Raw genomic sequence first — 125,404 nt, 5'->3', positions numbered from 1 at the left:
GAGGGAGGGGCGATGGCTCTCAGAGGGAATTTGGGGAGCTGGGGCCACAGGAAGTGAATGAATGGTGGGGAAGATGATGCACGCGAGCTGTGTTCTAGTTTTCAGGGTCTTGGGCTTCCAGGCAGAGTGAAGATCTTCAGCTAGAAGGAGCAGGAGGAGCAGGCAGGGGAGACCACAGCAGGGAGAATGGCTTGGTGCCCAGTACACCCATTTTATGTATGGGGAAACTGAGGTGTAGAAAAGGAAAGTGACTGCCTCAAGACTCTAGAGCTGCTTTGCAGCAGAAGACAAGAACCCGCGGATCTTGACTCCCTATCCATTATAATGCCCTTCCTATTATTTAAAGGTAGTGGTTTTGGGGAGGTGGGGGGTAAATGCCCAGGCCTCTCATTAATCCAGAAGCTACTTTCTTGTCCGTGAGTGGTAGGAACCAGGCAGATTCTCCCTAGTCTTCCAGGAGGTAGTGGAGGATGGGTGAGCCTGTGTGTGTGGTGGAGGCTCAGCCGAGCTGTGGGAGTGCCTGGACAGGGTGGCAGTGAGAGTCCGGGTCTGGTCCCCGGTGGTGCTTGTCTGCCTGGTTCTCTGGAGGATGGTCTGGGGTTTGGAGCAGGCAGCAGCAGTGTACTTCAAGCTACCTGGGTCTCAGCCTGCTGAGAGTAGGAGTCCGCCCCTGCCGCTGCAATTGGCCACATGTGGCCACTCCCACTCTAAGGAGGCTGTACTGGGGGTGAGGGCCTCAGCATCCTTACAGCTATGTGGAGGGCCTGAGATGGCCAGCAAAGCGTCCGTGAGTGGACAGCAGAGGGTGCACAGACAGGGCTATGGCTGAAGAAGAGGCCAAGTCTTGGAGGTCCCAGGAAGAGGCTTGGCTCTCATCCTGGGGGTACTGGGGAGTCTCCGGAGGGATTTAAGCAAGGGACGACCTGGGAGTAGGTGGAGGATGGATGAGGGAAGGTGAGAGATGGTGGAGAAGCTAGTGTGGAGACCCAGGGGTGCAGTGGACAGAATCAGAGCGATGATGACAGCGGTGGGAATGGAAGGGGGCGGAGCCCTGATGGATATGCAGCAGGGGAATCAGACACACCTGTGCTTGGATGGGGAGGGGAAGGAGAGCGGTTGTTAAGGTGATGAATATGTTCTCAGCTTGGGCAGTTGGGTGGAGATTGGGTGGAGATGGGTGCACCTCCAGATGAGCTAAGGACCCTGGGAAAAGGTCTTAGATGGGGCTATGTGGACTGGATGAGCTCAGGTTGGCCCATGTTGACTATAAGGGACTTGTGGGACCCCTGGGGAGATGTCCAGTGACATCTGGTGTATGCACCTGCAGCTCTTGGGAGGGGCTGTGCTGGGACCCTGGATCGTAGAGTCATCCGATGAGAATGGAAAGAAATGACCCATTTGGTGACGTTTAAGCGCCCAGAAAGCAGCAGAGAAGGAACAATCAGGAAGGTGAGAGTGGAACTGGAGAGAGCCGTGTCATGGGCATCAGCAGGTAGAGGGGTTAGAGCAGCCAGAGGTGGTTACTAATGTGAGAAATAGCAGCGTGATCCGTGATAAGGAGGGAGAGACCTGGGCCCAATAGAAACCTGGGGGAGTGCACATTTCATGGAGTGGTGAGGACGAAGCCAGACTGCTGTGAATCAGGGGAGATGGGAAGCTGAGGAAGGAGAGGCAGTGAATGCAGATAATTTGGTTTTAGAGAGTTTGATAGTGAAGAGGAGAAGAGAGACACTGGGGGCTTGCTGGAGGAGCTGCTGAGTCTGAGACTGATGATGCAGAGTCTAGGATGAAGCTCTGAGCTAAGCCTTGCGGGTCTGCTCCCTGACTTCCAGGACCTCCTCCATCAGAGTGAGGCTCCCCTAGTTCAGCGGCAGTGTTCCCTTAGGGCATGGAGTGTGTCTTCTCCTATTAGATCAAGAGCTCCTTCAGAGAAGCAGATGCCTTCCATTGGACTGGGAGCTCCCCAAAAGTTGCAGTTGTGTCTCCACCATCAGGCTTGGAGATTCCTGGTGAAAGACCACGTCTCCTCCAGTGGACTGAGAGTTCCTGGAGGGCAGAGGCTGGGTCTCCCTCATCAAAATGAGAGCTCCCTGAAGCCAGGTACTGTGTTGCCCTCACTTGGTTAGAAGTCCTGAGGGAGGTACTGGGTGTATCCACGGGTCTAGAAGCCTAAGAGGTGAGGGGTGAGTTTCCTTTGTCCTCTGTCCCTCCTCATGGTGTCCAGCAATAGAAACTGACCATTGTCTTTCCCTCCCCACCTCCCCCACCCCATATCTGTTTCCTGTGATTTCAGACGGAGGTGACTTCTGGCAGGAGGCAGCCTGCGATTGTGACAGAGGCCGCCCACTGTTCCTTTGACAACCTTGGCACCTACAATAAAACCATGTGCAACTACCCCAGCTTCTTATGTGAAAAGCTTGTTCCCAGTGCTGAGCGCCCCCTCTTCTCTCTTGCCTTGTCTGAGACAGAGTCTTTCTTTCCTCCAGGTGCACCATAATCCTTTTCTGTCCCCATCCTCTCCATGCAAGAGTAGGATGTGGTCACACCGAAGAACAGAATGGCCAAAGCCAGGCTGAACCCCTATTCCCTCTCCCAGGGCCTTGGTTCCTCGGTGGTGGCTGGGGTGTGTGAGACTCTCTGGATGGGGTCTCAGTCCTCCTTCTGCTTCTAGGTCCATTCCGTTAGTCGTGTTGCACTTGCCTTTGAAATAAACCAACTCCATTGCTAATTGTGTGAGGGCATGGGAATGTGTGATAGGTGTGTTGAGTGCAGGCATTTCTGGGTAGGGGGCATGTTCATTCACTTATTCACTTATTTATCTCACAGATAGTGATTCAAGAACCTACTGCATGGCTTGCTCTGTTCTGGGGTTTCAGGATCCAGTGGGGAGCAAGACAGCCAGGAAGAGGGCTCCTTGTTGCCCGCTTCACTCCAGCCACTCTGGCCTTCTTGCTGCTCCTGGAATGAGATGAGTCTGTTCCAATCTCAATGCCTAAAAGGTTCTTTCACAGTGGCTTTCTTCTCTTCTCTCAGTTTCCAGCTGAAATGTCACCTCTCCAGGGAGCCCTTCCATGGCACCCAAGTTAGAGCAGCTCCTCCCTTTACCCTTTCCGGCATCATCCTGTTTGTTTCAGTCTTGGCAGCTGTCGCAGTCCCGAGTAATCTACTTATTTCAGTGTTTTATTTCTTGGTTAGCTAAAGGAAAGGTGAAAAGTGGAAATCTATAAGTTTCTTTGTAGGGAGCTTAAAGGTTTTCCTTCTTTCTCCACTCATCTACTTGCTTTCCCCTGAGAGATGATGTGTGAGTTCGGATCCTCTGGAAGCAGATGCCAAGATGCAGTTGGAAGTGCAGGAGATGTATGGGGGGAAGCAACTCTAAAAGATAAAGGACGCAGGAGAGGAGTAGGGAGAGAGAGTGCTCAGATCAGGAAGCAGGTTTGACACCTCTGAAGGGAGAGAGGAAAGGAAGGAGGATTGAGTAGAAAGAGGCTCAAGCTGTGGCACAGCTCTGAGAATGTCTCAGCAATCTGATGGGGAGTTCTCATGTGAACAGTGCCCATTAGAGGAATCCTCTATTGGGAAACAATTGCCTGGCTCTAGTCCCCTGTCATCACCATCATGGGAATGGCACTGGAGAACATGGCTTTGTCATGAATACTGTGGCAGATTCCAAAGCAGCATGGGCTTGGGGCTGTTCACTAAGTACACTCCCTGAACAGGTTCTCATTTGAAGGGAGAGCTGAGTGGTGCTGTCCAAGGTTGTCACAGAAAGAGTTACTGTGGATTGGTTGGACTTGAGGATACTGATTGAGCCTTTCCCCCCCTCCCCGTCCCGGTGGATGGGTCACTGTGAATTCAAAGGTTAAGCACAGATGGTGGAGCAACTGGAACTCTCACACCTTGCTGGTGGGAACGTAAAATGGGACAAGCACTTTGGAAAGAAGTTTGACCTGACTCTGTAACATTAAACATACCCTTATCCATTCAGTAAACATTTCCAGTCCTAGGTATTTATTCAGGAGAAATGAGAACTTAATGTTCACTCAGATACTTGTATAAGAAATGGTCATAGCAGTTTTATTCAAAATATCCCAATACTGAAAATAGCAAAAATGTCCATTACCAGGAGAATGGATAAACAAATTGTAACATGTGCATGCTATGGAAAGCTACTCAGCAATAAGGAAGAACAGATTACGGACATTCGCAACACCATGAATGGATCTCCTCATCATTATACTGAATGGAAGAGGCCAGATGTAAAACAGTACACATATGGGAGGTGGAGATCATGCCACTACACTCTAACCTGGGCAACAGAGCGGGACCTTGTCAAAAACTAAAAAGTGCACATAATATATGATTCAATTGATAGAGAGTTCTAAAACAGGCAACTAAGGTGAAAATAATCACAATGGTAGTTTCTGCATGTTATGAGCTGAATTGTGATTCCCCAAAATCCATATGTTGAAGTCCTAACTTCCAGTACTTCATAACGTGACTGTGTTTGGAGACCGGCCGTTGAAGGGGGTGTTTAGGTTAAAGTGAGGTCATTAGGGTGGGTCCTGATGCAGTATGATTGGTGTCCTTAAAACAAGAGGAGGTTAGGGCACGGACACCTGAGAGAGAAGGCCATGTGAAGACACAGGGTAAGACAGCATCTATATGCCAAGGAGAGAGATCTCAGAAGAGACCAACCTGTCAATGGCTTGATCTGAGATATCTAGTTTCCAGGATTGTGAGAAAATAAATCGCTATCGTTTAAACCCCCCAGTCTGTGGGACTTTGTTATGGTAGTGCAAGCCGACTAATTCATCCAGAGACGGGCTTGACAGGGAAGGGATGTGAGGGAATTTTCTGAGAGACGGAAATGTTCTCGCGATGGGATGTGGGCGTATCCATTTGTCAAACATGTTCAGCTGTGATTTATGCTTTTCAACCTATATATATTTTACCTTTAAGAGAGAACTAAAGGCGATGTTGATGATGATGGTGACTGATTGGAGGCGCAGAGTGGTTGGAGGTGTAAATGATAAAAGAAGGCAGAATCTTGATGAGTGTTGAAGCTGGTTGATGGACACAGGAGAGTTCACAATGTGATTTTGTTACTTTGTATGTGTCGGAAATTTTTGCAAATTGAAAGTTCAAGCCCGTGGGAGTGAAGTTTTCTTCTCTCTTCCTGTTTTTCTTTTCTTTTTTTTTTTTTGAGATGGAGTCTTGCTGTGTTGCCCAGGCCGGAGTGTGCTGGCACGATCTCGGCTCACTGAAACCTCCACCTCCTGGTTCAAGTGATTTCTCCTGCCTCAGCCTCCAGAGTAGCTGGGACTACAGGTGCCCACCAACACACCTGGCTAATTTTTGTACTTTTAGTAGAGACAGGGTTTCCACCATATTGACCAGGTTGGTCTCGAACTCCTGACCTTGTGGTCTGCCTGCCTTGGCCTCCCAAAGTCCTGGGATTACAGGCATGAGCCACCACGCCTGGCTTCTCTCTTCCTAGCTGGTAGGGGACTTCCTGGCTCTGTCTTCTGTTCATACACGTGGATAGTAGGGTGTGGAAAGATTCTGAGATTTCAGGGTTTCACAGAGGTAGTGTAGCACTGGAATTAGGTGCTAGTCTTTGGAGCTCTGGGGTAAAGTCCCAACTACCATTAACTAGGTAAGAGTTTGTGTTAATTATTTGATCTTTCCTAACCTCTGTTTTCTCATCTATACAAGGAAGTTAATAATAGCTACTTCATCAGGGAGGTTGAAAAATATTAAATGTAAAAATGTATACAGATCAATTTGGACACTTTTATTTTATTTATTTATTATTATTATTTTATTTGAGATGGATTTTCGCTCTTGTTGCCCAGGCTTTGAGTGCAATGGCGTGATCTCAGCTTACTGCAACTTCCACCTCCCGGGTTCAAGTGATTCTTCTGCCTCAGCCTCCCAAGTAGTTGGGATTACAGGCCTGCACCACCATGCCTGGCTAATTTTTGTATTTTTAGTAGAGACAGGGTTTCACCATGTTGGCCAGGCTGGTCTTGAACCCCTGACCTCAGGTGATCCACCCACCTAAGCCTCCCAAAATGCTGGAATTACATGAGTGAGCCACCATGCCCAGCCTGGACACTTTTAATATTAAGCAACAGAAGACCTGACTCAAATTGGTGTAAATAATAAAATAAATTTATTGACGTGTAATGGAAATGACCAGAGGCTTTCAGGTATGGTTTGATCCAGAGGCACCTGTTTCCTCCTCCTCCTTCTCTTCCTTTTGTTTCTCTTTCCCAAAGCTTCCAGCTAGCTGTGCATATATTTACATATTTTATTCCAGACTCCTAGAATTGGTTTTTTGTTTTATCTTTTTGTAATCTGCCTGAGAAGCGATCTCACACATAAGCCACATTAAATATCCTAGATTTCCTCGTTTTCTGCACTCTCCTGCCTGCTAACTGCACCTTCTTTTGGTTTCTTGTTTCTGTTCTGCAGCACAATTTTCTACTTTTTGTCCTCAAATATGTCACGCTCAGACCTGCCTCTGTATCCTTGCCTTAGCTGTTCCCCCTGCCTGGATTGATTTTCTCCTTGATTATCTTAGGGCTGACTCCTTCATATAATGGGTGATCTTGCTTCCAGTGCCTTTTCCCATCTCTGCAGAATCTTTCCTGATCTGAAACACAAGCCTTGGCTTCCCCCGCCCTCTCCTATTCTGCTGTTTTGATTCTCTTTATATTACTTATTACTGTCTCTTTTCTCTCTTGAAATTTGCTTATTGACTGCATCTGTTCCTGTCAGTGCCTTGTAAGTGCCAAGAGGGAGGGGCCTTGCCTGTCTGGGTTTCGTGGTGTTCTTAGTGCCTGGTTCTGTGCCAGACATGTTGCATGTACTCAAAAGATGTCCTGTGGAATGAATGAATGGAAGATACGAATAGCGATATTATTATTGGACTATTAAGAGGATTGCACGAGAAGATACATTTAAAGTACTTGGCCCACGACCTGCCATGAAATCAGTGTCCATTTTTCAGTAAGTGGGAGTAGTCGACGCATGCTTTTGCTGCTGTTGTCATCGTGTTGTCCCGTCCTGGCTGGGGAGTGCCTTTCTCCACCATGCTCTCATTTGGATGAAAGTTACTCCCAGGTTGCGGCCCACGTGAGGAGTGGGAACATCCCTCGGTTGGCCAGCTGGTTCTTTCATCACTCTATGCTACATAAAGTGGTTGAGGTAATTTATTCCCTCCAGGGACTGGAATTCATCTGTAGCTTTGCCCTTGAAAAGTCCCCTGGGCTGGGTTTGATCCGCATTCGGGGAGCTCAGATGGTCCGGATTTTGGTTTCCAAGGTCTTCAGAGACCAGTAACAGCCTCAGTGCCTCGCTGGCCAAATAAAAGAGTTGGAAATCAAACTAAAGATGTGCTTGTGGAAAGTGACTAGAGAAAAGGTCATGTTTTCTCAAGACATAGCCTTTTTCCGGGAATCCATTCTTGAGCTAAGACAAGGAGCAGCACCATCCTTGGACCTGGGAACTAGGACCTCTTCCCTAGTGTGAGGACTCCTAGGCCAAGGGATGCGCCTGCTGAAGCCCTTGGTCTCCCTTCTAAACCATGATCTGAGTGTCTGTGACTCCGGAATTTCTTGCTCAAGTGACCCTGAATCACTTCCAGAACCTTTCTGGGTTGCCTGCCTAGGTTTATCCTGTGGAGTGAAGGTGACATTTGCTATAGGAGCAAGAAATAAGCTGTAGTGCTGATGGAGGGGGAGGGACATCTGAAATGAGTGGGGAGAAGGGGATAATGAGTTTTAGTTAAGACCGTGGAGGCAGCTGTAGCGGCAGGGACTGCAGCTCCTTCCCTTCCCTTCTACAGTCAAGTCCTTCAGGCCATCTGGATGAGATGTTGAAGAGGGCTCTGTGATCCCTCGGCCTTGCACTTCTCTCTAGGGTGAAGTGAGGGCACATGTTATCACAGGATGGAAGAGGGCCCAGGTAGTGGTGTGGGAACCAGGCACAGTGGAAGGCTCATAGGATAACCTCTGTAGGGTGTAGGATGTGCCTATCAGATTCTTTTTTTTTTTTTTTTGGAGACCGAGTCTCATTCTGTTGCCCAGGCTGGAGGGCAGTGGCATGATCTTGGCTCATTGCAACCTCCATCTCCCGGGTTCAAGTGATTCTTCTGCCTCAGCCTTCCGAGCAGCTGGGACTACAGGTATACACCACCACGCCCAGCTAATTTTTTTTTTTTGAGACGTAGTCTTGCTCTGTTGCCCAGAGCTGGAGTGCAGTGGCGCAATCTTGACTTACTGCTAGCTCTGCCTCCCGGGTTCACGCCATTCTCCTGCCTCAGCCTCCCGAGTAGCTGGGACTACAGGTGCCCACCACCACGCCGGGCTAATGCTTTTGTACTTTTTTTTAGTAGGGATGAGGTTTCACCATCTCGATCTCCTTACCTTGTGATCTGCCCACCTCAGCCTCCCAAAGTGCTGGAATTACAGGCGTGAGCCACTACGCCCGGCTTACTTTTTGTATTTTTAGTAAGAGATGGGGTTTCACCGTATTGGCCAGGCTGGTATTGAACTCCTGACCTCGTGATCTACCAGCCTTGGCCTCCCAAAGTGCTGGGATTACAGGTGTGAACCACCGTGCCGGGCCCAGATTCTTTTAACTTCACAACTTCAGCATCTTGCTGTGCCCTAGGCCAGTCCTGGGGCTAACAGTGAACCAGGCTTGGTTTCTAGCCTTCCATTCACTCATTCACTGACTTGGTTAGTCTCCTATTCCATCATCTACAGAAAACATTTGCTCTTAAAGAACCATCTCTCTGCCATCCAGCATGGACCTGACTTGATTTCCCTAGTAACTAGGCAGGATGTGCCAGTTACATCCATCTTACAACTGAGGACAAAAGTGAAATATAAATGATTTTTGGATTATCTGTGATCACCATTCATCTAGCCAAGCAAAGGCAATCATTGAGAAACGGGGTACTTCATTCTGGTCCAATGGTATAAACTAGGACCCAGAGGTGCAACTGGCTGGCCTATCAGCTGACTCTTAAGGTGGAAAGACCAGACCTTAGATGGAGACAGCTCTGGGTTTCAGCCCTCACTCTCTCTCTTACACACATGAGACATGATACACTCTCACGCTCTCGCTTACACACTGCTCATGTATCATGCATTGATAGGGTACATTTCCAGAGGTGAGTTGCTGAGTGAAAGGCTAAGCACATTTATAATTGACCAAGCCTTAATCCGTGTGCACCACGGCTTCACTTCATCGCACACTGTTATTGTTGGTTTGTGCAAGGTACCAATTTTATTTCGTCCTTCATCTTCCATCTCCACTACCAATTTATTCTTCCTATGTTTATTTAGATACATGGTTTCTCGAAAAATGTTTAGTGTTTGTTCGACTCTCTGTGGATGCTTTTAAACTGGTACACAGATATTGTGCTATACATTTCCCTTTTTTTCTGCCAAGTTTGCAAATTAGCAAAGGCGCTGGCTCCCTGTGCCAAAACCATCCTAACAAATACATGTCTGAGAGAGAACCTTGGAAGATGGAATAGCAGAAGAAGCTTTGCAGAGTCTTGCAGGAAGTTAGAATCTGATCTTGGCTGCTGGGTGTGGTTGTGGGGGAGAGGGGTTGGCTGTGCCCTGTAGCAGCGGATTGGTGGGTTTTGGCCAGCAGCGAATAGGTTGGGAGGAAGCTGTTTAAGTTTTGTTCTTCTTCTCCTTTTGCATCGTCATCCTAGAGCAACAGCTGAAATGCTCAAGTCCTAGAGATGATTTTAGGGCTGCCCCAAAGCCCTGCTTGGGTGAGAAATTGACCCAGATGGATGCAGGCTTCTCAAGTGCCCTCAGGCATTCATTCCCTCATCTCATCCTGCACTGCCCTGCCGCCTTGCCCCATCTCAGGGAGGGCCGGTAACAGCTTTGGGGTGCTGCTTCCTGCCAGGGCTACTACTTCCCAGATGTTCAGGGATGAAACCGTGACAGCAGGAGCACCTGCCTGGGGTGGCAGCAAATGGGAATCATCAAACCTTGGACTCATCCCCTTCCCCTTCCCTAAGTTTATCTTGAAACACCCAGACTACACCCACTAGAAAGATGAAATATACTTGTCAACACATACCATCTAAAACAGAATTGCCAGAGTGGATGAGCAAGAAACTAAAATATGCATATTAAACATACTTATGTAGATAAGGAAAGATGTTAGCAATATCAGGCAAGAACAAGTCATTATTTAAAAAAATCCCAATTGTAAAAGTTACTTAGGAAGAGTATAATCATTGAAATGGGACAGCTAGCTGAAGAATGTCACAGATAGAGTTAGAAGCTTAGATTGAGACGTCTTCTCAGGGAAAAAGAATAAAAAGAAAATAGAGAAAATAGCAAGGAAAATTCAAACCAGATGCAGTGGTGTGTGCCTGTAGTCCCAGCCACTTGGGAGGCTGACGCAGGAGCATTTCTTGAGCCCAGGAGCTTGCGGCTGTAATGCGCTGTGCAGATCGGGTGTTCCGCACTGAGCTGGGCATCAGTGTGATGACTTCCCGGGAGTGGGAGACCACCAAGTGGTGTAAGGAGGGGTGAACTGGCCAAGGTTGGAAATGGAGCAGGTCAAAACTCCCGGTGCTAATCAGTAGTGGGATCACACCTGTGAATAGCTGCGGCACTCCAGCCTGGGCAACATAGGGAGATTCTATCTCTTTGTTGTTGTTGTTGTTTGTTTGTTTTTGAGATGGAGTTTTGCTCTTGTTGCCCAGGCTGGAGTGCAATGGCGTGATCTCAGCTCACTGCAAACTCTGCCTCGCAGGTTCAAGCGATTCTCCTGCCTCAGCCGTCCGAGTAGCTGGGATTACAGACATGGGTCACCACACCCAGTTAATTTTGTGTTTTTAGTAGAGATGGGGTTTCTCCATGTTGGTTAGGCTGGTCTCGAACTCCTGACCTCAAGTAATCCACCCCCCCTCAGCCTCCCAGAGTGCTGGGATTACAGGCATTAGCCACCATGCCGGGTGGAGACTCTATCTCTTAAAAAAATCCAAAGAGATATGGAGTACAGATGCACCAACTTCCAGATGGTAGAAGTCCCAGAAAGAGACAGGAAAAAGAGAGGGAAGGAAATGTTCGAAGAAATAATGAATATAAAATTCCTATCATTAAAGACAGGTGAAAGGACTTCAGCGTACAAAAAGGCCAGATAAAGAAAAATTGTCAACTAGACACATTGCAGTGAAAGTTAAGAACATCAAAGACAAAGAGAAATTTTAAAGGCTTCCAGAGGGAAAGAGCAGATATCCAATCAAAGATGAGGAGTCAGTTTAATATCAGACTTCTTATTAGCAATATTGGAATGGGATTGGAAGAAATGGAGGAATGCTTTTAAGGTAATAAGAATGGAAAAAAATGAACTGAGGATATTGTATCTTTCCAAATTGTTATTCAGTGTGAGGTTGTAAAAAAATGCTTTCAGGAATAAAAGGCCTTCAAAATTTTGCACGCAAAGACCCATGTTGAAAGCATTCTTAGATGAATACTCAGAAATGCAAAGTCTTTACTAGAGGGAGAGATGTATACTCTTTCCCTAGATCTTTCTTTTCCCTAGATCAAGGCAGAGGAAAAGAAAGCCCTTGGTAAGCATTTGACTAAGGCTTTATTTCAAGCAGTTTTTCACCGCCTCTGTTTAGAAGCTAAAGAGCAATCACTGAGGAGTAATGTGGTCCCAACCTCACCCCATCAGTCTACGAGGGTAGCCGGAAAGAAAATGACTCTATTTATGTTGTAATAAATGGTACTGATTCTAAGTCAAAGGACGAAAACAAACCACTAATTCTAAAATCATTAAGGTCCAGACATGGTGGCTTACACCTGTAATCCCAGTACTTTGGGAGGCTGAGGCAGGAGGGCCGTTTGAGCCTGGGGGTTCGAGACCAACTTAGACAACACGGCGAGACCTCAACTCTATAAAATATAAAATAAAAAATAAAAAATAAAAAAATTTAGCTGGGTGCGGTGGCACACACTTGTAGTCCCAGCTGCTTGGGAGGCTGAGGTGGGAAGATCACTTGAGCCCAGGCAGTGAGTGATTGTGCCACTACACTCCAGCCTGGATGAGAGAGTGAGACCCTGTCTCAAAAAAGAAAAAAAATCATTAAGGTCATTGTCTTTCCTCAATTCAAATTCAACCAGTATTTCCCAACTGGGGTTCATGGGGCGATGCTGCTCTGTGAACTGCTTCCCCTTCGTGGGGAGGTACATACAGAGACTGAGAGTGTTAGGAAATTTCAAAGCAATTTGATAGAGTAATTTTATTATTGCATCCAATAATAAAACATCTGGGTTTGTATTTTGTACATTTTAAATTTAACAAAAGTATCGATTTGAGACAGAGTTGGAAAAAAAGGAAGAATAAATTGGTCCATTACCATGAATGGTTTGAGAAGCACTGGATTATACTGGGTATTGGCAAATTCCTTCTGCAAAAGACCGTACGTTCTCTGTGCAATGATTCAGTTCCACTGTTGTTACGTGAAAGCCAGCCTGAGAATTTACAACCCAAAGAGCATGGTTGTATTACGAGAAAACTTTATTGCCACTAAAATATGATTTTTTTTTTTTTTTTTTTTTTTTTTGAGACGGAGTCTCACTCTGTAGCCCAGGCTGGAGTGCAGTGGCCGGATCTCAGCTCACTGCAAGCTCCGCCTCCCGGGTTCACGCCATTCTCCGGCCTCAGCCTCCCAAGTAGCTGGGACTACAGGCGCCCGCCACCTCGCCCGGCTAGTTTTTTGTATTTCTTAGTAGAGACGGGGTTTCACCGTGTTAGCCAGGATGGTCTCGATCTCCTGACCTCGTGATCCACCCGTCTCGGCCTCCCAAAGTGCTGGGATTACAGGCTTGAGCCACCGCGCCCGGCCTAAAATATGATTTTAACGTATTGTTTTTGTATGAGAGATTCTTCTGATTTTTTTTCAAGCATTAAAAAACATAAAAACTATTCTTATCTTGCCTGCTAGACAAAAACAGGCAGTGCATAGATTTGGTCCACAGGCCACAGTATGCCAATCCATGGGTTAGACCATATTGTCTCTGAGAGTTAGTATCTGCCTTAGACACAGGAATGTTTGTGTGTGTTTGATGATGCTAATTTTCTTTTGAATAGGAAATATATTCATAAAGTTAAAAATCAAAACAATATAAAAAGTTATGTATCAGAAAATCTTTCTGTCACCCCATCTGTGCCAGCCTCATTTCTTGCCAGCCCTGTTCCCTAAAGGTAGCCATTTTGATGAATTTCTTGCATGTTCTTTGAGTGTTACTTGAAATACTAACACGAACATATTAACAGATGTATTTTCTACATAAATGTGGCACACTGTTTATACTATTCTCCTCTTTGCTCTTTTCTGTTACCACCATATCCTGAAGACCTTTGTCCACTGGAGCAGAGAGAGCTTCCCTCGTTATATAAGTGTATTGGGTCTCTTCTCTTTTTTTTTTTTTTTTTTTTTTTTGAGACTGAGTCTCACTCTGTCACCCAGGCTGGAATGCAGTGGTGCAATCTTCGCTCACTGCAAGCTCTGCCTCCCAGGTTCACGCCATTCTCCTGCCTCAGCCTCCGGAGTAACTGGGACAATAGGCACCCGCCACCGCGCCGGGCTAATTTTTTTTGTATATTTAGTAGAGACGGGGTTTCACCGTGTTAACCAGGATGGTCTCGATCTCCTGACCTCATGATCCACCCGCCTCGGCCTCCCAAAGTGCTGGGATTACAGGCGTTTGTGTCTCTTTTTGAGTTGGTATCATGATTTATTTAACTAGTTCTCTCTATACATACTCTTGGATTATTTCCATCTCAATTCAGAACAATGCTGCAGTGAACAAACTTGCTCATACATCACTGTGTGTGTGCACGGGTATGTGTGTGTGTGTGTGGTGTGCGCCTGCATCCATAGGGTAAATTTCCAAGTAGAGTCAGTGACTGAAAGGATATATGTGTTTGTAATTTTGATAGATATTGCCAACTTGCCGTCTGTGGGCGTTCTGCCCTCCTACCAGCTACCTATGAAAGTGCCCGTTTCCCCAAGCAGCCTTGCTAGTAGATCAAGTTGTCACACTTCTGGATTTTTATTCATTGTAATAGATAAAAATGGCATCTCAGTGGAATTTTAATGTGCGTTTCTCTTGCTATGCGTGAAAGTGAACATGACCAGGGCCGCCTCCAGCAAATGAAACATTTGGTGCAGAATCAGAAAAGGTGCTGCTTCTGGGAAGACAGATTATGGGAAGGCACCTCCTCTGGGGGAATGCAGAGCTTGCTGGGCTGTGCAGGGGCTTTCTCCTGTGGGAAACTCAGCTCCCACCTGTGTCCCCTGTGCAGGGTGCCTTTGTGAAGCGATCCACACCCAGTAGCCCAGATGGGTGTTATTAGAGAAACAGGCAGGGCTGGAGCTGGTCCAGGTGGCAATTTCCCAGCGGACCCCTGAACAGCAGGAGGGGAAGTAGCATCCGAGTAAGGGTAGGACCCGCTACATAACGTGTGTGACCGGGTTGGGTGCGCTGGCTCATGCCTGTAATCTTAACACTTTGGGAGGCCAAGGCAAGAGCATTGCATGAGGCCAGGAGTTTGAGATCTGCCTGGCCAACATAGTGAGACCCCATCGCTATGAAAAAATAATAAAAATAAATAAATTTGGGCAGCCCAGTGCAAAATGAAGTGTGGGAAGGAACTCTTGATTAAAGATTAGTAAGACTTTTCAGATAGCCACAGCAGAGCATTAAACCAGGCGTGGCACCCTTCCAAACACAGGACGCCGTGGGACTGTAGGGGTTGCGCACCTGGGAAACCAACCTTGGTGACAGGATAGCACCCCCAGGGTCCAGCTGGTGGCCAGCATTATATCACCCCGCTTTTCCTCCTTACTAGACTAGGCAACACAGGAGAAGAGCATTCCATGTGGAAGATGTGGACTACAGCTTCTCAGATTAAGACCAGCCTTCCTGCTTTCTCCCGGCAGGCCAGTAGGAGCTGCTATTGCCTAGGGAAGGGGAGGGAGATGTCTGGGTTTCCTCGTAATAGTCATGGCAGCTGTAGACATGTCAGACCCAAGGCTTTTTTCATTTGTCATCATTCTAATTCTCAAACACGCCCTTGCAGGAGGCACCAGTGTTATCTCCATCCAGATGAAAGAACTTAGGCTTAGGGAGATGGGGGAGTGGGGATTTGACACAGCCTGTCGGATTCCAGAGCTTATTTTTTTCGTTTGTTTTGTTTTATTTTTATAAAGACAAGGTCTCCCTGTGTCGCCCAGGCTGGCCTTGAACTTCTGAGCTCAAGCAATCCTTGCACTTCAGCCTCAGCCTCCCGAGCAGCTGCGACAATGGCACACACCACTACACTGGGCTCAGAGCCTGTATTTTTAACCCCTACCCCTGTTTGTTCTCACGCTCACAGTGCATAGGGCAATGCACACACACACACATATACATGATTTGCTAATTGCTTTATTCAGAGAGACTCCTCGGAGTACAGTTTCTTTGGTTAAGCATGGAGTTGAGGTGGAGGAGAGCAGTGGAAGGCTGGAAATCTGCTGGGTGTCTCATTCTGGGTGGGTATAGAAGGGCTCCTGCCTGGCCTCTAGGATGGTGAGGGATGCTTTCTGCATTGCCAAGGAACTTGGTTAGGGTAGGGAAGGAGGGTATGAGAGAAGGAAACTCAGCATTGGGTGGAAGGTTTCCAGGGAAGAGGGGACTCAGCAACGAGGGGTGCTCCCTCTGCAGAATTTATTGGAATAGTACTGGTAGTTTTTATTATAGGTACTCTTGTTTCTAGCAAAACAGTAGGCAGCAGCCTTATCGCATTCACACAGTTGACTTCTGCAGGAGTCCTGTTTTGCTGAAATCACAAGAAAATAAACACAAGATGGGAGTTTGTTAATATTCGGTGGCTTCTTGTGGGAACCCTGGGGTAGAAGACACAGCCCTGGCCTCCAGAAGCTCCTAGTTGGAGACAAACACCTGCGCTCCGGATATTTCTGACCAAAGGGGAGACAGAATTCTTGCCCTTGGGATGCTGGCCTCCAGCCTGGTGGAGACACAGCCAGGCACTGGGATACTCTCTCAAAGGCCTTCCTAATAGCCATCATCTCTTCCTCTTGCTAACAGATGTGTTCAGGCGGCAAAGCCCTAGCCCCGGGGGTCTGGGAATGGAGTGTGATTGGTTTAAGCCAGGCAGGGTCATCCATTTTTCCTTTGCAGTGATTGGTCTTTGTGTATTATGTAACCTTGTTCCAACCAATGAACAACAAGGGGAAGTCTGCCGGGGGCTTCTGGGAAAGATCTATTTCCTCCCTCCAAAAAGAGATGCCCAAGACAAAAGCCTCTTCCATAGTGTGAGGCCAGGAGGGTGGAACTGCAGCCTGTCTCTTGACATCCCAGCTGTAGACACTGCCCACGTGGCATAGCTGAAGGCCAGGAGAAGGCTGGCTTCTTGATGACATGCTGGAAAGCTGCCCCAGGCCTGGCACTGCCCTTTTCCAGAATTCTAATTATGTGACAGTCACCTATCCCCATTACCCAAGCTACTATCAGCTTGGCATCATGTGGCTTGTGACCTGATGCCTGCTGAAGAAACATGCCTCTATGGAGAGGCCATGATAGGAGACATAATTTCTGATCTTAAAGGACTCAGGCCATGGGCAGGAGTCCACACTTTCTCCAAATCCCACTCATGGGTCAGCTGTCTTCCAGTGCCACCCACCTCTCCTCCCCTTCAGGGCCAAGCTTTCTCCAGAACGTTGTCTTTGCCTTCTGTCTCTACTTCCCTTCCCATCAGCCCCCACCCGCTCTAATCTGGCTTTGCCCTCCCCACTCCATGGAAGCAGCTTCCCCTGAGTCCCTCATGCCTTCCTGCCTCAACATCCAGGGGAGCCTGTTGGCCCTTTTCATGGAGGACTCCTCTGTTCAATTGCTAACCATCTCCTTACCAACTCCTTGACCTTCTTGCTCAGTTCTCCTTCTCCCTCTCTGTCCATCCCTCCTCTGTCTCCTTTCTAGGCCTTTAAGCAGAAAATGAGTGATCACACCCACCTCTCAGCTCTCTGCTGCCGGCTTCTGAATCTGTGTCCCCAGTCCTGACCTCTCCCCTGAGCTGCATTTGTACGGACAGCTGCCTGCTGGACCCCTCCCTGGGTGCTGGAGGCCCCTAAACTCCACATGCTGGAAATAGAACTGCTCCTCCCCGCCCTCCACCACAACCTGCTCCCATGGTCTTTATCACAGTTGTGCCATCCATGCAGCCACATATCCATCCTCCATCCAACAGCTCCCTCTCCCCGTCCCACCCCACTCAGTCACCAGCTCAGCTGATTCCACCTCAAATACATCTTGATGTTTTCTCCACCTTTCCCATCCTGACCTCCGTTGTTTTATGTCAAGATGTTACTCCCTCTTGCCTGCAGGATGGCAATAGCCTTCTCTGCCCCCCTTCCACTTGTCTCCATCGACCCTGTCCTCACAGTGAGTCCTCTAAAATGCAAATCTGACCCTGTAGCTCCTCTGCTTAATAGCATCCTATTGCTTTAGGGCAAAACCTAAATAAAGCCTGGCCTGGAGGGCCGGATTGACCTAGCTCCTTCCTTTGTCTCCAGCATCATGGCTCAGCACTGCTTCTCTTCCTCATGTTTCTGCTGGGCAGCACAGAATGGCTTACACAACCCTTTGGTGCCTTTGACCATGCTGTGTCCTCTTCTGGGCATGCTCCCAGCCCTCCTCTTCCCTGACTCTGCACAGCCTTTCAGACTCAGCTTAGAGGTCACCCCTTCCAGGAGCCTTCCTCAAGCCTCAGGCTGTGTTAACACCTTATCTGTTTACTTCCCACTGGAGTTTTTACCACATTGGATTTTCACTTTCCTGGCTTCCCACTCAACTGTGAGCTTCCTGAAGCAGGAACTGTGTCCCTCTGTGTCTATCTTTGGTGCCCAGCACAGTCCTCAGCACTGTCTAAACAAATGAGGGCCACTCAATGGTGATGTAGGTTTCTTACCACAGGTGATTGTGCTCCCCTTGTTGCTAAACTTGTAGCTCAGAAATTTGGTGCCGCATCCACGTTTCTCCAGACGTTTGTAGCAACAGTCATGAACGACACAGCAGCTGCAAGGAGACACCCTATTGGGGCTGTTGTCCCACAGCTCCAGGAGACCTGGTGCCTGTGGTCTCACCCCCTTGGACCCTGGACAGAGACCCAGTGACTTTGCAACAGTCTAGAGCAGCAGTTCCAACATGCTGGCTGCTTTTCCAACCAGGCCATCCTGAGACCTCTGTGCCCATCAGGAACCGGCACTGTCTTTGCAGCTCCCAGCCCTGCCTGGGCCAGAGTCTAGGAGGGTAGGGAGGGATGGGTAGCCTCACCGATCCGTTGCATCCTTGGGGGCTCCTTTGCCACCCACGCCACAGTGGCAGCCGTAGAAGCCATAACTGAGTGCAGCTTCCTTTCCTGTCTTCAACTTGATCATTCTCCGGAAATCCACCAAATTCCCATGGGCCTGCAGAAGGCCTGGAAGGAAATTTGGGAGTTGTCTGGTGATGTGGCATGGGGTCCTGTGCCCTCCCTCTCTGCCCCTCTCTGCTACTCTCCTTCCTCCCAAATGGCTTCTCTTCTTCCCCTGAGAGAGGATTGCTGCAATGGGAGAGAAAACTAAGGGACAAGAGTGCTTCCCTTCTGGGGCTGTCCACCCATGCTCAGAGGTCAGGGTCAGCACTTACCAAAGATCATGATCACTGCCAACAACAGGAGGGTCTTCATGGTAAGAGTTCTTAGGTGACAAATGCAGATGGACTGGCCTAGCTCCTCCGCTGGGTGGTCTCAGCTTCTGCCCTGGCCGTTGCGCCCCTGCTCCTCCTTGGTGGCTCTGAGACACACAGACATGCCCTCTCATCCAACCTAAGTCCAGCTTGACTCCCTCTGTCACACTCAGAGCACACAAGGAGTGCCCTCCAGCAATACACACAGACACACACACCACCTCCTGACCCGTTCTCAGCTCTGCAGAATGGTTTCACACACATCAGGCCCTCAGACCTGTGGAGAACCCCATGAGACACTAATGAGACCTCCCCTGTGCCTCATCAGACTGAGAGTTCTTGGGAGGTTGGAACCAGGTTCCTCCCAACTAACTGGGAGGTTCCTGAGGTCAGAGGATGTGGAAGACATAGCTTGCACATCTCCAAACTAGATTCAAGGCTTGGAGTCTCCAAGGCACCCATGGAGTCTTAGCCTCAGTATTTTCCTCCAGAATGAAAGCATCAACCTATCTCGGCAAGGCTTTCTAACCCCTTCCACATACACACGTTCCCAAACACATACATGCTCACAGACCTATGCCCACATACACACACTCTTGTACTTACCTGCGAGTGCGAACATCCTCTCATTCACTACAATCACATACCCACTCAACATACTCATGCACACACACCCTCTTGTGCATATCAAATCATGCACATGCATGCACAGCACAGCCACTCTCAAAGGCAGCGAACGAGCAGGAATTCTGCTCTTGACAGGACATCAGCTTCACTGGCTGTTTACCTCTCAGAGGACCTCAGCGTTGTATCCCCAGGCTGTCTTGTTTGTTCTGCACTCCTGCTCCCCTTAAATAGCCGCTCCTTCTGGGAGGTTGGGGGTAGGTGAGGCACGAGGCTGGGGATGGGCGTGGTCAGTTGGTGGACTCAGGATTGGCCACCCATACCCCTAGGTAATCCCTTTCCTTCCCCTCATCAGCTGGCAGGACAGAGTTGAGGATTGAGAAACCTTACGTGTCGGTAGCTGATGCCAAAACACATTTCAGGCCGTTTTGCAGTCTTTCCATGGAGTAAATTCCCATAATCAGCTCTGGGTGTGATCAACGGTCAGCCACCTCCCTGCAGCCGCCTCTAAGGGGGGCAGGGACTGTCTGCTGTTGCCGGCTGTGGACTCATTTGTACACCCAAAGGGACCACCAATTGTTGAGCAAGGATTGCTCCCTTCTGCTCACTGTGGCATTTGGGAATAGAAAAGAGGGCTTTTAGTGGTACTCATTCATTCAGCCGCTCAATCATTCATTCGCGAGAAGTATGTACTGGGCCTCTAGCATGTTCCAGCACCTGTGCAGGCCTCACTTCTCACTTGTGCACCCCACAGTCCACCAGGGAGAGGGTTTAATGGGGGTGGATTTCCCTTCCCACTAACTTGGGCCAGGGCCTCAACCTTCTCTTCTTCCTTCCCTTTCTTCTTTTCCTCCGCCCCTGTCCCATATGAGCTTCTAAACCTGGAAAAAGCCAGAGGCTATCCTTGAAGTTCCCACCAAAGCACTGCCTTCACTTTATTCCCCATCCTCACCTGTTTGGAGACAGGGGAGGTGAATGCTCCCTGGATCTGTTGCTCTTTTTCCTTCAGGCTTCAGGCTCACACTGACTCCAGCTTTAATTCATAAAGTACATATCTTTTTCATTGCTCTCCAGCACATGCTAAGAATTTAGCTTCCATGGCCTTAAGTAAACACTCTGCGATTCCAGTCCTTAAAAAGTCACTGTGGCAGAGGCTGTCGTGCTTGTGAACATTCCATCTGTTCCATATACTCTAGAGCCCCTTGCAGGGATGGAGACCTAGGGCCCTGCTGCTGGCTGGGAAAACATAAGCATTGGTATTAAGGCTCACTTCCGGGTTTCTCCAGCAGGGGGACTATGAGATGCAACTCCCCAGCCCTTCCCTGCCCCACCGGTAGAACCAGAAGATGAAAGCAATCTGGGGTGTAGAATCATAGCATGGAAGACCGTTGTCCTAGAAAGTCCTGCAGTGCACAGTGGTCTTAGCGTGAGTGAGAAATAGACTTTTGCTGTATTAAGCTGCTGATAATTGAGATGGGCAGCTACTGCCGCATAACCTAGTCTAGCCCAAGAGCCATCAGACAGCTTTCCTCTCAAAAATACCATTTACCTCCAGCGCTCGACTGTGTAACGGGTTGGACTCTGGTCTTCCTTCCTGCCCTCATGTGTTGGAGTCCCAGTACCTTAGAATGTGATCTTATTTAGAAATAGGGTCATTACAGATATAATTAGTTAAGATGAGGTCACTAGGGCAGCTAGGATGGGCCCTAATCCATGATGACAGATGTCATTACAAAAAGGGGAAATTTGGAGACAGGAAGCACACTGGGAGAAAGCCATGCAAAGATGAAGGCAGAGATCAGGGTGAAGCTTGTACAAGCCAAGGAATGGCAAAGATGACCAGAAAACACTGGAAGCTTAGGAGAGAGGGATGGAGCAGATTCTCCCTCACAGCCCTCAGAAGGAATCAGCCCTGTTGGGCTCTTTGATGTCTGCCGCTGGAACTGTTAGACAATGAAATGTCTGTTGTGTAAGCCACAAAGTACCTAATACAAAGCTGAAGCAAACTAATACAACCTCCAGGGATCTCTTTTGACTTCCTTCATTCTTCTTACTCTGGGTTGCCACTCCTATAGCAATTGGCTTTTATGGCCATGTCAGGGTTCAGAGGTCTCATCCCCCAGCGTAGACCGCTGCCTTTGTTAAACATTGGACTTCTGGAAACAGTAGTTCCTCCAACAGGCAGAACCGCCTTCCTCTCTGTATATCTGGATAGCCCTGGTCCAGGCTTCAGGCGGAAGAAATACTCCAATGCTCAAGGACTCTGGTGACGTCAGATAGAGCCTCTCCTTTTCCCATCACTTCAGGATGTTTTTCAGGAATTCAAAGTCCATGAATTGGCCTCTTGTTCATCTTCCATCCCGCACCTAATTCAAACCCTTGGACTCAGTGAGCCAAACAGAAATCTCTACTTTCATGGGGCTTCCACTTTAGCAGAAAGAGACGGATAATCAGCAAAAGACATCCTAGTAAATGACATCGCATGTTAGGTGGTGACACTGCGATGGGGAGAGAGGCAGTAGGTGACAGAGCAGGAGCACCATCATCTCAGACAAACATCACCACTTTAAGTTCCAGCTCCCTTTCTAGCCTCATGCATTTCAAGGAAATCATTTATCTTGTAGTTACAAACAGGCAGAAAGAGTAGACAGTAAAACACAGGTAAGACAGCTCGGGCACAGAGGGAGGTGTGGGGAAAGTCTGTCTGGCAACTGCCAAGCTTCACCCTCATACAATGGGCCCCAGTAAAACAGTGGGCCTTAATAAGCACATTCTTTTCCCTTCAGGTGCACTAAGATAAGAAAGCTAAAAGCAGACTCGGGGGGTATGCCTGCAGCTGCAGAAAGATGTATGGGAACAGACACACAACTCTCCCTCCCAGATAAGCATAATGAAAAGACACAGAAGCAGTCCAAGCCTCTGTTAAACTCTCCTACCCTGAATCCTTAAAAACTCTTAGCACGTAAGAGTGTGCCTCTGACCTAACTCAGCCAGCTGCCCCTCTCTAAAATAAACCTGTTCTTGACTGCCAAGCCATCTTTCATGTTTCTTTCCTCTTTTCTTAATTCTTACAGTAGGGATGGAGGAGGGGTATCTGAAGTAGGTGGGTGGCAATTTTACACAAGATTGGAGTGCTCAAAGAGAGGTGCTTTGAGTTTAGTCGGTGCTCAGAACACTTTCCTTGCATTATTAGTAACTAAAGGAATCAGCATTTGAGACGGAGTCTCGCTTTGTCGCCAGGCTGGAGTGCAGTGGTGCGATCTTGGCTCACTGCAACCTCTGCCTCCTGGGTTCAAGAGATTCTCCTGCCTCAGCCTCCTGAGCACCTGGGACTACAGGCACCTGCCACCACGCCCAGCTAATTTTTAGTATTTTTAGTACAGACGGGGTTTCACCATGTTAGCCAGGTTGGTCTCGATCTCCTGACCTCATGAACTGCCTGCCTCAGCCTCCCAAAGTGCTGGGATTACAGGCATGAGCCACTGCGCTCAGCCTTCCTCTTCCTTATTTATAACTCCTTTCTCTGACAGGTTTATTTTTCACAATATATTTACTTATTTGTTCAATTATAGTACAATTGAAGTAGTTTCAGAATTATTAACCCATAACTCTGTGAGAAATAAATTTACTAACTACAGTACCGTGTTAGTGCATAGTTTCTTTATCTTTAGCCTTTTGGTATACCACCATAATACTGTTTTCTGAAGTTACATAGGTTATCTGTTTTCTTGTAGCCTACCTGAAGTGTGGTTATTATATTGATTTGTCATATAGTTATATGTTTATTTGTTATCATTTGTATTCCATTTTGGTTTCTACCTTTTTCCTGGTTGATTTTAATTATTTATTGCCTTTGAGGGTATGTGAAGCCTTCCCACGTGAAACAAGGTGAAAGCCATACTAAAAAGTGTACTCAGAGGTGTTGCTTCTCACTCATGCCTACTATCGTCTCATTTTCCTCTTCTTCCCACCTCATTCTCTCCCCATGGCCTATAGGTAAGTGTATTAGTTATCTATTGCTGCATAATAGATGACTAATACACAAACTGTATTAGTTTGTATGACTTTGTATTAGTCAAAGGGAAAGGATTATACAAAGGTAAACTCACTGGAGGTCATTCTGGGGTGTGTTTCTCATAGTAGCCAATCTCATTCATATTTGGTTGATTCTTCCTGAAATTTTTTTGCATAAATGTGTAGGTGCATGTTTATTTTCTTTTAACCACTGCTTTCTTACACAAAGGGTAGCATACCATAGATGATTTTGTACTTTGCTATTTTAACCCAACAGTATATCTAGGAAATCACTTCATATAAGCAGCTAGAGATCTTCTTTCTTTTTAAAAAATATGTTTAATTTTTTTTCCTCCTAACTCAGGGAAGTCTTTCCTAGTGGCTTCCCTGACAGGGTCGAATCCCCTCTTGCATTTCTATAGTCCTTCATTGCGGGAATGTACTATAATTTTTCCAACCATTCTCCTAGAATAGGCATTTAGGTTTTTTCTAGTGTTTCGTAATTACAAACATTGATTCAGTCAGCGACCTGTGCGTGTGTATTTTCATAACATTGGAGGTGTATCTTCTGGACAGATTCCTAGAAGTGGGATTACTGGGTCAAAAGGTAAGTGCATGTGTAAATTTTGTTAGGTAATGCCGAATTCTCCTACAGAATGGTTGAACTAGCTCACATTCTCAGTAGTAATGTTTGAGACTGACTTTTCCTCCATGGCCTCAGCAACAGAATGTTCCGTTAGACTTTTCCTTTTGCATTCATTCTTCTTATAGTTTTAAAAATATCACTGTTCCTTCAATAAATATTTATTGAGGACCTACTCAATAATCCAGGTACTGTGTGGTAATGCAATGGTGGGCAAAACAAACAATTTCTTCCCTGAGAGCATTTTTCAATCTGGCAACAGAGACAGACATCAGTCAGATGATCACACACACACACACACACATGCACACACACACACAATTATAGAATGTCATGTGCTGTGTTGTTCAATGATCCATTGGGACAGCATAAGGCAGAAAGCCGTCAACTAGTCTGGGGATCAGAGAAGGTTTTCTAAGGAGATGGCACTTTACCAGAGGTCTGGAGGGAGTTTAGGAGTTATCTGGGTAAGCGGTTTCTGTGGTTTAGCTCACTCAACATTTATTCCAGCCTTCTGGTATGTCTGTCTGTATTGCAGAGCCTAGAAGGCTAAACACTGCATTTCCTTCTCTCTCCCTCTCCTTATTTTAAAAGGATTTTTGAAAGAGCAGTGATATTCAAAGTAAACTTGATCTGAGAGTAGAGAGAGTCCCCACATATCCCCTCTTCCTCAAACACATCTTCCTTCACCATCAACATCCCCCACCATTGTGGTACATACGTTAGAATCAATGAGCCAATGCTGACACATCAGAGGAAGTCCATAGTTCATATTAGGGCTCATTCTTGATATTATACACTCCATGGGTTTTAGCAACTGTAATGTGACATGTATCCACTCTTACACTGTGAGACAGAGTAGTTTCACTACCTTGAAAATTCTCTATGCTCTGCCTACTTAATCCTCCTTCCCCCAAACATCACCCTGACAACCATGATCTTTTTACTGTCTCCATAGTTTAACCTTTTCTGAATGTTATGTAGTTGAATCATACAGTACGTAGCCTTTCAAATTGATTTCTTTCACTTAGTAATATACCTTTAAGTTTCCTTGATGTCTTTTGATGACTTGATAGCTCATTTATTTTTATTTTTGAATAATATTACATTGTCATGTGTACCACAATTTATTTATCCATTTACCTACTGAAGGACGTCTTGGTTGCTTCCAAGTTTTGGCAATGATGGATAAAGCTGCTATAAAGATTTGAAACATTTCATGTGCAGGTCTTCGTGTGGAAATAAGTTTTCATCTTATTTGGGTAAATATCAAGGAGCACAACTGCTGGATCATACAACAAGAATTCAATGTGTATTTTTGTAAGAAAATACCAAACTCTCTTCCAAATGACTGTACCATTTTGCATTCCCTCCAACAATGAATGAGAATTTCTGTTACTCCACATCTTCACCAGCCATTTTGAGACCAGCCCAATTGTCCTGTAGAACTGATGTTTATGGTTTCTTTGAATAAACATGGAAATTGACTCTCCCAGTCTTAAAACTTGAGAAAGTTACATTTGTCTTATCTGACTTCCTTTTTCAGGAAACCAACTAGCAGTCCTCTTAGATAGTATCAAGGAATTGAAACTTACCAGATAACTGCATCTGGACAATAAGACACCAGATCCCTCACCTGTCATAATGGCCTGACTACCTGCTTCCTATTGACCAACTCCTCTTCCTTATCCCTTCCTAATTGCTGTTTTCCTACACATGGATACATTTCTTCCCTGCTATATAACTTCCCAGTTTTAATTGGTTGGGGAGTTCGTTTTGAGACTGATCTCCCATAGTCTCAGCTGCAGAATCTGATCAAAGCCTTCTTCCCTGGCAGTACTCATTGTCTCAGTGATTGACTTTCTGTGCCGTAAGCAACAGGACTTAGACCAAACCCCTGACACTTCAGTAACAATTTGATATTTTCAGTATTTTGGACATTAGCTATTTTAATATGTGTGTAATAGTATCTCATAGTTTTAGTTTGTAATTTTTTTTTTTTTTTTAGTTTTTTGAGACAGAGTCTAGCTCTGTCTGGAGCTCAGGCTGGAGTGCAGTGGCGCGATGTCAGTTCACTGCAACTTCTGCCTCCTGGGTTCAAGTGATTTTCCTGCCTCAGCCTCATGAGTAGTTGGGATTACAGGCATGCACCACCACGCCCTGCTAATTTTTGTATTTTTTAATAGAGATGGGGTTTCACCATATTGGCCAGGCTTGTCTCGAACTCCTGACCTCAAATGATCTGCCAAAGGACTGGGATTACAGGTGCATCGCAAAGGGCTGGGATTACAGGTTTGAGCCACTGTGCCCAGCCTTAATTTGTAATTCTAATGACGTATCATGTTCAGCATCTTTTCATGTGCTTATTTGCCATCTGTGTACCTTTGGTGAGATATCTCGTCATGTCTCTTGCCAGTTTTTTAATTGGATTGTTCTTTTTTTTAAATTTTAGCTTAAATTCTGGGATACATGTGCTGAATGTGCAGGTTTGTTACATAGGTATACATGTGTCATGGTGGTTTGCTGCACCTATCAACTTGTTGTCTAGGTTTTAAGCCCCACATGCATTAGGTATTTGTCCTAATGCTCTCCCTTCCCTTCCCCCCAATCCCCAGAAGGCCCCGGTGTGTGGTTGTGGGTTTGTCATAAAAGCTTTTATTATTTTGAGATATGTTCCATCAATACCTAGTTTATTGAGAGTTTTTATCATGAAGGAGTGTTGAATTTTATCGAAGGTCTTTTCTGCACCTATTGAAATAATCATGTAGTTTTTGTCATTGGTTCTGTTTATGTGATGGATTACATTTACTGATGTGCGTATGTTGAACCAGCCTTGCATATCAGGAATGAAGCCAACTTGATCGTGGTGGAGAAGTTTTTTGATATGCTGCTGGATTCAGTTTTGCCAATGTTTTATTGAGGGTTTTTGCATTGATTTTCATCAGGGATATTGGCCTGAAATTTTCTTTTTTGTTGTCTCTGCTAGGTTTTGGAATCAGGATTTTTTCTATTGTTTGGAATACTTTCAGAAGGAATGGTACTAGCTCCTCTTTGTACCTCTGGTAGAATTTGGCTATGAATCCATTTGGTCCTGGGCTTTTATTTGGTTGGCAGGCTATTAATTACTGCCTCAATTTCAGAACTTGTTATTGGTCTATTCAGGGATTTGACTTCTTCTTGGTTTAGTCTTGGGAGGGGGTACGTGTTCAGAAATTGATCCATTTCTTCTAGATTTTCTAGTTTATTTGCATAGAGGTGTTTATAGTATTCTCTGATGGTAGTTTGTATTTGTGTAGGATCAGTGGTGATATCCCCTTTATCATTTTTTATTGTATCTATTTGATTCTTCTCTTTCTTCTTTATCAGTCGGGCTAGTAATCTATCTATTTTGTTAATCTTTTCAAAAAACCAGCTCCTGGATTCATTGATTTTTGGAAGGGTTTTTCATGTCTCTATCCCCTTCAGTTTGCTCTGATCTTAGTTAATTTCTTGCCTTCTGCTAGCTTTTGAATTTGTTTGCTATTGCTTCTCTAGTTCTTTTGGTTGTGGTATAAGGGTATCAGTTTTAGATCTTTCCTGCTTTCTGATATGGGCATTTAGTGCTACAAATTTCCCTCTACACACTGCTTTAAATGTGTCCCAGAGATTCTGGTATGTTGTCTCTTTGTTCTCACTGGTTTCAAAGAACTTCGTTATTTCTGCCTTACTTTTGTTGGTTACCCAGTAGTCATTCAGGAGCAGGTTGTTCAGTTTCCATGTAGTTGTGCTGTTTTGAGTGAGTTTCTTAATCCTGACTTCTAATTTGATTGCACTATGGTCTGAGAGGCTGATTGTTATCATGTCCATTATTTCACATTTGCTGAGGAGTGTTTTATTTCCAATTATGTGGTCGATTTTAGAATAAGTGCTATGTGGTGCTGAGAAGAATGTATAGTCTCTTGATTTGTGGTGGAGGGTTCTATAGATGTCTATTAGGTCCACTTGGTCCAGAGCTGAGTTCAAGTCCTGAATGTCCCTGTTAATTTTCTGTCTCATTGATCTGTCTAATATTGACAGTGAGATGTTAAAGTCTTCCACTATTACTGTGTTGGAGTGTAAGTCTCTTTGTAGATATCTAAGAACTTCCTTTATGAATCTGGGTGCTCCTGTATTGGGTGGATATATGTTTAGGATAGTTAGCTCTTTGTGTTGAATTGATCCCTTTACCATTATGTAATGCCCCCCCTTTTTTTTTTTAATCTTTGTTAGTTTAAAGTCTGTTTTATCAGAGACTAGGATTTCAATCCCTGCTTTTTTTTTTTTCTTTCCATTTGCTTGGTAAATATTCCTCCTTCCCTTTATTTTGAGCCTGTGTGTCTCTGCACATAAGATGGGTCTCCTGAATACAGCACATTGGTGGATCTTGACTTTTTATCCAATTTGCCAGTCTGTGTCTTTTAATTGGGGCATTTAGCCCATTTACATTTAAGGTTAATACTGTTATGTGTGAATTTTATCCTGTCATCATGATGCCAGCTGGTTATTTTGCACATTAGTTGATGCAGTTTCTTCATAGTGTCATTGGTCTTTATATTTTAGTGTGTTTTTGCAGTGGCTGGTACCAGTTGTTCCTTTCCATATTTAATGCTTCCTCAAGGAACTCTTGTAAGGCAGGCCTGGTGGTGACAAAAATCTCTCAGCATTTGCTTGTCTATAAAGGATTTTATTTCTCTTTCACTTATGAAACTTAGTTTGGCTGGATATGAAATTCTGGATTGAAAATTATTTTCTTTAAGAATGTTGAATATTGGCCTCCACTTTCTTCTGGCTTGTAGGGTTTCTGCAGAGAGATCACCTGTTAATCTGATGGGCTTCCCTTTGTAGGTAACCTGACTTTTCTCTCTGGCTGCCCTTAATATGTTTTCTTTTGTTTCAACCTTGGAGAATCTGACAATTTTGTGTCTTGGGGTTGCTCTTCTCGAGGAGTATCTTAGTGATGTTCTCTGTATTTCTTAAATTTGAATGTTGGCCTGCCTTGCTAGGTTGGGGAAGTTCTCCTGGATAATATCCTGAAGTGTATTTTCCAGCTCGGTTTCATTCTCCCCATCACTTTCAGGGACCCCAAACAATCGTAGGTTTGGTCTTTTCACATAGTCCCATATTTCTTGGAGGATTTTTTCATTTCTTTTCATTCTTTTTTCTCTAATATTGTCTTCACATCTTATTTAAGTAAGTTGTTTTTCAATCTCTGATATCATTTCTTCAAGTATCAATAGCTTGATTGATTCAGTTATTGATACTTGTGTATGCTTCATGAAGTTCTCGTGCTGTGTTTTTCAGCTCCATTTATGTTCTTCTCTAAACTGGTTATTCTAGTTAGCAGTTTCTGTAACATTCTGTCAAGGTTTTTAGCTTTCTCGCATTGGGTTAGAACATGCTCCTTTAGCTCAGAGGAGTTTGTTATTACCCATCTTCTGAAGCCTACTTCTGTCAATTTGTCAAACTCATTCTCTGTCCAGTTTTGTGCCTTAGCTGGAGAGGAGTTGCAATCATTTGAAGAGGCATTCTAGTTTCTGGAATTTTAAGCATTTTTTACTCTGCTTTTTCCTCATCTTTGTGGATTTATCTACGTTTGGTCTTTGAGGCTGATGAACTTTATTTGGGGTTTCTGTGTGAGAGTCCTTTTTGTTGATGATGATGTTATTGTTTTCTATTTGTTAGTTTTTTTTTCTAAGAGTCAGCCCCTCTTCTGCAGGTCAGCTGCAGTTTGCTGGAGGTCCACTGTAGACCCTATTTGCCTGGGTATCACCAGCAGAGGTTGCAGAACAGCAAAGATTACTGTCTGCTCCTTCCCCTGGAAGCTTTGTCCCACAGGGGCACTGGCCTGATGCCAGGCAGAGCTGTAGTGTATGAAGTGTCTTTTAACACCTGTTGGGCGGTCTCTCCTAGTCAGGAGGCAGGAGGGTCAGGGACCCACTTGAGAAGGCAATCTGTTCCTTAACAGAGCTTGAGTGCTGTGCTGGGAGAACCCTCCTTGTCAGGGTCCACTGCTGTCTTCAGAGCTGGCAAGCAGGAACGTTTAAGTCTGCTGAAGCTGTGCCCACAGCTGCCATTTCCCCCAGGTGCTCTGTTCCAGGGAGATGGGAGTTTTATCCATAAGCCCTTGAGTGGGGTTGTCGCCTTTCTTTCAGAGATGCCCTGCCCAGTGAAGAGGAATCTAGAGAGGCAGTCTGGCCACAGCCGCTTTGCCATGCTGTGTTGAGTTCCACCCAGTCTGAACTTCCAGGCCTCCTTAACACTGTCTGGGGAAAACTGCCTACTGAAGCCTCAGTAATGGTGGACGCCCCTCCCTGCACCAAGCTGGATCATTTCAGGTTGACTTCAAACTGCTGTGCTGGCAGCAAGAGTTTCAAGTCAGTGGCTCTTAGCTTGCTGGGCTCTGTGGGAGGGGAGTGGGACCGACTGAGTGAGAACACTTGGCTCCCTGGCTTCAGCCCCCTTTCCAGGGCAGTGAATGGTTCTGTCTCACTGGGGTTCCAGGTGCCACTGGGGTACAAAAAAAATCCTACAGCTAGCTTGGTATCTGTCTGAACAGCTGCCCAGTTTTGTGCTTGAAACCCAGGGCCCTGGTAGTGTAGGCACATGAGGGAATCTCCTGGTGTGCAGACTGCAAAAACCATGAGAAAAGCATAGTATCTGGGCCAGGTAGCACAGTTCCTCACAGTTTCCCTTGGCTGGGAAAAGGAGGCCCCTGACTCCTCACACTTCCTGGATGAGGCAACTCCCCACTCTGCTTTTGCCCACCCTCTGTGGGCTGGACCCAATGAGATGAGCAGGGTACCTCAGTTGGAAATGCAGAAAGCAGTCCGTTCCAAGATGGCCAAATAGGAACAGCTCTGGTCTGCAGCTCCCAGTGTGATCAATGCAGAAGATGGTGATTTCTTCATTTCCAACTGAGGTACTTGGTTCATCTCATTGGGACTGGTTGGAGAGTGGGTGCAGCCCACGGAGGGTGAGGTGAAGCAGGGCCGGGCATTGCCTCACCCAGGAAGCACAAGGGGGTCAGGGGATTTCCTTTTCCTAGCCAAGGGAAGCTGAGACAGACTGTACCTGGCAAATCAGGACACACCCACCCTAATACTGTGCTTTTCCAATGGTCTTAGCAAACGGGACACCAGGAGATTATATCCTGTGCCTGGATCAGTGGGTCCCATGTTCATGGAGCCTTGCTGACTGCTAGCACAGCAGTCTGAGATTGACCTGTGAGGCAGCAGCCTGGTAGGGGGAGGGGCTTCCACCATTGCTGAGGCTTGAGTAGGTAAACAAAGTGGCTGGGGAAGCTCGAACTGGGTAGAACTCACCGCAGCTCTGCAAGGCCTGCTGCCTCTGTAGACCTCACCTCTGGGGGCAGGGCATAGCTGAACAAAAGGCAGCAGAAACTTCTGCAGACTTAAACGTCCCTGTCTGACTGTTCTGAAGAGAGCAGTGGTTCTCCCAGCATGGTGTATGAGCTCTGAGAATGGACAGACTGCCTCCTCAAGGGGTCCCAGAGCCCCATGAAGCCTAACTGGGAGACACCTCCCAGTAGGGGCCAACTGACACCTCATATAGGCAGGTGCCCCTCTGGGATGAAGCTTCCAGAGGAAAGATCAGGCAGCAATATTTGCTGTTCTGCAGCCTCTGCTGGTGATACCCAGGAAAACAGGGTCTGGATTGGACCTCCAGCAAACTCCAACAGACCTGCAGCTGAGCGACCTGACTCTAAGAAGGAAAACTAACAAACAGAAAGGAATAGCATCAACATCAACAAAAAGGACATCCACACCAAAACCCCATCTCTAGGTCACCAGCATCAAAGACCAAAGGTAGATAAAACCACAAAGTTGGGGAGAAACCAGAGCAGAAGAGCTAAAAATTCTAAAAACCAGAGTGCAAAGGATTGCAGCTCCTCGCCAAGAAATATGGGACTACGTGAAAAGACCAAATCTATGTTTGATTGGTGTACCTTAAAGTGATGGGGAAAATGGAACCAAGCATGGAAAACACTCTTCAACATATTATCCAGGAGAACTTCCCCAGCTTAGCAAAGCAGACCAGCATTCAAATTCTGGAAATACAGAGAACTTCACTAAGGTACTCCTTGAGAGCAACTCCAAGACACATAATTGTCAGATTCACTGAGGTTGAAATAAAGGAAAAATTGTTTAGGGCAGCCAGAGAGAAAGCTTAGGTTACCCACAAAGGGAATTCCATCAGACTAACAGTGGATCTCTCGGCAGAAACTCTACAAGCCACAAGAGAGTGGGGCCAATATTCAACATTCTTAAAGAAAAGAATTTTCAACCCAGATTTCATATCCAGCCAAGCTGTTTCGTAAGTGAAAGAGAAATAAAATCCTTTACAGACAAGCAAATGCTGAGAGATTTTGCCACCATCAGGCCTGCCTTACAAGAGCTCCTGAAGGAAGCACTAAACTTGGAAAGGAACAACTGGTACCAGTCACTGCAAAAATATGCCAAATTGTAAAGAAAACCAATGCTAGGAAGAAACTGCATCAACTAAGAAGCAAAATAACCAGCTAACATAATGACAGGATCAAATTCACACATAACAATATTAACCGTAAATGTAAATGGACCAAATGCCCCAATTAAAAGACATACACTGGCAAATTGGATAAAGAGTCAAGACCCATCAGTGTGCTGTATTCAGGAGACCCCTCTCATGTGCAGAGACACAGATAGGCTCAAAATAAAGGGATGGAGGAAGATCTACCAAGCAGATGGAAAACAAAAAAAGCAGGGATTGTAATCCTAGTCTCTGAAAAAATGGACTTTAAACCAACAAAGATCAAAAGAGACAAAGAAGGCCATTGCTTAATGGTAAAGGGATCAATTCAACACAAAGAGCTAACTATCCTAAACATATATGCACCCAATACAGGAGCACCCAGATTCATAAAGGAAGTTCTTAGACACCTACAAAGAGACTTATACTCCAACACAGTAATAGTGGAAGACTTTAACATCTCACTGCCAATATTAGGCAGATCAATGAGACAGAAAATTAACAGGGACATTCAGGACTTGAACTCAGCTCTGCACCAAACAGACCTAATGATATCTACAGAACACTCCAACACAAATCAACAGAATATACATTCTTCTCAGCACCACATCATACTTATTCCAAGATTGACCACATAGTTGGAACTAAAGCACTTCTTAGCAAATGTAAAAGAACAGAAATTATAACAAACTGTCTCTCAGACCACAGTGCCATCAAATTAGAAGTCAGGATTAAGAAACTCACTCAAAACTGCACAATGACATGGAAATTGAACAACATGCTCCTGAATGACTACTGGGGTAAAAAACAAAATGAAGGCAGAAATAAAGACGTTTTTTGAAACCAATGAGAGCAAAGAGACAACATACCAGAATCTCTGGGACACATCTAAAGCAGTGTGTAGAGGGAAATTTATAGTACTAAATGACCACAAGAGAAAGCAGGAAAGATCTAAAATCGACACCCTAACATCACAATTAGAAGAAGCAGAGAAGCAATAGCAAACAAATTCAAAAGCTAGCAGAAGGCAAGAAATAACTAAGATCAGAGCAGAACTGAAGGAGATGGAGACACAAAATCCCTTCAAAAAATCAATGAATCCAGGAGCTGGTTTTTTGAAAAGATCAACAAAATTGATAGACCACTAGCAAGAATAAAAAAGAAGAAAAGAGAGAAGAATCAAAGAGATGCAATAAAAAACGATAGAGGGGATATCACCAGCGATCCCACAGAAATACAAACTACCATTAGAGAATACTTTAAACACCTCTATGCAAATAAACTAGAAAATCTAGAAGAAATGGATAAATTCCTGGACACATACACCCTCCCAAGACTAAACCAGGAGGAACCTGAATCTCTGAATAGGCCAATAACAGGCTCTGAAATTGAGGCAATAATGAATAGCCTACCAACCAATAAAACTGCAGGACCAGACGGATTCACAGCCAAATTCTACCAGAGGTACAAAGAGGAGCTGGTACCATTCCTTCTGAAACTATTCCAATCAATAGAAAAACAGGCAGTCCTCCCTAACTCATTTTATGAGGCCAGCATCATCCTGATACCAAAGCCTGGCAGAGACACAACAAAAAAAGATAATTTTAGACCAATATCCCTGATGAGCATCAATGCAAAAATCCTCAATAAAATACTGTCAAACCAAATCCAGCAGCACATCTAAAAGCTTATCCACCATGATCAAGTCAGCTTCATCCCTGGGAATGCAAGGCTGGTTCAACATACACAAATCAATAAATGTTATCCATCACATAAACAAAAGCAATGACAGAAACCACATGACTATATCAATAGATGCAGAAAAGGCCTTTGACAAAATTCAACAGCCCTTCATGCTAAAAGCTCTCAATAAACTAGGTATTGATGGAATGTATCTAAAAATAATAAGAGCTATTTATGACAAACCCACACCCAATAGCGTACTGAATGGGAAAAAACTGGAAGCATTCCCTTTGAAAACTGGCAAAAGACAGGAATGCCCTCTCTCACCACTCCTATTCAACACAGTGTTGGAAGTTCTGGCCAGAGCAATCAGGCAAGAGAAAGAAATAAAGGGTATTCAATTAGGAAAAGAGGAAGTCAAATTGTCCTTGTTTGCAGATGACATGATTGTATATTTAGAAAACCCCATTGTCTTAGCCCAAAATCTCCTTAAGCTGATAAGCAACTTCAGCAAAGTCTCAGGATACAAAATCAATGTGCGAAAAATCACAAGCATTCTTATACACCAATAACAGACAAACAGAGAGCCAAATCATGAGTAAACCCCCATTCACAACTGCTACAAAGAGATTAAAATACCTAGAATCCAACTTACAAGGGATGTGAAGGACCTCTTCAAGGAGAACTACAAACCACTGCTCAACAAAATAAAAGAGGACACAAACAAATGGAAGAACATTCCATGCTCATGGATAGGAATAATCAATATCATGAAAATGGCCATACTGCCCAAGGTAATTTGTAGATTCAATGCTGTCCCCATCAAGCTACCAATGATTTTCTTAACAGAATTGGAAAAAAATACTTTAAAGTTCATATGGAACAAAAAAGAGCCTGCATTGCCAAGACAATCCTAAGCCAAAAGAACAAAGCTGGAGGCATCAGGCTACCTGACTTCAAACTACTACAAGGCTACAGTAACCAAAACAGCATGGTACTGGTACCAAAACAGAGAGATAGACCAATGAAACAGAACAGAGGCCTCAGAAACAACACCATACATCTCAAAAAAAAAAAAAAAAAAAAGTCAGGAAACAACAGATGCTGGACAAGATGTGGAGAAATAGGAATGCTTTTACACTGTTGGTGGGAGTGTAAACTAGTTCAACAATTATGGAAGATAGTGTGATGACTCCTCAAGGATCTAGAACTAGAAATACCATTTAACCCAGCGATCCTATTAGTGGGTATATACCCAAAGGATTATAAATCATGCTGCTATAAAGACACATGCACATGTATGTTTATTGCAGCCCTATTCACAATAGCAAAAACTTGGAATCAACCCAAATGTCCATCAATGATAGACTGGATTAAGAAAATGTGGCACATATACACCATGGAATATACTATGAAGCCACAAAAAAAGGATGAGTTCATGACTTTTGCAGGGACATGGATGAAACTGGAAACCATCATTCTGAGCAGACTATCACAAGGAGAGAAAACCAAACACCACCTGTTCTCACTCATAGGTGGGAATTGAACAATGAGAACACTTGGACACAGGGTGGGGAACATCACACACAGGGGCCTGTTGTGGGTTGAGGGGCAGGGGGAGGGATAGCATTAGGAGAAATACCTAATGTAAATGATGAGTTAATGGGTGCAGCAAACCAACTTGGCACATTTGGCACATGTATACCTATGTAACAAACCTGCATGATGGGCCCTAGAACTTAAAGTATAACTAAAAAAAAAAAAAAAAAAAAAAAAAAAAAAAAAAAAAAGGAAATGCAGAAATCACCTGTCTTCTGTTGGTCTCACTGGGAGCTGCAGATCAGAGCTGTTCCTTTTCAGCCATCTTGCCAGATCTCCTGTTCTTTTTTTCATTATTGAGTTTTAAGAATTCTTTGTGTATTTTGGAGAACAGCTCTTTATCATATATGTCTTTTACGACAAGTAGCTTCCTCCCTCATCTCTTTACTCTTTCCTACATAATCCTATCTATTTCCTTCTTGGCAGTTATCTCAATCTCGAGTACCTATTTATTTAGGTGGGTTTTTTTTTGTTTTCTTTTTGTTTTTTGTTTTTTGATTAACTAAAAAACGGATGAAAAGTGGAGATCTGTAGGTTTCTTAGGTAGGGGAGACTTAAGACTTTTCTTGTTTTCTCCACTTCTCTACTTGTTTTCTCCCTGAGAGATGATGTGTGAGTTCTCATCCTCTGGAAGCAGATGCCAAGATGTAGTTGGAAATGTGAGACATGTACAGGGCAAAACAGCCATGAAAGCTAATGGGGGGAATTGAGAAAGGAGTAGGGAGAGAGAGTAAGGTGATGCAGGGCAGGTGAACCCCAAAATTGGGACTTAGCCTGTGAGGATTCTTGGCTTCACCCAGGAAAGAATTCAACGCTGAGTTGGTGGTGTTAACAACTTTGATTGAAGAAACAGTATGCAGCAGCAGAGGTACTGCTCCTTGAAGACCAGGGCTACTCCACAGGCAGTGTGCCCAGAGTAGCAGCTCAGAGGCAGTTCTGTAGTCATAGTTACACCCGCTTTTAACTACATGTAAATTAAGGGATGTATTATGCAGCCATTTCTGGGAAAAGGTTGATAACTTCTTGGTCATCAAATTTCCATGGAAAGGAGTGATAACTTCCAGCTGTTGCTGTGGCAATAGTAAACTGACACAGCACACTGGTGGACGTGTCTTATGGGAAGCTGCTTCTGATACAGAATGGCTGGGCTCCCAGCTAAACCCCACCCTCAAGCTTGGAATCTTGGCCCTAAGTGAAAACAGTGGACATTTAGCCCAGCCCTGAAGGGTCAGCTGTTTCACTTAGGGCCAAGATTCCAAGCTTGAGGGTGGGGTTTAGCTGGGAGCTCAGCAGTTCTGTATCACTTCTACCCTGATTCTGTTTTAGTCCTCAGTTTGGTCTGGTGTCCAAGCCCCATCTTTAGAGTCAAGTCCCACCTCCTACCTCAAAAGGAGAGAGAAAATGAAGGAACATTGGGTAGGAAGAAGCTCAAACTGTGGCACAGCTCTGAGAATGTCTCAGCAATCTGATGAGGAGTTCTCATGTGAACAATACCCATTAGAGGGGTCCTGCACTGGGAAACAATTGCCTGGCTCTAGTCCCCTCTCATCACCATCAGGGGAATGGCACTAGAGAACATGGCTTTGTCATGAATACTGTGGCAGATCCCAAAGGAGCATGGGCTTGGGGCTGTCCACTAAGCACACTCCTTGAACAGGATCTCATTTGAAGGGACAGCTGAGTCGTGCTGTCAAAGGTTGTCACAGGAAGGGTTACTCTGGATTGGTTGGACTTAAGGACACTGAGCCTTTTTTTTTTTTTTTTTTTTTTCTGTTGGATGGTTCGTCGAGCATTAAAAGCTTAAGCACAGAAGGTAGAACAACCGGAACACTCACACCTTGCTGGTGGGAATGTAAAATGGGACAAGCACTTTGGAAAGAAATTTGACCTGCTTTGTAACATTAAACATAACCTTATCTGTTGAGCAAACATTTCCAGTCCTAGGTATTTATTCAAGAGACATGAAAACTTAATTTTCAAACAGATACTTATCAAAGAATGCTCAATCACAATTTTATTCAAAGTATTCCAGTACTGGAAATAGCAAAAATGTCCATTATCAGGAGAATGATAAACAAATTGTAGCATGTGCATGCTGTAGTAACCTACTCAGCAATAAAGAAGAACAAATTACTGATATATAGCAAGTTTGCCAAAGGGATACACCCAGGTAATCCCCATTTGATCACAATATAGAACATTTCCATCTACCAGAAAGTTTCTTTGTGTCCCTTCCCAGTCAATTCTTTTCTCTGGGTACATTAGCTTGCTTGGGCTGTGTTTGGTAAATATCAATTCTTCATAATTTGGTCTTGAGGTCCCCACCTCTTAATACCTTTGCATTGGGGATTAAGTTTCAACATGAATTTTCAAGGAGACACAAACATTCAAACTATAGTACTCTGCCTCTGCTTGCTAACAGTTTATATCTTTCTCATATACAAAATACATTTATTCCACCCTAGTAACCCCAAAAGTCTTAACTCATTCCAGCATCAACTTTAGAGTCTAAGTTGAAATTTCATCTAACCATCATCTAAACCAAGGAGGATAATTGCAAATTCTCCTCCTTGATTTTGATGATATTTAGATGATGATATTTAGATGTGAGCCTGTTGAGCCACCTCTCTTGATGGTGACTATAAATATAGGCTGACCAGGAAAACAGTTAGGTTCAGGTGTGTTGGTCAGGTGAGACACAAAGGAGTCAGCACAACAAAGCACATGGAATAACAGAAGCAGTTTTGTTACTTACATGTCCCAGAAAGAAGAGGACAGCATGCCTCATAGGGATTCAAAACATGCATGTTCCTCTCAGCCAGTGTGTAGAGAGCAAGAGAGAGAGAGAGAGTGAGGGACCTGTAGGTCAAAGCCTTTACTGGGGTCCAGCGCATTACTCAAGCATGTTCCTGTGGGGAGTTCTCTCTGGTAGGTTTAGAGCAAGTAGGCCAAGTTCCATGGGGTCATGCTGTGGCTGAGAGGTGGTCCCTATGGCATATCTGAGCCGTCCTTGAAGGGTGTAGGGAACAAGAGGAGTGAGCCAAGTATGTTGTACCTAGCTGTCCCGCAAGGAGGTTGGGGAGGTGGTCACCAGTGGCAGAGGTTTAAGGCAGATATCTGTACTGACAATCGAGGAACTGGGATGAAGTATAGAACCAGAAACTGTCAACGGTGACTGCACCCTGCTTCTAGTATGAGAAAGTTCAGCTTATATTAAAATGGATGCCAAGGAAACATACAATTATGAGAATTTACTACAGGCTGCCATAGACAAGTACCACAAAGGCCAGGCATGGTGGTTCATGCCTGTAATCCCAGCACTTTGGGAGGCCAAGGCAGGCAGATTACGAAGTCAGGAGTTTGAGACCAGCCTGACCAACATGGTCTCTACTAAAAATACAAAAATTAGACGGGCATGGTGGCATATGCCTGTAATCCCAGCTACTCAGGAGGCTGAGGCAGGAGAATCACTTGAACCTAGGAGATAGATGTTACAGTGAGCCAAGATTGAGCCACTGTACTCCAGCCTGGGTGACAGAGTGAGACTCTATCTCAAAAACAAAACAAAACAAAAAACCAACCAACCAACCAAACAAACAAACAAAAAAATCAGAAAAGTACCACAGACTAGGGGTCTTAACAGAAGTTTATTCACTGTGGGCCAGACACAGTGGCTCATGCCTGTAATCCTAGCACTTTGGGAGGCCGACATGGGGGGATCACGAGGTCAAGAGATTGAGACCATCCTGGCCAACATGGCGAAACACTGTCTCTACTAAAAATACAAAAATTAGCTGGCCGTTGTGCATGTCTGTAGTCTCCGCTGCCTGGGAGGCTGAAGCAGGAGAATAGCTTGAACCCAGGAGGCGGAGGTTGCAGTGAGCCAAGATTGCTCCACTGCACTCTGGCCTGGCAATAGAGTGAGACTGTCTCAAAAAAAGAAAAAGAAATTTATTCACTGTGGAAAATAGAAAGAATCTAGATGTCTGGTCTGAGATCAAGGCATCAGCAGGGTGTTTCTTCTGAGGACTCTCTCTTGGCTTGCAGATGTCTGTCTTTGCCTTGTGTCCTCACATGGTCATCCTTCTGTATATGTCTGCGTCCTAATCTCCTTTTCCTATGAAAACACCAGTCATGTTGGATTAGGGCCCACCCTCATGACCTTATTTTAACTTAATCGCCCCTTTAAGAGCACTATTTCTAAACACAGTCACATTCTGAGGTACTGGGGTTAGGGCATCAACATAGAAATTTTGGAGGGACACAGTTATACATTGGGAAAAGCACTGATCTCATCATTTTCACCTTAGTTAGCCTACTTTAGAACTTCCCATAAATAAAATCATGTATTGTGTGTACTCTTTTATGTTTGGTTTCTTCCATTCAACATAATAATGATGAAGTTCATTCATGTTGTTTCCTTGACTGTGCAGAAGCTTCTTTCTTTGATGGGATCCTATTTGTCTACTACTTTTGGTTTTGTTGTCTGTGCTTTTGGGTTCATATCCAAAAAATTTTTGGCCACCAATGTCATGGAACTTTCCCCCTATTTTTATTCTAGTAGTTTTACATTTTTCAGTCTTACATTTAAGACTTCAATCCATTTTGAATTGATTTTTGTATATGGTGTGAGATAAGGGTCTAATTCCATTCTTCTGCATGTGGATATCTAGTCCCAACATCATTTATGAAGACATTGTCTTTTCCCCATTGTGCATTTGTCTTAGTTCATTTGTGCTGCTACAATAAAATGCCAGCAACCAGGTAATTTATAAACAACAGAAATTTATTTCTCACTTATGAATGCTAAGTTCAAGATCAAGTTGCCTACAAGTTCAGTGTCTGCTGAGAGCCTTGTCTCTGCTACCAAGATGGTGCCTCATTGCTGTGTCCTCTGGGGGTTGGTGGGGAATGGGTGCTGTGTCTTCACATGGCAAGGGTCAGAAGGGCAAAAAGAGCCAAATGTTATATGAAGTCTCTTTTATAAGGGCTTTAATCTCATTCATGAAGGAGGAGCCCTCATGACCTAATCACCTTCTAAAATCCCCACCTCTTAATACTTTTGCATTGGGGATTATATTTCAACATGAATTTTCAAGGGGGACACAAACACTCAAACTATAGCACTCTGCCTCTGCCTGCCAACAGTTCGTATCTTTCTTATATACCAAATACATTTATTCCACCCTAGTAAACCAAAAAATCCTAACTCATTCCGGCATCAACTTTACAGACTAGTCAGAAATCTCATCTAAATATCATCTAAACCAAGGAGGATAATTGCAAATTCTCCTTGATGCAGATAATATTTAGATGTGAGCCTCTTTAGATGTGAAATCAAACAAGTTATTTCCAAAATACAGTGGTGGGACAGGAATTCTCATTTTGAAAAGAAGAAATAGGAAAGATGAAAAAGGTAACTGATCCCAAGTAAGTCCCAAACACAACAAGACAAAAAACATTAAATCTTGAGGCCTGAGAATAATCTTTGACACCATGTCCTGCCTTCCAGACACACTGGGGCAGAGGTTGTGTCCCCAAGGCTCTGGGGGGCTGAGCCCTATGACTTTGCCTGGTGAAGCCTACATTACAGCTTTCATGGGTTGGAGTCTAGTGTCTGAGACTCTCCTTGACAGCAGTTGCACGTTGGTGGCTCTACAGTTTTGGGGTCTTCTGGGTGACCCCACTCTCATGGTTCCACCAGACATCTTTGTGGAGTCTCTCTGTGGCGGTCCTGACCCAATGACTCCTCTGGGCATTGCCTTAGTGGAGGCTGTTGGCAGTGGCCCCACCCCTGTGGCAGTTCTCTGCCTGGGCCCTAAGGCTCTCTGGGACATCCTTTGAATTCTAGATAGAGGTATCCATCCATGCTTCTGCACCTCTTGCATTGTGCACACCATCAGAATTAGCACCATGTGCAGGCTGCCAAAGGTTACTCCATGCAATCCAGAGGGATGGCCTGAGTCACAGTTCAGCCCATTTGAGCCAAAGGTGGGGTGGCTGAGAAATCTAAGCCATACTGTGGGGAGCAGAGACATGAGGTGGCACAGGGAAGTGAGCTCTAACGTCCTATGGGCACCCTGGGCCCCTCCCTTGAAACCATTCTGCCTCCAAAGCCCTGGCACTCGGGCCTTGAGTGGCAGCCCTGAAGATCTGCAAAATGTCTTCAGGGTCATTTTTTCATTGTCTTGATAAATAGCATCTAACTTTTTTCTGTCCATACTAATCTCAAATGTTCACTTGGTCACACTTTTGATATTTTCTCCCAAACATGACTTTTTATTCTTTACAGGAAGGCTGAGAATTTTCCAAATCTTTAAGTTATGCTTCCCTTTTGATTATAAATTCTGTCTTTAATTTGTTTCTCTCTTTTCACATTTTGCTATAAACAGTCAAAAGAAGTCATGCTGTTCCTTCAATACTTCATGTAGATATTTCTTCCACCAAAATCCTCTTTCATTGCTTGCAAATTCTGCCCTCCACAAAACATGAAGACATTGACACAAGGCCACACCCAGCTAATTTTTGTATTTTTAGTAGAGATGGGGTTTCATCATGTTTGCCAGACTGGTCTTGAACTCCTGACTTCAAGTGATCCACTTGCCTCGGCCTCCCAAAGTGCTGGGATTACTGGTGTAAAACACTGCACCCATGGCTGCGCCTGGCCTGGATATTATATTTTTGATTGACAGATTTTTTTTTTTCCTTTAGCAACTTTGAAAATATCATCACACTATCTTTTGGCCTGTAAGGTTTCTGCTGAGAAGTTTGCTGCTAGCCTTCTTAGAACTCTGTTATATGTGATTTGCTTCTTTCCTCTTGCTGTTTTCAGTATCTTTTCTTTGTCCTTGATTTTTGACAGTTTGATTTTATGTCTTCATGTAGTTATGCTTGGATTGAATCTGATTGGAGTCTTTTGACCTTTCTATAGCTGGACATTTATATCTTTTAAAAAATTTGGAAAGTTTTCTGTTATTATTTCTTGATATACACCTTCTATCCCTTTGTGTTTCTCTCCTCTAACTGAAACATTTGCTTTTTTGATACTGCCCATAAATCCTATAAACTTTATTCATTTCTTTTTGTTCCTTTTTCTCTTCTAACTGCATTTCCAAATAACCTGACTTCAAGTTTACAGATTATTTTCTGCTTGTGTCTACTGTTGATACTGTGTATTACATTTTTCATTTCACTCATTGTGTTTCTTAGTTCCAGAATTTCTGTTTGCTTTTTTGCTTCTATTATGACTTTTAAAATTGACATATAATAATTGTATTTATTTCTGGGGTTCAGTGTGATATTTTGGTACAGGTATATAATACGTGCAATGATCAAATCAGGGTAATGGGCATATCCATCACCTCAAACATTTATCATTTATTTGTATTGAGAACATTTAAAATCCACTCTTCTAGCTATTTGAAAATATACAATACTTTGTTGTTAATTATAGTCACACTATAGTGCCATAGAACACTGGGACCTATTCTTCCTATATGGCTGTACTTTTGTATCCATTAACCAACCCTTGAGAGTGTCCTCTCTTCTCTTCCCTTCTCTGCCTCTAGTACCACCATTCTACTCTCCAAGTCTGTGAGATCAACTTTTTAAGTTTCCATATGTTAGTGAAAACATACAGTATTTGCCTTTCTGTGCCTGAATTTTTCATTTAACATAATGTCCTCCAAGCTCATCCATATTGTTGAGAATTATAGAATTTCATTCTTTTAATGGATAAACAGCATTCCATTATTTATATATACCTCATTTTCTTCATTCATGTGTTTATAGACACTCAGGTTGATTTCATATCTTAGCTATTGTGAATAGTACTGCAATAAACATTGGCACACAGATATCTCTTTGTTATACTGATTTCCTTTCCTTTGGAGGTATATACTCATTAGTGGGATTGCTACATCATTGGTAGTTTCAGTTTTTTGAGAAACTTCCATATTATTTTCCACAATGGCTGTACTAATTTACATTCCCACCAACAGCGTATAAGAGTTTCCCTTTCCCTACTTCCTTACCAGCATTTGTTACATTCTTGTCTTTTTGGTAACAGTCATTTTAACCAGGGTGAGATAATACCTCATTGTGGTTTTGATTTGCATTTCCATGATGATTAGTGATATAGAGCATTTTTTCACAGACTTGGACATCTGCATGTCGTCTTTTGAGAGATGTCTATTCAATCATTTGCCCATTTTTAAATTGGATTATTTCAGTTGTTTCAGTTCCTTGTATATTCTAGTATTAATCCCTTGTCAGATGAATAGTTTGCAAATATTTTATCCCATTTTTCAGGTTGTCTCTTCATTCCATTTGTTTCCTTTGCTATACAGAAGGCTTTTAGTTTAATGTAATATCGTTTGTCTATTTTTGTTTTTGTGCTTGTGCTTTGAGGTGTTCTCCATAATACCTTTGTCCAGATCAGTGTCCTAAAGTGTTCCTCCTATTATGTTTGTTTTTTTTCCTTGTACTTCATAGTTTGGAGTCTTATGTTTAAATCTTTAATCCATTTAGAGTTTATTTATTCCTTTATTTATTTATTTGACCAAGTCTCACTCCATTGCCCAGGCTGTAGGGCAGTGGCATGATCGCAGTTCACTGCCGCCTCAACTTCCCAGACTCAAGTGATCTTCCCACCTCAGCCCCCCAAGTTGCTGGGACTACAGACATGCACCACCATGCCCAGCTAATTTTTGTATTTTTTGTAAAGGTAGGGTTTTGCCATGTTGTCCATGGCTGGTCTCAAGCTCTTGGACTCAAGTGATCTTTCTGCTTCAGCCTCCCGAAGTGCTAGGATTATAGGTGTGAGCCATGACTCTCAGTCTAGAGTTGATTTTTTTATACAGTAAGAGATAGTGGTCTAGTTTGTTTTTTGCTTGTTTGTTTGGTTGGTTGGTTTTTGCCTGCATATGGATATCCAGTTTTCCCAGCACCATTTATTGGAGAGACTGTCACTTCCTCCATGAATGGTCTTTGAGGCTATGTTGAAAATGAATAGGCTGTAAATACATGGATTTATTTCTGGGTTATCTATTATTTTTCAATGGTCTATATGTCTGTTTTCATGCCAATACTATCCTGTTTTATTTTTAAATTTATTTTTATTTTTGGCAGAGACGGATCTCTCTTTGTTGCCCAGGCTGATCTTGAACTCCTGGCCTTAAGCAATCTTCCCATCTCAGCCTTTTAAAGTGCTGGAATTACAGGCATGAACCACTGTACCTAGCCACCATACTGTTTTGGTTAATACAGGTTTGTAGTATATTTTGACATTTGGTGGTATGATGCCTTTAGCCCTGTTCTTTTAGCTGAGAATTGATTTGACTATTCAGGGTCTTTTGTGGTTCCATAAAATCTATAGTGTTTTTTCTTCTATTTCTGTGAAGAATGCAATTGGTATTTTGATATGCATTTTATTGAATCTGTAGATCATTTTTGGTAGTGTGGTCATTTTCGCAGTATCAATTCTTACAATCCATGAACATGGGATGTCTTTTTTTGTGTGTATGTGTGTGTCCTCTTCAATTTCTTTAATCAGTCTTATAGTTTTCCTTGGAGACATCTTTCACCCGCTTGTTTAAATTTATTTCTGGGTTTTTTTTTAAGCCATTATAAATGGGATTGCTTTCTTGACGTTTTCCCACTAGTTAGTTGTTGGTATATAGAAATAATACTAATTTTTGCATTTGATTTTGTATCCTGTGACTTTACTGACTTGTCGGGTCTAAGGTTCTTTCCTGTGAAGTTTTTAGGTTTTACTATATATAAGATTATGTCCCTGTAATCCCAGCACTGTGGGAGGCCAAGGCGGGTGGATCAGGAGGTCAGGAGATTGAGACTACGCTGACCAACATGGTGAAACCCTGTCTCTACTAAAAATACAAAAAAATTAGCTGGGTGTGGTGGCATGTGCCTGTAGTCCCAGTTACTCAGGAGGCTGAGGCAGGAGAATCGCTTGAACCTGGGAGGTGGAGGTTGCAGTGAGCCAAGATAGCGCCACTGCACTCCAGCCCGGGTGACAGAGCGAGACTCTATCTAAAAAAAAAAAAAAAAAAAAGAAAAGAAAAAAGATTATGTCATTTGCAAACAGGGAAAATTTGACTTCCTTCTTTCCAATTCCTTTATTTCATTTTGTTGCATAGTTGCTCTGGCTAGGACTTCCAGTACTATGTTGAATAAAAGTGGTAAAAATGGGCATTCTTGTCTTGTTCCAGACCTTAAAGCAATAAGTGGCAACTTTTCACTGTTCAGTATGATTTAGGCTGTGGGTTTGTAATATATGTATTTTATTGTGCTGAGATACATTCCTTTTATATACCTAACTTGTTGGGAGTTTTTTTTTTTTTTTTGAATAATGGGGAGATGTTGAATTTTATCAAATGGTTTTTCTGCTTCTATTGAAATGGTCATATGGTTTTTGTCCTTTGTTCTGTTGATATGTTGTACATTTATTGATTTGTATATGTTGAACCATTATTGCATTCCTGGAATAAATCTCACTTGACCACAGTGAATGATCTTTGTAATGTGCTGCTGAATTAATTTTGCTAGTATTTTTTTGAAGGTAGAAGAAATAATTAATAATGTTGGTTTTGCTGATTAACATTAGGGAAAGAATAACTTTCTTTATTCTTGTAAAATACCTTTACATGAATAAAGAATTTAAATGTAAGCTCCAACCATGAAAATATAATTATAGACACTCATGTAGTTGATAGTTTAGTACATCTGGAAAGTTTGAAGAAGAAAGACTTCCTAAGTAGTATTTATGTGATTTTTAACAATTAGAAATAATAATAAACAGATATGATAGAAAAAGATTTTAAATACCTACACCACAAGAAGCATTACTAACAAAAGGAAAACATAAAGTAAATGTGATATAGAAGGGATTGATATTTTTGGCACACAAAAGTTATTACTTTGAATGTCTTTAGAATTCTTGGGGAGAGGGGAAGAAGGTTAATGCAATTTGCAATAAACGCTAAGACCTGAGTAAATAAACCAGAAGATAACAAGATAATAAAATTTATAAACATAAAATAACACTTTGTCAATTATAAAAATAATGCAAATTAAACAAACACTAGTGTACATATTGTACGTATTAAAACAAAAGTTGAATGGTAATTTATTTGCTAGTGATGGTGTATCAAAAATGTTGTCACCTACATTGCATATAGCATTTTATTTTATTTATTGTTTTATTTCAATAGGTTTTTGGGGAACAGGTGGTGTTTAGTTACATGGATAAATTCTTCAGTGGTGAATTCTGAGATTTTTGTGTATCCATCACCCGAGCAGTGTGCACTGTACCCAATATGCAGTCTTTTATTCCTAAGCCCCCTCCTACCCTTCCCCCCCGAGTCCCCAAAGTCCATTATATCATTCTTATGCCTTTGTGTCCCCATAGCTTAGCTCTCACTTATAAATGAGAACATATGATGTTTGTTTTTCTATTCCTGAATTCCTGAGTTACTTCACTTAGAATAATGATCTCCAACTCCATCTAGGTTGCTGCAAATGCCATTATGTCATTCTTTTTTATGGATGAGTAGTGTTCCATGGTGTGTATATATATATATTTTTAAATATATTTATATTATATATGTATATTTACCACATTTTATCTACTCATTGATTGGCATTTGGGCTAGTCCCATATTTTGCAATTGTGAATTGTGCTGCTATATACATACATATGCAAGTGTCTTTTTCATATAAATACTTCTTTTCCTCTGGGTGGATACCCAGTAGTGGCATTGCTGGATCAAATAATCAATCTACTTTTAGTTCTTTAAGGAATATTCATACTGTTTTTCATAAAGGTTGGACTAGTTTACATTCCCACCAGCAGTGTAAAATTGTTCCCTTTTCACCACATCTATGCCAACATCTATTTTTTTTTATTTTTAAATTACAGCCATTCTTGTAGGAGTAAGGTGGTATTGCACTGTGGTTTTGATTTGCATTTCCCTGATAATAGTGATGTTGAGCATTTTTTCATATGTTTGTTGACCATTTGCATATCTTTTTTGAGAATTGTCTATTCATGTCCTTAACTCATTTTTTGATGGGATTATTTGTTTTTTCTTGCTGATTTGTTTGAGTTCCTTGTAGATTCTGGATATTAGTCCTTTGTCAGATGCATAGCTTGCGAAGATTTTCTCCCACTTTGTGGGTTGTCTGTTTACTTTGCTGATTATTTCTTTTGCTGTGTGGAAGCTTCTTTATTTAATGAAGTCCCATCTATTTATCTTTGTTTTTGTTATATTTGCTTTTGGGTCCTTAGTCATGAATTCTTCGCCTAAGCCAGTGTCTAGAAGTGTATTTCTGATGTTATCTTCTAGAATTTTAATGGTTTCATGTCTTAGAGTTGAGTCTTTGATCTTTTTTTTTTTTTTTTTTTTTTTTTTTTTTTGAGAGACAGGGTCTCACTCTGTCATCCAGACTAGAGTGCAGTGGTGTGATCTTGGCTCACTGCAACCTCTGCCTCTGGGTTCAAGGAATTCTCCCACCTGAGTCTCCTGAGTAGCAGGGACCACAGGCGTGCACCACCATGCCTGGCTAATTTTTGTATTTTTTGGTACAGACAGGATTTTGTCATGTTGGCCAGACTGGTTGGTCTTGAACTCTTGACCTCAAGTGATCTGTCCACCTTGGCCTTCCAAAGTGCTGGGATTACAGGTATGAACCATCACACCCGGCCTTTTGATCCATCTTGAGTTCACTTTTGTATAAAGGGAGAAATGAAGATCCAGTTTCATTCTTCTACTTGTGGCTTGCCAGTTACCCAGAACAATTTGTTTGATAGGGTGTCCTTTCCTTACTTCATGATTTTGTTTGCTTTGTCTAAGATCAGTTGGCTCTAAGTTGGCTTTATTTCTGCGTTCTCTATTCTGTTCCATTGGTCTGTGTACTTATTTCTATACCAGTATCACGCTGTTTTGGTGAGTATAGTCTTATAGTATAGTTTGAAGTTGGGTCATGTGATGCCTCCAGATTTGTTCTTTTTGCTTAGCCTTACTTTGGCTATGTGGGCTTTTTTTTTTTTTTTTTGATCCATATGAATTTAAGGATTGTTTTTTCTAGTTCTGTGAAAAATTATGATGGTATTTTCATGGGAATTACATTGAATTTGTAGATTGCTTTTGGATGTGTGGTCATTTTCACAATATTGATTCTACCCATTCATGAGCATGGGATGTATCTCCATTTGTGTCGTCTATAATACTTTCAGCAGTGTTTTGTAGTTTTGCTTGTAGAAGTCTTACACCTCCTTGGTTAGATATATTCTTAAGTATTTTATGTGTCTGTGTGTGTGCAACTATTGTAAAAGGGATTGAGTTCTTGACTTGAGTCTCAGCTTTGTCATCATTGGTGTCTAACAGTGCTACTGATTTGTGTACATTGATTTTGTATCCTGAAACTTTACTTCATTCATTTATCAAATCTAGGAGCTTTTTGGATGAGTCTTTAGGGTTTTCTAGATGTACGATCATATCATCAGTGAACAGTGACAGTTTGACTTCCTTTTTACCAATTTGGATGCCCTTTATTTTTTCTCTTGTCTGATTGCTCTGGCTAGTACTTCCAGAACTATGTCAACAAGTAAAAGTGGGCATCCTTGTCTTGTTCCAGTTCTCAGGAGGAATGCTTTCAACTTTTCCTTGTTCAGTATAATGTTGGCTGTTGTTTGTCATAGATGGCCTTTATTATTTTAAGGTATGTCCCTTCTATGTTGATTTTTCTGAAGGTTTTAGTCTTTATGATTCTTGATTTCGTCAAATGCGTTTTCTGCATCTCTTGAGATGATCGTGTGGTTTTTGTTTTTGATTCTGTTTATCTGGTGTATCACATCTATTGACTTGTGTGTATTAAACCATCCCTACATCACTGGTATGAAATCCACCTCGTCATGGTAAATCCACCTGGTCATGGTGAATCCACCTGTGCTGTTGGATTCAGCTAGCTAGTATTTTGTTGAGGATTTTTGCATCTATGTTCATCAGGGATATTAGTTGTAGTTTTTATTACTGTTGTTTTTATATCCTTTCCTGGTTTTGTTATTAGGGTGATACTGGCTACATAGAATGATTTAGGGAGGATTCCCTCTTTCTCCATTATTTGGAATAGTTTCAATTCCAAAAGATAGAGAAATACCAATTCTTATTTGAATGTCTGATAGAATTCAGCTGTGAATCCATGTGGTCCTGGACTTTTTTTTGTTGGTATTTTATTTTATTTAAATTTTGTTTTATTTCCACAGGTTATTGGGTAACAGGTGGTGTTTGGCTACATAAGTTCCTTTTTTTTTAGATGGAGTCTCGCTCTGTCGCCCAGACTGGAGTGCAGTGGCTCAGTCTTGGCTCACTGCAAGCTCCACCTCCCTTGTTCACACCATTCTCCTGCCTCAGCCTCCCGAGTAGCTGGGACTACAGGCATCCACCACCACGCCTGGCTAATTTTTTGTATTTTTAGTAGAGACGGGGTTTCACCATGTTAGCCAGGATGGTCTCGATCTCCTGACCTCGTGATCCGCCCACCTTGGCCTCTCAAAGTGCTGGGATTACAGGCGTGAGTCACCACGCCCGGCTGTGAGTAAGTTCTTTAGTGGTGATTTATGAGATTTTGGTGTACCCATCACCCGAGTAGTATACACTGTACCCACTTGATAGTCTTTTATCCCCCACCCCTTCTCACTCCTTTCCCCTGAGTCCCCAAAGTCCACCATGTCATTCTTATGCCTTTGCATCCTCATAGCTTAGCTCCCACTTAGGAGTAAGGACGTACAATTTTTGGTTTTCCATTCCTGAGTTACTTCACTTAGAATAATAGTCTCCAATCTCATCCAGGTTGCTGTGAATGCTAATAACTTATTACTTTTTATGGCTGAGTAGTATTCCATCGCATATATATACACCAGTTTTTTTATACACTCAGTGATTGATGGGCATTTGGGTTGGTTCCACATTTTTGCAATTAGGAATTGTGCTGTTATAAACATGAGTGTGCAAGTATGTTTCTTGTATAATGACTTCTTTTCCTCTGGGTATATATCCTGTAGTGGGATTGCCAGATCAAATGGTAGTTCTACTTTTAGTTCTTCAAGGAATCTCTACGTTGTTTTCCATAGTGGTTGTACTAGTTTACATTTTCCACCAGCAGTGTAGAAGTGTTCCCTGTTCACCACATCCATGCCACCATCTATTATTTATTTATTTTTGGATTATGGCCATTCTTTCAGGAGTAAGGTGGTATCACACTGTGGTTTTGATTTGCATTTCCCTGATCATTGGTGATGTTGAACATTTTTTCATATGTTTGTTGGCCATTTGTTTATCTTGTTTTGAGAATTATCTATTCATGTCCTTAGCCCACATTTTGATGGGATTGTTTGTTTTTTTCTTGCTAATTTATTTGTGTTCATTGTAGATTCTGGATATTAATCCTTTGTCAGATGTATAGATTGTGAAGATTTTCTCCCACTTTGTGGGTTATCTGTTTACTCTGCTGACTGCTCCTTTGCTGTGCAAAAGCTCTTTAGTTTAATGAAGTCCCATCTATTTATCTTTGTTTTTATTGAATTTTCTTTTGGGTACTTGGTCATGAAATCCTTGTCTAAGCTAATGTCTACAAGAGTTCTTCCAATGTTATCTTCTAGAATTTTTATAGTTTCAGGTCTTAGATGTAAGCCCTTGACCCATCTTGAGTTGATTTTTGTATAAGGTGACTGATAAAGATCCAGATTTATTCTCCTAAATGTGGCTTGCCAATTATCCCAGCATCATTCGTTGAATAGAGTGTCCTTTCCCCATTTGATGTTTTTGTTTGCTTTGTCAAAGATCAGTTGACTGTAGGTATTTGGGTTTATTTCTGGGTTTTGAAAAAATTACCATTTCTATCTCTCTGCTTGTTATTGGTCTGTTCAGAGTTTCTGTTTCTTCCTGGTTTAATCTAGGAAGGTTGTATATGTCCAAAAATTTTTCAGTCTCCTCTAAGTTTTCTAGTTTGTGCACACAAAGGTATTCATAGTAGCCTTGAATGATCTTTTGTATGTCTATGGTATTGGTTATAATATCTCCCATTTTGTTTCTAATTGAGCTTATTTGGATCTTCTGTCTTCTTTTCTTGGTTAATCTTGCTAATGGCCTATCAATATTGTTCATCTTTTCAAAGAACAAGCTTTTTGTTTTATTTATCTTTTGTATTTTTTGTTTCAATTTTATTTAATTCTGTTCTGTTCTTTGTTATTTCTTTTCTTCTGCTGGGTTTGGGTTGGTTTCTTCTTGTTTCTCTATTTCCTTGAGATGCCCTTAGGTCTATTTGTGCCCCTTTAGGCTTTTTGATGTAGGCATTTAATGCTATGAACTTTCCTCTTAACACTGCTTTTGCTGTATCCCAGAGGTTTTGATAAATTGTGTTACTATCATTCAGTTCAAGGAATTTTTAAATTTTCATCTTGGTTTCATTGTTGACCCACTGATCATTCAGGAGCAGATTATTGTTGACCCACTGATCATTCAGGAGCAGATTATTTAATTTTCATGTATTTGCATGGTTTTGAGGGTTTCTTTTGGAATTAATTTCCAATTTTATTCCACAGTGGTCTGAGAGCACTTGATATAATTTTGATTTTCTTAAATTGGTTGTGACTTGTTTTGTGGTCTATCATACAGTCTATCTTGAAGAATGTTCCATATGCTGATGAATATAATATATATTCTGCAGCTGGTGGGTAGAGCGTTCTGTCAATATCTGTTGGTCCATTTGTTCTAGGGTATAGTTTAAGTCCATTGTGTCTTTGTTGACTTTCTGTCTTGATGACCTGTTTAGTGCTGTCAATGGAGTATTGAAGTCCCCCACTATTATTGTGTTGCTGTCTATCTCATTTTTTAGGTCTAGTAGTAATTGTTTTATAAATTTGAGAGCTCCAGTGTCAGGTGGATGTATATTTAGGATTGTGATATTTTCCTGTTGGATTCGTCCTTTTATCATTATATAATGTCCCTCTTTTTCCTTTAAACTATTGTTGCTTTAAAGCCTGTTTTGTCTGTGTTAGGTTTTGAAGGGAAGATGAGGGTTACAGAAAAATACACACACACACAGAGGGCAGCTTAATAGCAAGTGCAGGCTTTATGTCCAGCATAAGACCTATAGAGGTGGGAGACCAGCTTAATGTCAGTGCCCATCCCTGCTTACAGGCTGGGGCCATCTGTAGGCCTGGGCAGGAGGGATTTGGGGAGACATGGCCTGCTGTCTGGGAAAATACTGATAACATGTTCCCAGGATGAGGCAGTTCTGGCCTGTTGTGGTGGAATGTGGTGTTCCTTGTACTTTCTCCCAGCAGAATATGATAAGAGGCAGGCTGTTTCTCATGGCCTGAATCCCTGTGGAATATTTCACTTTGAGCAAGGTCTGTGAAATGGCGGGGGACTTACAAAATGGTGCAGCTTGGACTTTCTTGTCTTCTACTTTAATATAAAAGGAAAAGGGGAGTTGTTGATTATCTGGCTGTTTCCTGTTGAATTAGGGGCACTGTAACTAGGGTTTGGGTTTTGAAGTAGTGGGTGTTCGACTTTAGAGTTGAACTGGACTTGGTGGAGGAGAAGGGACGGTATCAATGTGTTTCCGGATGGCTGCCTGGACAAGGGAGTTCAGCTTTTGGGAGACTGACTGGGCTATAGGCCAATTGTTAGTTAAGAGGAGGACGATTAAGGGCCCTAAGAAAGGGGTAACCTGCTATCCCGGTTTTGAGTGCAGCAGAGATGTTTAGTCTGAAACAAGAAAGGTTTCCTTGTACTCCTCGCAGGGTGTGCGATGGGATTGTGACTGCTTCTTCAGTGCCCTGCTGCTCAAACCTCTAGGGGAGAATACAGATGGGCAGGCTGTGGGGCTCCGATCCCACGACAGTATCTAGGGGTGAGTGTTTACAGCTGAGGCCCCAGTGGGCATGTGTTACAGTGTGCTCTTTTAGTTTAGCCATTTATGGGTGACTTGTGTTAACCAGTTCAATTAGACCCTCTACCTTGTTCCAAGGACAGACGGCTTTCTGTATCCTGGATTCTTGCCTTGGGGTACCACAAGAATTGGATCACACATGGGCTTGGAGAATGAATGCAAGATTTTATTGAGTGGAAGCTCTCAGCAGATGTGGGAGCCAGAAGGGAGATGGTTTTCCTCTGGAGTAAGGCCGCTTGGCACCCTGGGCTCTCCTCTAACTGCTCCCGCCAAACTCCATGTCCTTAGGCCGGTCGGTGGCCTGCCAGCATGCTATTGCCTGTTGGTGCATTCCTGTTGGTGCATTCCTCTGGACGTCCAGCCACCCGTGTGTTCCTCCACTGCTATGCCCCTCTCAACTTGCAGCTGCCTGTGTGTTCTTCCGCTGATCTGCTCCTCTCGACGTCCAGCCACTTGTGTGTCTGCCTGCTAGCGTCTCGGGTTTTTATAGGCACAGGATGGGGGCCTGGCAGGCCAGGGTGGTCTTGGGAAATGCAACATTTGGGCAGCAATTGCCTGTCCTCACCTAGGTTTATGGGGATGGAGCCCTACCAGGGGCCATGCACTCCTCTATGCAGCACTTCTCTTCCCCACTTCCGTATCATTTAAAGGGACCACAGTCTTCTGTTCCCAGCACTTACTTATCAGTCCTGCTAACAGAGGAATGATGTGTATAGTTAGTGTGGGGTGTGTGGAGGAGGAGGAAATAGAGATTAGGAAAAGAACATGAATAGTTTGGTTGTTAGGCAAATTGTTAATGTCTGGTGATTGAAACACCAGTGTGTATGTTCCTGACCAACTTGCCGGCAGGCAAAGATAAGAGTTTGTGCTACACAGAAAGAAAACAATAGGGGTGGACAGACAAAAGTTGTAGGTTATGGTGGCAAACCATGAGAAGGTGGGGGTTGAATCCTGGATAAAGTTTTTGTTCCAACTTTTTTTTTTTAAAGTTGAATAGTTGTTGAAGGGGGCCAGCCCCTCCACACCTATGGGTATTTCTTGTCAGGTGGGAAGAGAGACAGAAAAGAAATAAGACACAGACACAAAGTATAGAGAGAGAACAGTGGGCTCAGGGGACCGGCGCTCAGCATACAGAGGACCCGTACGGGCACTGGTCTCTGAGTTCCCTCAGTATTTATTGATCACTATCTCTACTATCTCGATAAAGGGGATGTGGCAGGACTATAGGGTAATGGTGGCGAGAGAGTCAGCAGAGAAACGTGTAAGCAAAGGTCTCTGTGTCATAAATAAATTTAAGGAAAGGTGCTGTGCCTTGATGTGCACGTAGGCCAGATTTACCTTTGACTTCACATAAGCATCTCAGTGCAGTAAAGAGCAGTACTGCCACCAGCATGTCTCACTTTCAGCCATAAGGCAGTTTTCTCCTATCTCAGTAAATAGAATGTGTGATTGGGTTTTACACTGAGACGTTCCATTCCCAGGGATGAGCAGGAGACAGATGCCTTCCTCTTATCTCAATTGCAAAGAGGCCTTCCTCTTTCACTAATCCTCCTCAGCACAGACCATTTATGGGTTTCGGGCTGGGGGATGGTCAAGTCTTTCCCTTCCCATGAGGCCATAGCTCAGGCTGTCTTAGTGAGGAGAAACCTTGACAATACCCAGGCTTTCTTGGGCAGAGGTCCCTGCGGCCTTCTGCAGTGCATCGTGTCCCTGGGTACTCGAGACTGGAAAATGGCGATGACTTTTCCCAAGCATACTGCCTTCAAACACATTTTTAACAAAGCACATCCTGCACAACCTTAAATCCTTTAAACTTTGAGTCAACACAGCACGTTTCTGTGAGCACAGGGTTGGGGCTAAAGTTACAGATGAACAGCATCTCAAGGCAGAGGAATTTGTCTTAGTACAAAACAAAATGGAGTTTCTTATGTCTTCTTCTTTCTACATAGACACAGTAACAGTCTGAACTCTCTTTCTTTCCCCCACAGTTGTTAGTAAGGGTTGCCCCTGTGAAGGCTTGATAGGGAATGTTGGTCAGGGAGGAGACGAAGGCTGTTTGGTTTTGGAGAGTGAGAGAGAGAGAGAGAGAGAGAGAGAGAGAGAGAGAGAGAGAGATGGGTTTTTGTAATTAATAGCCATTGTGGTTCTGATAGGGCCGAAGGATATAGGTTGCCGTCGAGAGAATGGATTGGCTGACTAGGTGAGAGGTAGGTTTAGTTTGGACGGGGTTTATGTGGTTAGATTAACAGGAAGGGCTGTGAACTGCTGGATTTGTGTGGACAAACAAATCTAACAGTTGGAAGAAACCGGGGAGTGTGACTGATTTAAGAGGTAATGTATGAAGTTGACAAAGGGGGCTGAGTGGTGTGTTGGATGGACAGGTCAAAGTGGGGCTACAGAGAAGGAGGTTATTGATGTATTGGAGGAGGGTGTTAGGAGCAAGGGGAAATTCAACTAGGTCCTTGGTGAAGGCCTGTTTAAATAGGAAGGGGCTATTCCAGAACCTCTGTGGAAGTCCATATTAGTTGGGTGGATGTGTGAGTATCAGGATCTGACCCAGTGAAAGTAAAAAAACTTTGGGAAGACAGATCCAAGGGAACAGTAAAAAAAGGCATTCTTTGGATCCAATACAGAGAAGTGTGTGGTAGATAGGGGAATATGGGAGAGTAGAGTATGTGGGTTGGGGACCACTGGATGGATTGAAACCACTGCCTGGTTATTAACTCAGAGATCCTGGACCAAGTGATAAGACCCATCTGGTTTTCTTGACAGCCAGGATAGGGGTGTTTTGGGGAGAGTTGACAGGCTTGAGAACTTGAGCTTGTAAAAGTTTACAGATAGTAGGTTTGAGGTCCCTGAGGCCAGCTGGGTTAAGGGGATATTGAGACTGATGAAAGGAGGAAAAGGGAGGTTCACCCACTAATTGGAGACAGGTGTTGGATGTGTTGTCCAGCAATGGGATTGATCCTTGCCAGAGTCACCCAGAAAGAGGAAGGAAGGAAAAAGAGGATGGAGAGTTTGATCAGGATCTGGACGTCAGCCCAGGGCTGGAGAAGAAGAGAGAATGAGGGAAGGGGGCTGGGAACAGGGAGTCCACTCAGGATCTGGAAGCAGGCCTGGGTCTAGTTTTTGCTGCTTGCTGCTTTCCAGATTGCAGGAGAAGACTTACCAATTTAGAAAATCCCTGTTCCAGGTTTTGGCACCCAAAATGTTAGGTTTTGAAGGGTAAGCGAGGGTTAAAGAAAGACACAGAAAGAGAGAGAGAGAGCAGCTTAACAGCAAATCCAGGCTTTATGTCCAGAATATGATCTATAGAGATGGGAGACCAACTTAATGCCAGTTCCCACCACTACTTACAGGCTGGGGCAATTGATAGGCCTGGGTGGGAGGGGTGTTGCGGGACATGGCCTGCTGCCTGGGAAAATGTTGATAACGTGTTCCCAGGATGAGACAGTTCTGGCCCTTTTCTGGCAGAATGTGGTGTTTCTTGCATTTTCTCCCAGCAGAATATAAGAGACAGGCTGTTTCTCACAGCCTGAACCTCTGTGGAATGTTTCACTTTGACCAAGGTCTGCAAAATAGTGGGCATCTTACAAAATGGTGCAGTTTGGACCAACAATCTGATGTAAGAATAGCTACTCCTGCTTGCTTTTGGTGTCCATTTTCATGAAATATCTTTTTCCACCCCCATACCTTAAGTTTATGTGAGTCCTTATGTGTTAGATGAGTTTCTTGAAGACAGCAGATACTTGGTTGGTGAATTCTTATCTATTCTGCCATTCTGTATCTTTTAAGTAGAGCATATAGGTCATTTAAACATTCAATGTGAGTATTGAGATGTGAGGTATTATTTAGTTTATTGTGCTAGTTGTTGCCTGAATACCTTGTTTTTGTTTTGTTTTTTTATTTCATGGTGTTACCGTTTTATAGGTCCTGTGGGATTTATGCTTTAAGAAGGTTGCATTTTGGTGTATTTCAAGCTTTTGTTTGAAGATTTAGAACTCCTTTTTTGTAGTTCTTGTAGTGCTGGCTTGGTAGTGGCGAATTCTCTCAGCATTTGTTTTTCTGAAAAGGACTTTATCTTTCTTTCATTTCTGAAGCTTAGTTTTGCTGGATACAAGATTCTTGGTTGATAATTGTTTAGTTTAAAGAGACTAAAGATACAACCCCAATCGCTTCTAGCTTATAGGGTTTCTGCTGAGAAATCTGCAGATTACAATCAGATTAACAATCTGATAGGTTTTCCTTTATAGGTTACCTGACACCTTTGCTTCACAGCTCTTAAGATTCTTTCCTTTGTCTTGACTTTAGATAACCTGATAACTATGTGTCTAGGTGATGATCTTTTTGTGATGAATTTCCTGGGTGTTCTTTGAGCTTTTTGTATTTGGATGTCTAGATCTCTAGCAAGGTCAGAGAATTTTTCCTCAATTATTTCCTAAAATACATTTTCCAAACTTTTATATTTCTTCTTTGGGAACACCAATTGTTCATTCTTATATTTGGTCATTTAACATAATTTCAAACTTATTGGAGGCTTTGTTCATTTTTAAAAAATTCTTTTTTCTTTTCTGCTTGTCAGATTGGATTAATTAGAAAGCCTTGTTTTCAAGCTCTGAAGTTATTTCTTCTACTTGTTTTCTTTTATTCTTGAAACTTTCCAGTGTATTTTGCATTTCTGTGTGTCTTTTATTTCCTGAAGTTGCAATTGTTTTTCTATTTATGCTCTCTATTTCTCTAGAGATTTCTTTGTCCATATCCTGTATTATTTTTTAAATTTCTTTCTTTTTTTTTTTTTTTTTTTGTTTGAGACAGAGTTTTGCTCTTGTTGCCCAGGCTGGAGTGCAATGGCATGATCTTGACTCACTGCAACCTCTGCCTCCTGGGTTCAAGTGATTTTTCCTGCCTCAGCCTCTGGAGTAGCTGGGATTACAGGCACGTACCACCATGCCTGGCTAATTTTGTGTTTTTAGTAGAGATGAGGTTTATCCATGTTGGTCAGGCTGGTCTTGAACTCCCAACCTCAGATGATCTGCCTGCTTTGGCCTCCCAAAGTGCTGGGATTACAGGTGTGAGCCACCACATCTGACCTTTTAAAAATTTCTTTAAGTTGGTTTTTACCTTTCTCTGGTGCCTCCTTGAGTAGCTTAATAATTGACCTTCTGAATTATTTCTCTGGCAATCCAGAGATTTCTTCTTGGTTTGGATTCATTGCTGGTGAGCTAGTGTGATCTTATGGGGTTGTTAAAGAACCTTGCTCTGTCTTATTACCAGAATTGTTTTTTTTTTTTTGGTTCCTTCTCATTTGAGTAGACTGTGTCAGAGGAAAGATCTGGGGTTCAAGGGCTGCTATTCAGATTCTTTTGTTCCATGGAGTGATCCCTTGATGTGGTGCTCTCCCCCTCCTTTTAGGGATGGGGCTTCCTGACAGCTGGACTGCAGTGATCATTATTGTTCTTCTGGGTCTAGCCACCCAGCAGAGCTACTGGGCTCTGGACTGGTACTAGGGAATGCCTTCAAAGAGTCCTGTGATGTGATCTGTCTTCAGGTCTCTCAGCCATGGATACCAGCACCTGCTTCAGTGGAGGTAGCAGGGAAGTAAAGAGGACTCTGTGAGGTTCCTTGGTTGTCATTTTATTTGGTGTGCTGGTTTTCTTGAATGCTGGTTGTGCTAGCAGTGAAATTGTCACATGGACAGACTCAGGACCTCTAGTTGGCCAGGATGTTACAGGCAGTGGAATTAGTTGTTGTTTTCTCCTTTCTTGGAGCAGGGTTGTACTGTTATGAGTTGCTGTAATAGCTTGCATTGGCTGGCCTCCAGCTAGCGGCTGATGCTTTCAAGAGACTATCAGCTGTGGTAGTATGGGGGAATACAAGTTTGCCCTAAGGTTGCCTAAGTAAGTATTCAGGTTTTTCAGGCAATGGGCGGGATCATAGAGCTCCCAAGAGATTATGTTTTTTGTCTTTGGCTGCCAGGGCTGGTAGAGATGGACCATCAGGTGTGAGTGGGGTTAGGCATGTCTGAGCTCAGATTCTCCTTGGATGGGGCTTGCTGCAGTGGCTGTGGGGGATAGGGATGTGGTTCTCAGGCCAATGACATTATGTTCTCAGGGCTGCTTTTGCTGTGTCATACAGGTCACCAGGGAAGTAGGGGAAAGCTGGCAATGACAGGCTTCACCCAGTTCCCATGCAGCCAGCAAGACTAGTCTCATTCCCACTGTGCTCCACCATCAGCACTGAGTTTATATCCAGGCAGCTGGAGAGCAGGAAAGGAAAGTGGAAGATAAACCAAGTGTATAATTTCTAAGAAATTGACCTTTTTTTTTTAAATGTGGGGACATGAACAGTGGACTTTATAGTCTTTGGTGCCTTCTTACTGAGAAATTTCCTTTAGCACCTATTTTTATTAGTTTTTAGACCAAAGAAAGTCAAACACCATTTTATATTTAATAATGCTTCTTGTATGATTTTTATACCAGAAAAGCTAAATTTCACCTTTATATTAGTGTGTTATTAATGTTAAACTTACATTTCATAAAACCTTGTAGACATATTTATCCAATTTTTAATGTCTGACCATAAGGTACGATTTCTATAGAGTCTTTTTAACCTTTTTAAATAAGTTTTGTTAAAGAGCAGGTTAGTGCTTTAAGAAAAACCTGCTGTGCTTTGATTTTAATGTTCAGTTCACAGAAAACCTGGATGATACTCCTTTAACTTTAGCCAATATGCTTACACATAGAATTTCCTTTACAATTAATGTTTTAAAACTTGCTTAAATGTTTAAAACAATTTTTTAACCTTTTAATGTAAAAATTCACATTCTTATGCCTCCTTATAATCCTTTTACCAGAGGTATATTTTACTTTCCTTATACACCTTGCACATACACTGTTTCTTCAATACTTTTACATTCAGGTGGGCTAATTGCTTTTAAATTATACAACATTTCTTGCATAAATTCTTTTTTTATAACTTTTTTTCTCTTTCACAACTTTCACAGACAATTCTTTGACATACCTCAATTTTCTGACTTATTACAAACATTTCTTTCTTTAAACAACCAGTTAATTTATTTCAGAACAAGAATTTACCATATAACATTCTTTTTACATAAATTTCCCCGCCCCCTTTTTTCTCTCTCTCTTTTTTTTTTGAAGATGATAACCATTTTTTTCAAAAGCAAATTTCCTTTATATCTGTGGACTAGACTGTCTAGGGCCACAAGATTAGAAGTTACTATATGTTACACTATTAACTTTTAGCAAAGTTTATTTTTGTTAAAAACCTTGTAAATTTGGGATTTCAATTATCCTTTGCTATTAATAAGACCTGTTTAGTCCAAATTAACTTAGAATTGGTATAGATGGCTTTTTTTCTCCCTTCAATTACCCAGGAGGAAGCATCCACAATCCTGTCCTGAAGGGAGTTCCTCCCATACAAAGTTGGACCTTTGTATGGTAATTAAGATTTAGATCCCCCGTTAGGAAACCTGCTGGGTTAAGAGAATTTTCAGTGGTTAATGTTAAATCATCTTTTTTTTTTTCCCTTAGGATACTTCCGAACTGGTAAGGTGTGCTCACAATGAGGTTTCCTCTGAAAGTTATTTTTCTACTTTCTTCTGTTAGTAAAGCAATTGCCACTAAAGATTGAAGGGTTAAGGATTTTTGATAGGAAGGCCTCAGTGCTTTTGGGATATGCCCTTGTTTACACTGACAACAAAGTGGTATTGGAGTGTTATAGGGTTACAGAGAATACCTTTAATTATCAATTATAGGTTTTAAATTTACCTTGGCTTTTAAAGGAATAGGGTACACTGTGTTTTCCTTAACTCCTAGTATATCTCTCTCTTTCTTTCTCTCTTTGACTTTCTGTCTTTCTTTCTCTCTTTGACTTTCTGTCTCTCTCTCTTTGACTTTCCTTTTGCCTCTGTCTCTTCCTCTCTCTCTCTGCCTCTCTCTCTCTCTCCTTGACTCACTCTTTGTCTCTCTACCTCTTTCTCTCTGTCTCTTCCTCTCTCTCTTTGCCTCTTTTTCTCTCTGTCTCTTTCCTCTCTCTCTCTCTCTGCTGGTCTTTCCCTGCCTCTGCCAGCCACTTATACTGCTGTTCTCTCAACCACTGTAGGGCCGGGGAGGGGGGGCGGGTTCTAAAACCAGCTGTAACCAAGTGTCTATGTACGGGAACTGGTCTGGGTGCCCTGGCTTACAGGTTACCTTCTGCCATACCTTTGAAACAAGAGACCTGTCCAGGCTTCCTTCTGATGGCCAACTCACCTCTAATGCTGGCCAGTCTATTTCACACAAAGTTCTAAGTTTTCCTGGTGTCATAGTAACACTGTAATCTCCCTTGAATTCTTTCTTGAAATTTTTCAACATAGTTCCTAGTGGGGTGGGCTTCCTTTGTATCTAACCCATGCTTCCTCGAGATAAAACACCATGCTCACATCACACGCACACCACAGATCAAAGAATGGGTAAAAAGGGCACACATACACTTTTACAGTTTATGCAAAACCAGAATCAAAACCAAAATCAGAGTATCAAGAAATCCAAGCTAGGTTGAAACCAAAACCAATGTATCAAGCAATCCAAGTCAGGTCAAAAACAAAACCAAAGTGCTGGTACAGGCATGCTATGGGTGATCAGGCCACGCTTCTACTCAAATGGAGTGGGCAAGTTCCAAAGACCAGTCTTACCAAGTTTCAGATGTCTAGACCCCAAGTGCCAGTTCCTTCCTGGTGTTCAGCCACCACATTGATCCTCCATGGAGGCCTGCCACATGCTGCTCTGGTGAGGCATCCCACCAGGGCAATTGCCTAGCCGGGAGTGCTCTTTGGATCTGCATCACTCAGACTGGTTGGAGTCCCCTGCAGGGATGCTCCACAGGGCAAGCCTAAGTTGCTTAAGGGGCTGCCTAGACCGTCCACCAATTACCTGGCTTTCCAGTCAGGGAACCAAGAAATATAGCAGAAAAAGCCACAGACAAAATTCCTCAGACACTGAGTTAAAGAAGGAAGGAGCTTTATTCGGCAAGGAACTTTGGCAGACTTAAGTCTCAAAAGCCGAGCTCCCCAAGTGAACAATTTCTGTCCCTTTTAAGGGCTTACAACTCTAAGGGGGTCCACATGAGAGGGTAGTGATGATTGAGCAAGCTGGGAGTATGTGACTGGAGGCTGCATTCACCAGTAATCAGAATGGAACAGAAGAGGACAGGGATTTTTCACAGTGCTTTTCCATACAATGTCTAGAATCTATAGATAACATAACCAGTTATATCAGGGATCGATCTTTAACTACCAGGCCCAGGGTGGAGTGCCAGGCTGTCTGCCTGTGGATTTTACTTCTGCCTTTTAGTTTTTACTTCTTTCTTTGGAGGCAGATATTGAACATAAGACAATATGAGGGGTGGTCTCCTCCCTTACTTCGAGCAGAATTAGGGGCAGTGTGGGAACCTAGAGTGGGAGAGATTAAGTGGAAGGAAGATTTTGCGGTAAGGGGTGGTGGTATTGTGGGGTTGTTAGAAGGAATAGTTGTCATATAGAATGATTGGTGATGGCCTGGATATGGTTTTGTATTGTTGAGAAACTAAACAGAAGACACAAGGTCCAAATAAGAGAAGGAGAAAAACAGGTATTATAGGACTAAGAATTGGGGGGACCAGGGACATCCAATTAGAGAGTGTCTAAGCGGGCTCAGTGTAATTATTTGCTTGGTTGGCGAGTTTTTGGGTTCTAACCTTGAGCTTTTTTATGTTGTCATATACCAGGCCAGATTGATTTGGGTAAAAACAACACTCTTTATTTAAAAATATATGGAGGTTTTTTTTTTTTTTTTTTTTTTTAAGTAAATGAAGGCCTTGGTGATTTTGGAGGAAAGAGAAATGCAAAGCCAGCAATTGTTTGTTAAAGAAGGATTAGAAACAACTAGGAGAGAGTGAGTGAGATTGATAGTATGGTGGAGATAGCTGGGGAGAGGTAGAGGGTGGCATAAGAATGGGAATGAGAATGCGAGTAAATATAAAAGTAAAGAATATGACTTCATCAAGGTGAAAGAATTGGAGTGTACCTTTCCACTGAAGATCTTCTATCCACTTTAAGGAGACTTAAGGATGGTGGTTTGAGGTAAAATCAGGAGATACCAGTTAAGATGGTTGGGAGGAAAAGTGTAAACCAGCAGTGTAAACAAGGGCAGGGCATTTATGAGTAGTTGAGAATGGTGAAGGAGTATGACTAGACAGAAGATGGTAGGGATGACAAATTTTTGGGGTGCAGTCCAAGTTGGGCTGGTGTCTGGAATGAGACTGGGGCCTAATAAAAAGGAGTGTTTATACAGGAGCTCAAATGGGCTGTACCCTGTAGCATCCTGAGAACAGGCCTGAATTCTGAGAAGCGCAAGTGGTAAAAGTACTGTCCAGATTTTTTTAAGTTGGTGGCTGAGCTTGGTGAGGTGTGTTTCTAAAAGACCATTAGTCTGTTTTACCTTTCCTGAAGATTGAAGGTGATAAGGGGTATGAAGGTTCCACTGAATACCAAGAGCCTGAGAAACTGCTTGGATGATTTGACTGATAAAGGCCGGTCTGTTATCAGACTGTATAGAGATGGGAAGGCCAAACAGAGGAATTATGTCTGACAGAAGGGAAGAAATGACCGTGGTGGCCTTCTCAGACTTTGTGGGAAAGACCTCTACCCATCCAGTAAAAGTGTCTACCTAGACCAAGAGATATTTTAGTTTCCTGACTTGGGGCATGTGAGTAAAGTCAATTTGCTAGTCCTGGGCAGGGGCAAATCCCCGAGCTTGATGTGTAGGGAAGGGAGGGGGCCTGAACAATCCCTGAGGAGGAGTAGAATAGCAGATGGAACACTGAGAAGTGATTTCCTTGGGGATAGATTTCCATGATGGAAAGGAAATGAGAAGTTCTAAGAGATGGGCTAGTGGCTTATAACCTACATGGAAGAGGTTATGAAATGACGACACAATAGAATGGGCCTGTGAGGCTGGAAGGAGATATTTTCCTTGGTCTAAGAACCATTTGCCTTGTGTGGGAAGTGATTGATAGGTGGAAGTTTCAGTGGGGGAGTAGGTGGGAGTGACTGATGAGAATGAGAAAACCTGGAAGTGAGGGACAGAAATTGGAATGCTAGCTGCTTCTTTAGCTACCTTATCAGCATAAGTGTTGCCCTGAGTGATGGGATCTGATGCCTTTTGATGGCCCTTGCAGTGAATGACTCCATCTTCCTTTGGAAATAAAGTGGCCTTGAGAAGAGTTTTTATTAAAGAGGCATTAAAGATAGAAGACCCTTGCATAGTGAGGAAACTTCTTTCAGCCCATATAACAGCATGGTGGTATAGGATATGGAAGGCATATTTAGAGTCAGTATAAATATTGACATGTAGTCCTTTTGCAAGAGTGAGGGCCTGAGTTAAGGCAATGAGTTCGGCTTGCTGAGAGGTAGTGGAGGGGGGCAGAATGGTAGCCTCAATGATAGATGTGAAAGATACTATAGCATAACCTGCCTTTGCTGGTGAGTGGTGATTAGGCCTGGTGGAACTGCCATTAGTAAACCAAGTGTGATCCGAGTGAGGAACAGGAAAGAAGGAAATATGTGGAAATGGAGTGAATGTCAGGTGGATCAGAGAGATACAGTCATGGGGGTCAGGTGTGGTATTAGGAATAATGTGGGGCTAGCCTAAAACAGTAAGGTCAAGTTGTTTGGGCAGAAAGGCTACACGGTGTGGTCCTGGCTCTTGTGTAAGAATTTTGACCTCACAGCCCTGTAGGTTGACTGTGTGTAATGAAAAGGGTAGGGATGAGTTAAGGAGAGCTAGCGCAGGAGCAGATTTTAGGGCTGTTTTTAAGGAATGGAAAGAGGAGCGGTGAAGGGATTTGGGATCTATGGGGTCAGCTAGGTTTGCTTTTGTGAGTTTATATAATGGTTTAGTCAGGATGGCAAAACCGGGTATCCAAAGGCGAAAATACCTAACTATGTGTAGGAAGGAAAGGAGTTGTTACTTTGTAGAAGGGGTTGGGGTTTGGGAGATTAGCCAGACATGATCAGCAGGGACAGCGTGTGTGTTTTTATTAAGAATTATGCAGAGATAGGTAATGGATGAGGAAGAAATTTGGGCTTTGGAGAGGGATACGTGATATTCTTTTGACAACAGATGTTGGAGGAGCAGGAGGGTATCCTGTTGGGAAGATTTGTAGGACAGGCTATAAAGTAGAAGCTTGTCAAAATATTCAATAAGGTGAGAAGCAGATGGATGGAAAGAAAGTAAATCATGAGAAAGGGCTTGACTGAAGTAATGGGGGCTGTTCCTGAAGCCTTGTGGCAGTACAGCCTAGGTAAGTTGCTGAGACTGATGGGTGTCAGGGTCAGTCCAAGTAAAAGCAAAGAGAGGCTGGGATGAGGGGTGCAGGGGAATAATGGAAAAAGCATCTTTAAGATCAAGAATGGAATAGTGAGTTGTGGAGGGTGGCATTGAGGACAAAAGAGTGTACCGGTTGGGCACCATGGGGTGTATAGGCAAAACAATTTGGTTGATAAGGTGCAGATCCTGAACTAACGTGTAAGACTTGTCCAGTTTTTGGACAGGTAAAATGGGGAATTGTAAGGAGAGTTTATAGGCTTTAGAAGGCCATGCTGTAACAGGCGAGTGATAACAGGTTTTAATCATTTTAAAGCCTGCTGTGGGATGGTGGGATGGGATATTGGCTTTGAGTGGGGTAAGGGTGATTAGGTTTTAATGGGATAGTAATGGGTGTGTGATCAGTTGCCAGGGAGGAAGTAGAGGTGTCCCATACCTGTGGGTTAAGGTAGGGGGATATGAGAGGAAGATGCAAAAGAGGCTTTGGGTTGGGAAGAAGGGCAGCAAGAAGCTGTGGCTGTAGTCCAGAATTAGTCAGGGAAGTAGATAATTTGGTTAAAATGTCTCAGCCTAATAAGGGAACTGGGCAGGTGGGGATAACTAAAAAAGAGTGCATAAAAGGAGGTTGTCTAAGTTGGCACCAGAGTGGGGGAGTTTTAAGGGGTTTTGAAGCTTGGCTGTCATAACCCATGAGAGTTATGGAGGCAAGGGAAACAGGCCCTTGAAAAGAGATAATGTGGAGTGGGTAGCCCCCCTATCAATTAAACAGGGGATGGACTTACCCTCCACTGTGAGAGTTACCCAAAGCTCGGTGTCTGTGATGGTTCAGGGGGCTTCCGAGGTGATCGGGCATTGTCAGTCTTCAGCCACTAAGCTGAGCAGATCTGGGAAGGAGTCAATCAGAGAGCCTTGGGCCGGAGTGTTAGGGGCTCCAGGAGTGGCTGCCAGGCAAGCTGGGCAGTGTGATTTCTAGTGGGTCCCTGCACAGATCGGACATGGCTTGGGAGGACTCCTGGACTGTGGGCATTCCTTGGCCCAGTGGCCAGATTTCTGGCACTTGAAGCAAGATCCTGATGGAGGAGGTCCTGTAGGAATGCTTGACCACTCTGGCTTAGGCATGTGCAGCTTAGGCATTTTGAAGTTCTTGCATGGTGGAGGTGTGGCTGGGTTTTGTCTCACAGCAGAGGCAAGTAATTGTAACTCAGAAATGCGTAGCTGTCTGGCTGCCTTCTCTCTATTATTGCACACCTTGAAGGCAAGGTTGATTAATTCCTGTTGTAGGGTTTGAGGGCCAGATTCTAATTTTTGAAGCTTTATTTAATGTCTGGAGCAGATTAGGTAATAAAATATATATTGAGAATAAGACGGCCTTCTGGTACCTCTGGGTCCAAGGCTGTAAAATGTCTAAGGGTTGTTGCCAAACAAGCCATGGACTGGGCTGGGTTTTTATAGTTGATAAAAAAGAGCCTAAATGCTAACTGATTTAGGAGAGGTTAGATAAAGAAAAAGGAGCATTAACTTTGACTACGCCTTTAGCTCCAGCCACCTCTTTAAGAGGAAATTGTTGGGCAAGTGGAGGAGGGCTAGTCATGGAATGAAACTGAAAGCTAGACTGGGTGTGAGGAGGGGAGTTGATAGAAGGATTATAGGGTGGAGGAGCAGAGGCTGAGGAAGAATTGGAGCCTGATTCAGCCTGATGGGGAGCGACCTGAGGAGGAGCAGTCTGGGGAGGAGGGGAGAGGTCAGATGGGTTGGTAGAAAAGGAAGATTGAAACGACTCAGCAAAGCTTGGGGTTAGGACTGAGGGGACAGGTGGGAGGGAAAGAAGGAGGATTTGGGATGAGTTGCATTGGGAACAGAGACTAAGGGGGGACCGATGTGTAAAAGAATGCCTAGACATCAGGCATTTCAGACCATTTGCCCATTTTATGACAAGAATTATCTAGATCTTGTAGGATGGAGAAATTGAAAGTGCCATTTTCTGGCTATTTAGAACCATCGTCAAGTTTGTATTGGGGTCAAGCAGTATCGCAGAAGAAAATAAGGCATATAAGGCATCTAGGTGTTCTTTTGTTTTTGTTTTGTTTTGTTTTTGTGTTTGTTTTTGTTTTTTGAGATGGAGTCTCGCTCTGTTGCCCAGGCTGGAGTGTGTAGTGACGCAATCTCGGCTCACTGCAAACTCCGCTTCCTGGGTTCACATCATTCTCCTGCCTCAGCCTTCTGAATAGCTGGGACTACAGGCAGCCACCACCATGCCCGGCTAATTTTTTGTATTTTTAGTAGAGTCGGGGTTTCACTGTGTTAGCCAGGATGGTCTCGATCTCCTGACCTCATGATCCACCCACCTCAGCCTCCCAAAGTGCTGGGATTACAGGCATGAGCCACCATGTCTGGCCGGCATTTAGGTTTTAGGTCAGGTGTGAGCTGAAGAGGTTTTAAGTTCTTGAGAACACAGGCTAAGGGAAAAGAAGAAGGAATGGAGGGTGGAAGGTTGCCCATAGTGAAGGAGGCAAGCCCAGAGAAAAGAGAGGGTAGAGACACAGAGAGAAGGGTTGGGGGCTTACTTGCCCCCCTCGGGGAGGTGGTGCTTGCCACCAAGGTGAAAGAAAGGTCAAGGCAGGCATCCCCGCAGTGATCAGACACCTCTGAAACATGAGTGAATAATCAGGCAGTCATCCCCGCAGTGATTAAACACCAAGGGAAGACTGTCTTCCCGAGTTTGTGACTGGCGCTGGAGTTTTGGGTTCATGGATAAAACATGTCTCCTCTGTCTCTACCAGAAAAGGAATGGAACTGAAATTAAGAGAAGGGAGAGGTTGAAGGGTGGTGCCAAAATTGAAAGGAGAAGGAGGTTGAGGGATAGTGAGAGAGGTTGGAGAAGAGTAAAAAAAGGTCACTTACCCGATTTAAAATTGGTGAGATGTTCCTTGGACTGGTTGGTCTGAGGACCAGAGGTCATAGGTGGATCTTTCTCAGGGAGCAAAGAGCAGGAGGATAGGGGATTGATCTCCCAAGGGAGATCCCCCTATCCGAGTCACAGCAGCAAATGTCACGCACCTCCGTGCGCAGGCTGCACCCAGGTGAAATAAACAGCTTTATTGCTCACGCAAAACCTGTCTGGTGGTCTCTTCACACTGATGCGCATGACACAGAGAATCCCTGATATCCCAATATTTGGTTGAGATCCGAAGTTTATTTTGCTGTACAACTTCCCCCCTCCCCGCCCCCTTTTTTGAGTTTTACTTGCTTCCAACAAGGAAAGCAAGATTTCCTGTTTCCATGATGTCGGAAGGCAGGTAACTCCTTTATGGAATTTGAGCTCACTCCCAGCAGGGAGGATGAGTTTGAGTTTTTTCCTGCTTCTAGGATGGTAGAGGACAGTCTTCAGCCTGAGACCCATCCCTAGGTAAGTAGCTGAATTTGTATTTTGTCTTGTCTAAAGTCTAACAACCAGCTTGTCTCAATTTCTTTTTACCATTAGAGTGCTCAGCGATCATGTTGTTGGTTTTTTTGTTGTTGTTGTTTCTTCTGGTCTTTTGCCAATCAGATTTGACCAACTCTACCTGACTTGGTTAAATCCAAGTGAGAATTCCAAATGATGGGTAACAAAACCTCTCTAATTTGGTTAAAATTCCTTGCAACTGCAAAAGAGGAAAACAAAAACAAACAAACAAAAAAAGAAATGAAACCACGTGCTTGGTTTCTGTGTTTACTTCCTGTCTTAAAAAAAAAATGTTCTTTTACTTTTTTTCCACCCTATGTCTCCTTCCCTCTCTTGCCATCTGCAACACCAAAAAGCTAGAAAAGTCTTCTAATGACTTGACCCCCTTTAAAGAATTCGGAACAAAGGCACCAATCACCCCTTTTGGGATGTTCTTCTTTCTTTGTGGAATTTTGAGAGTCACGGGCAGATTCTTCTTAGGTCTAAAGCTCTGTTTTCCTGTATTGAATGACCTGACCTCTTTGGCTTTGGGGATACCAGTGATTACCTTGTACTGTGAGAGGATTTGACCTTGGCATCTGTAATGGCAAACAGGAGCTACAAAGTAGGGGTGGCTGGGCACAGTTTACAGAAAGTGGTCTCGGCTGTTGTTTCTTATTTTCTCCTAGAAAGTTGTTGTTTAAGGACCCTAATTCTAGTTTGGAGATGCATTCTAAAGGGTCTTCTCTATTTATTTTTTCCTCCCAAAATTCATCTTGATTGAGCTTGTCTGTGTGCATTTGTGTGAGGAACTGTTGTTTTCATAGGTAAATGAGAGACTGAGTTTTCTCAGCTCTGAAGAGAAAGGTCATTTTGCTCCTCCCAGCCAAAAGGTGCCCTTGTGTGACCAGGGGCCTTGTGGGAGCATCTGGGGGTTTGACCCCTGTGATTTACAGCAGCCCTGCGGGGAAATCCTCAACAACAATTAATTTGAAAGAATAAGGCTCATCCAGGAAACTCATATAAGGGCTGATGGCCCAGCGTTTTGAGACCTCTCTGAGGTCATATACCTCTGGAGAGAGAAACTGAGACATGTAAGAGGATGGAAACAACTCAGTGGTGACACACTGTGGAGTCCTGCCCACAAGCAAGCACACATTGATCCACCACCCAAAAACCCTAGGCCACAACCCAATTCCTCCTTTTAGGAATTAAAAAAGTGGGAAATAAATGATGTAAGAATGAGGAGCAAAGAAAGAGAATGACTCCTCTGTGAGTACTCGGTAAGTTTTATGGCATCTCTACTTGGGAGAGTTTATGTAAAATGGAAGTAGTATGGTCTTTGTGCACATTTACATTAAGGAAAAAGAGCTGTAAGGTCAACCTGCAAAGTATAGAGTTCCTAAGTTCTCTTTTTTCCTCTATTTTATTTTCTGCCTGCTTTAAATCTGCTGTTATTTTTCTATTAAGATAAAAATCACTGTTTGGATCCAACAGATTTTTTGTTTGCAAGCTGGTGAATTTGTATTTATCTCATGGCTAAAATTCTGAAGTAAAAGCTATAGGATCTTTGTGTGTGTGTGTGTGTGTGTGTGTGTGTGTGTGTGTATGTGTATGTGTGTATATATTTAAAAGGCCTTATAATTTCTATAATTCGATGTTTAATTGGCAATTCAATCCATTTTAATTTCCCTCTAGTTCACTGGACTTTTTCTCTCTGTACCTAATGATGTAAATTTTACTATTTGATTTTCACCTGATTTGTTTCCTTTAATATGTGAATTTAAGACGACTTAGCTGACAACTGCCTAGGGTTGCCAATAATTGATACAGGTTATTGAAACAGGTTTTCAAGAATTTTAAAGTCTGAGAGGAGAAAAAAGAGTTTTTTATGACTCTATAAGATGTACTTCTATTGGCATGCCTAATACATCTATCTATTTATGTGTTGTGTACACAATGTTTCACTACTGAAAATATATAAAAGAGCTCTAATTAATTGGCTTCAGAAAATAAAAGCTCTTGAATCAAATACTTTGTCAGGAAAAAAGAAAAGAGTAGTCAAATGCTTTTTCAGGTTTACGTAACTTAAGTAAAATTTTAATAAATAAGATAGCTTTAAAATTATTGGTAAAGTGTAATAATATTAGAAATATCTTAAGAATTTCCAGCATGCATTTTTATTTGTGCTTATTAATCAAGAAATTCATACATATCCCTGCAAATACTATAAGGCATCAAAATTTGGAATAGGGATTACAAAACTCTAAACCAAGCCCCAAACAGAATGACCTTTGCTTGTGTAATTTCTAATAAATAAGACATTGATATTTGTTTAATGAAACTAGCTACATCTTGAATTTAGTAAGATTACCATAACTTCTAATCTTATGGCTTTAGGCAGTCAAGTCCACAGGCAGTAAGATTTGTTTTGGGAAAGGACTGTTATCATCTTTGTTTCAAAGCTAAAGTATAAACTAAGTTCCTCCAAAAGTTAGTTTGGCCTATGCCCAGGTATGGACAAGAAGAGTTTGGAGGTTAAAAACAAGATGGAGTCAGTTAGGTCAGATCTTATTCGCTGTCTCTGTTGTAATTTTGCAATGGTGGTTCCATAACTTTAAATGATGAGTATGACAGTTTTCATAAATAATCTAGATGAATGATTAAAATAAAATAATTAGGTAAATGTAATGGCATAAATACTTGTAGACAAATGTCACAATTTAGAATCTAAAGTTATATTAAATTAAGTAATAGATATTTCATTATTTGGGTATTTTCTAATAAAAAAACATTTGTAGGAAAACATTCTTTCTAAAAAAATTGTGTTCTTTTTAAAAAGTTGAACAATTTTTGTCTAATTCAAAGCTTATTTAAAGGTTATATATAAAACAAGGTAAAAGGAATAAGGAAATAAGAGAGGTGGAAAGAAGTTATAAAAATAAAGAGGTTTTTTTTGGTAAAAAAAAAAAAAAGCTTAGAAAGATAAATAATTTTATATGAGAAAGAATCTTATATGGTAAATTTAGTCCTAGAATAAAATGACTAGTTATTTAAGAAACAGGGATGTTCAGGACAAACCAGAAAGCTCAGGCATATCATGAATGGTCTGTGTAAGTCACAATAAGAGGATTTATTTTAAAAAAGTTTTTATACAATCAAGTTATCTATAATTAAAGGTACATCATACGGTCTTTCTAGAGATCGGGCTTGATGTAAAAAAACTTACACACTAAATTGGTTAGAACAATGAAATTTTCTTAAGGAATTGATTTACTCTTAATAAATTATAAGAGCTTTTAATTTTTTTTAACCCTGATATGATTTGGCTCTGTGTCCCCACCCAAATCACCTTGAATTGTAATGATCCCCACATGTCATGGAAAGGAGCCAGTGGGAGGTAATTGAATCATGAAGGTGGATTTTTCCCATGCTATTCTCATGATAGTGAATAAGTCTCACAAAATCCGATGGTTTTACAAAGGGAAGTTGCCCTGCACATGCTATGCGCTCTTGCCTGGTGACATGTAAGATGTTCCTTTGCTCTTCCTTGGTCTTCTGCCATGATTGTGAGGCCCCCCAGCCATATGGAAGAGTGAGTCCATTAAACCTCTTTCCTTTATAAATTACCCAGTCTCAGGTATGTCTTTATTGCCAGCATGAGAACAGACAAATACAAACCCAAAGTTCAACTGTTATTACATCTCACCATTTTCAGTTTTCTCTCCTCCTTTAAAGGGCATGAAGTAGTAACACTCTCCTTTAACTTATTTTCAGCTCATATAAGTTTTTTCCTCAAGTTTTATTTGTTGTGGCCTAATGCTAACAATGTTTTCTTAAAGATCTAAAGGAAATGTTGTCTTCTGACATAATATTCTGTGCAGTGCAGAAGGTCTTTTCTTTTGCCTTTTGGTAACTGGCCTAACAGATTTTATGGTTTATTGAAACAATTCTTATGTCATTGTTATTAAGTTTTGGTTTGCTTAGGAAAAAAACAGAAATAAAAATTTTTTTAAATTAAGATTATTACATTCATGTATCTATCTGTATGTGCTTTTAAAGTATTTGTGACATTGAGTTACAGGGCTTTGACTCCTGGGTCTAAAAAGGACACCAAATCCTGCTAGATCTTAAACAGTGTCAGCAATTAAAGCCTCATCTTCAGGCCTGGTAGAAGACGCCAATCAAAATAAACTGCATTCTTAGACACAGGGCTAGAAATTAAAGCTATTCAACGCCTTAAGGCCCAGGGGCTATCATGGAAGAGGTGGGCATGTGAGATAGTAAGGGCCAATTTTGAGAGATAAAATAAGTTCAGTTTCTCTATAAGTTAATCATTAATGTCAAATACACACTGATGCAAGACCAGCATATGGGGCCCTGTATCAGATTAATAAGGTTTTCTTGAAGCATTAACTGACTTTTTAATAAAGGTTATAAAAGGCTTATGGAAGTTATATCTTATGGTCAAGATTCACACTTTATAGATTGTTCATAAAATTTTGAAAAACAAATTTATTTGTTTTATTTGGGCTTCATGCTGTTTTATTTGGGCTTATAGTTTGGAAAGTTAAGTCTCCTTTCTCAAAGAATGAAGGTTTTTGCCTTTTTTTGGGAAATAACTTGAGTTATCACTTTGGTCAAATGAATGACTTATTTTACAATGACCTCTGATATCAAGTGTTTTAAATCTTTGATATTTTACAAACTTTCCAAAATCAAATTATAAATTATGTATTTTTCTGACCTAATTAATCCTTTAAGATGTTAGTTTCCCTGAAGTCCAAAGATGACATAATTTGGCTTATTTGGTATAAAAATTATACAGGAAACATTGTCAAATATGAAATAGTGTTTGGTTTTCTTTGGGTTATATTTATGTAAATATGTTATTGGTATGTGTTCCAAAATCATAGAAAACGTCTATAATTCTGATTGACTTAGTGTATATTATCAGTAGTAATTATGTTAATTAGTTATGTTGTGTTAATTAATTATGTTAATTATAACATGACATAATTATGTTAAATTATCGTGTGCCACAGAGGTAACAAATTTCCTTGTCAATTGTGTCTTTGACTATGGCTGCCCTAAACTTTTTGTCATCCACAGACAATTGTCTTGTTTTGGTCCTCTTTAGAAGGTGGTATTATAATCAGTTATGAAACTCTAACAGGTGCTGTTAAATACAAGTTTCTGATAACTTTGGAGATTGTGACATTAGAATAGAAGAAAAACTTTCATGACTCATGGAGAACTGAAATATTCATGAATATGAAGCAGAACAGGAATTAACTACATGGACTGAACTAATAGAAGACTGAAGTAATCTTTTTGACTTTGTGCTTAAAATGTTGCTGATCCTTTGTTTTTTCAGAGTCAAGGAAAATTTTCTTTTGAGCTATTAACAGCTTTTAACAGTTTAGTATATGCCTATGGAACAACATTTAGAATATATTTGTTTATCTCCACATGATTCCTCCAGAATTTGGAAACTATTTGTGAGTATTCATAACTTATGGCCCTACAATTCATTGCATAAGTGCAATAAGAATCTATTTTCATTTATAACAGGACACAATTGGAGAAACTGATTATTTTACCAAGGCTTTGACTGAAATGGCATGCTTTCCTTTAAGGAATCAAACTTGAGTTATGGAGTCAATACCTTGTCTGTACAGTCCCTGTATAGGGTTCCTGACCTGTGCTAAGTAAAGAATGTCACTTTCTGACAGGTCCAGGAGTCCCAAGTTTATCTTGGAACTTCAAGAGGAGAGGAATTCACCCAACTCAGGTATTTGTTGGTACAAATCTACGTCTTGGCTTGGCTTTAACAAAGTTTTATCTGAGATTCCTTCTATGGAACAAAGTTCCATCAAAGCCAATTTAAAAGCCTATGTAAAAAATCATTATTCTTGCTGTACTGTGTACAAATAATCAGTCCAAGTATAATAAAGCAAATCAGTCCTACCACGATTTGTCTTTAGTAAAAATGAGAAACTGGAGATTTAAAAAGTATGTTTCAAAAAATATAGTACACCTATTGTTAGCTTGGATCGAATTATAATTTTTCTTGGCTACAAGTCTTTCAAATAATGTTTCCATTTTTTTTCTTTCTTTATTTCCCCATTTTTCCTAATTTGGAGTCACTGAAAACTAAGCTGTGCTTTTGTAAAGCTCTGTGAACTGAAGCTAGACAACTCAAATTTCAGAAGAAAATAACAGCAACCTATTTACATACATAAGCAACTTTCATACCTGCCTACTGATGTATGGACTTCAGAGTAATGTGGCCTACGTCTATTTTCCAGGATTGTTATTTCATTTGTTGTTGTTTTTCTCCTTTCCTCTCCCTATGTTCTCTTCAGAGGACATGAGATTTCACAACCTGCTAAAAATGAACTTTCATAATAACTCTGGGCCTACTCATCTAGGAATCCATGAGTAATCAGAACAAACCTGAGACTAGAGACTCATTTTCTTCTGAATTTCTTTCTCCAAAATATTTTAAAAAAGAAAAGGGGGTAAACGTGAGAGGAAAATAGATCTTGTGACCTCCAAATCACTAAGCTAAAGGGAAAAGTCAAGCTGGGAAATGCTCAGGGCAAACTTGCCTCCCATTCTGTTCAGTCACCCCTGCTTACTAAGATAAATGCATATCTGATTGCCTCCTTTGGAGAGGCTAATCCGAAACTCAAAAGAATGCAGCCATCTGTCTCTTAACTACCTATGACCTGGAAGTCCCCTCCCAGCTTCCAGTTGTCCCGCTTTTTCTTTGAGTTGTCCCACCCTTCTGGACCAAACTAGTGTTCATCTTACATATGTTGATCGATGTCTCATGTCTCCCTAAAATGTATACAACCAAACTGTGCTCTGACCACCTTGGCTTCATGTCATCAGGACCTCCTGAGGCTGTGTCATGGGTGTGTATCCTCAATCTTGGCAAAATAAACTTTCTAAATTAACTGAGACCTGTCTCCGATATTCAGGGTTCACAATTCCAAACCTTCCCTTTTTCAATTTATAACTCTTTTATCTGACAGTAATTTTTTTATTTATAATATTTTTACTTATTTGTTCAATTGTAGTACAAATAAAGAAGTTTCAAAACTGATAACCCATACCTCTGTGAGGAAAAAAATTTACTAACTAGCAGGTAGTGTTTGTGTACATTTCTTTTTATCTTTAGCCTTATGGTATACCATCAAAGTACTGTTTTCTGAAGTTATTTAGGTCAGTCTTTTAATTTTTTTCCTGCCTCCCTGAAGTGTGATTATGAAATTTATTTTTCATATAGTTATATTTATTTGTGGTTGTATTCTATTTTGGGTTTCATTCACCTCCTAGTTGATTTTAATTATGTATTACTTTGGAGGGGGGCAGTATGTTAAACTTTCCCTTGTGAAAGATGAAAGTCATACTAAAAGGAATACTCAGAAGAGTGTTGCTTCTCACTTGTCTCTACTATTCTCTTTCCACTTTCTTCTTCTTTCCACCTAATTCCCTTCTCCTCCTGCAGATTTAGTTATCTTTTGTTAATGGCACCTCTGTGCGGTACCTCTGTTACCATTAATGCCGCAATGTTGACACATTATCAAACAAAGTTCACAGTTTACACTAGGGTTGACTCTTTGTGTTGTATATTCCATGGATTTTGTAAAATGTATATGGATGTGTTTCCACCTTTATCATACCATACCGTACAAACTAATCTACAGTATTAGTTATCTATTGCTGTGTAATAAGTTTTCAGAAACTTACAATTTAATACAAAACAAGCAGCTTAAAACCACATAGATTTGTTATCTCACGAGGCTGCAAACAAGATGTTGTTTGGGCCATGTTCTTATGTAAAGATCATAACCCTCTGCTTGGTCCTCCCCCATGCTCCTCCATGGCCTCAACTCCTAGAGGTCCTCTCCATAGGCAGTTACAACAAGACAGCTACCATCTTCAAGGCCACCAGGAGAATTTCTCAATTCAATCCGCTAAGGCAGAGTCTTCTATAATGTAATATAATCAAGTGACTGACTACCCTACATCCTTTGCTATATTTCATTAGTTAGAAGCAATTCAGAGGTTCTTCCTGTAGTCAAGGAGTAAGGATTATTCAAAGGTGAACTCAGTGGAGGTCCCTCTAGGGTGTGTCTATCATAGTAGCTGCATTCATTTTTGATTAGTTCTTCCTGAAATTCTTTTGCATAAGTGTGTAGATACACATATATTTTCTTTTAGCCTCTTCTTTCTTATATGATGAATAGGAGACGATTGATCATTTTGTACTTTGCTATTTTCACCTAGCAGTAGATGTGGGAAATCATTTCATACAAGCAGATAGAAATCTTTTTTCTTTTTTTTCAAAATATGTTTACTGTTTTCCTCCCAACTTGGAGAGGTCTTTTCTGGTGGCTGTCTCGGTGGGGTCTAAGCCCCTCTTTCATTTTTACAGTCCTTCATTGTTGGGATGTACTATAATTTTTCCAACCATTCTCCCAGGATAGACATTTAGGGTTTCTCCGCTGTTTTGCAATTACAAATATTGCTTTAGTCAGTGACCTGTACATATGTGTTTTCATAATATTGCAGTTGTATCTTCTGGACAGATTCCTAGACATGGGATTACTGGCTTAAAGGTAAGTGCATATGTAGTTTTGTTAAGTGATACCAAATTCCCCTACAGAATGGTTGAACTAGCTCACATTCTCACTAGTGATGTATGAGACTACCTTTTCTACTATGCCTTCCCCAACAAAATGTTTTATTAGACTTTCCATTTTGCAAGCGTCCCTCTTTTAATGAAAAAATAATTTTTCCAAGTCATTGCTGAAATCCTAATAAAAAATTACTGTTCCTCCAACAAATATTTGTTGAGGACCTACTCAATAATCTAGGTAATATGTGGGAATGCAACTGTGAGCAAAACAAAAACAGTCTCTTCCCTGATGGCATTTCAATCTGGCAACACAGAGAGATGTATGCCAGATGATGAAACCCCACACAGTCACAGAATGTTGCATGCTGGATTGTTCCATGATCCATTCAGTGAATCTGGGAACTGTGTCTCCCAGAATCCTCTTTCCTGTATTGTTCTAGATTGTAGTGGGCCAACAGGTAAATCTGCCCAAGATTTTTAGGGGTGGAAATAAATCAGTGACCTTTATTCTCTGCAAGTCCTTGTAACCAGAATTCTGGATGGACTGGTGCTTGGGTTTCTGGGGTGGTTTCAATTGTTCCCGTTCTCTTCTGCTTTGCGCCCAGCTTTTCTTACTGCCCACTGGTCTTGATGACCAACTACAGCACTGGTCCACTATCTGATGTTAGGCTGCAGAACCATAGAGCTGGTAGCTGCACTGGGATAACCCCGTCTAGTAGACCTCTCCAGAAGCTTCCATTTGCCATCTTACTCTGGCAGTTGGAGACAATTTCTCAGACTTCCCTGCAGATCCAACTTGTCCACCTACCCAGTGCTTTGGGACTAGCAGTGACCCTTCTTTGGTTGTCTCACTCTCTCTTTTAGACGTTTGCTACCCTAGCTCCTCTTAAAGTTGCAGGAGGTCGATTTCCCATAATAAATCTCTCATTCTTTAATGCTCATAATGTTTCTGCTTCCCTCACTGAACCCTGACCGATACATGCGGTAAGTGCGGTGGAGAACCAAGTGCTATAACAGCATGTTGAACAGAAGGTCTTCAACTAATCTGGGGATCAGATAAAGTTCTCTGGGAAGATGACATTTTATCTGAGGTCTGCAGGGAGTTTAGGAGTTATCTGGGTATTTGCTGCATCTGGGCTCACTCAACATTTATTCCAGCCGCCTGATATCTCTTCCTGAATTCCAGAGGCTAAAAGGCTAAACACTGCATTTCCTTTTCCCTCTTTCCCCTTCTTTTAAAAGATTTTATTTTTAGAGCCTCTAGGTTCAAAGCAAAATTGAGCTGAAAGTACAAAGGGTTCCCACATACCCTTTCCGCCCCAAATACACATCCTCTTGCATCATCAGCATCCTGCCCCAGTGCGGTGGCTCCCAATGCCTTCCCTCTAAAGATCTACTCAGAGTGTGGCAGTCTTCCCAATGTCCCACTCCCTCAGGGGCAAGTGCTCCTCCTGACTGCATCTAGTCAGCCATCTTGCCCCTCTATCCTAGGTTCAGTCTTTGGAACTCAATGAAAGTTCCTTTTTATTTCTAGTTTGCTGAGAGTTTTAAATCATGAATAAATGCTGGACTTTGTAAAATGCCTTTTCTGTATCTATTGCTACGATTGTGTTGTTTTTCTTCTTTAGGCTGTTGATATGACAGAATACAATAATTGATTTTAAAATGTTGGATCAGCCTTGTATATGTGGAATAAATCCGACTTGGTTGTGGTATGTAATTCTTTTTACGTATTATTGGATTCAGTTTGCTAATGTTTTGTTGAGGATTTTTGCATTTATGTTTTAAAGATATAGTGGTGTGTAATTCTCCTTTCTTATAATGTCTTTGTCTAGTTTTGGTGTTAGAATAATACTGGCCTCATAGAATGAGTTAGGGAGTATTCCTTCTGCTTCTACCTTCTGGAAGAGATTGTAGAAAATTAATATTATTTTTTCCTTAAATGTTGGTGGAATTTACCAGTGAAACCATCTGGGCCTAATGGTTTCTATTTTAGAAGGTTATTAATTATTGATTCACTTTATTTAATAGATGCTGGCCTATTCAAATGATCTATTTCTTCTTATGTGAGTTTTGGCTAATTGTATCTTTCAAAGAATTGGTCCATTTCATCTAGGCTATCAAATTTCTGAGCACACAGTTGTTTATAATATTCCTTTTATTCCTTTAATGTCCATGGAATCAGTGGTGATGGCCCCTCATTTATTTATAGTATTAGTTTTTTGTGTATTCTGTCCTTTTTCTTAGTTGCCTGGCTAGAGATTTATTAATTTTGTTGATCTTTTCAAAGAATCAGCTTTTGGTGTCATTGCTTTTCTCTATTGATGTCCTATTTTCAATTTCATTTATTTCTACTCTAATTTTTGTTATTTCTTTTCTTCTGCTTACTTTGGACTTAATTTGCTCTCCTTTTTTTGTTTCCTAAAGTACAAGCTTAGATTATTGATTTTAGGTCCTTTTTTGTTTTTTCTAATGTGTGTGTTCAATGTTATACATTTTCCTTTAAACACTGTTTTAAAGGGGTGGGGCAGCGGGGAGGGGAGACAGAGTCTCACTCTGTCACCCAGGCTGGAGTGCAGTGGCACAATCTTGGCTCACTGCAACCTCCATCTCCTGGGTTCAAGCGATTCTCCTGCCTTAGCCTCCCGAGTAGCTGGGAACACACGTATGTGCCACCACACACAGCTAATTTTTGTATTTTTAGTAGAGATGGTGTTTCACTATGTTGGCCAGGCAGGTCTCAAACTCCTGACCTCAGGTGATTCACCTGCCTTGACTTCTCAAAGTGTGGGGATTACAGACATGAGCCACCGCACCCAACTGCATCTTACAAATGTTGATGTTATATTTTCATTTTCATTTAGTTCAAAATATTTTTAAATTCCTCTTGAGAGTTCTTTTTTGACCCATGTGTTATTTAGAAGTATGTTGTTTAATCTCCAATTATTCTGAGATTTTCTAGCTATCTTATGTTATTGATTTCTTGTTTAATTTTGTTGTGGTCTAAAGGCATACATTGTATGATTTCTTTTCTTTTACACTTGTTAAGGTATATTTTATGGACTGGAATATGGTCTATCTTGGTGAGTGTTCCACATGAGCTTGCGAAGAATGTGTATTCTACTGATGTTTGGGAGAAGTATTCTATAAATGTCATTTAGATCCAGCTGTTAGATGGTGCTGTTCAATTCAACTATGTCCTTACTGACTTTCTGCCTGCTGGCTCTGTTCATTACTGAGAGGGCTGTTAAGTCTCCAACTATAATAGTGGCTTTGTCTATTTCTCCTGCAGTCCATTTTTGCTTCACGTGTTTTGACACTCTATTGTGAGTGGCATACACATTAAGGACTGTTACATCTTCTTGAAGAATTGACCCCTTCATCATTATGTAAATGCCCCTCTTTATTCTGGATAATTTTCCTTACTCTGAAATCTGCTTTGCAGAAATTAACATAGCTATTCCAGCTTTCTTTTGGTTAGTATTAGCATGGTATATCTTTCTCCTTCCTTTTACTTTTAATCTATATATGCCTTTATATTTAAAGTAAACTTCTTGTAGACAACATGCAGCTAGGTTTCTGAATGAGAGTCAGGATTTGTAAATAAGACACAATCATATGAGCCTTGAATTCAGAACTGATTTAACGGCCGAGTGAGTCAAGGCTGGAGGAAGTGGTTTTGCCAGTACGGTGTGTAGGAGGGGTGTTAGATTTGGAGCTGCAGCTCCAGCAGCAACTTCTCGGTTTGACAAGTTGGTTTCTTGATTGTATCAGGGCCAACAGCTTCCTCTGCCACCCAGTCATGAGGTTGAAGATATTAGTAGCCTAGTGAGGAATGCCTTTACTAGGGTGTGCAAAATTGGTTCAACTAAACTAAATGTTAAAGATGATCACATGGGCCAGATGCAGTGGCTCACGCCTGTAATCCCAACACTTTGAGAGGCCCAGGTGGGAGGATCACTTGAAGTCGGGAGTTCAAGCCCAGCCTGGCCAACATGGTGAAACCCCGTCTCTACTAAAAATACAAAAATTAGCTAGGCATGGTGGTATGTACCTGTAATCCCAGCTACTCGGGAGGCTGAGGTGAGAGAATCACCCAGATTGGGTGACAGAGCGAGACTCTGTCCAAACAACCACAGCAACAACAAAGGTGATCACATGGCTGAGTGTGGTGGCTCATGCCTATAATCCTAGCACTTTGAGAGGCCAAGGCAGGAGGATCGCTTGAGCTCAGGAGTTCAACTCAAGCCTGGTCAATATAGCAAGACCTTTTCTCTACTAAAAAATATTAGCCGGGTGTGGTAGCACATGCCTGTAGTGACAGCTACATGGGAAGCTCAGGTGGGAGGATAGCTTGAGCCTAGGAAATCATGGCTGCAGTGAGCCTTGATTGCCTCACTCCAGCCTGGGTGACAGAGTGAGGCCCTGTAAAAAAAAAAAAAGAGAGAAAGACCATATGACCATATGGCCATTTTGGGGTCTTCATGCTACTGGAAAATAGGCTCAAAGGAGGACCACTTAGTTGGAAGTGAAGTACAAATATGGGAAGAGGGTTATGCATATCAGTCAGATAAATGAAGGGATTACTAACTGTGGAGGTTATCTATGAACTGGCTTGCTCAACACCTATTTCATCTCCTTCTAGTGTACCTTTCTACTCTGTAGAGGCTGGAAAGCCAAAAATGATGACTAAGACTTCCTTGCAGGTAAGCTTTCATCCATTTTAAGATTCTGCCTATCAGATATATTTGCTTGGTAATTGAAATCGGAATTGAGTGAGTGGGAAAAGAGGCAGGATGTAAAGCATGGATTTGCGGGTATAGGTTGTCATAGTGGAGGTGTGGCTCTGGGGATAGAAGTGGTAACAACAGCTTCATGATTTGATGAGCAGCTCCTTGTTGTGGTAGAAGCAGCCATTCCCTTAACAGATCAGTTCTGGGACGTGACTCTGGGAGTCTTTTCTGGAAACTCAGTCTAGGGCCTGCTTTTCCGGCACCCTCAAGGATTCTGGAGAATACTGTAACCACTAGGGCTGCACACAAGGAGGAAATGCGATGTTGGAAGAAGTGAGAAAAACCCAGGCCAATGGAGCACAAAGGGTGAAACATAGGTTGGAGGTCAGCAGGGGCCAGATTGCTATAGGCCACCAGCCTTCTTGGCTTAACCTATGGCACTATGAAGCCATGCTTTTGAAGGTGGAATACTGTTAATCAGCCCTTATCTTTATCTTCAATCAGTTCACTATTTACTTACTTACTTACCTTCTTTCTTTCTTTCTTTTCTTTTTTTGAGATGGAGTCTTGCTCTGTCACCCAGGCTGGAGTGCAGTGGTGCAATCTTGGCTCACTGCAACCTCTGCCTCCTGGATTCAAGCGATTTTCCTGCCTCAGCCTCCTAAGTAGCTGGGATTATAGGCAAGCGCCACCATGCTCAGCTATTTTTTTGTATTTTTAGTAGAGATGGGGTTTCATCATGTTGGCCAGGCTGGTCTCAAACTCTTGATCTCAGGTGATCTGCCTACCTCGGCCTCTCAAAGTGCTGGGATTACAGGTGTGAGCCACCATGCCCAGCCAGTTCAGTGTTTTCAACAGAAAGACATTACATTGCGGTGGTCAGTTTAGGCTAGATGTGAAGAGCACATCCTTTTAGCAGGTGGTTTTAAGACCCAAAGGAAACGAGTGGCTAGTGTTATGACTTTTAGGAGGAGGCCAACAACCCATTTAGGGGCTACATAGAGCAAGTCTTTCTTTTCTTTTCTTTTCTTTTCTTTTCTTTTCTTTTTGAGATGGAGTTTCAGTCTGGTTGCCCAGGCTGGAGTGCAATGGCGCACCTCTGCCTCCTGGGCTCAAGCGATTCTCCTGCCTCAGCTCCCCGAGTAGCTGGGATTACAGGCATACGCCAGCATGTCCAGCAAATTTTGTATTTTTAGTAGAGACGAGATTTCTCCATGTTGGTCAGCCTGGTCTCGAACTCCTGACCTCAGGTGATCCACCCATCTCGGCCTCCCAAAGTGCTTGGATTACAGGCGTGAGCCACCGCACCCAGCCTAGAGCAAGTCTTTTGTTGCAGCAGGAAACTGGACTGGATGGCCCTTCATGGACCAGGCAGCCTGGTGATTCTGGACCTCCTCCCCAGATTGGCCTCATCTCTCCATTGTGCTCACCTCTCTGTGGGATTTGACCCAGGGATACAAATGAATCCAACTCTTCATCTTTTCCAGAGAGCATACTTCATGCTGTTTTCTACTTTAAGAATTGTTGCTCCAGAATAGCCATCTCACATCCACCCCACCCTGGCCTGACTGCCCCACTCATATTATAAATCTCTCAGCACATACCAGGCGTGGTGGCTCACACCTGTAATCCCAGCACTTTGGGAGGCTGAGGCAGGAGGATCACTTGAGCTCAGGAGTTCAAAATCAGCTTGGGCAACACAGGGAGACCCTGTCTGTAGAAAAAATTTTAAAAATAAGCTGGACATGATGGCACACATCTGTAGTCCCAGCTACTCAGGAGGCTGAGGTGGGAGGATTGCTTGAGCCTAGGAGGTTGAGGCTGCAGTGAGCTGTGATTGCACCACTGCACTCCAGCCTGGGCAACAGAGTAAGACCCTGTCTCAAAAAAAAAAAAAAAAAAATCTCTAAGCACGATTATGAAAGCAAATTTCTCCTTTGTGGTTGAATTAAACAGGGCCTACAAGAATCCCTCTTTCCATATATCTTACTCCAAAGGCCTTCCCCTGTGGGTAACCCACCTCCTATCCTTCCTTCAGCAATAATCCAGCCCTCTGCCTTTTTATAAAGTATTGTACATCTTTGCATATTCTTATTTGTGTATCTGATCTGTCCCCCAAACAAGGGGCTTCTCAAAGCCTGGGGGTCTCTAAGGATAGAGGCTAACACAGTTCGGATGTTTGTCCCCACCTAGATCTCATATAGAAATGTAATTCCTAATATTGGAGGTGGAGTCTGGTGGGAGGTGTTTGGATCAAGGAGGCAGATCTCTCATGAATGGCTTGGGCCATCCCTTTGGTGATAGGTGAGCTCTCACTCTGAGATCTCTTGCTTGTTCCTGTTTTCTCCATGTGACGTGCCTGCTCCCTCTCCACTTTCCGCCATGACTGTAAGCTTCCTGAAGCCTCCCTAGGAGCCGAGCATATGCTGGCACCATGCTTTCTGTAAAGCCTGCAGAACCATGTGGCCGTTAAACCTCTTTTCTTTATAAACTACCCAGTCTCAGGTATTTCCTTATAGCAGTGCAGGAGCGGCCTAATACAGAGGCTATCTCTTCCTTCAGACTGAGAATCCCTGGAGAATATGAAATGGTCTTTCCCATCAGACAGGAAACTCCCTGCACCTCATACTCCTCTGTCTCTCTCCGTCATACGCCAGGAAGATGCAAGAAACTTCTCCTTCAGTTTACAACAAATGGGGAGTTCCCAGACACAGAACATGAGCAGTGACAGCCTCTGAGAGGAAAACTCTGGTGGCTTTAGGGGGATCAAAGCAAGTCCCTACTCCTCTCCTCTCCTGTGCTGAAAACTCAGAGCAGACTCGGCATGGTAGCTCATGCGTATAATCCTAGTACTTTGGGAGGCCAAAGTGGGAGGATCAATTGAGCTCAGGAGCTTGAGACCAGCCTGGGCAACACAGTGAAACTTCATCTGTATTAAAACAAACAACAAAACAAAACAAAACAAAACAAAAAAACAAAATTCAGAGGGGACAGGGGAGGTGGCACACTGCTGTCCTTCCTGTTCCCCTGCCATGTAGCACAGGGCCTGTGGAATGAAACGGGCTCTGTCAGTGTGTGCTGGGTGATGGACTGGATGAATAAATGGTACATCTGTGTGCCTAGGGGGCCCATTCCAGACACCAGGTAGTAAGGCAGCCAGATGAGTTCCAGGCCTGGCCTTTGAGACACTCTGAGCTGATGGACAAGTTGCTTGTCTGGGCCCCAGTCAACTCACCACTGGACAGATCTCTGAGAGATCTGTGGCCTAAAGTTTCCAGAGCCCAAGCCTTACTACTGAGAAGATCCATGGATGTGGGGAAGCACCTACTCATGCTCCCTCAGAGAGTCTGTGTTTGGTTTACATTGAAGCCAGGCATAGTGCCATGTGCCTGTAGTTCTAGCTACTCTGGAGGCTGAGGTGGGAGGATGGGAACCCGGGAGTTCAAGGCTGCAGTGAGCTGTGATCACACCACTGTACTCCAGCCTGGGCAACAGAGTGAGACCACCTCCCTAAAAAAATAAAAATGAAGATGAAAACGAAAAAAACTAAAAGAATTTGATTTTCTCACAACAAATAGGTGTCCTGGTTAGTGCTGGCTGCCCATTCCATCATTTTTTCAGTCGACTTTCTGAGACTATCAAACTGCAGTAAAGTCTCCTTTGGCTCCGGGATGCAACCAGGATCTTCTCTAGTCAAATGTCTCTGAGGCCAGCTGGGGTCAGTGGAAACTGTGGCGAGAGGGATGGGGAAGAGCGGGTTCTATCTTGGCTCACATCCTGGAGTTATTTCTGTCCTGCCCAGGAGAGGCCACCCACCCTGGAACTGGACTCTTCCTTGGCTTTAAGATGTGAAGTCAGGCAGCTGGAAGGACAGACACCTCATCTGACCACTGTTCTATGGACCAAAGGCAGGATGAGCATGGTGGGTGCAAAGGCTGCAGTTGGAAGCTTGAAACCCTTGCCTGGAAAATGAAGAGCCAGGCTCTGATTTGGAATGAATATGCTTAAAATAAAAATAATTATGCAGAGTTGGAGGAGCTTTTAACACAGATGGAGTTCAATCATCCCAATGTATTGATGGAGAAACAGGCTCAGCAAGTTCATGGCAGAAATGGGGCTCTAATCCTCTGTAAGGCTTCGCCCAGAGCCATAGCTATCAGGGAACATGAAATCTGTCCAGTGCAACCACCTTCTCTCATCATGTCTGCCACCTGCTTAAGACTCTCCTTCAAGTAAGCAGCATGTTCTTACTGACCACAAAGTAGCCACTGTCAGGGTGACTCTGGCAGTGACCTTGATAGCCTCTAGAATGCAAAATGCACTTGACTTATGCAAATACAAACACTTGGTGGCCCTTTGACTGCCAGGGAGCATTATGGACCCTTGGTTGAGTTTCACTTGGACATATGAACTTCTGATCTCAACTGACTCATTTAGTTGGAGCAGGGAATCCCAATGCCTTTAGAAATAGAAAATGAATATGACTCAGGATGAAACATCAGTGGAAACAGACCTTTCAAAATTGATTTTAAAAAAATATAACTACTGGTTAGCATAGTCATAAAATTAGACAGTTCTTCCTCCTTATTTAGAAAACAGAATACAGACCGGGTGTGGTGGCTCACGCCTATAATCCCAGCACTTTGGGAGGCTGAGGCGGGCAGATGATTTGAGGTCAGGAGTTTGAGACTAGCCTGACCAACATGGTGAAACCCCGTCTCTACTAAAAATACAAAAGATTAGCTGGGCATGGTGGTGCATAGCTGTAGTCCCAGCTACATGGGAGGCTGAGGTAGGTGGATTGCTTGAACCTGGGAGGCGGAGGTTGCAGCGAACTGAGATCGTGCCACTGTACTTTAGCCTGGGCAACAGAGCAAAACTCCATGTCAAAAAAGGAAAAAAAAAAAAAAAGGAAAGAAAGAGAAAACTGAATACAAGGTCAGGTGTAGTAACTCACACCTGTAATCCCAGCACTTTGGGAGGCCAAGGTGGGAGGATTGCTTGAGGCCAGGAGTTCAAGGCCAGCCTGGCCAACATAGTAAGACACTGTCTCTACAATAAAAGAAAAAGAAAGAAAACAGAGTACAAAGGGTGGAGTCTGGGTCTCCAGTCTTATTCGTCTGTTTGCAGGTCCTGCTATTCCAAGTGTGGTCGTACCTGCCCCATGGGAATCACCAGGGAGCTTGTTAAAAATGTAAAAATCTCAGGCTTTCCGCCAGACCTGGTAGATCACAATCTACATCTTAGCAAAATCCCCCAGTTGACTTGTAGACACAGGAAAATTTGAGATGTACTGCCCGAGAGCACCAAAACATGTCAAACAAAAAATGGACCTGAAACAAAGGAAGAAAATAAAGTATTTACCATGCTTCATTGTAATGAGAATGCATGCAATAACTTCAGGACATTTACGGCAATAGGATTTCTTTTTAAATTAATAGATAGTTCTTTTTAGAACAGCTTTAGATTTACAGAAGAATTGTATAGAGTTCCCATATACTGCCCCCTTATCCCAACACATGCATAGATTTTCCTCCTATTAGCATCATGAATTAGTGTGGCACACTTGTTAAAATTAATGACTCAATATTGATATATTATTATTAAAGCCCATAGTGTACATTAAGGTTCACCTTTGTGATGTACAGTTCTATGGGTTTTGACAAATACATAATGTCATCTATCCACCATCACCATATCCTACAGAACAGTTTCACTGCCCTGAAAATTCTCTGTGCTCTGCCTGTTCATCCCTCTGTCCTCCCAACCCCCTGGTAACCACTGATCTTTCTATTGTCTCCGTAGTTTTGCTTATTCCAGAATGTCATATAGCTGGAGTTATACAGTATATATCCTTTTCAGATTGAATTCATTTATGCCTTTATATTCCTCCATATCTTTTTGTGATTTGATATCTTATTTCTTTTTGATAGCTTATTTCTTACACTATTGCTAAATAGCATCCCATTGTATGGCCGTATCACAGTTTGTTTATACATTCACCTATTGAGAAACCTTTTGGTTGCCTGCAGTTTGGGGAAATGATGAATAAGGCTGCTGTAAACATTTGCGTGCAGGTGTTTGAGTGAACATAAGTTTTCAGCTCTATTGGGTAAATAACTTAGGAGTACAATTGCTGGATCGAATGGTAACACTATATTTAGCTTTGTAAGAAACTGTCAAATTGGAGCAGGGTGTGGTGGCATGCACCTGTAGTCCCAGCTACTCAGGAGGCTGAGGCAGGAGGGATTTCTTGGGTTTAGGAGTTTGAGACTGGAGTATGCTATAATCACACTTGTGAATAGCCACTGCACACAGGCAAAAAATAAACTGTCAAACTGTCTTCCAAAGTGGCTGTGCCATTTTATTTCCACTGGCATTGAATGAGAGTCCCTGTTCCACATCCTTGGCAGCATTTTGTGGTGTTAACGTTTTAGATCTTAGCCATCCTTATAGGTAGGTCATGGTTATTTTGATTTGCAATTTCTAATGACACATGATGTTGAGTGCTTTTTCATATGCTTACCTGTCCTCTGTGTGTCTTCTTTGGCGAAGTGTCTGTTCAGATCTTTTGCTCATTTTTTAATTGAGTTATTCGTTTTCTTATTTTTGAGTTTTAGGAGTTCACTGTATATTTTGGACACAAGTCCTTTATCATATATGTGTTTTAAAGCATTTCTCTTAGTCTGTGACTTTTGTATTGTTCACAAAGCAGAAGTTTCATATTTTAATAAAGTCCAACTTAACATTTACTTTTCCAGCTCCACATTTAGTGGTATCATGTTGGTAACTTGGAATAGGCCATATTGGGGGCATTTACACTGAAGAAATTGGCAGACTCTACAAACCAGGGATTTCCCTCTTCCTTACAAGAGGTGATTGTTAAACCATTTTATAGCACACGACTGCCTCCTATGAACTTTCTACTGAATCATTCCTGTTGGTCTGACTATTACTTTAGTTATAAGTTCTTTTATGTACCAGAGAAGCTTTTTGTTTTGTGTACATGTGTAAGATATTGGTATTTTATTTTGTTTTATTTTTATTTAATTGCTCTTGGCAAGGCATGGTAGCTCATGCCTATAATTCCAGCACTTTGGGAGGCAGAGGCAGGAGGACTGCTTGAGGCCAGGAGTTCCAGAGCATCCAGAGCAACATAGCAAGACCTCATCTCTAAAAAAAAGAAAAAAAAATTAGTCAGCTGTGGTGGCACATGTCTGTAGTCCCAGCTACTTGAGAGGCTTGGGTGCAAGGATCTTTTGAGCCCAGTAGTTCGAGACAGTAGTGAGCCATTATCACACCACTGCATTCCAGCCTGAGTGACGGAGTGAGACCTTGTCTTCTTTTTTTTTTTTTTTTTTTGAGACAGGGTCACACTCTTTCACCCAGGCTGGAGTGCAGTAGCATGATCATGGCTCACTGCAGCCTCTACCTGTGAGGCTCAAGCGATCCTCCCACCTTAGCCTCCCAAGTAGCTGGGACTACACGTGCACACCACCATGCTCAAGTAATTTTTTCTTTTTTTTTTTTTTTTTTTTTTTAAATTTATTTATTATTATTATACTTTAAGTTGTAGGGTACATGTGCATAACGTGCAGTTTTGTTACATATGTATACTTGTGCCATGTTGCTGTGCTGCACCCATCAACTCGTCATTTACATCAGGTATAACTCCCAATGCAATCCCTCCCCCCTCCCCCCTCCCCATGATAGGCCCCGGTGTGTGATGTTCCCCTTCCTGAGTCCGAGTGATCTCATTGTTCTGTTCCCACCTATGAGTGAGAACATGCGGTGTTTGGTTTTTGAATTTTGAGTAGAGATGGAGTCTCCCTATGTTGCCCAGGCTAATCTCAAAATCCTGGTCTCAAGTGATCCCACCTCAGTCTCCCAAAGTACTGAAGTATTGAGATTACAGATGTGAGCCATCCCATCCAGCAAGACCTTATCTCTTGGAAAAAAAGAATAATCAAAACATGTCTAAAGAAGAGAGAAGAGGGATTTTCCTTAGTATATATGAAGACTTAAAAAAAATTATAGTAATTAGGCCAGGTGTGGTGGCTCACGCCTGTAATTCCAGCACTTTGGGAGGCTGAGGTGGGCAGATTGCCTAAGCTCAGGAGTTCGAGACCAGTCTGGGCAACATGGTGAAACCCCATCTTTACAAAAATACAAAAAAGTAGCTGGGCATTGTGGTGTACACTTGTAGTCCCAGCTACTTGAGAGGCTGATGCAGGAGAATTCCTTGGACCTGGGAAGTGGAGGTTGCAGTGAGCCGAGATTGCACCATTGCACTCCAGCCTGGGTGATACAGCGAGACTCTGTTTCAAAAACAAAACGAAAAAACCAGGTGTGGTGGCTCACGCCTGTAATCCCAGCACTTTGGGAGGCCGAGATGGGTGGATCGCTGAGGTAAGGAGTTCGTGACCAGCCTGGCCAACATGGTGAAACCTCATCTTTACTAAAAATGCAAAAATTAGCAGGGCATGGTGGCAGGCGCCTGTAATCCCAGCTACTCTGGAGGCTGAGGAGGAGAATCGCTTGAAACCGGGAGGTGGAGGTTGCAGTGAACCAAGATAGTGCCATTATACTCCAGCCTGGGTGACAAGAGTGAGACTCCATCTCAAAAAAAAAAAAAAAAAAAAAAAAAAACATAAAAATAAAATAAAGTCAGAGGGGAAAAATTGGTCTGTTCAACAAAAGGTGTTGGAATCATTGACTTTCCTTATGGGTCAATAAAACGAAATTTCAGCCTCATACTACACATGAAAATAAACTCCAAATGGATTAAAGGATTAAAGCCCTAAGTGTAAAACCCCCAAATTTAGAACCAATAGAAGAAAGATATTCAGAAAAATATTGTTAACCTCACAATCAGAGAGTCATGCAGGACTTTGCAAACAAGGTACTAAACATCACAGATTGATAACTCGTATGACATGAAAGTTAAAAGTGGTTGTTTTTTTTTTTTTTTGAGATGGAGTCTCACTCTGTTGCCCAAGCTGGAGTGCAATGGCACAATCTCTGCTCACCGTAACCTCCGCTTCCTGGGTTCAAGTAATTCCCCTGCCTCAGCCTCCTAAGTAGCTGGGATTATAGGCATGTGCCACCACACCCGGCTAATTTTGTATTTTTAGTAGAGACGGGGTTTCTCCATGTTGGTCAGGCTGGTCTGGAACTTCCAATCTCAGCTGATCCGCCTACCTCAGCCTTCCAAAGCGCTGGGATTATAGGAGTGAGCCACCAAGCCCAGCCAAAAGTTTTTATGTTATAAAAATGCCATAAATAAAAGACAACTGGCATGCTTACAGCATATATTTGCAACATATGTAGCAAACACTTGTCTTGTCCTCCAGTGTCCTGCCTCCTGGAAGCTGCTGATACAGAAGCCTGAGGGAACACACTCCCCCTACCTCCTTCTCCAACAGAGCAGAGCCAGGAAGGACCCGGATGGAAGTTAGGACAAAGAGGCCCAGAATTGGCACAGATACCAACAGACCATTCGTTGAAGAAGAAATCCAAGTGGCCATAAGGTGTATGTAAAAATGCTCAGTTGCACCAACAGCCAGGGGAAGCAAGTAAAAACAATGATACACAATTTTATACTCATCAGGTAGAGAAGAACCGATAGATGTGATATTATCGAGTGCTGGCTATGGTGCCTCTAGGAGTGTAAACTGGCACATCCATTGAAGAGAGTATTTGGGGAATGACTAGTAAAGTTGAAAATGTGCACGCCCCTCATCTGGCCTATATAGTATTCTTACAAAAAACGTTTAACCTGATAATCATGAGGAAGCAATAGGCAAATCCAAATTGGTGAGTATTCTGCAAGACAAATGGTCTGGATTCAAGAGCATCAATGTCATTTTAAAAAACAGACCAGATTAAGTCTGGGCATGGTGGCTCACCCCTATAATCCCAGCACTTTGGAAGACTGAGGCAGATGGATCACTTGAACTCAGGAGTTTGGGACCAGACTGGGCAACATGGTGAAACCCCGTTTCTACAAAAAATACAAAAAACTAGCCAGGCATGGTGGCATGTGCCTGTGGTCCCAGCTACTGGGAGGATCGTTTAAGCCCAGGAAGCCGAGGCTTCAGTGAGCTGAGATTGCACCACTGCACTCCTGCCTGGGTGACAGAGTGAGACCTCAGCTCAAATAAATAAACAAACAAACAAACAAAGAAACCAAATTAAAGATTAAAGGACTCCAAAGAGCCACAATAATTAGATGCAATGCTTGATTTTTGTTTGGATTCTGGATCGGAAAAAAGTCAATGAATTGGATATAAAAACCATTATTGGGACAATAGGGGAAATTTGCATATTAGATAGTTTTACTGTATACTAGAAACAGTACTGTGTTCATGTTCTTGTCCCCGCCAATACTGATGAGCTCCCAGGGACTCAGATAGTTAAGATACTTAGCAGGCTGTCAGAGCCTTAAGAAGGTTCTGAGCCCAGGACTGAGGTAGGGGTTACTTCTGGCTGAGGGGATTAGCAAAGGCTTGTGAAGTGGCTAAAGCCGTGACCTGGATATTTCAGGACTCAAATCCACCCTCATTGGAATTCTCTGGGTGACCGCCCAGCCCCTTTGGCAGGACAGCCAGTCACAGGCCCTGACTGTGCAGGACTTCCTGCCTCTGCAAAGGCAGTGGGGGGCTGAGCGGGGTTCTACCCGGCTGGGTCCGGGCAGAAGTTTTTCCTCCCCTTCTCCGAGTTTGTCCTCCTCATCGGTCACTCCCACTCACAGCTTTAAGATTCTGGAGCCCAAGAACTGATTCTCCCTGGATCCATGGTCTGTGGATCCCAATGTTCCGACTGGAGACGGGGAGCCAGCGAGACCTGGGGCTCCAGGGTCTGCCCAAGGAGGTTGCTCATGGGGGCAGACCTCTAGAGCAGGATTTGAGGCCAGGCCAAAGAGGTTAGTTACTGATGGGGGCTGCACAAATTGGGGGTTGTGGAGGGACGCCAGCTGGGAGGGAGAGACTGGAGAAGGGGGTGTGTGGAGAGCCCAAGAGGAGGCCCAGGGGGAGGTGGGCAGGCACAGCCTCTGTTGAAGGAGTCTCTCTAGGGCTGCTGGGTCCTTCACCTGTCATTGTCAGGCCTGGAGAGCTGGCTCTTAAGGAAGCCAGGCCACACCTCAAGGGAAGATGGAGGTTACCGGAAGGTCATACCTAAAATTATGGGCAAAACCAGGGAGAGTTATGAATAGGCTGAGTTAGGGCTTGTGTTTACGCTAATCTGAGGCCTTGCTTGGATTTCTTTTTAACCTAAACCACAGGCAAATATTCCCCTTTAGGGAGAGAACTCGCCAACATCTATTTAACATCCGTTAACTGTTGAGAGCATCCACTGTGTGCCAGACGCTTCGGTACACACAGAAAGAAACCCAGAGATGGGTGAGATGCCCTTATAGGGAGATCTTCCTCCTCCCTTCCTCAGTCTCTCTCTCTCTCGCTCCCCTCTCTGAAGGCGGTTTAGCTTTGAGCTAAGTATACGTGGCCTTGGGAGTCAAACGGATTAGGACAACTCCGAGCTTTGTCACTGACCAGCTCAGTACACGTTCGAGCCATTTCTGTTTTTCAAGCCCGGTGTCCTAATCCACAAAGCGCATATGATAGTAATATCTACCTCATAGGGCCACCTTAGGGATAAAATGAGAGAAGCCCCATAAAGAACTTAGTGTGGTATCTGGGCTTAATAAGGCATCAGCTATTTTTATTAGCCATTCAACAAACATTTTTTTCCTAGGACACAATCTGTGCCATAGAGAGTGCCAGATGCTGCCAGGGAGAGATAAATGAGACACCGTCAAGGATTCACAGTCTAGTTTGTTCACTCGTTGATTGATTTCATCAATAAATGTGTATCATGCCCTACGCTGAGCATTGGAGATGTCAAAGTATTAATAAAAGACACTGCCCCTGTCCACAGGTGGCTCACAGCCTGCTGGGAGAGACATTGCAACACAATATGATTGGTGGTGTGAAGAGAGAGAGCACATGGTACTGGGAGAGCTCAGAGCAGGGGTTGATCCAGTTCAGGGCAGGGCGATGGATTCACAAGACATTTTGGCAAAGCAGACCCAGCTTCCATGTTTCCCAGCTCACAGGTGCGCTCCTACACTAGGGCCTTTGTACTTGCTCTTCCCTCTGCCTGGAGCTTTCTTCCCCTAGGATGTCTCCATAACGTGCTCCTTCACCTCCTTCATGGCTTTACTCAAGTGTCACCTCCCCAGCAAGACCTTTCTCGGTCACCCTGTTTAAAGTGGCCACTCCAGGCCAGTGCGGTGGCTCATGCCTGTAATCCCAGCACTTTGGGAGGCCAAGGTGGGTGGATCACTTGAGGCCAGGAGTTCGAGACCAACCTGGCCAACGTGGTGAAACCCTGTCTCTACTAAAAATGCAAAACTTAGCCGGGCATGATGGTGCACGGCTGTAGTCCCACCTACTCGGGAGGCTGAGGCAGGAGAATTGCTTGAACCTGGGAGGCAGAGGTTGTAGTGAGCTGAGATTACACCACTGCACTCCAGCCTGGGTGACAGAGCAAGACTGTCTAAATAAATAAAGTGACCACTCCCACCATCAACAGTCCCCGTCCCCATCCCCAAACACACACACTCAGCACTCTACCCTGCTCCCTGCTTTATTTTTCTCCATTGCATCGATCACCACCTAACAAACTGTACATTTTACTTATTCGCTTGTCTATTTCTGTCTTCTCCCTCCAGAATGCAAGCTCTGCCATGAGGGCAGGGTTCTCAGCTGTGTTGCTCTTCGCTGTATCCCCAGGGTCTAGAACAGCATCTGGCACATAATAGGTGCTTGTTAAATAGTTATTGAATGATAAGTATGTTAAGTTTACAAAGATGAGTAGGCGTTGAGTAAGAGAAGAAAGGGAGGGAATAACAGATGAAAAGGGAAGAGGGGGAGGGAGAGAGAGAGAGGCAGAGAAAGAGAGAGAGAGAGAGAGAGATTGAAATTAGTGGGTTTAAGGAACTAAAAGCCTTCACATCTGGCTTCTTCCCAGGAATGTCTTAGGAGTGGTATAAGGCAAGGCTGGAGTAGGTGCGGGACCATGTTCTGTGAGGGGAGACAGGTGCCTCTGACTTGGGCGGATGTGCTATGTGCTGTTACAGAGGTTAGGAAGATTGACCCAGGAAAAAAGGAGGAAGCCATGAACTCTGCTGGGGAGGTATCTGGGAAGGTGTCTCAAAAGAGGAGGCACCTCCTCTTAGGCCCAGGGAAAGAGTTCCAATGTTATTCTAGATGTGACGGACATTCTGAAGGCCTGTTCCCACATCCCCTGTCTTAAGAGACAGAAACTAGGTTAGAAACTCTTCGGTGCTTGCACTGGTGGATTTCACTTTGCATTTGGTCCTTGTAGTGCCTAACGGGACCTCTGCCCACAAAATTGCTCAAGAAACATTTGCTGGGTTGGATTGGGATTGAGACAGGTGGAGTGGCCTTGAATTGCAGATGATTCAGGCTCGTGAGCCTGGAACCTTGGGCACCATCTGTGATCTTGCCAGGCAGAGTGACGGCTTTTCCTAGGGTTTCTCCCTCCTCAGAAAAAGAAGGGACATTACCATGTGGAAAAATAAGTAGGCTTTAACTAGTTAGAAAAAGAGAGTGGAGAGCATTTTAGGTGGAGGGAAAACAACAGAAACGAAGACAGAAAGGAAGGTTAGTTCATGGTAGATGTCTTAAGAGTGAACAGTTTAATGGATTACATTTTTCAAAGATAAAACATGTATTTGCTATGAAGTTGGTGTGTGGATTGCCTTCTTAGCCAAGGTTATGGTGAAAGTTGAAATTGAGCCTGTTATTAACCAATAGCTGTAACATATGTATAAGCTGCATGTGCATCCTAGGCTGACACCCAGATAGAATTAGTTGTGTGTATCTTTACAGGAAGCTGCCAATTTACAACCTGGCTGAAACCCACATGGGGCTGCTTCTACTTCCAGATTTAATTGGTTCATCAATCCCATCATTCTTTTATTCCACAAATAATTATCAGCCACCAGATATGCATTAGGGGTCGGGTGTGGTGGCTCACGCCTGTAATCCCAGCATTTTGGGAGGCTGAGGCGGGCGGATCACTTGAGGTCGGGAGTTCGAGACTAGCCTGGCCAACATGGTGAACCCCTGTCTCTATGAAAAATACAAATATTAGCCCAGTGTGGTAATCCCAGCTACTTAGGAGGCTGAGGCAGCAGAATCATTTGAACCCGGGAGGCGGAGGTTGCAATGAGCCGAGATCACACCACTGCACTCCCTGGGCGACAGAGGGAGACTCCATCTAAAAAAAAAATATATATATATATATATATTTATACATATATTTATATATAAATATTTATATAAAATAAAAATTTATACATATAAATATAAATATATATACACATACACACACACACACATATATATATAATATATATATTAGGCCCTCTGCTACCTGCTGATAATATCATATAGCACAAGATGAACATGTTTCCTGCCCTCAGATACCTATATTCTAGGGGAAGGCATAAGGTACATGAGCCATAAACAAGTAAGTTAAAGAGAGTTAAAGATGATGGTTGGTGCCATGAAGGGGAAAAACAGGGTGACCTCGGGTAGGTAGTCAGGGGAGGCCTCCTGGAGAAGGTGGCATTTAAGGCGAGACCTGGAGGATAAAGAATCCAGGACTAAGTATTCTAGGCAGGGGGAGCAGGAAATGCAAAAGCTGTTGCTGGAAAAGCTCAGAGAGTTCAAGAATAAGTCAATTCCAGAGCACAAAATGTCAGACCCCGCGGGCATCCTGGAGCCCATCTGCTTCTCTCATACTGGTCATTGCTCTCGCAACATATCTGCACATGACTCCGACCTGCATAAAATGTTGTGGGGAGGGGGCCCTACAGGGCAGGGAGCACGAAATAGTTGACAGCTCTCTCCATGTTATGGAGCAACTGAAGGGCTCATGAGTTTTCTTTGTTTTTGAACCTTGACAAAATGTAATTTTAAAAACATTTTTTACAGGATGGAACCGAGGCTTCGTAACTGACAAAGCTGACTTCATGAGCTTTGACAGATCTCGTTTGCATTTTGGGTGTTTCCAACACTTAAAGATTAAGTTCCTTTTCCTGAGAAGTCGAGCGGGGGCACAGCCCACACACTCAGTGCCCACCTCCCATGTGACATTTCTTTTCCTATAAAGTGGCAAATAAAAAGTGCCTTCCGGGGAGAGGAAACTCACCACTCCCAAGACAGCTCATTCAATTCCCAGGACACATGAGCTGTTAGAAAAACGTTCTTGCATCGAGCCAAAATCTGACTGCTTAGTGCGTCCGTGCCTGGTGGGTGTTTGTTCCGCAATCTGGAGCCGCATGGGACAGTTCTGATTCCTCCTACTCCCCACAGCCCTTCAGAGATTTGGAGACAGACTGGGTACCCCCAGCCACCTTCCAAACCCAAGTCAGCCCCAATTCCCTCTCTTCTGTCTCCTGTGATCCAGACACCTCCTAAGCCTGCTCACTTGCAGGCCCAGGACCAGGCACATCCCTCCGGGTGTGGGCTGCTAGGAGCCCTTGTTCTGGGCACCACACTCCTGCTATCACCACCAAAGACGACCACTGCTTCTGTGATGTGACTAGTACTGAGTTTGGGGGTCATGCATGTGATTGCTGAACTGTGTTACCCACCCTCTCCTTGTGCATTTCAGCTTTGGGGGTCTTTAGATAGGGCCTGTTCACTCTCTTCTTACTGAACTCAGTTTATCTTGCTCTTGATCAAGATCAGGACAAGATCAAGATCCAACCTCCTTAGCCTGACACCCAAGGGCCTTTGTGACCTACCCAGCTCCATCTCTTTGGCCAGTCCTTCCCACCATTCCTGAATTCCTACTAAACACTTGAAGAAAGTTTCCGCGCAGTCACTTGCGGGCATGTCCCACCATCCTGTTAAAAATAATCAACATTTGGCCGGGCGCAGTGGCTCACACCTGTAATCCCAGCACTATGGGAGGCTGAGACGGGTGGATCACGAGGTCAGGAGATTCAGACCATCCTGGCTAACACGGTGAAACCCCGTCTCTACTAAAAAAAAAAAAAAAAACACACACACACACACACACACACAATTAGCTGGGCGTGGTGGCAGGCACCTGTAGTCCCAGCTACTTGGGAGGCTGAGACAGGAGAATGGCATGAACCCAGGAGGTGGAGCTTGCAGTGAGCCAACATGGCACCACTGCACTCCAGCCTGGGCGTCTCAAAAAACAAAACAAAACAAAATGAAAAAAAAAAAAACCCAGCATTTATTGAGACCTTGCTGTGTGCCTAAATACCTGCTGTGTATCGACTCAGAACATAGAGATGAGACAGGCAAAATTATTTACCCTATTATTCATGATGGTGAACTAAGGCACAGGGCAGTTAAGACACTTGCCAAAGGTCACACAGCTAATAAGTGGTGGTTCCAGGGCACTGGCACCATGCATTCAGCCGCAGTCCATGGTGTGCAGCTTGTATTGGTTTATGAAAGCTGACCGAGATTCCTCCAGCAGAGAGCAAAAATTGTGAGGCAGACTGGACCTAAGACCGTAAGGGGTGGTTAAGGACTAGGGCAGAGTGAAACACATACCCTGTATATGGGGGCAGCTACTTCTCGCAATGGCCAGTTGTTGCCATGTAGGGGTCCAGACCAAGGATTGCTAGATCTTTTAAAGAGAAGCTGGAAATGGAAATGTGGAAATGTGGGTTTCTTTCTGTCTCTCTCTTTTTTTTTTTTTTTTGACACTTACTCTCTCCCCTAAGCTGGTGTGCAGTGGTGCAACCTTGGCTCACTGCAACCTCCGCCTCCCGGGTTCAAGCGATTCTCCTGCCTTAGCCTCCCAAGTAGCTGGGATTACAGGTACTTGCCACCACACCCGGCTAATTTTAGTACTTTTTAGTAGCGACGGGGTTTCACCACATTGGCCAGGCTGGTTTCGAACTCCTGACCTCAATTCAGGCCTGCCTCGGCCTCCCAAAGTGCTGGGATTACAGGCGTGAGTCACTGTGCCTGGCCTAGGAATGTGGATTTCTGTCTAAGATCTCTTAGCATTTATACATTGGCAGCTAATTCCATTTTGTCTTTTTAAAGCACCGTGTAGACCAAGCAAAGCATTTCCTAGGGCTGTATGGAGCCCTGGCCTGAAAGTTTAAAACCAAAAATCCAGTTCTACTCATCAGCAATTATTGGAACACTGAACCCACTTAACCAACTGTACCTCAGCTCTCACTTTTCCACCTTGTTTAATGAGGAAACCACGTGACACTCTGGTTAGAGGTCTTGTGAAAATCCTAATCATTATATCCTTATTGGGTCTCAACCCTTTTTTTGTAAAGAACATGGATTTGACAGACAGATGGGTCAGGTGTATGATTCTGGGTCCTCCTTTTACTAGCTGTGTGACCTTGGACGAGCTATGTAACATCTACTCCTCTGTTTCCCTGCTCACACACTGGGATCATAATGCCCCATGAGATTTTGTGAGAATTAAGGAATACCATGAATGCTGAACTTGCCTTGCACTTGTGGCATAGCAAATATTCATTAAAGACTGAGTTCTTCCCTCATTCCTTTCTGAGCCATCAGCCTTGTAATCCCCTCCAACAGGAAATGCCAGAGTGGACAGCATATCAGATGAGTTCTATAACATTCCAGAGACAAGTAAGCTCCCTGTGGAAGGAGGGATCATGGAAGACTTCCTGGAGGAGGAGGACTTGATGTAGACTTTCTGCCAGTGAGCCCTGGGTAATCCTGTTCCATGTGCCAACAAACCATTTGACAAGGCCAGGGATATCTCAGCAGCTAGGGTTCTCAGGGTGAGGGAGTGTCCAGGTTTCCATGGCTACCCTTGGCAGGGCTTTAGCCCTGGGGCGAGCCTGCACGTGACAGACCCAGCAAATGACAGAGGACAAGTGTGTTTATGTGATGTTTAATTTGTTCTACAAATACTTCCTGGGGATCTATAATGGGTCAGACATTGTTCTAGGTGCTGGGATCAGAAATGGATCAGAGAAGAATTTTGCCCTCAACAGGCTTCCATTCAACTGGAAGTGGAAGTGGCTGGGGCATCTTTAATCACTGAAGTGTGAATGGTTGGATCCATTACCAAGAAAGGGGAACTGGGAAGGACTGAGTTTTGAGGGGACAGTGAGTTTAGTTCTGAGGTTCCCAAGGGTTATTGGGATAGAATATCAGACTCTATCTATCTATCTATCTATCTATCTATCTATCTATCTATCTATCTATCTATCTACCTACCTACCTACCTACCTGTCTATCTATCTGTCCATTTCTGTGTAATCATATTTGACGTGTGGACTGGGCAATGGGGTGAGAAGGGAGCTGGAGCCAGAGGAGTCATGGATTCACTCAGCAAACTCTTACTGAGCACCTACTATGTGCCAAGTTCTGGGTTACAGAGGTGAAGCAGACACAGAGCCTACCCTCATAGAGTTCTCAGTTTACTGGAAAGACATAATCACAATAATATTTATGGTAGTTACGACTTATTGAGCACCTACAGGGTGCCAGGCACTGTCCCGGCCCCTCTGCCTGACTTATCTCATTGAATTATCAGCGTTACTAAGCGAGGCTGGTTCTATGATTATCCTATTTTACTCAGATAAAACTGAGACCCAAAGAGGTGAAAAAGCTGGTTCAGGTGGACACAGGTGGTCACAGCTGAGATGCAGATTTGAATACACGTCTCTCCTACGTTGGATCTTGGATCTGACATTGTGCTTTCTCCTGGTTCCTGTATTCAGTCATTCCTTCATTAAGCATTGTTTGCTGAGTCAAAGCTGGGGCCAGACTGCTCTGTCCGGGACACCCCCGGATGCCTGCATAGAAATAAGAGCTAAATCCCTGAACTCAGATGAGCTCAGCCAGAGAGCGGCTGAGACAGAGAAGGGCAACCTTGTGAAGCCCCGAGGGAGAGAGAGAGTTTTGAGAAGGAGGAGGTGGACTTCGAGATGAGTGCCCTGAGGGACCGAGCGGGTGACCCCCAAGCTTGGGCTATGCCAGGCTTTGGGGGTCCCTGAGAGCAAGCTCAAGAATGCAGCAGATGCCAGGCAGCGAAGGGTTCAGAGTGGGGGATGATGAAGGGCAGGCTTCTCTGTTTAGAAATGTGGCTTTTCGAGAAAAAAAGAAGTAGAATTGTCACCAGAGGCAAGGGATTAGTTTTTTTCCTTTTCGTGGCTTGGTTTTGTTTGGTTGAGAATGGCGGGGCAGGTGTGTGTTCGTAGGTGGGGGAGGAAACTGGTTGAGAAGGAGAAATGAAAATACAGGACGGGGAGAGGATGCTTCCCCATGGCTCCGATCACTGCCAGACACCATCTATGTTCACTTCTGTCTTCACTATCTGTTTCCCACCAGCCACAAGGGCAGCTCTGTAAAGGCACAAGTTCTGTCTCATTCACTGTGGGATCCCAGTGCCTGGCACACAGTAGACACTTCATAAATACTTTTGGTATTGAGTTGAATTCACAGGGTTCTTCTGGGAGCCCAGTTGTTAGTCCTAGGAAGAGAAGGATTCATGGGGGCCTTAAGGAGGGACTTCTCTCTGATGCTACCATGACAAGAGAGAGGGAGAGAAAAAGAATAGAACAGCAAGGAGAGGCAGGAGCCAAAAATCCAAGTCTTTGGCGGGGTACAGTGGCTCATGCCTGTCATCCCAGCACGTTGGGAGGCATGGGTGAGAGGATCACTTGACCCCAGGAATTCGAGACTAGCCTGGGCAACATGGTGGGACCCCAACTCTATAAAAAATGCACAAAGAGACTGGGCGCGGTGGCTCACGCCCATAATCCCATCACTTTGGGAGGCTGAGGCGGGCAGATCACGAGGTCAGGAGATCGAGACCATCCTGGCTAACATGGTGAAACCCCATCTCTACTAAAAATACAAAAAATTAGCCAGGCATGGTGGTGGGCCCCTGTAGTCCCAGCTACTCGGGAGGCTGAGGTGGGAGAATGGCATGAACCCGGGAGGCGGAGCTTGCAGTGAGCCGAGATCGCGCCACTGCACTCCAGCCTGGGCGACAGAGTGAGACTCCATCTCAAAAAAAAAAAAAAAAAAAAGAAATTAGCCAGGCATGGTGGTGCCCACTGTAGTCTCAGCTACTCGAGAGGCAGAGGCAGGAGGGAGGATGGCTTGAGCCCAGGAGGTGGAGGCTGCAGTGAGCTGCGATTGCGCCTTTGCACTCCAGCCTGGGGGACAGAGACAGACCCTGTCTCAAAAAAAAAAAAAAAAAAAAAAAAAAAAAAAAAAAAAAATCCAAGTCTTCTCAAAAAAGTGTGTGTGGGGTGGTGGGGTGAGGGGCGGAATTAACAGAAGCAGAAAATGGAGAATACTAGTAGGTACCTATGTCTTGTGAAAACACTCTAGAAGGTGAGCTGTCATTGATTTATTAGCATTACTCTGCATTTGCTATGGCTCTAAGCTATACATGTATAAATTCATTTAATCCTAACAACAGCTCTCCGAGGCAGGTGAGCTTCAGTCAGTCCTGAGGCACTGTGGCCAGTGGTGAGGAAGCCAGGATTTGAACCCAGGACTTGGAGCTGATACAGAACCTGTGATGTTACCCACTGGGCCACACACTTCCCCAACTGACATGAGTTTATATACCTTATTTTTATGTTTATGTATTCATTTATTCATTAATAGAGACAGGGGTTTGCTGTGTTGCTCAGGCTAGAGTGCAGTGGTGTGATCATAGTTCACGGCAACCTTGACCTCCTGGGCTCGGGCCATCCTCCCACCTGAGCCTCCCAGGGTGAGCCGTTGTGCCTGACCCACCTGTGCCTTGTTTTATATGGTACATTCCTCACCAGGAGCCTCTGCGGCTGGAGGGGCTCATAATTCTCACATTTTACATGAAGAATAGAGAAGTGTAGTGACTCACCCAGGCTCACACAGATACTAAGTGGCTGAGCTGGGACTCCAGCTTGCATCTCTCTAACTGCAAGCCTGGCACTTTCCCCTTCCCTGAGGGAAGACCTGTAGGAAGTTGGCACGGAATCAGGTGCCAAAAAAGGGCTACCACCTGGACGTGGCAGGCAATGTTCTGTGGTGTTTCTACAGGCATCTCCTGAGTCACCCCAGCTCAGGAACGGGGCAGAAAAAGTTGGGGGTTGGCAAGTTAGGAACAACAGGAAGAGGACGGGGACAAAGCTTCAAGTCCGCGAGTGGGGCTGCCTGTCTTCCCTGGCCGTTCCTGGGTTGAGGCTGAGCGAGACAGGATGAAATCTGAGCAGGAGCCCAGGGCTGGGGGACTTGGCAAAGACCCAGTGTGGTGGGTGGGAGGGAGGCCGTGCCCTGGAGGGGGATTCCAGGGTTCCTGTTCTTGGCGGGGAAGAGCCCTGGATCGTGGGTGGCCCAAGCCCGACTGATCACCATCTCTCCTGATAGCCACCTGGGCACTGTGACCTGCTTCAGAAAACAGCTGCTTCTGTGGCGGTAATCCCAGCACTTCGGGAGGCTGAGGTGGGTGGATCACTTGAGGTCAGGAGTTCGAGACCAGCCTGACCAACATGGTAAAACCCCGTATCTACTAAAAATACAGAAATTAGCCAGGTGTAGTGGCGTGCACCTGTAATCCTAGATACTTAGGAGGTTGAGGCAGGACAATTGTTTGAACCAGGGAGGCAGAGGCTGCAGTGAGCTGAGATAGGACCACTGCCCTCCAGTCTGGGCGAAAGAGCGAGATTTCGTCTCAAAAAAAAAAAAAAAAAAAAAAACAACCAAAAGAAACAAATTCTGAGTACACAGTGGAAAACATTCCCCAGGGGTCGTGCCAGGGTGAGGGGAAGTAGAGCTTCGTATGCAAGTTACCAGGAATCTTGGAGCTGGCCCACGCAGGAGTGTGGGAGGCAACAGAGAGGTCCTTAAAACCAGGCGGGCCCAGCCCTGGCCTCTTCCGCGGGCCTGAGGACGGAGAAAAGGTCTCACTGGTGAGGAATCTCATCTTTGGGGCTGCTTTGCCTGAGGGAGGTGCAGAGAGCAGGGCCAAGAGAGGGGCTATGAGAGGAAACACCTGTCCCCCTTGGTCAGGGGAGCAGGGCCTGGAGAGGGGTGAACCCCCATCACCTCCCTCACAGACAGCAGGAGGTGTCTGTGATGTGAGGCTCCGCACTGTGCATTCTTTCCAGCCAGGAGACGTGAACTGGGAGGTCCTGGAGCTGCTGCATGTGGACTTGGGGGACCCATCCCTTGGCGACCTCGCCACGTCCCAGCCTCCACATCTTCCTTTGGGCTGTCCATCTCTATTCTCTCCCCTCTCATTACTGCAACCGCTGCCCTCCTCCGAAATTCTCTCGCGGCTATGCACTTCCTCTCTGTGGTGGTTTGATTAAAATAGCTCAGCCCACATCCTCCTCCTGGGGCCCACTTTGGGCTCTACTGAGTGGAGTGGCTGTCCACTCTTCAGGGCAGCCGCTCCACGCCTCTGCCACCACCACCATGAAACTGCTTTTTCACTCTTTCCAGGGTGTTCTCAAATGCACCTGGGAGGCTGGTTTTCTCCAGGTATGGGGAGGCCAACAGATCAAGAAATGATTGCCATTAAAAGATAGCTTGTTATTTACAGCTCCCAGAAGAGGGCGTGGTTCCCACCCAGGGACACGCAGGAAGTGCCAGGTCGGCAGGTCAGGAGGAGCCTTGGGAAGCATCGCCCAGGGCCTTTGCTGTGATCTTTGGGAAAGGCTGGTAGGGCAGGAGACACAGTTTAGGACTGGCCAGTTTGAATCAGGTCAGCGGGACTCCAGGCTTCCCTAGTTGTCCAGTGTCTGGCCCTGGGGTGATTTAGGGCAGGAGAAACCTTGGCTTAGAGTGTGAGGGTAAGGGAAAGGTGGCCTGGGTGTGCCAAGGGACTGGCTGTGTCAGCAGTGGGATGTATCCATACAGGCCTCAGCATCCTCAGTTCTTGCCTCCTCAGAAGAAAGAATTCTCACGCCTGTAATCCCAGCACTTTGGGAGGCCGAGGTGGGTGGATCACGAGGTCAGGAGATTGAGACCATCCTGGCAAACATGGTGAAACCCTGTCTCTATTAAAAATACAAAAAATTAGCTGGGCATGGTGGCGGGCACCTGTAATCCCAGCTACTTGGGAGGCTGAGGCAGGAGAATCGCTTGAACCCGGAAGGTGGAGGTTGCAGTGAGCCGAGATGGTGCCACTGCACTCCAACCTGGTGACGGAGTGAGACAAAAGAAAGAATTTGACTGAGGGGCATAAGGCAGAAGGAGAGACTGAGGCAAGTTTCACAGCAGAAGTGAAAGCTTATTAAAAAGCTTTAGAGTAGCGATGAAGGGAAGTAAAGTATACTTGGAAGAGGGGCCAACCAGGTGACTTGAGAGATTCAGGGGTTCTGTTTGACCTTTGACTTGGGGTTTTATACATTGGCATACTTCCGGGGTCTTGTTTTCCTTATCTGCCCACCTGCTAGCACTTGGGAGGGAGCATGCGCAGTGTGTTTACTGGAGTTGTACGCGTGTTCCCTTGAGGCATTCTTCTCTTACCAGCCGAACATCCCTAGCAGGTCATATACCAGTTCAACTCTGCCATTTTGCCTCTTCATGCGCATGTGTGAGCCTACTCACCCAATACCTGAGATCTGACTGGAAGCGACTGACCACCAGCTTCAGGTGTTCCTGTGTATTGGGAGACTGCCTTTCCCTGGTGCTGGCTGTGACCAGTTATTATTTTAGAGAGACGGTTAACAACTGCCTGCCCATCGCCTGATGGTTGCCTGACATTCCTGTCCTGCTCCTGTCTGACCAGCTACCTACTGTCACAGTCGGTCTGCAGGTGAAAGGCACGCTCACAGAGGAGCCATGTGAGGTGTCTAGGAATTAACTAGCCCTGGAAGGAGCAGGCTGTCTCTGGCCTCCAAGATGTCAAAGCGTCCTAAAATACAGAAAATCGAAAGCATGTTTAGTGCCCAGGGATGCTCAGAGGCAGTGGAGTGTAGAGTCAGTCAAGGAAATAGATTGACAGTCCTGGTCACTTAATCTGCCTGAGCCTCAATTTCCTTATCTGTAAAATCAACAACTGTTATTCATTCAACAAGTGGCTGTTTAAAAGGACAGACTCCAGGCCTGCCAAGGTCATTGATGGGTTTAGAGAGATAGCACGTAGTGTTTGGCACACCAGAGATGCCCAGGGAGTGGCAGTTGGTGTCACTGTGCTGCAGGCTCCAGGGAGCGGCAGAGAAAGATTGGTGTGGAATGGTGGTGTCTAGGGCCATTTCTTTGGCTGTTTGGAGCCCTTGGAGCAGAGGCTATGGGTGGACAGAAGCCTCAGGAATGTTCTTGGGATTCAGAGTTGCTGCCGGACAAGGGTTGTCATGGAGGCCAGCTGTGGACAGAACCCTCAGGAATGTTCTTGGAACTCAGAGTTGCTACTGGACAAGGGCAGGAGCCCCGGGGAGTCTGAGGCATATTTGGAGGCCAGGTCTTGGGAGGTGCCAGGGGTTCAGGGAGAGCTCTGGCACAAGCGACCATTCAACTCAGGGACTTGAGACAACAGAGCACTGAAGGGGAAAGCCCCAGGCCTGCCCAGCTGTGGACAAACAAGGACTTTGGATCCTGGGAGGAAGGGAATCAGGCAGCTGCTGGTAAGGAACCTCTGAGAAGCCAAATTAGAATCAGGTGCTGGCCTGAGACACATGGAATTTCCTGGACTCTAGGCTGGCAATGGCTGTTTTTACCAAAGACAGATTCTAAGGAGTGAAGCCAAGGGCTCTGGCCCGAGAGGTAGAGCACGAGAAGGAACAAGCACAGACCCCTCAAAGGATTCATGCCTCTGGGAAGCGAGGTTGTGTGGTGCAGTGAGGGACACAGAAGGACGGGGCTGAAATCCGGCCTCCACTGCTTAATGGCTGTGTGACCTCTGGCAAGGTCCCGGAGCTTTCTGAGCCTCAATTTTCCCAGTGGCAAAATGAAGACAGTGATACCTACCCTGCAGCACTCTCATGAACCCCCAGTGTTGACTTATTCTTTAGGTAGACATAGTGCCTGGGTCCCAGGAGAATGTCTTAATTTTATAAATTCTTTCAAAATCAAGAGGAAAGAAATGAACATAATAATAATGAATATATAATAATAAATCCAGCTTGGATTATGTTTTTCTTTATACCAACATAGTTGTCAAAAATAATCATGTGAATATAGAGATAAATATAAAGATATAGCAGAAAGATACCTGCAAAGGCAAAAGCGCTTGGGGCCCATAAGAGACATAACCAGGCCCTGAAAGCCACTGGCACATTGTGGGTGCCCAGGCTTCACGGCTGAGCACCTACTCTGGGCCAGGCACTATTCTCAGTGTTAGAATAGAGGGGTGCATCCGCCCAGCCTCTGCCTGCAAAGAACCATCAGGGTAAACATCCTTGAAAACAGGCAACTACAGCACCGTGAGCTAAAACGAGTATGAGACATAGAATCATCGGCTTTCCTTCTGCCCTCCTGCTGTGGGCGTCAAGTGCTGTCTGTCCAGGAATTTTTTTCTTCCGTCTTGCATCTTTCATCAAAGGCTGTGTCTAGGTTATATCAAGTCCTGCTTCTCCATGTATGCCACCAAATCTCCATTTAAGAATCCTGCCCATTCTCTGGTCCCTTTTAGCCATTTTGCCAACAGGGTGAGTATGTCTGGGGTGTTTGTGGTTAAGAGTGCACTGGTAGCAGGGACAGTGTACCTGCAAATGCTTCCATTATCCCCTCTGCCTCCAGGGCCCTCATGGACCTATAGTTTTTTTGCCTCGTCTTTTCTGGCTGGACTCACCTTGTTTATTGCCCACCATGATGGAGAGTGGAATAGGCGGGGCCTGGTGGGGAGCCGGGGTGGGATCTGAATGGGCCACGGGGGCGTTGCCTGATAGACCTGTCGTGGGATGTGTTTTCTTTTCCAGAACCCTAGAGATGAAGGGCTTCCTCCCACTGGCTTGGTTCCTGGCTTGTAGTAAGTGCTGGCCCCATGACCTCCGAATGAACTTCTACCCCGTGGGAGTAACAGGGTGGTGAAAAGGACACCAGCCATTGAGGTTGTAGAGACTTGGGTTTGAATCTTGGCTCTGCACTGACTTCATAGACGTCAGCAGGAACCTTCATGCCTCCGAGCCTCTGCTTCCTCATCTGGCACGGGCTAATGCAGTCCATGCTTAAGGCATAAGGCTGTGGCAGGGTCCTAGGAGATATTGTACCTCAGCTGTGTAAAGGTTGTGGACATGGAGGTTATGTGGCTGGCAAATGTACGAGGCAGATATTTTCCTTGTATGCAAATAAAATAAGATTTTAAAAATCCCCAAATCAATCCAAATAAAAATCAAAACTCTTATCTAAATGTCCCAGCCTATGATTCCTGGGTCATTCTCAGCTCAGGCTTGTCCAGCTGGGAAGTGACTGTACAGATGGCTTTAGTCCCATCCTGCAGCCCCGTGACCGTATATACAACAACCCCCTGACAGGCTGTCCTGCTCTTTGATGTCTTGCCAGATCGCTGGAGATGCCGGGAGGAGCTGGAGGCCTGGTGCAGGGAGAGCCTTGGGCTCGCTGTGAAACCCTGGACAGGGCACCTTTTCCCTCCATGCCTCAGTTTCCCGTTTGTAAGATGAGGGAACTGGCTTCAGCGATTTTTAAGAGTCCTATCCTGCTTTTAGATTCTCTGCCTTATGTTTAAAGGGTGTGAGGGGAGGGAGTGGTGGGGAAGAGGGATGTATTGCCAAGAGAGACAGGAAACTCCTGTCTGCTGCTTCATGCAGATACATTATGAATTACACCTTATACGTCATGGTCACTTACTTTGTGTCTGCTACCGTGCTCAAAATTTACACACTTAATCTTATTTTAACCCTCATGATAACTCCAAGATGCAGCTGCTAATTTTGGGTCGCCGTTTTCCAGATGATGAGACTGAGGCTCTGACTCCATTCAATACCATACTTTGAATTAGTGGCACAGCCAGGATTTGAACCCAGGTCTGCTCATTTTTCAATTCCAAACTCTGAACCAATTCTCCATACTGCTTGCACCTCCCTTCCCACTAATTGAGAGAATAAAAAAGAGACACACAGGTCCGTCCCTCCAAGCCCTGGGTGGGAGAAAAGGTAGGAGATGTTGGGCAGTGGGCCTAAAGCAGGGCTGGGCTGCCTGGGTGTCACCTGGGGACATGGGCTATCTTCCAGGTGTGCCTGCTGTGCAAGGAGGCTTGCTGGACCTAAAATCGATGATCGAGAAGGTGACAGGGAAGAATGCCCTGACAAACTATGGCTTCTACGGCTGTTACTGTGGCTGGGGCGGCCGAGGAACCCCCAAGGATGGCACTGATAGGTGAGCTGATTGCTATAACTGCCCTTTGGGCTCCAGGCTCTGCACCCATGTTTTCTTGTTCAATTACATATCAGTTCTGGAAGATGAGTATTAAAGTACCATTTTACAAATAAGAAAACTGAATCTGAAAGAAGTTAGCCGGCAATCCCAAGATCTCAGTGGCCTAAGGTGTCAGTTGGTCGACTGTGGCGTAACAAGTGGTCCTCAATGTAATAGCTTATACAGCACTGGTCATTTACTATGCTTATGAATCTGCCATTTGGGTAGGGCTTGTGGGGGTGGCTTGTCTCAGCTTCAGCTTGGACAACTGGGGCTGGACAATCCACCTTCCAGATGGCTCACTCCTATGGCTGGCAAGTGGTCAGCATCTCCTGGCGTAGGAGCGGGTCAGAGGCCTCAATTCCTGTCACTTAGGCCTCTCCAAGGATGTTCAGGATTCCTCCCAGCATGATGACTCTTGGGTTGCAAGACTGAGTGTCCCCAAACTGCAAGACCAAAGAGTATGCTGTTTTATGGTCAGCCTCAGAAATCCCATTGTGTCACTTACACTGTCCTCTTGGTCAAGACAGTCACAAAGGCTTTAAGAGGGAGGGGATCTAGAGTCCACCTCGTGATCGGGAAGTGCTAAAGTTCTAGAAGAATGTGTGAAATGGGAGATTTTGTTCCTTGGAAAGCATACCCAGCTGGGTTAACAATTCCGATACTGCTAGACATATATAAAGGAAAGGGATGATTAAGCAAATGAAGGACAGATGGTTGGGGCCAAGTTTCTCACTGTTGGAGTGGGATAAGCCAGGGCAGGAAGCCAGAATGATCCATGTGCAAAAGGACTAGAGTTGGAGATGTCAGTATGGACTCCTGTTTAGCTTATTGTAGATGCAGATGTTTACATGTGGAAGTATGCATAGGTAGCAGTATGCATAGATAGCGTGGATATATTAGTATCATACTAATATAAGATGTAAGTAATAGGAGAAAATGGTGTTTCCTCTGTTAGATCTTCTCAGTTTTTCTGTAAACCAAGAATACTTTTTATGTGCAATCTGCTACACCTAACATACAGTCATCCCTCGGACTGGTTCCAGGACCCCTGTGAATATCAAAATCTGCAGATGCTCTAGTCCCTGATATAAAATGGCACAGTATGTGCATATAACCTGTGTGATCATATACTTTTTTTTTATACACATGGGCAAATAGAAACATTCTTTTGCTATCAGTGGAGAGGGTCTAAAAGAAATGACACCCCAGTAGCAACAAGCACACTTAATGCCTAGATCTAGTTTCCAATGTCATTCTTCAATAGAAGGCCCCTTCCAAGTCATATATATATATATATAAATATAAATTATATATAATATAAATTATATATATATACATATTCATATATAGCCAGGGTTCCTTGAAGAAATGGCCAATTCTAGGACCAAGGCAGGAAATATACAAGATGAACCTGGAACTTCTTTTAGTGCCAAAAAGTAAGGAAGTGCTTAAATAAACACAAACAAAATGAAAGCCCACATTGATGGGGATGTGACAAGGGGCACCTGTGCCGACTGAAAGAGCCCCCAGTGTACACTGGAACAATTTAGCAACAAAATAACCCCAAACTCCAGTCTTATGAGAAAAAAGAATATCAGACAAATCCCAATAGTGGGCATCTTATAAAATATCTAACCAGTACCCCTCAAAACAGTCAAAAACAAGGAAAGTGTGAGGAACTGCCACAAACAAGAGGGGCCTAAAGAGATAAGACAATGGGCCAGACACGATGGCTCATGCCTGTAATCCCAGCACTTTGGGAGGCCGAGGGGGGTGGATCACCTGATCACCTGAGGTCAGAAGTTCAAGACCAGCCTGACCAATGTGGAAAAACCCCATCTCTACTTAAAATTTACAAAATTATCTGGGCATGGTGGCGCATGCCTGTAATCCCAGCTACTCAGACGGCTGAGGCAGGAGATTGCTTGAACCTGGGAAGCAGAGGTTGCGGTAGTGAGCTGAGATCACGCCATTGCACTCCAGCCTGGGCAATGAGAGCAAAACTCCATCTCAAAAAAAAAAAAAAAAAAAAAAAAAGAAGGACAAGACAATGAAATGTAACATGGCATCCCCAGTGGGATCCTGGGACAGAAAAACGACATTAGGTTAAAAACTAGGGAACTCTGATTACGGCTTTTTTTTTTTTTTTTTTTTTTTTACAATTAGTAAGATAATAATGATGTACTATTATTTAGTGAATAATTTTCATTAATAATGTATCAATATTGGTTCACTAATTCTAACAAGGGTATCATACTAATATAAGATGTTAGTAATAGGAGGAACTAGGTGTTTCCTCTGTAAGATCTCAATTTTTCTGTAAACCAAGGAAACCTTTTATATGCAGTCTGCTACACCTAACATACAGTCATCCCGTGGACTGGTTCCAGGATCCATTCCCGTGGATACCAAAATCTGCAGATGCTCTAGTCCCTGATATAAAATGGCATAGTATTTGCATATAACCTATGTGATTGTATCCCCCCAAGCTTTTTTTTTTTTTTTTTCTTTGAGACAGGGTCTCAGTGGTTACCCAGGCTGGAGTGCAATGGTGCGATCTCAGCTCACTGCATCCTCGACCTTCTGTGCTCAGGTGATTCTCCCACCTCAGCCTCCTGAGTAGCTGGGACTACAGGCGCATGCCACCATGCCTGGCTGATTTTTTGTATATTTTTAAGTAGAGACAGGGTTTCACCATGTTGCCCAGGCTGGTCTCAAACTCCTGGACTTTAGCAGTCTGCCTGCCTTGGCCTCCCAAACTGCTGAGATTATAGGCGTGAGCTACTGCGCCCGGCTGTGATCATATACTTTAAATCATTTCTAGACTACTTGTCATAGCTGATACAATGTAAATGCTATGGAAGTTGTTGTTGTATTGTTTGGGAATAATGACAAGAAAAAAGTATGTACACGTTTAGTACAGACACAAGAAATTAGGCCTGCTTACATTTTCCATCCGTATTGGTTGATCCACAGATGGGGGACCTGTGATATGAGAAGTTTATTTCTGGCTCACATAACAGTTCAGTATGAATCACACGTTGGCTCCTCCCATCTTGTAGTTCTGCCATCACCTATGGCCTCGGAATCCTCAGAACGCTGGGTCATCTCCATCCAGCCAAAGGATGGAGGCAGAGGGACAGTGGAGTAAAGTGTGGGAGGTTTGTCTGGGCAGGTCTGGAGGTGGAGTGCATTAATTCCACCTACCTCACCTGGCTAGGACCAAGTCATGTGGCCACACCTACCTGCAAGAGAGGCTGGGAAATGTAGTCTAATCACGAGACCAGGAGGAAAACGAGGGTCCATGACCTGCTGGCTGGAAATGAGGAACAGGAAATTACTCAGTCACACTACAAGATCCTCTCTGCCACATCGCGTCCACCAAGGTGGCCTCTGCTAAAGTGACACGGTTGAATTTTTGCTTCTATTAGGGACGGGGCTCAGGAGGGCATCCCTCCCACTTGGGATCTAAGTCTCTTGCATGGACAGGTGCTGTTGGGTGCATGACCACTGCTATGGGCGGCTGGAGGAGAAGGGCTGCAACATTCGGACACAGTCCTACAAATACAGATTCGCATGGGGCCTGGTCACCTGCGGTAAGGCTGGGGCTTCCCGTTCAGGCCATTGGAAGAGCACCTGACTTTAAGTTCAGCTGCCCTAGAGGACAGCCAGCCTGTATCTTGTTGAGGGAGGAGGGGTTGGGTACAGAACTGGGATGAGAGGAGCAGGATTACTGCGGCTATATCAGTCCCCCAGGGTAGGGCTGAAACATCTTAGCATCCACCGGGTGCAAATGCTTGACATGCTTCCTTTTCCTTGATTCCCCCCAAATATACCTGTAGAGTAGGTTTAGTCTCCTCCATTTTAGACATCAGGAAACAGAAGCTTGAAGGCCTGCCAGTGCACACAGCACGATTCAGGCTCAAGGCCTCTGAGTTCAAGGCTAAGTCTGGGGATGGTTCTGCTCTGTGAGAATGAGAGTTCCTCCAGAGCAGCAGCTGCCTCCATCATCAGACTGGGAGTCCCCCAGAGGAAGGAAGGTGCTTCCTGTATCAGACTGGGAACTCCCTGAGGGCAGGAACTGTCTCTTGAACTGAAACCTCACCCTGAGCAGCAGCTGCGCCCCTTCCATCAGATTCTCTATTCCCCTGATTTAGGAGCCATGCCTCTTTCATCAGGCTGAAAGCTCCTTGGAGCAGGAGGTCCATGGGGTCTCTGCTGAGACTGGAGCATGCTCTTCCCGCCCTCATTCTGCTCTTGGTGTCCTGTTGCAGAGCCTGGGCCCTTCTGCCATGTGCAGCTCTGTGCCTGTGACCGGAAGCTCGTCTACTGCCTCAAGAGAAACCTATGGAGCTACAACCCGCAGTACCAATACTTTCCCAACATCCTCTGCTCCTAGGCCTCCCCAGCGAGCTCCTCCCAGACCAAGACTTTTGCTCTGTTTTTCTACAACACAGAGTTCCGACTCTGCTGGATTCCTGAGAGAGGCTCCTAAGTCACAGACCTCAGTCTTTCTCGAAGCTTGGAGGACCCCCAGGGCCACACTGTACCCTCTAGCAAGTCCCTGGAGAGTGACTCTGGTCACAGGACGTGGTAGGGTCCCAGGGTCCCTAGGCCTCTACTTCTGAGGGCAGCCCCTCTGGTGCCAAGAGCTCTCCACCAACTCAGGGTTGGCCATGTCTCTTTTCTTCTCTGAAGACAGCGTCCTGGCTCCAGTTGGAACACTTTCCTGAGATGCACTTACTTCTCAGCTTCTGCGATCAGATTATCACCACCGCCACCCTCCAGAGAATTTTTACACAGGAAGAGCCAAATTGACTCTCTAAATCTGGTGTATGGATATTAAATAAAATTCATTCTCAAGGCTAATAAAAACCACACAGACATTTTCCTCTGCTGTGGGGGATCGCTGGTGCCTCCTTCTCTGCCGCTGGGGTAATAAACCCAAAGTTATCTACGTTATCTCAGAGACAGAAAAGAAGATTAGTAAATGCAGGGTTTTCTGGGATGAGCTTCAGGCTTTCTCTTGGGCTTATTTCCTTAAACCTTGGGGTCCTCTCCAGTGTTGGGTCTCATTCTTCCTCGATGGGGTGGGGGAAAGATAACTGGTGATTACGCCAGCTTCAGCTTCCAGGCCAGAGAGGGTGGCATTGAGATCCCAGTGCTGGTTTCTTCAGCTGTGTGGTCTTGGACCCATTACTGAACCTCTCTGACTTTCAGTCTATTTGAGAAAGAAACTGTCTTGTTCCTTGCAATGTAAAATGAGACTTCTAAAGCCCACCTTGATGCTGATATGGGGGATGCTAAGATTCTAGGATTTCACACAGCAGGAATTTGTTTTAAATAGGTGTCAGCTATGGGGTTTATTTTTTTACAAAGTAAGGACATTTAAAAAACCAACCCGTCTATCAATTCACAAAAGAAAGGATGTTTGTTCTGATACCAAGACTGCAAGAAGAAAGGATGTATTCCAAAACAAAGGAACGTCCTTCCAAGAAAGTACCTGTGGCTTCTTTATTCCGACATACCCCAAAATAACTGCATGATAAATAGGGTCTATATTTAAAAAGCTCTAGTGGTGAATGTTTTCAAAATAAAATTTAATTTTATGAGATTACCCTGAATGCACCAGTGCTTTAGAAAAGTTTGATTTAGACTCGGTGTCTATATTTGACAATGCCACACAGGGAGGGACTTAAATGCCGAATTTGCTCATGAAATATTTAAAATCAAAGCCATTTCCCAGATCCAATTTTGAATGGGTATGTGGGGGAAATTGAAGGCTTCACTCTAATTCCATTTTCCTTCAATCGTGATATTCTGGATGACAGAGAAGAGAACCCAGTCCAGACCTCTCCCTTCTCCCGTGAGAGTCAGGTGGGAGGCAGAGCAGTGTTTTGCTGGTAAGTTCTGCTGGAGGTGGCTGTGGGCAGGCCCTTCTCATTGGCACATCCCAGCTCAGAGTCCCAGCATCCACACAGGAGCGGGATGCCACGAGGTTATGAAGGCAACACTATAGGCTGTCATGGGTTTGAGCTGGAAGGAATCATAGAGAACCTTCATTTATCTACCAAGAAATTGAGGTACAGAAAGGTTAGGAGACCGTCCAAAAGTCACACAGCACATCAACAGCAGAAGTAGGATTCGACCTCAGATCCTAACTTTAAACCCTGAACCCTGGGCTCTGGCCACTATCCCACATTGCCTTCAATCCCAGCCCACAAAAGGAGCAGTTCAGGGACTCATCCACATTAGGGGTTCATCGGGGGAGCCCCTGGATTCCAGCTGAGGACCAGCTCCATGTCTTCTCTGCTCCAACTGCCTCTTTGGATTCTGGAGGCTGTCCCCAGGTGGTCAGTCAGTCTACGGCTCTGGGCTTCATCCTCAGTGGAGGAGATCCCATTGCTGTCTTCCACCTTGGCTGCTGTGAGCAGTTCTGGGGACATGAGAGCTAAGGGAGCCTCGAAACTTGGGAAAAGGCGTTCTCCTTGACTGTTGCATTTGCTGATCCCTTGGCTGGCAGGAGAACCATCAGGGAGGTCATCCCATTTTAAGAGAGCTAGTGAAACATACAGATCAGATCGCAGTGCCTCCCTAGCTAGATCTTTATACATCCTTAATGGACAGATTGCCCTGTACATACAGATCCTTTACTGTCATCTGAATTGGGCTTCAGTCACAAATGTGAGCCTCCAAACGTAAGTAAAATGATCTCTATAAGCATATGTACAGAGGGGTTGGGCAGCGGGAGCTCCCTTGTAGTTGTTACCAAACTGAAAAGGCCTCAAAGGTAAAGCCCACTGATCAGGATGCAAGGGAGAAGGACAGAGCTAAGGTGGGCTGATGAAGTAGGAGGTGTATGGAGTTTCTTCTTCTTCTTTCTTCTTCTTCTTCCTTCTTCTCCTCCTCCTCCTCGTCCTCCTCCTCCTCCTCCCTCCTCCTCCTCCTCCTTCTTCCTCCTCCTCCTTCTTCCTCCTCCTCCCTTCTCCTCCTCCTCCCTCCTCCTCCTCCTCCTTCTTCTTCTTTCTTCTTCTTCTTTTTTGAGATGGAGTTTTGCTCTTGTCACCCAGGCTAGAGTGCAATGGCGTGGTCTTGGCTCACTGCCACCTCCGCCTCCCAGGTTCAAGCGATTCTCCTGCCTCAGCCTCCTGAGTAGCTAGGATTACAGGCATGCACCACCATGCCCAGCTAATTTTGTGGTTTTGATGGAGACAGGGTTTCACCATGTTGACCAGGCTGGTCTCGAACTCCTAACATCAGGTGATCCACCTGCTTCGGCCTCTCAAAGTGCTGGGATTACAGGTTTGAGCCACCGAGCCTGACTGGAGTTTCTTCTTTGTGCGGGACACCATGTAGACATTATTAACTGCCCAGTGAGGCTGCTGTTTTGATTCCCATGTGAGGGGTGGGACCTGACACCCAGGAACGTGAAGTGTTTTGCTTGAGACCGCACAGGTAATAAGGAAGAGAGGTGGGAAGGAAGCAGTCTGTCGATCTCAAAGCCATGTTTTATGGTCTTTCTTTTTTTTTTTTTTTTTTTTTTCCAGCAACAGGATCTCACTTTGTCGCCTAAGCTGGACTGCAGTGGCACGATCATAACTCACTACAGCCGCAAACCCCTGGGCTCAAGTGATCCTCCCACCTCAGCCTCCAGAGTTGCTAGGACTACAGGCATGTACCACTACACCTTGCTAATTTTATTTTTTTGTAGAACTGAGGCTTTTGTTATGTTGCCCCGGCTGGGCTTGAACTCCTGGCCTCAAGCGATCCTCCCACCTCAGCCCAAAACTGTGTTCTTAGTAGAACATCACACAGGGGAAGCTTGGAGCTGGGGCCAGGTCTTGCAACAGGCACCGGGGAAAATATATTTTGTTTTGTTCAGGGTGGGTGTGGCAAGTTTGGATTGTGTAACTTTAGCTAAGCTATGTTTCCCAGAATTCCTTTCCCTGTAGAGTTCTGGGTTAGGTTCTGGTTAGTTGCTGTAGTTTAGGGCCCAAAGAGATGTTTTGTTGAGATTTGGAAGGCAGATGGGAAGTGCAGTCATATTCTCTTTACACTTGGGAGCAGGGCATGGTGTGTTTATGGCTCAGGCCCACGGATCACGGATCTGCTGGCTTGCCTTGCTGGGGCGAGCCTGCTGGATTTCTTTGTTTAACTTCTCTGACTCTTGGTCCAGATGTGTGTTTAGCTCTGTAAGTAAGGGAACCAGCTTCCCCTGCAGGGTGCATAGGCAATGAAGCTAGGCTGGAAGGTATTGAGACCCATCCGGTTCTTGTTTGTTCTTTTGGGTTTCATGCATCCTCCCAGGTTCCAATTTGTCCTTGCTGTCTCCTGCCCCTTCACACCCATCTTCCGTTTCAGACTGTGTGCCTTGCTAACTTCAAGCTGTAGCACCTGGCACAGGAGAAACAGCCTCCTATGAAGGACTAAGCCAGCAGTCCCATCTGTACCAGGTCAAATCTCTACCAAAAAATACTGTTGTATAAGAATACTTTTGCCTTTCTGCCTGAACTCCTTAACCTCTTCAGAATTTGGTACTAGGAGAGTTTTCTGAGGAACAGAGCCAGAAGGATGGGCTCTTTGAATTGCTTCTGGGTCATCTGGAATTGGTTTTCTTATTTGATTAGAATTAAAGGCATAAACGACTGGTTTTTAGTGGTAAGGGGAACATTGATTGACCACAGCCTGAAGAGATAAAACAGCTGCTTAAATGATCACCTCTGTACACACCTGTTCAAGGGAGACCAAGTCGTTGATGGCACAGAGTGCTTTAGTGGAAACAGAAAAATTATATTATGGGTTGGAGAACTTGGAAAAAGAAAGTGATGGTCTCAAGGCTTTAAAATCTCACTCAAGATCCACAGACAGGGCCAGGCATGATGGATTACGTTTATAATCCTCGTGCTTTGGGAGGCTGTAGTGGGAGGATTCACTGAGCCCAGGAGTTTGAGATTAGCCTGGGCAACATAGTGAGGCCCTGCTTCTACAAAATAAAATTGGCATACAGGACATGAATGCTTCTTTGTCTACCTGTATGGAAGACAGATGCCTGTTAAAGAAAGCCAGTGGAGTACTGCAAACTTAATCAAGCAATGCCTCCAATCACAGCTGCTGTAGTTTTGTTGCTGCAGCCAATCAACACATCCTCTGGCACCTGTTTTATAATTATTCCACTGCAGAATGACTTTTTCCTTATACCTATTAGTAAAACTGTCAGAAGCATTTGCTCTCAGCTTGAAGGGACAGCAATACACTTACACTTTCCAACTGCAGGACTACATTGACTCTCCAGCTCTATGCCATCATCTAGTCCAGAGGGACCTTGATTATCTTTGCATCCCACCGGACGTCAGCATTGGTGATGACATGTATGACAAGTGTGTGCCTTAGGGGGGAAAATCCCACAAGAATTCAGGAGCCTGCTACTGCAGTGGCATTTTCCAGGGGGTCCTTCAGTCTGGGGCATGTTGAGATATCCCTTTCAAAAGGTGGGACAAGTCACAGCATCTGGCCCTCCCATCTATTGAGAAGGAAGCACAGTGCCTTGTGGGCACTTCAGATTTTAGAGATATAGCTAATGTTTCAGGTTAAAGTACCACTGAAGTACCATTTACCAATGGTACCAATGAAGTACCACTTCAACCCACTTACCAATCAACCTGAACAGTTGCTTGTTTTGAGTGGGGCCTAGAACAAAAAGGTCCAGGCTGCCATGCAAGTGGCTCTGCCACTTGGGTGGTATGACCCAGCAGATGCAATGGTGCTTGACATGTATATGCACATAGAGATGCTACATGGAAGCTCAGAGGGGCCTCTGTGAGTAAAGCATAGGGCAGACCTTAAGGGTTTTGGAGCAAAGCCATGCCATCAACTGCATAGGACTACTCTTCTTTTGAGAAACAGTATCTGGCTTGCCAGCAGGTCTTGGTGGACACTGAATGCTTGACCTCAGGTTACCAAGTTATCATGAGTCCTGAGATGCCTATCATGAACTGGGTGTTAACAGGCCCATCAAGACAAAGTTCAGCATGGATAGCAGCAATTGCAAGTCAAATGGAAATGGTCTGCCTGAAATCGGGCTTGAATAGCCTCTGAAGGCCCAAGTAAGTTGTATGAGCATCCCCGTGGCCCCAGCTTGCCTGCCACAAGCCTCCTCCTTCGCCTGTACCTATGAGTTCATGGCAAGTTCCCTGTGGCCAGATGCAGGAGAAGGAAAAAGACCCAGGCCTGTTTTACAGATGGCTCTCCACATATGCTACCATTCCCTGACAGTGGACAGCTGCAGCATTGCAGCCTCATCTGGAGTGCTGCTGTTTACATAGGGTGTATTAGTGTTGTTAACCTTATATCTCAATATTCAGGTCAGAGGATATCAAAAGGTATTGTCACTCAACTAGAATAGAAATGAACATTGCCTAAAGATGGATAAAAGGACTTTGTATCCTCTATCCACTTTGGGGAGAGGTTAGCTTGTTTTAGATTGTATACAGGGAAAATCGCATTATGCTTGGCAGGATGTGGCTATTGCCTTTGTCTGGAAGAGGGGCATATAGGTGCCAAGTCAACAAGGGGTGGACTCTCAGGGGTTTGTATTATTTCACTTAATTAAGTTGAAGTTTCATTTCCTAGAATTACCTTCCCTGCGGAGTTCCAGGTTAGCATGGGTCTCAAGAGATGTCTTGCATAAGATTTGGAAACTGGTATGGAGTAACTTAACTTTTACAATCTCATAGTTGGAACAGGGCATGAAATGCTGTTGCAGCCAATGCATGCTGGCCTTTATGTGCTGGCTCATGGTGTTGGTGCGGGGAAGCACTGGGAGCTGCAGCAACTCCAGGTCCTGGCACAGCATCTTCAGATCCTCTTACTTCGGAACCAGGAGCATACTTTGTTCCATGATGAAGGGCACTGGCTTCCCTTGGAAGACACTGTGTCATCAACATGGAAGACGTGGGGGTAGCCAGAGGCTGAAGGGTGTCATTGTCTGTCCTCCTGGGGCTCTACTCATCCTTGTAGTTCCACTCTGCCTTGCCACTTGGGACATGGGACTGCAGGCCACATGGAACAGAAACAGCCCCACTCGCACCATTTTACTGGCTCCCATAATCACAGCAAGCTAAATCCCTATAATACATCCCTTATTTTATATATAGGTATCTCCTAGTAGTTCTGTTGCTTATATCAAATCCTGGTTGATACAGGCTTCCCAGTGCCTGTATCAACATGCCAAGATGCTTGGACCATAGCAGGTGCTAGGAAAATGTTTGTTGAATGAATGAGTGACTGAATAAATAAGTAAATGACTGAGACGCAGCTCCTCGGGGAACTCACATACCAGTGTGGAAACAGAGAAAACCAATGAGTCGGGCAGACAACACAGTGATTGTGGGATTTCAACATCTGCAGTGGGCAGTCTGGATGAGAGCTGGGCTCACCGGTGACCTCCCTGTCCCTGAGGTCTCCCTGGGCTGGGCTTGGCTGGGTAAGGGGATGGGCATTGCATTAGGACTGGAATGCTAGGTGGTGTCCTCAGGGGGCTGAGAGTCTTTAACTCAGTCCCCCAGTATCCCACAGGAAACTGTCTTCTTGCTGAAAATGAGCTTCCTGCTGAAAATGAGCTTTCAACCATTGTCCGTGTCCAGGTGCTGCTGCACACACGAAGCCAAATTCAGGTCACACTTGCAGATCTACTTCTGGTACTTGCTCCTGGAACCTGGATCAGCCAGGGAAGAAATCTGGAGTTCTCACTTCTGGCCAGACAGACCATCCCACCTCTACCCTGACCCAGGTGTCAAGACCTTCCCAGGGTGGTGCCAGAGTCCCTTTCCTTGCTGAATTTAGAAAACCCACAACTATACAGTGTCTTCCCTGGCAAGGGTTTGATATTATCAATCAAGGGTCTGCTGACCACCTTCTCTTTCATGAACTCCAGTTGCATCACTCCCTTCCTCTAAGGCCTTCAATGGCTCCCCATTGCCAAGTTCCTCAGCCTGACATTAAGGTTCTTCGCTGTGGCGGCACTGCCTTTCCAGTTTGAATTCCCAATTATTCCCCACCTCTCAAACCTCCACTCTCTGCTCTTGCCCTGGTTTTCCCACCTTTCTGCCCTTGCTCTTGCTGTTTCTTCCCCCTCTGGAATGTTCATCCCCTATCTCTAGCTATTCATTGCATTTTTAAAATCAGTAACAATAATAAGAGCTACCACCTGCTGATTGTCTACCAGGTGCCAGGGACTTTCCTACAGGTTATCTCATTGAATCTTTCCAACAGCCCAACAACTACGTGTAATCATCCCACTTAATGAGGGAGTAACTTTCAATTTGAGGCTGAACGTGTGCCCTAGGCCATGCAATCAGAGATGGGCAGAGTGGGGATTTGAGCCTGGGTCCCTGCAAATCCCAAGGCTGGGCCCACTGGCACAGAGCCTAGGCCTCGGTGCTCTCACCACTCTCCACTCTGCTTGGCACAGGGTCTGGCACAGAGGGAGCATCCAGTAAATGTCCATGAGTTAAATCCCATGCATGCCTCTACATGATGACTGCCATCAGTGGTGCCCAGAGGGCAGGGGTCACAGTTGTGTCTTCTGGGGAACCACACCCAGGAGTCAGATTTCACAGCATGAGAGGCAGAAGTCAATTAGGAACTCAACACAGAAAACCTGGTCTGGGGGAAGACTGGCCCCCAGGACTCCCATTGGGTCTCTTACTGGCCAGAGGCATTTGAAGCACCTTCTGAACTCCCTTAGAAGCACAGAATTAGACCCTCTGTAGCTGTGAGGTCCAGTCCAGTGTCTTGTACCCCAAATTATCCAAGTACCTCATACATACTAAGATGGGCTAACATTCTATTAACCACAGTTTTGGGTAACTAGAAGTATTAGAAACTAAACGCCGGGCTCAGGGCCGGGCACGGTGGCTCACGCCTGTAATCCCAGCACTTTGGGAGGCTGAGGCAGGCAGGTCACGAGGTCAGGAGATCGAGAACATCCTGGCTAACACGGTGAAACCCCATCTTTACTAAAAACACAAAAAATAACCAGGTGTGGTGGTGGGTGCCTGTAGTCCCAGCTACTCGGGAGGCTGAGGCAGGAGAATGGAGTGGACCCGGGAGGCAGAGCTTGCAATGAGCCGAGATTGTGCCACTGCACTCCAGCCTGGGCAACAGAGCAAGACTCCATCTCAAAAATAAATAAATAAATAAATAATATAAAAAGAAAAGAAAAGTAAAAAGAAACTGAACACCAGGCTCTAGTCATGACTTTGCACATGTACTGACTTTGGGCAGCCTTCTTACCTGTCATGGGCCCTGGCTTTTCATCTTTACAGAAGAATTGATAGATCTTGTTTGAAAAACTGCAGTCCCTGTCCACTAGTGGGTCATGAAATCAGTTTAGACGGTTGCATCCAGTGTGTGTGCACATGTGTGTGTTAATATATCACAAGTAATAAAGTGCTGCTTCAGCACATTATGTGTCTATGCTGGCTGTGTATGTGTGGGTTGACTGGGTCCAGATGTCAATTTTAATACATTTTGTGGGTTGCCTTCAAAAGGATCTGAGACACCCTCATTCCCATAACCTTTCAGGGCCCTTCTGGCTCTGAAGTTGCAAGTGTCTGAGTGACTTTAGTGTCTTAGCCTTAATTAAACAAACCCCCAAAGGCTCCCCTGGGGCTCAGTGTCCCTGGACTCCCCCTCATCCTTCTCTTTTGTCTTCAAACATTAGATCAGAACTGGCCTCTGAGGTTGGGTGTGGTGGCTCACACCTGTAATCCCAGCACTTTGGGAGGCTGAGGCAGGTAGATCACCTGAGGTCAAGAGTTCGAGACCAGCCTAGCCAACATGGTGAAACCTGGTCTCTACCAAAAATACAAAAATTAGCCAGACATGGTGGTGGGTGCCTGTAGTCCCAGCTACTTGGGAGGCCGAAGGAGTAGAGTCACTTGAACCCAGGAGATGGAGGTTGCAGTGAGCCAAGATTGTGTCACTGCACTACAGCCTGGGTGACAGAGCAAGACTCTGTCTCAAAAAACAAACAAACACACACACACACACAAACGCAAAACAAACAAAACAAACAAACAAACAAACGGAACTGGGCTTCTGGCCTGGAATCTCCAAGGCTCTGAGGGCATCAGTCCCAAGGTGTTCACTGACCGCCCAGTGCAGGAACTAGCCACACAAGCACAGGTATTGGCTTCTCTGTGGGACAGACATCCAAGCCACTGGGTTTGAAATCACACAGAGCTTGTGTTGTAAGGGCCTTAAAATCAGATCAGGGCTCATATCTTGGCCCTGTGTGTTTCCTCACCGTGTGACCTCAGACAGGTGCTTTCAATTATCTAAGTCTCAGTGGTCTCTGCTGTCAAGTGGGCTAATGACACTTTTCTCACTAGGTTGCTGGGAGTATTTGATAAGATAATGCACACAAAGCATCCAGTACAGGGCCCTATATACAGTAGGTGCTCAACCAATGACACCTGTCATGGAAGAGGACCACAAAACCCCAGCCCAAGAGTTTTGACTCCAACCATTGAACCTAAACCCAAGTCCTAGGGGCCAAGGCAGGTGTCTAGGGCAGAAGGTAGCCCCTCATCTCGTCTTCCCAGGCTGCCCCATGAAACACTGACTACACTGGATGTGGCCACCGGTGACGCTGGAATTGCATCGTTCCCACTTAAGGGAGCGCTGGTGAGCTGTCAAGAGGGAGTAGCAGCAATCATGGGGGAGACAGCACCTGTGGGGAGATCCAAGCTGGGTCCAGGGCACACAGCCCTGCAGCCCATCCCAAAGTGGCGCATCTCAACACTTCCAGCCTTTGCCTGGGTGATGCCCTCTGTCTGGAACGCCTGTCCGCCTACCCCACCGGCAAAATCCCTCCCTCCATGGAGGCTGCCTCATGCACTTCCCCCGCTTCCCCAGCAGAGGTCCTCCTTTCTCTTCTGGCTCCCACA

The 125,404-nt window shown here is 44.1% G+C and overlaps 2 protein-coding genes and 2 long non-coding RNA genes across 10 annotated transcripts in view; 3 read left to right on the top strand and 1 right to left on the bottom strand.

Annotated features, from left to right (window-relative positions):
- LOC105483101 (uncharacterized) overlaps positions 1-2,621 on the top strand; it is a 2,639-nt gene extending 18 nt beyond the window's left edge. Inside the window, exons 1-4 of the long non-coding RNA XR_988039.3 lie at positions 1-346; positions 1,328-1,449; positions 1,913-2,100; positions 2,294-2,621. The exon at positions 1-346 is cut by the window's left edge and continues 18 nt beyond it. This is a non-coding gene — a long non-coding RNA (uncharacterized lncRNA). The remainder of the gene's footprint in view (positions 347-1,327; positions 1,450-1,912; positions 2,101-2,293) is intronic.
- Positions 2,622-15,474: 12,853 nt separating this feature from the next.
- Positions 15,475-19,823, bottom strand: LOC105483100 (phospholipase A2 group IIA). 2 transcript variants are annotated; one of them, XM_071099323.1, is made up of 6 exons: positions 19,806-19,823; positions 19,579-19,655; positions 18,753-18,898; positions 18,399-18,543; positions 18,034-18,140; positions 15,475-15,885 (listed from the first exon to the last, which is right to left on the bottom strand). In XM_071099323.1, the coding sequence occupies exons 3-6, from the start codon at positions 18,790-18,792 to the stop codon at positions 15,743-15,745; spliced, it is 435 nt and encodes a 144-aa protein (XP_070955424.1). In that variant the 5' UTR covers positions 18,793-18,898; positions 19,579-19,655; positions 19,806-19,823; the 3' UTR covers positions 15,475-15,742. The 2 variants fall into 2 exon arrangements, with proteins under 2 accessions (XP_070955424.1, XP_011742047.2); XM_011743745.3 differs by lacking the exon at positions 19,806-19,823 and having other exon boundaries at positions 19,579-19,805.
- Positions 19,824-57,370: 37,547 nt separating this feature from the next.
- On the top strand, positions 57,371-93,212 carry LOC105483099 (uncharacterized). The gene is made up of 3 exons (XR_988038.2): positions 57,371-57,502; positions 82,962-83,022; positions 92,403-93,212. It is a non-coding gene; the product is annotated as an uncharacterized lncRNA (long non-coding RNA).
- Positions 93,213-93,693: 481 nt separating this feature from the next.
- On the top strand, positions 93,694-116,070 carry LOC105483098 (phospholipase A2 group V). 6 transcript variants are annotated; one of them, XR_011625264.1, is made up of 6 exons: positions 106,206-108,724; positions 108,995-109,044; positions 110,267-110,411; positions 113,943-114,049; positions 114,728-115,046; positions 115,152-116,070. XR_011625264.1 is itself a non-coding variant. In XM_011743738.2 (5 exons), exons 2-5 carry the CDS (start codon positions 109,005-109,007, stop codon positions 114,850-114,852), a joined length of 417 nt encoding a protein of 138 aa, XP_011742040.1. In that variant the 5' UTR covers positions 93,696-93,973; positions 108,995-109,004; the 3' UTR covers positions 114,853-116,070. The 6 variants fall into 6 exon arrangements, 5 of the variants coding, with proteins under 5 accessions (XP_070955404.1, XP_011742040.1, XP_011742042.1 ...); XM_011743738.2 differs by lacking the exon at positions 106,206-108,724 and adding an exon at positions 93,696-93,973 and having other exon boundaries at positions 114,728-116,070; XM_011743740.3 differs by lacking the exon at positions 106,206-108,724 and adding an exon at positions 104,897-105,040 and having other exon boundaries at positions 114,728-116,070.
- The last annotated feature ends 9,334 nt before the right edge of the window (positions 116,071-125,404 follow it).

This window comes from Macaca nemestrina, chromosome 1 (assembly GCF_043159975.1).
Source record: "Macaca nemestrina isolate mMacNem1 chromosome 1, mMacNem.hap1, whole genome shotgun sequence".
NCBI classification, from domain to species: Eukaryota; Metazoa; Chordata; class Mammalia; order Primates; family Cercopithecidae; genus Macaca; species Macaca nemestrina.
The sequence above is the reverse complement of the archived record's forward strand: the minus strand, read 5'-3'. Positions and strand labels throughout refer to the sequence as shown.

Bases quoted from the DNA above. Each gene is read 5' to 3' on its own strand.
- LOC105483098 (XM_011743736.3), top strand. From the start codon at position 108,657: ATGCCACCAAATCTCCATTTAAGAATCCTGCCCATTCTCTGGTCCCTT. The intron at 108,725-108,994 runs GTGAGTATGTCT...TTTCTTTTCCAG, and splicing joins TTAGCCATTTTGCCAACAGG to AACCCTAGAGATGAAGGGCT. The intron at 110,412-113,942 runs GTGAGCTGATTG...TTGCATGGACAG, and splicing joins CCCAAGGATGGCACTGATAG to GTGCTGTTGGGTGCATGACC.
- LOC105483100 (XM_071099323.1), bottom strand. From the start codon at position 18,792: ATGAAGACCCTCCTGTTGTTGGCAGTGATCATGATCTTTG. The intron at 18,544-18,752 runs GTAAGTGCTGAC...ATTTCCTTCCAG, and splicing joins GGCAGTGATCATGATCTTTG to GCCTTCTGCAGGCCCATGGG. The intron at 18,141-18,398 runs GTGAGGCTACCC...GTCTCCTTGCAG, and splicing joins CCCAAGGATGCAACGGATCG to CTGCTGTGTCGTTCATGACT.